The 139215-nt window shown below is 42.4% G+C and overlaps 1 protein-coding gene across 1 annotated transcript; it reads right to left on the bottom strand.

Moving 5' to 3' along the window:
* Positions 1-43485: 43485 nt before the first annotated feature.
* On the bottom strand, positions 43486-134317 carry TBX15 (T-box transcription factor 15). Its single transcript, XM_015648168.3, has 8 exons — positions 133855-134317; positions 80023-80236; positions 72220-72321; positions 70300-70471; positions 69776-69943; positions 66301-66365; positions 59259-59356; positions 43486-45849 (listed from the first exon to the last, which is right to left on the bottom strand). Exons 1-8 carry the CDS (start codon positions 134054-134056, stop codon positions 45065-45067), a joined length of 1806 nt encoding a protein of 601 aa, XP_015503654.1. The 5' UTR covers positions 134057-134317; the 3' UTR covers positions 43486-45064.
* Between the last annotated feature and the right edge of the window lie 4898 nt (positions 134318-139215).

Genomic DNA, 139215 nt, shown 5'->3' with positions numbered 1-139215 from the left:
CCTTCCTTCCTTCCTTCCCCGTGCCTTCCTTCCCGCAGTGTAAGCTGCTTTTGCCCATTTGATCTCGGATTCAGACAGTGCTGCAGAGACACAGTAGCAGGCTGCAGTTCTCACAGTGTGCCTTTTTCAATGGTGTTACAGAATTTTTAAAAAATTAGAGCTGAAACCCTGAAACTGGCTTAGTTTTCTTTCAGCAAAGCATGATGTTCTCCCAGCACCCTGTCTCTGGTGTGTTTTCCCTTTTTTGCCTCTGGCACTCCTCTCACCAGAAAACTTTACTGCAATTGATTTTCAGCCCTTTCCCTCATGTCCACAGACTTGTCTCCACCAGGGAGGGATCTAGCTGAATAATGCCAGAGGTAGTTCAGGAAATAAATGCTGGGTAGAGCTCACTGCAGTCAGCAGGCATGTTGGACTGCAGAGCACCAGCACCTCCCACACTGGCTTCCCATGGAGGCACAAGATGGGGAAAGAGCTTCAGCATGAAGCTCCACATGGATCCATGCAGGTGTGGAAGGGGTGGCTGTGCCACTTGTCCCCACACAGAGGAGCACTTGGAGCAATGGTGTGCACTGCCAAGTGCTGTGCAGAAGTTCCAGGACACATGTCCCTTGCAGGAGCTCCCAAAACAGCCAGGCTGGATGGTGCCCTTTCTCCAGCTCAGTGCAGGGTGTAGTTTGTTAATCATAGGCAGATGAAGTGTGAGGCAATTTTTTCCTAGTTTTATCTATATAATTGACAATATTTCCTTTCAAATGGCAAGCTGAAGATTGGGATATATTTATTAAGTCCTGTGAACTCAGACAATGAGCTCTTTAATACAGACCCAGGGTATTGTGTGCTCCCAAGAATAAATCCTGATGTTTGGAAAGGGCGTATCAAACATGGATGGTGCTGTTTGAAGCTGGCTTTTGAGAACGAATGATGGCAGTCACCCAGGGCTGTGTGTCAGGGGCACTCTGGTTTCACAAAGCTGTTTGTAGTCTGAAGCACTCAGCTGAGTTTGGTTTAGTGTCCTCTAGTTAGAATAGTCAGAAAAGCAGTGAGATGCCAGAGGCTAGTCACAACCAAAATGATTCCAGCTGTCAACACAGTGGAGAGACTTTTAATTTTGTGGGCCCTAAGCTAAAGGCCAGAGCGAGTGGCTGACTCAGTGGTGCATGAAGTTCCCCCTGTCGGGCTGAAGGAGGGCATGGTAGCCCTGGAACTCTGTGCTCAGCACCTCTGCAGCAAGCCCAGCACAGTCAGCAAGGTCCATGCCAGTGCTGCATCACTGGGTTGGAGCAGAGCAGGAAGAGGGCACAGTTATTCCTCATGGCATCTTGTGCAGCCTGGTGCTGCTGTCCTGATGACAAATCTCCACCCAGTGCAGTGTCACATCAGCACAGTCCCCAAAAGCTTAAACTCCGCTCTAAATTACTGTCCCATGCAATGCTGTTTCCCATATGATCGACAGCCAGTGTGCAGCATATGTGGGCTGCTCACCTCCTCTTTCCATAGTGCAAACCATGTGTGTGTGCACGTGAGGGAGTGCTGTGCGCTCTCCAGGGAGCCAGCCCAGGCACTCCTGTCATTTACAGGTCTGTTCCACTGCAAAGGGACTGCATCACTTCCAGATGAGAGATGGCACAGAATCAAGTCTGTTATATAAATTAATGGTCCGTATGGTGTTGCACTTATGAAGTTGATCCTTATGGGTTTCTTCCAACTCAAGATATCCTATGATTCTCTGCAGGGCTTAAAATATGGCAGATACCACATGTTTAGCAACCAGTAGTGTAAGAACAGCAACAGCAAAAAATCAGGATGTGGAGAAGGCGCTATTAGTTAGATCAGGGTGGACCACAATGATCTCGTGCCACAAGCCAGAATGAACCAACAATTACATGTTACCATCAAAATCCTCCAGTGAAACACTGAAGTGAAGCTCAGATGTATTAGTGCCTAGAGACACTCCACAAAATCATTGGAAGACGTGAGTTTTTAGTCAATTTTAAGCCTTCTGCAGCTTTTTCATTCTGCTCAATGCAAGTGAAATAATTGGAGTCATGGAGCATGGAAAAATCCCTGCCTGTCAAATTCAATATGGATATATTTTCCTTGCTTTTCCTTCTAGGAAACCTTCTAGGCAAATTCACAGCAGAAATGTGCTAGAAATACTATGTGTTGTTGTTACATATATCACTTCATACTGTATGAAATGAAAGAATTTTGGTAAATTCAACTAATTCACAAAAATCACTTTTGCTCTTTGCAATGAAAATAAGTTATTTATCTTCATATTTACACCTAAATATTTTCTAGGCTATGAGCTGCCAGTAACCTCAAGCTGCAGTCCTGCTGGGTCAAGTATTGCTTAGTCACTTGGGGTATTTTAAACACTAGCTGTAGGCTTATTCTGCCTTGCTTTGGCAAAGCATTTGACTGTGCTTTAGCAAGAACAATTAAAACTGTTTCTCTGAGTAAAGCCTGCCTTTTTTTTCCTTTTCCCTTATTCTATCCATTGTTTTTATATGGAACTTTTACAAAGTTTTTAGCTAGTGAGTAATTAAGGGCCTGGAACCATCAGCCAGAAGCTGTGAGTGGAAGCTGGGCTTTCATGTACTGAAAAACTTGTGCGATAAGTTTGATGGTGCACTCCAGACTTCCTTGCACTTACAGTTTCTGATTTCTTCAGGTTTCAAGGAGTATAGGAGAACCACAAATCTTCATGTGAAGGAAGAGGTTTGCTGGTTTTGGCAGAAGGCTTTGGATGGTATAAATTTTGAATGTGAGCAAGTATGATGCACTCTCTCCCTTTAGTGACAGCAGGCGGGATGCAGCTGACCACATGTGGACATCTTCCTTTGAGCTGGATGTCTGGATGTGCAGCCTCCCTTTACACAGTGCTAGTTACCTCATGGTCAGGTAAATGTCTAAAACAATGAAACAGATCAGGGCCTAAAAGTATTTATTTCCCTTTGTGACCTTCGAGAGGACCCAGAGCAACCCACTGAGTCATAAAATGCTTCCTTGCAGACACCTGAAATTAGACATGTTGAATAATACTCTAACAGTTTGGTCCAGCTGCCTTTGAGGTTAGCCTCAGGCAACGTCACTGGGTGTTTTATAGGTCTTTAAAGGGATTTGACATGGAAGGCAGGGCAGAGGCTGTCAGTCAGATAAGTGCAGGTAAAGGAATGTTGCTGAGTTTCGTTGATGCCATGAAATGTTGAATGCCATGAAATGCTGCAGCAGGTTAGCAGTGCTCTGCACATCTGTGACAGCTGACACAATTAAATGATCTCCCCTAAGCAGGCAGATGGAGGCTGAGACCCAAGTCATGACCATGCTGGGAATAACATGGGTGCTGCTGGAGATGGAGCAAAAACACAAACTGTTTTTATCACTCTGTCAGATTTATCCAGTGAGCTTCCTTAAAACCACAGTCTCCTTTCAACAATTCAGCTTCCCAGCTGGGAGTTACAAATGCCTGAGCTTTTGTGTCTCTCAGGGGTTCTCTTGTGCTGTACTTGGCCTTTTCTCCACTCTCTTCCCCAAAAGCCATAGCAATGACAGTAGTGGCTACGCATATGACATGTTTTAATTCCATTTGCAACCACTTCATGGTACGGTTAGCAGTAATCATGGCCTGTGCTTGCCGCAACAGACTGGGTGCTTACAAGTCCAAGTGGCAGCTGGACACCCATCTGCTGTGCATGAGCTTGGGCTGTGTCTCCAAACACAACTAATAGTAGTCTGATAGCAGAAGTCTTCAGCAGTTTGCTTCTGTTTTCCATAAGTGGGTCTCTCCACTGTCCTTCTGTAGGGTCCAAAGAAGCAGATGGATCCACCTCCTCTAGCCTGTCGTCTTCCCACCCCTATGTTGCAGGAAACCCCTAAATCCAATGTACCTGGCAAAGATCTTCTGAGGGACCAGCTGTGCAAACAGAAGTGTCACCTTAGCCACTGATATCAGATGACCTGCTGCATCCCTCCATTCTTCTTCACAAGGCAACCAGGCCCTTCTGTTTGGCAGGCTCGTTAGCAGGAGGAGAATTGGAGTGTCTGAGGTATGGCATTCTTGCATCTCTTTAAAAGTTTTTATGGCTGTGATGATGAACACTGCTATTCCCTGCTGTTAACCCACCACTGAGCCCAAACTGGAAGTGAAAATGAAGAAGGAGGAGGTAGCAGCTGCAGCAGCAGTTCAATTTCACAAACAGAGACAGCCATGAAACTTGGGAGAGGCTGAGAGTCTCTAGGAGGCAGCATTTGCACAGTACTATAAGGATATGAAGAGGAGAGGTGCACATATTTTCTTATGCCTGTTTCAATATGTCCTGATCTCTGATGACTTTCTTCTCCCTTCAGTGTTTAAAGTATGAAAGTACATGGAATCAAATTCCCACTGTTGGAAATCTCCAGGAGGAATGACTTTACAGGCTGTAAAATATTACTGTGATAAAAATTTCCAATAAAGCTGAATATTTTTAACAGCTAAAGTCAAATTTTTCTCTAGAATCCTCCCCATCTTAGATATAGGCTTGTATAAATGATTCACACAAGAAAACTGTCTTGCTCATTGGGAATGTTGGGTTCTTCAATACCTTCCTTGGACAGTGAATGCCTGACCATGAATGGCAGCTCTTGAAACACAACACGGTCTGCTGGCCTAGGGGGGACCTTAAAATACAGAAAGGGGACAGATGTACGTGGCTTAGAGCAGTGCTTCATGTGACAGCACAGGACACTGACATTTATATTTCACTTACATTCAAAACTTCTTGTGGGCTCATCTGGGTACAGCTGAGCTTTCCTTCATTTTTCTTTCAAGCTGTAGTGGAAACATGGGAACTGTTATGAAGGAAAGTGTTTGGAGCTACTGGAACTCCAGAAATGGGACCTTCAATGGAGATGAGTCATGCAGGACAGCTTTTCATCGGATTCACTGAAGTGGTTTTGCTGCAGAGTTAGGATCCCAGCCCAGATCTGTGTGGATCTGTACAGGGTGGACACGAGATGGAGCCTCCTGAAGGTAACAACAGATCTCTTGCTTTTCTGTCCATACAGCCGCGACACTGGCTGGCTGCACCTGGGACATTTGCTCAACTCTTCCTATGGCTGACAATGATCTGGACTACACCAACACTGGCAGCTCAGAAGTCTTACCCTGGGTAGGAAAAGGACAAATCCTCAAATGCTTGGATGTCACAGGTTGGTTTTCCATGGTGTTTTAAGACTGCATCCCCTTGTGCAGGGAGGCAGAGCTAAAGCATCACTGAGAGAAGCCTGGACACATCCTCGGTATCTGTCAGGGCTGCAAACAATGCTGGAGAAGCCTTATGTCAGAAGCGATCACGAGCCTTGACTTGATGCATCTAAAGCTCTCTGAATCCTTCACACCTCCTCAAAGCCTTTTCTCTTTCTCAACTGACATTTTTATAAATTCCCTGCTATTTAATTTCAGATAACCACGTTGCAGTTTAAATCAGTCATCACCAATCTGTTGTAGCCCTCCAGATCAATTACTTCCCTCCCAGCTTAGACCATTCTTGAAGCTTATTGCCACCTCCTATAAATATGGCTGTGAGGTTGCAAAGTGTCAGTTCTCCTTAGAAAGATGATTTATTTAAACAAGTAGAGAAAGAAGATTTGGGCTATTTTTAGGTGTCTTTCTTTGATGCCATACAAAGATTTTCTCACCATGTTTCTCTGTTCAGCTGTGCTGTCTCTGACTTTTCACCCAGTGGAAGTGGCATCCACAACAGTGGTCCCATGTGGCTCTTAGCAAGTGTCTTTCACTGTTCAGTTTTGTTTTTACTGATTTATTCTTGTGTTGTGCATTAGAAACAAGGGCCATCCCACAAGACTTAGGCTGTCTGAGATAAGTGCAGTACTCAAATGACACTGACAGCAAACCTTTACAGTATGTTTCCCGTGCACTTCAACTGAAGCATCATCAAAAAGCCCAGCGACCAGATGAGACCGGCCCAAAGTGAAAGCTGCAAAATGTTGTCTGGAATGGGAAAGACTGTTTGAATTGAATATCTTCTTATCAGGAAACTAGTATTTTTTGCAGGGCTAGAGTTGCTTTTAATGAAAAAACTCTTTATCTGAAAGAAGAAGAATCTTTTCCACACTAGAATGAGGCTGGACTGACCTAGTATAGCCAAGAACTTGGCAGCTAAGGTATTAATGTTTACAGGAGAAGACTTGGGCTCACATGACTGAGAATTTTGATTTTGTTTTCAACCACCCACATGCTGGGGTGAATGACTAGCATGTTGTTACCAGCAATTTCATCTACAATCTCTGTCTTTTTTTGGGCAATTTTAACAGGTTTTAGTGCAAAACCTACAAAATTTGTTAAAAGCAAAAAACATGGACAAGGTGGAAAAGCCATCTGTGTCCCAAATGCTCCTATTATTGCCATTTTCCAGAATAGAGGTGAAGTACAAAATGATTCAAAGACTTTCTCTATATTACTCAAGGGGTCAGCAGCAAACTGATCTGGAACAACTCATTGTTTGGGTTCTTTTCCAGATGTCAGAATTATTTACTTCTTCATTTTAGTTTAGATCACAGAAATTACAAGTCTGAGTTTTGTCCTTCCTAGAAGTCAGCAAGCATTTTGTACGGACTGGGCAAAGCTAAGTCACGGGAAACTGTGGGTGGCCTTATTCCTTGTCAAGCCTCTCACCTTCTCATGGAGGCAAGGCATCATACTTCTGCACAAGAGGTTATGGACAAGAAGTTCCTGCAGGCTCATTTCATAACTCTAAAAATAAGACTTCTCATATTATATAGCAGGACTAATCAAGTTTTTGCTATTCCTCCCACAGAGGGTTATCAACATAGTTTACAAAGTGTCATCTTTTAGCAACTGCTCAAGAGTTGGCTGTTTCCCATCTCATCCCCTCTGACACATTTACATGTTCTTTTTATAAAAACACACAGATAAAAAATCCCTCACTGTTGTGTCTTGAATATTTTCAACCAAAGAAAAAAAAATCTCTTGCCAAGTTGTTCAGTAGCTGGAAATGATTTGTCACATCCACAGACCTGAAATTCTTTTTATTTTGATATGACTAACCATGCTATGATTAATGGCTCACATAAATAGGCTCAAAATAAGTCTGGCATAAATATAGGGAAGGAGAAGGGTAAATGGGATAAGGACTGGATGGGTCTGTTGCAGGACATCGGTGGCGTGAGTGGCATAGCGGGCACAGAGGAAGGAAAAAATGTTTCATGCTATTTATAGCTCAAAATTACAGCTACAGATGGTGAGGCTGTCATGTAGCAAGGGCTCAGGACATGGAGAAAAGGCAACCTGCATTGCACAGCCTTGTCTCTCCCTGGAAGCTGCTGTCTCTCTGAAAGGTACACAATAGTAGGGCAATACATAATAGGCTGACTGAAGCTTTATCCGTATCTCCTGGAGTGTTTTTGCCCAGTGTTTTACTATACAACATACTCTGCTATCCCTCTTCCACAGGCAAAGTTTTCCAGCTTTTTTTGTCAGCTGTTATTCTGTTTATATTCAGCTCATAATGTACGGTGATAATTTTGAGTGGAAGTTCCAGACACACAGTCATAGCAAATGGGGACAAGCGTGTTTCTCAGTGGGCTCCGAGAAGTACAAACTCACAGCTGGTGAAGTGTGTAGGGGAGACAAATCTGGAGGTGTGGTGAAGGATGGGGACAGGGGGACACTCATTCAGATTGCTCATTCAAGCTTGATCAACTGAACAGAACCCTTTGAGCAAAACTCAGCTTGAATAAGTACAAATGCCAGAACATGCACCTAGTGGGACAGGACAGAAAGCTCCCTCCAGGGTGGAGAGGTAGGCACACATCCTGGAAAGCAGTCTCTGGAAAGGTCACAAGGATGGATAACTCCAGGCAAATGGCTGAGGCAGGGAAGCAAGTCAGACTCTACAGCTCAGTGAGGAATGGAAAATGAGGAATGGAAAATGAGCAGTGCAGATTTTTATCAAGAAGCAGGTCACAGTCACAAGCTGTTACAACACAGCCATGTGGCCTCGCAGACAGGTGGGATCAGAGAGCAGAGGCGAGCGCTGGATGTGGCTCTCCCCGTGTCAGTCTGCACAGCCTCGAAACACCTTTGCTGCTGCAATCCCTGCTGCATCCCAGAAATATCCCCTCCTACACGATTCCTGCTTACTTCAGGGAGCAGCTGGCTGAGCTGATGTGGCTGTGGGCTCTCCAGAGTCATGGGCTAGGTCAGCACTGTGTTTCTGACAGAAACCCCATTGCAGCTGTGAATGACAAACTGTGCCACTGTGAGAATGCTCACCAGCAATTTCTAAGGTTGCTTTGTCATTATTTTGTGTCTGAAACCACCTAGAATGACTCATGTTTCTGAAATAAGAATAACAGGAGTGTAATTTCATACTTTTTGCCATGGTGAAATCTCATTAAAAACAATGAGGTGTTTGGATTTGATGCTGTTTGCACCTTTCCACCTCTGATGGCACATGTTCCTGGGGATAGGACTCTTTTTGAGGGACTAAACAGAACTTTGGTTTCTGGGAAACAAAAATCCTTTTGAGAAAAAGTATAAAATATTTTTTCTGAGGGCCCAAAATAAGTGGAATATTTCCCTGTGAACAGTGGTAATACAGAAGGTGTACATAGGCCTCTGTCAGCAATACATAAACATTACATTTCTGCCACAATGCAGCACTGGAGTTCTGTCTCAGGGAAGCAGATTCCCTCTTTTAAAATGGGAAGACAGAAAACTGTGTGATATGCAGAAAACTGGATATAATGAGATGTTTCCCAGTTGCTCGAGTATTACAGGATTGTCATGAGGCAATAGAAGGCCTGCCTGAGATCAAGGCTGAGATGAAATGTATCACCTTTTCTTCTCAGCTCTCTCTCTCTCTCAAGAAACTAAAAAAAAAGAGCTTCTAGTGAGCTGAGCTTGCAACTTACAGAATTATCCATACAGGCATTAGAAATAAATGCTCTGTAACTTCCTCTGTCCAACTTGTATTGGATATTATACAACTAACTGTAATTTAAATATCACCAAGTGTATATTAAGCATATTAAGCTATATTTAACCATCCTGTCTTATATATCTTTGCTTGTTGCAATATATTTGTCTATATATTTTTATAAACATGGATATGGAGTATGTATTATAGGGGGTCAGATATTTCCCATGAATATATTTTTCTGAATGGAAATTTAGTCTTCAAGAGCTCTGAATCTCCCTATGGCACTTTTGCTGGAGATTTTTACTCCCCACTGGGAAAAATAAAATGCTTTGTTTTGAATTAGCTCAATCTAAATTGAAATACTTTGGTTTGTCAAACCAAATTAAAACATTTCATGAAGGGGCAGTTCAGCTTTAATTTATATCCACAAGAGTTACTATGTGCCTTGTGGACATTTTAATTTATAGCCATCATACTCCCATAATGCATCATAATCGCCTCTCTCATTAAATTTTTGCAATGTACTCTGAGAGTCAGATGGCCACAAAACATCACAGGACGCTGGCTGGGAACTTCATCGACCGAGCAACATGATGTATCACCCTCATGAGGCACCACAGCAGTTCCAAGGGACCCACTGTTACATCAAACCAGGCTGAAGCTAAACTTTTTCTGAGAAAGGACACATTTGCTTTTAGTGAAAACATTACTGTTTCAACATTTCTTCCAGATGTGCATCCAAAATAAATGTTGATATCAGAACTTTCTGTAGAACAAAACATATAAATTTTGACAACTCCTCTAACAAATAAGTTCTCCCTTCAAGGCTTTAAGCGCTTTTCCCTCTCTGTTACTCAGGAGCATGCACTGTAGTTTTTGATGTAGCAAAGCATCAGTGACCTGCCACCTAGGTAGAATTATTTCACTTGGGTCAGGAGTATGAGGGGAATCTGTTGAATTTCAAATAAAGCTTGAAACTTCCGCATCTCCGCATGGGCATGAGAAAAGGTAGATCAGAGGAACCAGAGGGCAGAAACAGATAAATTGTAAATGGTGTTTCTAACACTAAAAAATAATTATGTACCATGAAAGGTAAGACATTAATTGCAAAATATTGGGAAATTCAGGGTCACAATTGCCTTGGTGAGTCTGTGCCTGCTAGTTGTGTTCTGGTAAGGTCTTTAATTACATGAGCACACAACACAGGACATAAAGCTTGGAAAATATTTACATTACAGCTCTGGATTGAATATACTCAGGCACAGAAATGTGACATATCTTGGAGTGATGCTGAAAGAAGGCAGAGATTGTTGTGGGACGGGTGCTCAGGTGATGATGGATCACACAGTTTGTTATGAGCCGAGTGTCAGGAGTGTGCAGCATAAAGCCTGGACACAGCACAAAGGATTTTGACTCTAGTTGACTTTGAATAAAATTACAGGAATCCAGTATGCAATTACATGGCCTTCAGACAGGACACCATAGCTAAGACCTTTTCTTTTATTAGAAATGATACAGCAGAGTTAAGGTAAGATTTTCAGGACCAAGAGCAGTCATCACCACAAGTATCACTTAGGATATAAGAGGTATGAAGAGTATTTGCAGGTATTGAATCACAGTGGAAAACCAGAACAGTGATTTTGTCTGAGTTTAGGATTAAGGGACTTTCCATTTACGTGGCCATTTTTCATTAGGCTGCGAAGGGATAGGATGGTTGTGTCACTGAAATATGGAGATCCAGGCTTCAGACAACACCAGGTGTAGGATTATGCACAACACCTGACTGCCCTTTCCAGAGCAAAGTGTTGACATCCCACTCTGAGAATACCTTGTTCTCTCTGTCCTTGAGGGAACTATCCTAGTTGGATAAGTTACCTACATGTAACTGAGAATTGTGTCAGATCTAATGCCTCTCTAAGGTCTCCCTGAGGACTGCTGTGAGGCAGGAGGCCTATGTTTAGAAGACCTCATAGGAGACTTGTTTTGCCAGCAGAAGTGATGAGGTTTGCTGTATCAAAATTAGTGTGAGCTCTGGGTGCTGCCTTCTGCTGGCCCAGAGACAGAGTCCTGACACTTGTTGCTTCTGACCTTCACAAAAAGTACCAGCTGTCTTCCCCTTCTTTTTGACTCTTCTAGGTCATGAGAACATGAGATTCAAGAATTTAGTTCCATTCCCTCTTTCTCTGGTGATGTATCCAGAGCACCTCAGATGTGCATGCCACACAGACCCTCTCACCCAATTCTTTGTCTTCCATCTCAAAGCCCTTGCTGGTTTGTGTCTGTGTTTACTTAAAAGGCTTTTCTGGCTTTGACATTGATATCCAAAGCATGGCAGTGGGAAATATTGGAAAACTACCCTGTACATATCCCAAAAACACTGTCACTAAAGAAGAGGATCACAGACCATGACAGCACAGAGACACAGTAAATCAGGTGTGTATTCCTAGACTTAGGGGACACCAGTTCTTTCCGCTTTTTACCACATAATTCCAAAACAAATAGGGAAGATCACCAGTTCTGGAATCAGAAATGAGCACAGGGAAAACTCTGTTCTTGTTCTCAGCTTGCTAACAGCCTGTAGCGGTCCCGGAGTGAAATAGGTCCAGATTTTGCATTTTAATAGTAATCTTGTGTTTTATAGATTTGGATATGTCCAAAAGAAGGACAACTTCTAGAGAGATCCTTTTTTATGTGCCACAGTTTGTTTGTGAACTCACACCAACTGGCTCCATGCGCTGCTCTGTTTGGCATCTCCTCCTCCTCCTCCTCCTCGGAATCCCCCTCCAGTCCTCTCCCAGGAGGTGACCTCTGTTCTTGAGAAAGACAGGGATTAGCTGAGCCAGCAGAGGATGTACATAACGCAGCTGGGGAGCAGGAGAAGTGCTGCATGGCTTCAGCAGAGTCCTGTTACAGGGCACTGACCACTGCAGGGAGAAGGGAAGAGGCCTGGAGAGCCCAAGAAGGGCTGGAGAGCACGAGTTAGTGCCGTGCCTGGTGAGCACCACCTTCCTGCTTAAAACAGGTGGCTTAACTTAAAGGAAGGTAATTATCATTATTTTTAGTTGTGCAGAATTGGTATCCTAGGCTTCTGAAGAGTGTCTTAGTACTGGAAAAAAGTAAGGAAAAGGTGAAGGAAAATCAGAGAACTGAGTTTGCCATGATGACAATACAGGCATAATATATTGATGTCATATATAGTTTATGTAGATGCACACACACATGCAGTAGCACATACAGAAGATACACATACACATCCTGGATTTCATGCAAAATACGAAAGATTTCAGTTGTCCAAGTTGTTCTGATGGATCTAAGATATCCAATGCAGATTGACTTGCTCAGTATTTGTGCTTGCTAATGCCAAAAGCCCACATGCTGTCACCTGACTGTAAGCAAAACATAAATAAAATTAAAGTACAGAAATTAAAATAAAATTACCTTTGGTTAGATGAGACATAGGTCACACCCTGATGTGCTGCTGAAGCCGTGCCTCTCAGGATGTGGAATTTTCTTGGAGAATGTTTGGGCTGTGGTTTGTGCACAAAGCCAACCATCATGAGAAGAATCAAAGTGGTCATAACAATCATACCAGGCACCATAATGTGAAGACATCCAAAAACTAAAAACAATATCTTCCTCTGAAAGGAAGCCAAGAACCTGTGAAGTTCCTAGAGAATGAAACTTGGAAAGTAGCCCAAAAAAAAAGATCTATTGCATTGGTGTAGTGTACTGGTATATAGGGCACAGTCTGATGGTAGCTTAGTCAAACATATTTAAACTATGAAAGTTTAAATATCTTAAAATTAAATTATCTGACTACTTTGCAGTCAAAGGGGTTTTTTTTTTAAGTGAATCAGGAAGCTTTCTGAATACCGGATTTAATTTCTCAAGTTTTGAAGAATTGGAAGGATTCCAATGAAATATTAAGAAGCTAGTCTGCTGACATTTTAAAGAGATAAATGGTATAACAGGGGAAGTTATAGGTCAGTTAGGGTGATATTGATGCTGGGAAAAAATAGCAGTGGGACACAATCAAAACCCAGTTAAAGTACAGGAATTCAATGAGCGTTAGTCAGTGAGGTTGCATGGAAAAAGGGATTCTACTAAAATAAATTAACTTAGTTCATTGAAAAGATTGTGTTTCTGGCTGACAATGCTAATTCTGTTAAGGTAGAGTTCAATTCCTTCCAAATGTGACTTAAAAATATTTTGAATTCTGATTAAAAACTAGTAACCTGCCAATGCACTGTTCCACATATTAAAGAAATCTTAAATGAGTGAAGAGACTGAAAACTTCACTATTTACTATTTACTATTTATAATATTACTAGTATTTACTAGTGGGGAATCGTCAGTAAAGGTGTGTATGTTTCTAATGTGGTCCAGCAGAGGTTTGAGTTTGGTATATCACTGTTGAGTATTTTCCCTGATGGTCTCAAAGTAAGTATAAAGAGCATTTCTAATTAAGGTAGCAAATTGCACAAGATTTCTGGCCTAGCAAATAAAGATGAAAGTTTGTGATGGATGCAAAGAAAAATGGGTTACTTGTTAGGCTGAAAACAGCTGAACATATATTGGACATATATTGAACATATATTGGAGTACATCCAAACATGAATAGAGCAACAAAAGAAAAGTGCATATGATGGCAGAGTTTGGGGTAGTGCCACTGTGAATCCCAAGAAGAAAATCCATGGTGGGGGCTGGGAAGTGCTCTCAGAGCAGCTGTAGTGGGACTATTTCAGGGAGTGTTTTGGAATTACACCTCTGGGGAAACTGCTAAGCTGGGAAAGTTCCTGTGTTGTACAAGGTCACACAGAAATCTCATGTCTCTGAAATCAGCTGTTCAGTTTGCCTACTGAGAGCCTCCTGGCAGGCAGGCAAAGGCTCTGCACAGGTTAGTTGGAGAGGAAGCTGTGAGAATGCCTTCCTTGAGAGAGCAGATGCAGTGCAATAACATTGCCAGACAATTTCTACCTTCTTTAGGAGAAAAGAGGCTTTTTGATGTAGCTCATGCTTTTAGGAAAAAAGCCTGGAAATTCTGGAGGAAGGAAAGGCCAGTATGAGTTGAGAAGGGATAATGGTCAGGTTGAAAGACTGGAAAGAGTTAATTTGTTCCTCATAGAACATCAACATGGAAAATATCTTCGTTGAACCTATACTATATATATATATGATGTTCTCTGGAAAGCTGTAGAGTAGGGAGGTGAAAATTCATTGTGTCATCTGTAAGCCACCTTGCTCATCCTGGTGATAGCCACTAAAAGGCCAAAAAGAAACAGTCAGGTAGACTATAGGAAAAGAGAGGTGAGCAATTGTTTTTTTGTGTGTGAAGCTGTCTCCTCATCTAGAGCAAAACTGTTGAAGGCCCTTGGACCAGGTGTTTGGTAGATTCATGAAACAGAAAGGTCTTGTGCTGGCAAAGGCAAGGTGATCCCATTTCTGATGGGAGCCTGTGTTGTTATGTGCTCTTAGGAAGAAAAATATTATCTTTGGCTGATAGCCTTACATGAAGGGCCACATTTTGAAAGTGACCTTGACCTGCCCATGAAGCTTGCACCTGTTGTTCTGCAAGCACAGGGTTGCTGGGCAGAGATTTACTCTCTCCCATTTCTGTAATTTGATTTTGCAGGCAGAGATACAGCCAGGCCCTTAATGAAAACCAGTAAAAAGTTCACAAATACATAGTCTATGCTGCCTGTCTGCACATGAGCTTACTGTCTTTGAATTTTATGGCACTTTGGGTTTTGTTTTATTTATTTCAAAATAATTTGTATCCCACACTTGCGCATGGCTCACGTGAGCATGTGAAAATTCACAAGCTATTTTTGAAATGTTTTCCAATGTTTGAATTTAATTCTGTCAAATGAACTATATGAGAATTTGCTGGTAAATACAAATCTGGTGGGATGCTTTGATTTGCATACTACTACACTGCTCTGTGACCACATGGGTGGAAATATCCAGGTAAAAACCAATTCCTGTTAACTTCTGGTGAAGGATTTGTGTCAGCTGACAAAAATGGTTGTAAGCAAGACAGACTTCCAGATGCGTGAAGAAAATCTGTTCAGTTCAGAAAGGAGAGATGGAATAGGTGAAATGATAACAAGAGCAAAGGGCACCCCTGAATTTGAATGTCAGCTTCAAACTTGAAAATTAGCCTAAAGAGATTTTATTGTCATGTAGTTCTTAATGAATCTGTAGTGGTCACAAAACCATCTGAGACTGTGTGAGTAGTTAAATGAAATTCAAAAGTGGGTGTGCTGAAGGACAATACTCCCAGGCACGTGGTGTGATTCTTGAGGATGGTTTGATGCAAGGCCAGGAGCTGGACCAGAGGATCCTAGTGGGTCCCTTCCAAAGGTGCATATTCTGTGATTCTGTGAAGTTATAGTGGAAAATAATGTTTTTAAAAGCATTAGTATGAACTCCTTTTCTACTGGTAGAAGCTAGGAAGGAGCTTTTCCCATTATTCCATTTCACAGGCTTGTTTACAGAAAGGCTAGCAGGGCACGTGTCATTCCCATTTGGTCAGGCACGAAAATTGTAGTGTGCGCCCAGAAGCAACTAGAAAAGCAAGAATTTTAACATTCAATAGCTAAGCATAATTTTATGGGTCCTTGAGATACTTCTGTCTGAAATACCCATTTGCAAACAAGCAGAATTCTTGCTGGTTCTGCTTTAGTTGAACTGTCATATGGTAGTCTTATCCAGAACTTTCAAAAACCAAATGTGATCAAAATATTTTTTTTTTGTCTTTCCACATTAAACCCTACAACCTTCTTCCCTTTCAGAGCATTTTTGTGGTATAGCTGCAGATGTTAATATAGTTGCCTAAATTCTTCAGGCCTTCCCTTAGAATGGAGTTCTTGTTTTTCCAAAACAGACACAGTGCACACAACACCTCATCAAATAGTCAGCCACACCTATGATTTTATAGCAAATAACAAAGCTTTTACTGGAAAGCAATCTTGCCATGTAAACAGTAGCTAAAAACATATGTAACTACCCAAATACTTTGGAATTGCCTATTAAAGTAGACTTCTAGTTGCTGAAGGAGCAATACATAGAAATTCTTAGACCTCTAAACTTCTGGCGTGATTCAAACCCATTGTATGATACACACCAGTGCAATGTCTGCTTAATACTGTGGCCTTATCAAGTCTGTTGACCATTCACATTCTCTGGAGGCCAGGGATGATAGCGAAACATTTGTGGGCACCTTTTCTGAGTAGCCTGCCAGAAATGTTAAAATGTTGTCAATAGTGATGCACACAAGTTCAGAAAAGATCTTTGAGCAAACTATCAGAAACGTCACATCATGCCTGCAATGATGGGTGTCTCCAAAGCAGAAGATCTGATAAGTTATGGCACTCAGACTCACAGACCCTGCAGAGTGACAGGCTTGCAAAGGAAGGAACCTCACCAGGACTGCTAACAGAGAGGTGTAACAAAAAATACAAGAACAGCCCAACCGTTCATGGGGTGACAGATCAGACTGTTGTACAATAGGTTGTGGCCAGCAAAGTTATTGTCACAGAGTAGAGCATCTTCATATTTGGAAAGTTAAAATAAATTATGATAAACTGATCTTTATCATTATAAGCACATGAATAATGTTAATGCAAACATGTAGCAGTGATACACAGCACAATGTATTTCATGTAGCACAGTGTATGACTAGACTTACACTACCTTGATATAAAATGGGGTTTAGAAAATTTCTTGTATGTAGTGCTATTGGATATCAAAAAGAGGAAGAAAATATGGTAAAGAATCTTTTACTGTGAGATGGAGTAAGTCAGAAAGCCACCTGAAAATGCTTAGAATTTAAAGCAACAGCCTGTGGAACAGAGAGGAAAACTAGTGTAAAACTAGGAAGAAAACAGCTCACTGGAAGGTAGAAAAGAAACAATTTATTGTAGGCAACAGCCAAATTTGGAAACCATTTTGAAAGAGTTTCAGAAGAGGGGTTAAAGACATTTATGACAAATGGTTATCTAGAGTGCCTGCTGCTAGTCCCAAATTTGTTTAAGTATCATAATAATATATAATAATATATAATATATATTAATAATATATAATAATCATAATTTGTTTAAGTATCATGGGAGGTGACATTCTGTGGATGTTAAAAATTTGAGCAGAATATAAATGGGAAGAACTAGTACCTTCTGATGACCAAGGAAATAGTAATGTAGAATATGTCCAAATGAACCAAAAGACAGGCAGAGGCATCTGTTTCTGAGAAGATCTGTACTCTCTGACTGCACAGTTTGTCACACCACACACCACGAGGGACAGAGGAGCTCCTCATGTTTCCTTTCACTCCTGTAAACCTCTGCTCATGATTGTGCGTGTTGACACTTGGGTTTGTGTGCATACCAGTCTCTGTAGGTGTCTTGTGGACCTGGATAGCTTTTGTTGTTGTTGTTCCTAGTGCAGCATCTTTGTGTCACTTGTAGTGTTTGGCCACTTGTACCTGTAGGGTTAGTGAAACATATGACTTCTAGAAGAGAGGGGAAAAGTGGTATTCCTTGTCATTAACCCAGAGCAGGAAAGAGATTTCTCCCAAGAACAGAGAAGGAGTTACACAGAACAGCTACAGCAAACCCTGAGCAATCTTATTTGTTCTTATAGATGACTGTTTAATAAGAGGCTTGGACTGAAACTTTCCAGTTGTCAGAATTCTGTGATTGCAGGTCATGGTCCCATCTTTATCAATTTACAGCTTTCTGAGTTCCAGCTCCTGGACACACTCTGATTATGACCTGTTTGCATGTCTAGATGACAGCTGGTGTTCACCAACTCCTATCCAAGCCTGATTTCTTTAGAACAAGAGAGATGTGATGTGCCTCAGGAGTTCTCCTGGTCTGCATAATGCAGGGGTTTTGGGGACACAGGAGCTTTTAGCAGGAAAAATCTCTCAGAAGCTGTTCAGAAAGGCCTCCCAAACACTGTTAACTTCAACACTGACTCAAGTGAGGATCAGTAACATTTGCTGAGGCTAAATTTGTCACTCTCACACTCACCAGGTCAGCTGGCCCCTATTGGTTCACCAGCAGGCAATTGCTACCTCTGAGTGCTGGTGAAGATTAGGAAGCCAAGTGGGAACAGACATTACCCTGTCTTTGGTTCCAAAGGACCATCTCAAGCATCTGAATCTTATATCTAGCCCGTTTCCTTCTGCCCCTGAGCCCCCCACCCTGACTACCTCCCATCCTCCGGCTGCTGAGCTCCACTGCTCCCGTACAAAGCTGCAGCCCATTTAAATCAATTCTGACACCTAACACCTCTCTGTTTTCTCAGCCTGCCTGCCCCAAATATTTCCCTCCAGCCTTGACAGAACGGGTATTCACTGGGCAGCTCCAGAATAACAAGTTTCCATTTTTTGAGACGGTTGTATGGGGAGCTTTGTGGTGTGGCATCTGGCCAACTGGTGATCATTTAGCTGGGGTAGCTCACTACTGGGTAGTTAATTTGACATGCTGAACAGAGTGGTTAGGTTCTCTCTGAAGCCCAGTCAGACACTTCTGGGTTCCCAGTATTAAATTATGCCTGATGTGCAGTGCCAAAATATCGGCACTTGCGTGCAAACCTTGACTTCAGGGATGTTCATCATCCCGGCAGTGGCTCATATGCTCCGACACAATCAATTTTCTCTAAAGCAGTTGCTGGGACCACTACCTGCTTTAGAGAGAGATATGAGTTGTGTTAGGCTGTCCACAACCTCTGCATCAGTAAGCTGGGAAAAATAAAAAGGTGAAGACATAGTGGCGACAAATAGTGGTGATGAACCCATAAATATAAGGCTGGGAAGAGCAGGTCCTTTCTCAGTGGTAACGGCCCAGGACTCTGGATTGACTCCTTTCCCAGGAAATATATCAAGTGTAGAAACGAGAGCGTGGTTGCAGAGATGGATTCGCACTTTACACACGCTCCATCTCGTTTAGGGCTTGGACTGAATGATCGTTATCACCACATGGTAGCTATCAGGGACTAGCTGACACATTATAAAAACCTAATGTAGCCAATGCACATTGGAGTCTTTGCCAGCACCTGAATTGTTTGCCAGAACACTTTTGAGATTGTCTGTTCTTGTGGTATTTGTATCACTGGCAAGAACCAGAAACAGAGGAAATCTGGAAAACATTTCTCAGGCAAAGAAAAAAAAATCTGTGAAGTGCTGTGGAGTCCAAGATGGTACTGAAATTCTGGTTCCTTATACAAATGGCTGTAGAGCTTGGGAGTCTTTTGGGCCCTCGGAACAGTATTTTTCTCTTTCTGATTGTGTTAGAAATTACAGTTAATTGGTCTTGGTCATTTATTTTCCCTGCAATTTTTGGACCACTCCTCTCCCAAAGCCTGTGCCTCAGCATTGCTGTCTTCCTAACTGAGAAAACAGGAGAATTGTGCCTACTGAACTCAGCTGCTTGAAATCCAGGGGAAAAAGACTATTAATAAAAAATGTATTCTTCTATGTCATGTGGCACTGGCCTATCCTGTCTCAGTGCTGTCCCCAAACTGTATGCAACATCCTCCAGGGAGCATTTGCTATCTGATTAGGCAGTTGCATATTAGGATGACAACTGGAACATAAACCAAAATAGCCACAAAGGAAACAGAACTGTCCCTCTGGAATAGATTTCCACTGCCATTCATATGCATCTCTCACACAGAGCTAGCTGTGCAAAGTGCTCTAACAGGACTACTAGAGCCCTGTGATGGCAAATGGAGAAAAAACTTCCTCTTAATAAACACAGCTGGGATCTTTAGCACCCATTCACCAGAAAAGTCTGATATTTCAAAGTATTTTTCATGCTATTGAATGGATGACAAAATACAGTTTGCCACTGCACTAGAAGTATTGAGACATCCTGATTAACTTCTGCCTGACATTTCTTACTGAGATGAATGTTTTTCCAGAGATCAAAACTGTAGCTGTTTTATAAAAAAGAAGGGGAACTGGAATGTTTCCACAACAAGGGCCAGTTCATCTTTTTTTGCAAGGCCACAGGAGTTGTGGCAGACCTCTTGGGACCCTCTGTGTCCCCTGAATCTTTTGTGGGCAAGGATCTGAGTTTAATTTCCTCTAGCCATTGCTCCACTGTGATTCTCCCAGGCACTTTCATTTTGGTGAATAATTACTTGATTGATTTGAATTGCTTCTCTTACTTTTGGGAATATTTATATTTTCTCCCCTGTCTGGGTGAAGAGAAACTTGCCAAACATCTCAAGCAAATTTTGTGGGAATACTAATGTAAAATCCCTTCAGTCAGTTGTGTAGAAATGACTGGATCTACCCTGTAAAACCCCACAATCAGATAACTTTCAATGAGAATTTTGAGCCTGGCATTCCTTTGAGTTGTGCTTGATAGAGTTAAATACATAATTTTTGTCTCTTTAGCTTTTACTCACTTCATTCAAAATTTACATAGAAAATGGCATCTTTCATAATAATCCAATGGTCCACTGGAAAGTTAGTAAGACTCTGCCTTCAAAAACATGCAAAGAACTGGAAATGGAAGGAATGTCTAATTGGACTGCTAATAATGCCATGTGGCAGAACGTAAGGAGGAAAGAGGGAGGAAAACATGCAGGACTCAAGAGCAGGAGGATTCCAAGCAAGAATGGTGGTGCATCCAAGTAGAAAATACATCTATTTTGCTAGAAGACTGTCAGATTTCATGCTGAGAATTCCTGCCTCTTGATCCCACGGAGCACATGCATTTTGGCTACAGGGTACCCAGTGCTTTAGAATGATTTGCTGTCATCTCCACAAAAAGCAATCCCTGAAGTTTCCATCCTCTGTCCCAGGGCTATGCAGCCACATTTATAGCAGAGTTCATGAGAATTACTGGAGCAGACCATCATTCATTTATGTGGGGATGTACCCGTGTCTCCTTGTACCCATTTTAGGACTTTAAAATAATTCTGTGATCACAGCTGTGTTAGCCTGAGGCCAGTGTTTCTCACCCTTGCAGGGAGGCTGCTTCACAGCAAGTCCTTCCTTCTTGTTTCAGATATTTGAATGGTCTCTCTCAGCTTCCTCTGCTCACTTCCACAAAGAATATCCCACCCCTTTGGATCTTCCAGCTGCTAGGAAGCCTCAATGGAACTGGGTTTTCCAGCAGGAAGAAGTCAATGCCTCTGGCTGACACCCAGCTGTACCTGTAAGGTAAGCAAAGAGTGAGAAAAGGATGTTTGGAGGAAGCAGCCTCCCTTTGAGGGGGAGCTGAGAGAGTCATCAGAATGGACCTGCCTTGTTCTCCTTTTTCTCTAGCATCTTCCTTTAAGATGTGAATGAAATGGTGGTGGAGGTAGGAGTTGTCCTTTTGGCTTGCAGGAGAGCTGTTTGTGCTACTGGGTCTTACCAGGCCTGTGGAAAAAGAGAAAAAAAAAATAAAAATGTAGTGTTCAGAAAACCCAGGAGGAAAACAGAAACTACCTGTGTCCTTAATGACTGACTGCAATTGCCACGTGGGTCCCCTGCTGGGTGCTAAGTGACCATGGAAATGCACACCATGGTCACAGCGAGTGGGAGCTGAGAAGCTGAGGAGTGCTGTGCTGACATGGCCCTTCCCCTGTGTGGCTGGAGGCATTTGACACCTAATCGTTTTTGATCCAAGCAGATCACCTTTCTGGGAAGCTGCTGTGTCACTGGCAAATACAAGGCAATATGGTACCAAGGTGTCTGGCAGGCTGTGGAATGTGGAGCTGAATGGAATGGAATGGTGCTCAGATGGAGGTGGAAGAGCTGCCTGTTTTCAGATGATGTGCTCTTAATGTCAGATTTTAGGAGCTGGCTTTTCAGTGTCTCCTGTCACTTCATGACCTACCACTTCCTTTTTCCTCAGGATTAGTTTAATTTGAACATCAGGGTTTGCACCTTAACCTCCCAGTCTGTGGGGAGCGGGGAGAGGACCTGCATCTCAGCAAAATGCTAGCTGTGGCTGATACCATAAATCACAGGGATTTTAGAATCTGATGACAAACTGAATTCTTGTCAGAAAAGAGCAGAGCTGACCCCTCCCAAACTGTCATCGAAGCCGGGTCATAAAAATCACAGCTGTCACCAAAGCATGCCGGGCCTCTGGGGGACATGCCATCCTGGGGACTCATCTGCTGCTTCCATGGCCAAATTCCAAGCCCTCAGGCACATTCCAGTTGACATTTTGTCACATCTCTTGCTGGTGCATCTGTTCGGGGGTATTAACTCTTCCTAAATCACTTTATCCTTTTTTTTTTTTCTCAGAAAAAAACAAGACTGTGGGAGATGAGGAGGTCTGAGCAGTGGTCTGTGGCACTAAACAGAGTCCAAATGTTTAAAACTCGGCAGCATCTGGACTAACTAATCCTGTAGGTAATGTTACTACAGCAACAACATCAGAAATGTAACTTGTATTCACAAAAACTTCAAAAAACAACTTTAGCTCACATTTTTACCTACAAAGATACAAGAAATCTTCCCTTTGAGCTTTGTCCACAGACAGATCTCTGCCTTCAAAAGAGATGGGTGAGCATCAAGTCAGACCATGGTGACTGTGGATGACCTGAGGTCACTGTACATTCTACTGTAGCAAAGTGCAAGAGCAGAGACATTGAGGCACCTTTCCCAAACCATTTGATGGGGTCCAAGCTCTGAGATGCCTCTGTGTGTATGAACCAAAGTTTCTCTATCCCACCTGCTCATGATAACCAAGAAGATCACTGAAATTCACAGCCATGACTTGTCCAGCAGGGATGGCAGCAGAGAGGGGCTGTGCTGTGCTCTAGAGTCACTGTTCCAGAGTCACAAAATTTGAATGCGTGTGGGATAAAGGTCAGCTGGTTTCACTAAGGATGGGGAATGACAGCCATCTGGCCTAGGAGAACGTGGAGAGTATTTGCTGGACTTCTCATGTTACCAATGACAAAACTTCTAAGAGTGTCTAAAAATAATATGTGCTAATTTCTTTACATGCAGTGCCCTGCATCCGGGATGAGATAGTTCAGTACCAATTCTTGTGCTGGACAAGAGCTAAGTAACCTAAAGGACAATGTTAATAAATAAATACAGTAATAGTATTAACAGTAATAACAGTAATAACAAAAATAACAATAATAATAATAACAACAGAAATGACAATAACAACAACAACAACTGAATAGTAAAAGCTAATTAAGAAACCAATACCTAATAGTCCCTCGACAAAGCCTTGCTTTAATGTGGGTCTCTTTAACAGAAAAACTGTAAAGTCTGAAGTGTTCAGTGCACATTTTATTCCTGCTATACAGACAAAATAAAGTATGATATTATGGATGGAGTAAAAAGTTCGCAGTCTGTAGCAAAGGAAGGTGTGAGACAGAAGCTACCTAAATTAAACAACAAAGTTTTTTGAACTTCCTGAATCATACTCTTCACAAATCTTGTGAATCTGGGAAAATTTGAAAGTTTTGGAGGATTCATTTGCTTGGGGGGTTAGGAAAGGATAGAGCCATGGGAAAATTTTGAAACTTGCAAAATGCCCATTTAGTTTCCAGGATGAGGGCCCACTGTTTGTAAATCAAGAGCTCAGAGAAAGTCACTTGCATTGAACTTCTCAGTAAAAAACTTACCTCCCTTTGCCCTCAGTAGCTGCAAATACCCTCAGTTCTGTGTAACTCTGTAAATGAGCAAGAGCTGAAAGCAAATTCAGTTCATCTGGATTTTTCCTAGTTCCCTGCAGGTATCAGAATGGTGTTTCTCTCTGGTGTTCTGCTGACCAGACATATTCTAGTGTGCTTTCAAGCTTTTGGGGTAAGAAGTAACATTTGCCTTCCTGCTCTGCTTTTTCCTGAGGGCCATGAAACCACAGAAAATAAAAAGCAGCTCTTTGAATAGGAGCTGGCCTTTGCTCCAAAGCACTTCTGCTGCAGGTGCCTGGGGGTGATCCCTGTGCCCCCTTTGTCCAGGGTCACAGTCCCTGGAATACTCGAGGTGCAAATGGGGCTCCCCAAGCTCACACTGGCACAGTCTGGGAGGTGGTTCCACCCTCTGCAGCACAGGGCACACTTTGTTTGCAGGGCTGTCACTTGTGTTCAGGGAGGCTTCCCTGCTCCTGTTGGGGTGTGGGCACAGGGCTTGTCAGAAGGTTCTGCCATGCCCTGTCCTTGGCTTTGTTCAGGCTTTGGCCTTGGAACTGAATGTGAAATGATGTATACAACATGTGCACCACAGGTCAGTGATTCACAAGAGGTCTCAGCAGACAGCCTGGTGGGCCCTTCTTCCCTGTCAATCTGTGAAAATACTCCCAAGAGTAACTTGAGAAGGTTCTGAACAATTACTAAAATTAAACATTTTCAGGTCCACAGACCAGGTACTTTTTATCAAAGAGCTTAAAAAATACTTGCTGAAGAATGTTCTGAGCTATTCCTCTTATTTCATGGGTCCTGGAAGAGTGAGACAGCTCCAGATAACTGGGAAAAAAAGCTTGTTCTTGTTTCTATGTTCAGGGGGATAAATGGGATTGCTCAAGCAAACACAGGCACATTAACCTGGCATCAGTCCCAGGGAAAATTATACAAAGACACATAGGAGACATGGCTGGTAAGGAATTAAAGGATACTGATGCAATTAAATACCACTGGTATCATAATATGGAGAGCAAATCCTGTTGGAAAAAATTAACATCCCTTTTTAGAGAGTGATTATGAAGTGACTGATATAAGTATGTTTTCTGGCCTAAGCACTTGATTTTGTGTGATATTTTTCTGATGTAAGCTTTAACTTGTACAAATGTCTACAATCATTGGTAAGGAACTTTCCTCTGAAACTGTTGGGGTTTCTCTCTCTCTCTCTCTCTCTCTCTCTCTCTCTCTCTCTGTTTCTTTTTTGGGAGCTTGTTTTGTACAGGATTTTTCCCATTTGGAGAATTAAAACCATATGTTTCAGTTTTGGTGTATATTGAAATATTTCAGTTTGCTAAATGGAGGCAAAGCCTGACCATAGCTGTGTCTGAAATTCTATTCTTTGTGAGGAAATCATGAGGACTCTCAGTGCTTACTTGAACAATTCTGGGTTTATCATTCTGCAACCAAATCATTCAGACAGCGGATTTACTCAGCAGGCCTCTGGAGTTAGAACAGCAAACCTAAAGAAGGAATCAATAGCTTTGAAAGCTCCAGGCCTCTGAAGCAGGTGCCTAAACCAATCTGTACCAAATGGAAAGGGAAAGAGTTTGCCAGGCACTTTCCCCAGTAGCACCTTATCTGCTAAGCCTTCTACTTCAAAACTCTCTCTTGAAAACAGCTGTTTCAGGCCAACAATGCAAACACAAGACTAGTTGCAGCAGTGCTCTGGCTTCTGACAGCAGTGAGCAAGGCTTTTGAGAATAAATAACACCCTCTTTGCTGGCACCACAGCATGTGACAATGTGTGCATTGTGGCAGCCTCCACCCTGCATTGTCACGGAGGTCTCACCCCTGGCAGCACATGCTGTGTGGTGGGTGGGTTGGAGTACTACAGCCCAACACAGCACCATGGAGGGACAACAGTGCTCTTACCCACCCACATTAGCTTCAGGTTTGGTCTTTAGGTTCCATAGGTTTTGTTGCTTTCTAAGGGGAAAATGAGAGTTTGAGGGTCCTTGTTCCTCTTCATCCCTATTTACCTCTGTGGCTTTCTCAGTCTTCTCCCTATCCTCAGAATCTCTGAGCGGTTCTTCCCTCCCATTCCCTCCTTCCAGAACTGTCTTAACCCTTTTTTTCCTCTCCCTTTGGGCCCTTTCATTTTTCTTCCAGGCCACCCATTATCCTCATCGTTTTTACCTCTGAGATTCCCAACTGAAGCAGGTTTCCACATTGCTCATCCTTGCTCCTGCTGAGTTTTAACCTCTTGAAAACAACCTCTCCCATATCCTTTAACCTGTTGCATCTGGAAGCTGGTGGTAACACAGCTGCAGTGGCAGAAGGGACCTCCAGGAAACTGCCCATTCCCAGGGCTGCCACTGCAGCCCCACAAGCTCTCACTCTGCTCCTCAGCTGCCAGCTCAAAGGGTGGGGTTTCTTTTCTCTTTTTTTTGGGATAGCCGTGAGGGTATTTTGAATATTGCATCAATTGCCATTCATTGGTTGTTCCTGAACTTCTCTGATCCAAAAGGAAAGGAAATCAAATGCAACTGTGTTGATCCCACGTTTGCTGCTTTTATCCTTCAAAAGGCATTTAAGAAGTCACGCGCATATGGCAGTGAAGAACCATCACAGAACAGGATCGCATGTTGCATAGTAAATATTGACAGATATGCAGCAGATTTCTGTCCCACTCCTTTCTTTTGCTCTCTCTCTCTCTTCCTCTCCTCATTCTTCTATCTCAACAGCCAGCCCTGTTTCTGCTTTCTTCCATCTGGCAGCTCTCACAATAATCTCACCCACCTGTTAAATGAGAGAACGTCAAGTTAAATTTACAGCAGGGCCTGGAAACAGGATGCTACAGAAAAGTATTTTAATTAAAATCCTCTAATTGAATGCATGCTTCCTTGTGAAAAGGGAGCTGCCAAGAAGGGCTTGATGTCACCACCTCTACCCCCATTTGCCACAAAAGGAGAGCAATTGAAACCAGCTCTCAAGGTGGAAAGAGGAAAGGGCATTTCCAGGGAGTTTTCCAGGGTCACCCTTGCAAAACTGTTGGATGGTTCATGAGAGGCTTTTGCCCCTTTGCCAGAATCAGAGGTGAAGATGGTACAACAGCTGCACTGCTTCTGCCAGGCACTTTGCAGAGTAAGAAGCTGCCACGTGTGTGTAAGGATGGGGCAATATCTGTGTGAAACTTGAACTCTGGATAGAAATATGACAAATATAAATCATGTCTGATGTAGAGATCACCACTGCACAAACTCTCCTGGGAACACTGTGCTCTGCTTTGCTAGACAGTCAGGTGGGATTTTAAGACCTGGTTTGCTGCAGTTGCTGAGATAGATGCAAGAATGGAGAGCAAAGGGTGGATATGGAAAGGAAAATGGAAAGACGTGTCAAAAGACAAATGTCTGGGGTTCCCACCCAGAGAATCTGGATGACCATACCTGATGCAGCTGTTTGGTAACTCCAGACACAGCCCAGAGAGAGAGACACATAACAGGGTGGGTAGGTCCAAAGGGCCAAAGGTGGGAGGCAGGAGGAAGTATTTAGTGAGAAGAGGGAATTAGCAAGTGCTGTAGAACTGCGTCACTGCCATGTAACTCTAGCTCCTCTAAATACTATGCAAATCCATCAACACCATATACTTCCTGTAAGCATGAAACCTCTGACTTTTCTTTCCTTGTCTGACAGTGGTTAACTGTTACGAAAAGCGAGTTACGGAGGATAAAATGCACAGCACATGCCCCTACCTAAAGGCACAGTGATACTAGTAACACTTAGCGACATTCTGCAATATTTACAGGTTTTTCCATTAAGCTGCCCACAACACGTGGAGGGGAAGTTTGGCTCCACCTCATTCCTGTGCCTCCAGGCTGGTAAAGGTCATTTCCCGCAGGCCTCGGGTCACAGAGCAGAGAAGTTCCCGGCACCCTCAGGTGTTAGCCAGCCCTCCTTCCTTGACAACAGAGAATCCTTTCATAAAACACATTTATTTTACATTTTGATATTTTAATGCTTCATTGGCCTATTTAGAAATTGGAAAATCTTACATCCCCTCTTGAGAAATCTGGCAGGCACGTTTGGCTCATGCTGGGAAAGCAAAACCACTGGCAAACCCTCCAACCTTTGCTAAAATTTGAAAAGGACAGTCCAAGTGTTAAAGGCATTTTGAAAAGGCATTCCCTTTGGGAGTGCTGGGGACTCAAAGAATGAAGACCTAGAGAAGAGTAAATTATTTTTTTTTACCCCGGAAACTCTGGGTTGCTAGAATGATTTTCAAGACAAAAAATACAGCTCCCAAAAATGATGCACAGTTGAGTAGTCTAGGGTAATGGAGACTAGAGAAGCCAAGGCTTTTGCCCTAAGTTTTTTGAGTCTCAGCTACACACTTAGCAGCAGCTCTGAGAAAGTGTTGTTGATTGCAGTAGCAGTTTGCACACCAGGAGCAGCATTTGCCATTCTTCAGCAGCTCACGTCACCAAATATGCTCTGGAACGTGCCTGAGCATTGCTTTGGTGAAGAGGAGCAGAGCTGGTGGAGCAGGAGGGAAGGACCAGTACTGCTGATGTGGGTAGGGTAAGAGAAGGGACAGTGGCTGGGGAGAAGCTCTTCAGATGGATTGGAAAAGAACTACTGGCAAAAGAGATAACTCTGCTAAGCAGAGCTCAAAATCTATATTTTCGTACACATAACATCTTCTGCAACCCAAGATAATGGCAACGTCTTAGATGCTTAGCATGTGTTTTAAAGGAACACCTAGTGAAAAATGTTCACTGGCTGAAGAACAATTCTAGCCTTAAACTAGCACATGAAAATGGAGAAATGCCTTTGAGAACTGAACAACGTTTTTGTAAAAACATTGCTTTATACCTGTACGGACCACAGTGTGCTACAAAAGATATTAAATGAGTTTGGAAGTAGGGTTCGGAGCCTCAGCTGATGAAACATTTCTGTAGTTTGCAAAACTTGCATTTTGTTTCCTAAGAAATCTCAGGAGTTTGCAGGCATACATTGAAATATTAAAATTCTGCCTAAAATCCTTTAAGTAACACACAGCATCATGAGTGTTTGGCCATTCACCTGATTTGGACCATATGAACCTCGTAAGTAATTTTCAAGCAGTCAGAAGGCAACAGCTCAGGAGCCAGAGACAGAAAAATAGAGCTGGTGCCACACTACAAGCTTTGCACAGTATGCTCAGAGTGCCAGGAATATCCTCTCCTGCCCAGTGGTTATCAGGCTGTTAAGCTGATATATAAAAGAGTGAGAAATGTTGTCACTTGCAGCTGGGATCAACAAGGCTGACTGAGCTCCAGAGCAGTGGCTATAAGTAGGAGAGTCAGTGTCATTTTCAAGGAAGTTTTAAAAGTGGAATGAAGATAGAAATGAAAGAAATAAACAGGGATTCAGAGGGAGCAAGACTGAAAGGAAATTCCCAGCAAACATTTAGACATTCCCTGATGCTTCTGATGGAGAAAGGGTAAATGTGAGTTGTTCCAGAGACTGTGGAAGACACTGTTGTTGTTCCAATGAAGGAAACACTCACCTGAGTTCAGGTAGTGCCCAGCTGAGGAGCTGTCTGCAAGGGGAGGTGAGACAGGTCAATGGGCGGCTGTTTTGGGTCTCCTGGTAAAGCTCAGCCCTGTGCTGCAGCTGACCTAGAGAAGTGGGGGCTTCTCTAGGTGCTCATAGGAGACAGCCCTGCCAGCATGCAGGGAGGGCATCTTGCTGCCTTCTTGTGGCTTTTGGCAGCCTCAGTAATCACAGGCAGAATCCGAGGAAGAAGTGGCAACTGAGCTCGCTGTTCACTTCTCCAAGCTGTCGCTCCGAGTTGGATGTGATGCCCAGCTGTGTGGCCAGAGCCCTGTGTGGGTGTGAGAAGCTGGCCCTGTCCTTGTCAGCCTACATCTGCTCTCTGGGGACCCAGCTCCAGTTTCTAATGCTGCCAGGCTGCTGTTCCTTGCTGCCCCACTGACAGCTTCTAAGGAAAATGTTAATCACGGGGATTAGTTACAAAGAAAAGACTGTGAAGCCCAAACCACTCAGGTTTGTAGCGTTGCTACTGGCACACTCCCGACCTTGAAGCATGTCTGAGTCACTACCATCAGATAAATGAGTGTAATGTTTCTGTTGAGGCAGCACTGAATTTTGCAACAATTAAGGTTTTAGTGGAAGAACTCATCTAGTGTGAGTGCATCTCTGGGGATACCACATTGTAAAATATGGAGGGGAAGCCAGAGATAAGGGTGCTCTAGAAGACCCTGGAAGTCACCCACATTCTGACACCATCAACGAGCTCATTTGAAGATACAAACTGTGTTGCACACAGCTGCAGATGGATCTGTGCCCACTGCTAGAATCTATAAAAGTGCTTGAACACATCAGGATGCTTGAGATCTGGAGAGGGCACAAGTACTTCCCATTCCTTAGCAGTTGCTTATCCTTCTCCCAGGAAGTGGGTGCAAGCTCCAGAGGAGGGGTCTGGATCAGTCATTCCTAACTTGCAGCTGTAACCACCCATCCCTCTGCCTGCCAAGGATCATATACAGCAGGGATTAGTTTTGGAGACCTAATAATGTTAGGAAGAACCCCAGGTGTTGTTCGGAGGATAGGTTTGACTCTTTCCCTAGCAAAAGAGAGATAGAGGGTATTGGAATTTTTGTCACATAGTAAGTTCCCAGGTTATTTTCATTACCAGCTGTCTAGAGCCAAGTTGTGTTGCTGGGTTCTGGGAACATCTTCAATTTTCCTTGTGCTTTTGAAAGGTGAGGAAGAACTGGATGCTCCCAACCCCATCAATGCCCTCAGTGACTCTTTTTCCATGTTGATTGTGTGCTCTGTCAAGTTTCTTGCTCCTTGACAATGGTGATCAAGAGCAGAGAAGCAGCCCCAACCCCTCCAAGACTCTTCCCTCACCTTTCTCACAATTTTCCTTAATGATGTGCACACCTCACCTCCTCTGCAGCTCTTTGCCATTCACATCTTCATTCTGGACAAGTTTCTTCTTGCATCATGATTCTTTATGCTTCATCAAACTCACCCATGTCACTGTGCTGGTTTTAGCCTCTTCCCTCCTGCACTCTGGACCCTGTTGTGCGCCTCCAAGTTGTGACCTTAGCTAAATACAGCTCCCCATGTTGCCCTCTCTCTCTGCTCCTACTCTTCAGGCTCCCTCTAATTCCCTGTCTGGATTTTTAAGAAGCTTCCCCTTCCCTCTGCCTTTCAAGGCTCATTCTCCTCAAGTTCCAAGTGACCTGCTGCCTCTTAGAGGCTTTCGTTTCCATGAGCACCAGGTAGAAGACTATTGGCATCTTGGCTGAGGATTGTCTCAATCCAAAGTTACTGGGAAAATCTGCTCTGTTGGTCAATAGTCTGATAGCAAATGTTGGAAGATGGAGCTGTTTTAGTTACTGTCAATTTATGTCAACCGATCCTGAAGGAAAAACATCAATATTGGGTAACTCAAGACTCATTAGACATGGTCTCTTGTTCTTTGCTTGGGCTCCCTGCTTTCTCCTGATGGTTGCTCAGCCTTTCCTCTCTCCTCAATGACTTTTGCTTTTCTTTTTCCTTACCACTATTTTCTCCCTGGTGTTCAGATTATAATGAGGGGTAAATTATCTAAATTGAAAACAAAGAAAAATAACAAGTCTCCAAAAACACCCTCAAGAAAATGCCCATTTACAATTATAGAAAAAGCTGACCTTGAGCTGTACAAATCTTGGAGAATGACTCAAAAACAAACTGCATATGAAACTGCAAACAGGGTGGAGGGGGAAGAAAAAGGAAAATGCATGACAAATCCACATGAAGTGTCCCAGACAGCTTTTGTCTGCATAGAAATGGTTTTATGGGATTCTCTGCAGAAAAAGGAACAAAAAAATTAAGGAGTTGGGTTCAAAAGATCAAGTTGCATTTTCATTGATCTCAGACTTGTAAGAGCTGCCTCATCAATCACAGTTGCTTAAAAATTCCTATTAATGGCCTCAAGTGCTGGGGCTGCCCATATGGTTCATCTTTGTAGCATTTGAGCAACTCCCAGGGAGCAGTATGAGATCTGTCAGTGTCAGAGCCAGACACTCTGTGCTCATCCCTGCATTCCCACAAGTGGTGTAAGGAGAATAACCATCACTACAAGTCTGAGGAGCTCCATCTGATCCAGGACACAAGTAGCAACAGAGGATGAGAAAAGAATAAAACCCAAATTTATTTGGCTTTCAGAGAAACTGGAGAACTGCAGACCTGGATGGAAGTCCCAGTGTGTAGTCCAGGGGGTGTACGGGACAGCTTCAAGCCAAGGTGCTGCATGGCATTGCACAGGAGTGAACACTCAAGGAGTCAGAAGAAAATGGTTGGTGGAGGCTTTCAGACTGGACAGGAAAATTCAATTGAGTTTTCCCCAACATTATTCTGAATTATTATTCTGAATTATTCTTATTATTCTGAATGATGTGGATTAACTCTAGGGTAGGCTGGAAGTCTTGTCAGGTACAGCTGGAGCTTGTCTTGTCCTGTGCAGCAAAGTGAGTGTGGTGTTCAGACAGAGCTCTGCAGGTGCCCAGGCAGGAGCTGTGCCCCTCTCTGCTGCCTCATGCCCTTGGGCACCTCGTGTGCTTTGACACTGGCTGCTGCCTTTGGCATTGGACATCCATAATAGTACGGGTAGAATACTAGGAATGTTCTTGATGAGCACATTTCCCCTATTCCAGAGGACTATCCCATCTTGCCAAACTGGCTTCATGCCCTTAACACTGTCAGTTTTCCTTGGAGACAATTCAGATCCAAAATTTAACAAATCTGTCTCTCTAATGGGCAGAATTTTTTCTTTGTATTAAGTTCTCCTCCTTTCTTGCGTTGGAGAATTGTCATGAGGACACATTTTTGTACAGGATTGTCAACTCAAGTCCACACTGGATTTAAGTAACAAGAGAATAACTCAGAAATTTACACTGAAAATTTCTGTGCCTGACTTTGGTAAGAGTTAAATTCACTTTGCCACTGTTGTCCCAGAAGCTGAGTTGTGTTTTCAGAGGCATGGAATAACTCTCCTGTGAGGAAAGGTTGAGAGAGTTGGAGCTGTTGAGAAGTGAAGGCACTAGGGAGAGCTTGTAGCAGCCTTCCAGTGCCTAAAGGGGTCCACAAGAAAGGTGGGGACAGACATTTGAGTAGGGTCTGAAGTTATATGAAAAGGGTAATGGTTTTAAATGAAAAGAGGGTAGATATGGACTAGATATATGGCAGATCTGTTGTTTGGGTTTTTTTACAGTGAGGATGATGAAACACTAGAAGAGGTTGCCGAGAGTAGTGGTGGATGCCTCATGCCTGGAAATACTCAAGGTCAGGTCTGACAGGTTTCTGAGCACCCTGGTCTAGCTGAAGATGTCCCTGCTTATTACAGGGGTTTGGACTAGATGAATTTTAAAGGTCCCTTCCAACCCAAACCACTCTATGATCCTATGATAGGCAAAGTTGGACAGTTTTTGGAATCTGAAATAAACACCAGGGACCAGCAGCATGATGTTTTCATGGAGAAGTTTTAATGTGAGCCATGACTCTTATTGGAATGGGATAAAGCTGCATGGGGCGAAATGCAGGTTGGACACAAGTAAAAAGTTCTTCATGGAAGAGGTGGTCAGTCACTGTAAGCGGCTCCCCATGGAAGTGATCTCAGCACCAAACCTCTAGAAAGAGCATTTGGATTATGCTCTCAGTAGTATCATTTAGTTTTAGGTATTCCTGAGTGATGGCAGGTTTTGGAATTGATGATCTTTATGGGTCTCTTCCAAGCTGAGATATTCTAAAGTTCTGAGCTGTGGCAGAGCAAGTAGGAGCCATCAATATTGCCAGGAGGTCCATTGAGTTTGCAGGGTCTTGCTGCAGAGAAATCTGTAAGGGGAGAAGAGCATTCACAATCCCAACTCCCCTCGTGCTCCAGGTTTACTCACAAAGGCATCACATTTTATTAAAAAAGGTAAACACCTGTCGTTGAATGAGGCCAGGAGAGTGTCAGAGAGTGATCACTTCTTCATGAGGCTGAGGTTACATGGGATGCAGAGCTCAGCTCCTGCTCATGCCATGCCGGGGCTGAGCGAAGGAGCACCTCCTCAGGTCTGAGCACAGACAGAACCAGTCATGCCGTGAGAAAAGTCATTCACCCCAGAAGCAGCAGAGCTGACATGTCAGCAGCATCAATCCCTGCCCTTCAGAGGCCCAGCCTGACACAGGGAAGTGCTTCCAAGCAGGATTAAAGTTAAATTTTTTGGACTGAGGTCTGCCATGTCTCAGGGACATGCACCCTCATTCTTTGTATGCCCCCTGCACACATGGACACAACCAGTTCCTTTACAATCAAGCTGTTTTTGTTTGCAACACCAAATTTCAGTGCACATCCACTATTTCACACACTTTCAGCTAATCTCAAATGCTTAGGCGACAGATTTTTGGGGGACAAAAGAGGTTGCCTGCCTTTTCTGGATGTCTTTTTCTTTCTAGTTTTACAAAGTTTCTCTTTGTGACTTCAAATAAGCCATCCTGAGTATTTTCACCTGGCCAGCTTGATCCTGTGTTGTGCTCACAGGAGCAAGAATATTTTTTCTGGTGGTTCCCTCAGGATCCCGGCAAGGTGCCATAGTCTGTGAGATGAGAAATAGTGACCTCATGGATAGGGGAAGGGAAAAGAGGAGGCAAGCTGAATTTTTGGTTTTCTACATTTAAATCCCATCAGGCTTCGTGTTTTCATTTCAAATTCTTTCCAAAATACTGTATCTATTTTCTTCCAAGGTACTATGACTGAAATGACCTTATGCTTTGCCTCCAATAACTATTTTTTTAAACCTAAAAAAATGATTTGTTTTCTGAAGGATTTAAAACTTATCCAATAAAAAAGTACCCAGAAATAAAGAAAAAAAAAAAAGGCTAATAATCAAGTGCTGTAGAAATCAGCAAGTCACAGAGTTAAAGTTCCTTACATATGGCCAAGTTAAATAAGACCTGGAGGGACACGTGGCTCTCCCCCCAGCAGCCCCTGAGCTCTGGGGTGTGGGCTTGTGAAATGCCTGGGAGGCAAAGTTGGCCCCCATTGTGTCTTGTTTAATTTGGCTGCTTGAAGTACTCACTTTTTTTTTTTTTTTTTTGTAATTTGGCTCTTCCTGCTGCTCTCACACCTTCCTTTAACATAAATGTCCTTTACATTTTCAACATGCTTTTCCCCAGCCCTCCATTCCGTTCTGTTTGAGCAACTCCCTCTTTTTCTCTGTGCACCTACACATGGCTGCTGGCATGGGGAGGTGTTTGTTTGCACACAGAGGGAGGACAAACCCAACCTGCAGAGCACAAGTGCTGGGTTTCCAGGGTACACTTCTCACCTCCACAGTCTCGTGAGGAGCCAGGAGCTGTGTCCAGGAGATTTCTGCTGGCCAGCAGCAGGACTGCTCAGGTGAAGGTTTCCTGACTGTGCACTGCAGCCTCAGCTGGAAATTCTTCCACCACCACCACCTTGCATGGGTCAGTGATAAAATAGTAAGCTTGGTCCCAGTAAGCCTGCATGTTTGGGTTGTGTTGCAGCAGCAATGGGAGAAATGCAGCTCAGACTTGACACCTGTGCTGGGTGGTGTCAGCCATCACACAGCACGCTCTCCCCCTCATCTGACTTTAATATTAAAGTACAAATCCAGCTACATTACCTTTATACAGTGCCAAACTGGCAAAGATGGGGACTTTGTCATCGCTTCTGCCAGTGATAGCACTTTTGCAATAAAGCAGCAGGGGTTGGGACACATGGCCAAGGGCAAGTCATTTTTTCAGTTTATTATCTGTAAAATGGGGATACAATGCCTTGACCAGCAAGTGAGCAACAGGGAATTCACGGTTATTCTCTAACTGCTTTGGCCATGGAAAGCTGAAGATAATTTTGAAATACTGTCACAAAGAGGAGGTTACAGGGATTTTTCTTCCTGACTATATAGAGAAAAAAAATATAATGTGTTTAAAAAATAGTCAACATAAAATAGAATTTAATAAAAATTTTGAGAATTTTTTGCAATATGCAAGTCTATATTTAGACATAAATGCCCAACAAATTTGCTGAAAAGCAACCAACTCATTCTCGCACTGAAGGAGATGAGTTTCTACTCGCTGCATTAGAAATGTGTTCACACTAAAGTATGTACACACCTGAGAAGGTAAAGCCCCAAGTGAGTGAAGGAAATGCAGGAATAGAAAACATTCCAGCTGCTGAGACCTGACACCTTTGGGAGCACTTCCACTCATGTCACTGCAGACTCTCTCTCAGGAGCTGCTGGGTCAAGGACACCTTGTCCATGTCTCAGGACAATGTCGAGGACAGAATTCCCATTTTACTTTGCACACTACCAAAATATTCTTGGGAAAAAGGCTCCATCTGCAATGACTCTTTAGGACTGAACACCAGCAGCCAATTACATTTTTCTTTCTCTTATTGCTGTGAAAATAAAAATAAAAAGAAGTCCAGAAGGAAATCTGAAAAAGTCCAGTGAGAAACCAGTGAAACCAGGAAATGGAAATGGATGGCTGGACACTTTGGGATTGCTACAGGCAGCTCTGGTTCAGTGAGATTTGCTGGGTTGTTTCTTTGCTGGCCTGGGAGATACATTAGAAGATGATATTTAGAAATCATAAATAATCTCATTATATTGCAGCTGCCAGCATTCTGGGTAAAAGTAGATGAGAACTGAGTTAAGGAACCCCCCAGTGGCACAATTGTGGCAACAGATGAAGGGAGAAAAAAACATAGATATTATGCATGGATGAACACAGAGAATTTTTCAGGTTTGGATTCAAGCTCAATTGAAATTGAGCTTGCCTGCTTGCCTTGTAAGGGCAACTCATGCATGCTGTCACTCCTTCTGTTGTAGAACTGTTGGGCTTAGAAATGGAAAATAGCCTTAGCACTGAGCATCGAGTCCACCCAGGCCTACAGCACACCCAGGACTGACTGACCCCATAGGCTTCCCCAAGGTTTACAGCTGCAATTCTGTTCCACAGCTAAATTCAGCCTGAAAAGCCACTTCATTTATTATTCCCCTTGCATTTCCCTTCTATTGTTCTATCTTCTCTTCACAACTTGTATAAGATGAAAAGTAAATCATTGCTGAAACAGTTGAGGGATGCCCTGAGCATGGGTCACATGGATTTGTATGAGGCTGTGACTGTGTTTCTTATGAATATCTCATTGGTGTCAATCCAGTGAATGTGGAATAGTTCCAGCTTAGACCTGAAAGAGATGGACATCCAAGGATCCCTGCACATCAGATATCATGGCACACTCAGACACTCACAGGGTGAATATGGCTCGGATATTAGAAAGGAGAAGCCAAAGAACTAAGGCCACATGACAGCCACACCTTGTTCCACCTCTCTGCCTCTTTCACTTTTTACTATTTATAAGCCTGAGTTGACAGCTTGGACATGTTAGGCAGATATTTCCAGCCTTACATTTCTCTTATGGCATTACAGGACGTCCCCACCATGCCCAGGGTGGTGGAAAACACAGGACCCAGAATTATTTAGCTCCCCAGTTTGGATTTTTGTATGAGTAGACATGCAACAGGAGTCAGGGTCTCAATTTTTTTGACAGAAACCAAGCATGATAAATCAAGAATGACTAAGAAATAGATTTTTATCTTCACAAGTTCTTTGGATCAGATTGTTTCCTCCCCAGATCACGGCAGTGATGGAAAAATCTTTCCAAGTTACAGGGGCAGACAGCTGAGATAACTCCTAATATTTCATGGTGGTTTTGTCACCCTAAATAAAGAAAGAACAATTAGGTTTTGCCTAAAACCATTTCTCTTGGTGTATAGGCAGCATAACCAGTTTTATGTGCTTTTAATTGTGTTTAATGATAAATAGTGCCTGAAACAGTGCATACAGTGTAAACAACAAATTTAATACAGCACATTTCACATTGAAGAAGTGAATGTGTTTCTTTTCAAAAGTTCATTTTTCTGTTGATATGATTTTTTATCTGTGTGGTCAGAAGCTAGAGCATCTCAAGCACCTTTGGATAAGTTCAAATTGTCCATTCAAGAAGGAAAGCAGCTTATTATGTGTTATCTAAAAGTAGCTGACCTATTCACAGAATATCATTTCAGACTATGGTGTTCCTTTGCTATCTGACCATAGCCAATTCTCTCTTGTTTTGGATGCATACACTTTATATTTCTCTTTTTTTTAATACAGGTTTCTTCAGTTAGAGCAACCTTCTCTTACATAATCTTTAGCATTTTTTTATTTTACCATTTCCACAGTTCACCAATTTTTTGTGTTGGTTTCCTCTGGTCTTCTGTAAAACTTGACTTTGTAGTGTTTACAGAATTAGGAGTTTGGGTATTTTATGGATAATACTGCAGTTGTAGGAACTCACATTAAAAAGTGTAATACTGTATAGAAATGGAAGTGATTTTTATTTAGTTTTCAAAAAAAATATGACACTACCAACTCACACATGGAACTCACAAGCTCCAAAATTTATGTCTCTAAGTATTCTGGAGTGATTGCTACTGAAGCTTCATCTTCTGGCTTTCTTTTCACTGGTAATAATGTATTGGCATTTGGACAGTACAGGCCATTCTTTGCACCCTTGCACTCTTGTTCCTCTAGTGCTTTTAAACACCCCTCTGCATTCATGCTTTTTTCTAACTAATCTTCATATTCCTGTAAACAGATTTTTGGTAATAGAAACGATGGAGTACAGTGGAGGCCCTGGCTTGGATGGCTGGTAGGATAAATCCATTTTATGCAGGGTTAATTGTACTGCAACTTGTTCCAGTGTTACTGAGAGAGACAGATGCAGGTGATCACATCATGTCTCCAACCACTAAACCACATCACCCATTTAATATGGCTCAGCCACTGCAGTTTTCCTTTGTGCCTGTTCCTGGGTTGGTCACACCAACTAAATTCAACTGTATTCACATGCAATTACCTGACTGCACATTATGGGAAATGTTATAAACCAGCTCAATATGAAGAAGAACCCAAGGCCATGTCAACCTCCCTGCAAGTGTCTGAGTACCCCTAATTTATACAAAGGGAACACTGGGAAGAATGTGGGTGCTGCAGAATGTCCCCAGGGCTGCCATCAGTGCAGTTGGGAGGGAAAAGTCACAGCCACAGGCCCCTTCACTGAGAATAACTATGTGAGTCAAGCTCCAGGTTTATTAACAGCTGAACCAACTTCTTGGCTGAAGCATCACCACCCTCTCCATCATCCTAACAAGGGCAATGGTCTCTGCTGGCAGTGCCACCTGGGCCAGCTCTGTGTCTCTGCAGTACAGCTTCACCCAGTCAGCTGGAAAACAGTGCCCTGAGCTGTGCACAGTGCTGCATGCTCAAGGGCAGACCCAGCTAAACAGAACCTGGAATTGCTCCTGGAAGCATCTGAGGTTAGCCCACAGAAGTCACTCTATCTCAGCAGAGGAGGGCATTATCCAGCTCAGTGTCAGAGCTTCCAAAATGCTCAACAAATTCAGAACATTACTGGAATAAGAACAGCATCTGTAGGAACTTCAAACAGTGTAAAATTACAGGCTCCTAATCCTTCTCCCCCCACAGCATGCAATGAGTTCCACATTGAGTCAGAAAAGGAACGAGCTCAGCACTCCAGAGATGGGCTATTGCACAACTATCCCCACTGTGGAGGTTTATCACTCCCCCCAAAATCAGCTGGTGCCCACCACTATCCAGCACGGAAGCCACGCTCACCCATGTGCTGTCAGAACACAACAGCGTGCAGGCATGGGAATGGCTCTTTTCCAGCCTCATCCTCTGTTCAGGCAAGCTAGAATTGCTGGAGGTCTTTATTTTAGTAGAAAGAAGCTGATATTTAAAGAGCTGTACACTGCTCCCGTAATTTGTGACCATTTTACGCCCATGGGGTGATAACCAACAGTGACCGACATGGAGAAGTAACCCTTGAAAGGAGTTAAAATTTAAAATCCTTGAAAGGATTTTAGCTGTATTCTATACAATTCTCTAGATAGCAATTACACACAAACTATAAGAAGCAGTGAGAAAACTGAGTGAGCCACTTCTCCAGCAGAAGTTTTGTGGGTCAGCATCAGGCAACAGAAGCCCCTCCCAGCTGATCCACAGAGAAGCTCTCAGAAATGATCCCATCTGTGGATTCAAAATGCTAGGCTACAGACTTGGCCAAAAAGCCTGCTCCTGCACTGTGGCTCTCTATAGAAGAAAAAGTGCTGAAGGAGTCAGATGTTTCCTGGACAGGAACTGACTTATTTATAGCAAACTGTCCCTTGGCCACACCAGCTCCCTCCTCATGAAGTCCTGTCATTGCTTTTATAGCTGCATTTCAATTGCATCTGCAGCATGCAATGGGCATGCTCAGGCATTCCTCTGCCCAGCCCTTGGCTGCATTTTCGTGTTGTTGTTTCATTTAGAATGATGCCCAACAAGCAACACCCAGCAAAACTGATCTGCAAGTGAGGATCTCACATGGAATGTGTGCTCTAGGTCAATGCACCTATTCAAGTTGGGGGAAAAAATAATCTGAAGACTTTTTAACTTTTTAATGGCAGATGCTATCTGTCAGCCCTCACCCACCTCAGTAAAATTCACCCAGTATGCAATAAATGAGGCACTCTAGCAGATCATCTTCTGCAATTTTTGCTGTAGTGTATAGTAAAGCCCCAAAAATACAAAACACTTCCCAAAGCATTAACTTGGCCCATTCAACTCAGCAAACTCTAAGCCCATTTGATTTGAAGTTTATCAAAATTCCTATAAGAGGGAATTAGAAGAAGAAAGAGAGAAAGACAGAAAAGGCATAGAAAGGGACAAATACAGCCACCTCTCCTGGTTCCTGCAGTGGTCAGCTAATAGAAATTACAAGAGGATGTAGGGTCAAGATACATCCTTGCTGCATGTCCTCTTTGGCTTTCCTGGGCCCTTCCCCCATGTGGGACTTCTGGTCATTTTAGGGGCTGGATTAGGGGCTCCAGAGATGAATTTATTGCTCTGGTGTGCCAGGGATTGGCAGCCACTGCCAGACTGGGATACAGGCTCTAGGAATAGGGTCTGCAGGGCAGGGCATCCCCTCCCTGGGGCAAGGCCTGACCTGCCCTTACCCCTCACACACACACATGGAATGTTTCAAGCCAGAAATGCTTCCAGCCTCTCATGTATTGCAGAGAATGTCACAGCCTGTGCAACTTAATTTGTATTTATGCTTGTGCCCTGAATATTTTGCTTTAGCACACAGTGATTACATTACTTCTGGGAGAACTATGTTGCACTGGGTTGCAGTGTCCCAGTATTGCTGAGCTGCACTAACTGTGGTAATATTTATGTCCTGTGCCTGTCAGTGTGCTAAGGAATGAAGCTAAATAAATTCTGTAGAGCTTGCAAACATACCCTGATTATTTTTGTGCCATTCTTTTCATTTTTGTAACAAGTTGTCAGGTTTGCACTTGGAACAGCCTGTAGTGTAAGATGAGGGATCTCCTATCATTGAGATTTCCACTGCTCTTTCTGTGACTTGGATTAGGCTTTTAAAAAGGGATACTTCTTCAAAGAGATACCTGATACCTGACCTTTTAAGTTTGCAGCATGGAACTGGGAGTTACAGAGCCTTCTTTTCTCCTGGACTGGAAACCAGAAGCCTGCATGGGCTAAGGCCAGATGGGCCAGCCCAGGAGAGGTGGAGCTGAGACCCCTGGCTTCTGCAGCTCTGAGTAGATCCTCTGGTGTTAAATGACATCCATATGCCAGATGAAACTTGGGGATGGGGACTTGTGTGCAGGACACCTGTTCCTAGTGTGGCTTCTTTGAATGAGATGTTACACTCTGGACTTCCCTGCACTGGGAATATTAGTAAGGTCCCTGCCCTCCTCCACTGTCTCTTCTAAAGACATGTGTACAAACTTCCATCCCAAAGCTGCTTAAAGCTGGCCAAAGCATTCAAATGTTGGTGTCAAAGTAGGGAAGGAAGGAAGGAAGGGAGGGGACAGGAACCACAGCACTGCTCCCTCTGCCACCCACACACACATGCTCTGCAAATGAGCAATCAGAGGGCTCCTGGATCAGAGCAGGACTGAGCCAGGAGGGCTCTCAAGCCCTGTTCTTGGGGCAGTCACCCAAGTAAGGGACTCTGCCGGGGGTGGCTGCTCTGGGTTCTGCAACCCAGGCTGCCCACCAGGCCAGCTGGACCCTGGTTGATCTCCTGCTGGTCCCAGCATGTCCTTGGCATTCTCCATTGCTATCACCTCTCTCTGGGGAGCCCCAGTAAAAACTGGCAAATGGCAGGAGGAGAAGAGTCACTGCTGTACAGGAGATTCCTGTCACACCTGGGTCCACTTCAAATGCAATGCTCACCTTGTCTTTCTGGGGTGGTGTCAAGGCCTTAGGCAGGTTGTCTGCTCAGGGGACTGCCAAGGAAAAAGTGTAATATTTTGTGCCCATTTCAGTATTAGCTTGTTTTTAATCCTCATAAACTCTCGGTGTAACTTTCACACCAAATACTATTTGTGTACTTACAACTTTACATCTTGGAACAGGGAAGCTTCTCTCAGATTTTTTTCCTTATTTTTTTTTATGCTGACTATTCTAACCCTGCAGCAGCAAAACACTAAGGAATAACTACTATCTAGCTAAGTAGGCTCTTTCATTTTATATATGTCCCCCACAAGAGTTATATAAATACATCTATAAATGTGATCCATGAATGCTTACCCTGGGGTCAATATGCTTCATACTAAAAGCAACTTCAATTCATACTGATGTAGTAAGATTTTCTGAAGAATATGGTTGGATCAAGGAAAAAGTACTTAATAACATGCAGGATTACACTGCTGAAGAGTCTGGGTGACCATTCCAAAGCCAAGGATTCCTACTAAAATGCATGGAAACAGATATCAGTTCTTCACACTAATATTGAAGTTGTACCCTGCATATGTGTTTTACTTTTTTGAGCTATTGTTTCCAGTGATAATTTTTATTCTCTTTTTTTTGTTTGTTTAATCCAGGTTAAACACGTATTTTGATACAGACAATGATTTTGATTTTGTCGAGTCTCTTCTTCTAGCTGAAATACAGATCAACTCACAAAGAATTAAATTGGTTAAATAAGAAGCAGCAATCTAGTGCAAAAAGCCAGCAGAAGGAAATACTGGTTCACCCAACATACTATTAACCTGTAGAAATTGTTGCCATAAAATGGAATTAAACCCAAAACCAAACATCAAAGCACAGGTTGAAGGGCATTTCTGAAAGATTCTGAAAGGGTTTTAGAAAGGCTCTAATACTCCCTGGTCAAGATTAAACCAATAATTCATTATTAGGGGTAAACAAAAGACAACAAGGTGAAGGACAGATTGTCCCCATCCATAATCCCCCCTACCCTTCTCAGCAGCACCCAAGGCTAGACACAGCAAAAGCCAGAATACAGTCAGACAGGCACAGAACTGGGAATGGCACTGGTATATTTATCTTCCCTTGTAAAAACAAAAATAAAGAAATGCTTGCAGAATTGCTCTTTAAAAGTCTTTCTATCTTTCTGGTGCTTTTTCAGTTCAGGGGAAAAAAAAGTTTGTTGACACAAGGAAAGCTGTAAACTCTGCAGCCGTAATTTACAGACAGTTTTGAGGGGGCTTCAGCTTCCCCACAGCTTTTGGTGTTAATGTCTCAATCTCATATTAGAAATATAGTGCAAATAAAAACCTGACACATACTCTCAAACTACATTTTAAAAATATTTTTAAATGATAAATAAAATATATTGATATTTTAACTGTACTTTTGATTATTTTATTGTAATTTTGACTGAAATGAAAGTGAAGTGAAAAATTGTTCTGAAGAGCTTCTTCAATAACCAAAATAACAACTCCAGCTGTTTTCAAGACACACTTCCTGTGAGGAAAGCAACTAACAAATTCCAAGGACTCAATTTTTTAAATTTCTTGAGAAGACAGAATTTTTATTTTTATTGTAATATTGTCTGGACAATCTAGCACCATAACTTCACCCCCTCTGTTGTGCAAACACATGTGACAGTATTTTAAAAATGTCTGTCTCTAGAAAACCACTGAGGAAGCCTCACAAACAAAGAACACAGAGGGAACAATTGCAAAGATTTATTTAGCGCTTTCTGTGCTTGGCACTTAGAAACAGAGTTCCGTGCATAGGGCAAATCTTTATACAGCTTTTTCTTCATACATATTTTACATACCATTTTTATTGCCCTCTTTTATATTCATAATATTGAATACCCCACTAGGCATATAAATACATTTATCTACAACACCTCACAACAACTCTCAATAATATCTGTATTCTGTTACTTGGTATTTGCATTTTCACACAACTTAAATGCATAGCTTGCACCAAGCTACAATTGTTTTCTTATTTTTAAAGGATTTGAAGAGAAAAAAAAAAAAAGAAAAAAAAACCAAGAAAAAAAACAGAAAAGAAAGATGTTAAAAGGCAATGATCTATTTGGTTAAACAGAGACCATGTGGCAGGTGGAAGTTGGCAAATACTCAACCTCACTGTTTCTGAAATGCTAATGGTTTTCTATGGCAACTCTTGCATGCAAGGGCAGCTGCACTCCTGGAGAGCTGTCTTTTCTCACTGCTCTTCCCCATGAGCTCAGTCTGGACAGTTTCTTCCCACTGGGATGAGTGCTGTGGGAGACACATTCCCCACAAAGGCTGTCATCCATTCGGTTTTGCTGCATTACTTCCAGTCAAGTCAACAGGAGCTGAGCCCACTCCCACCATTCATCTTTCCAAAGTTCCATCCCCACTTCTGTCTGAGGCTCATTTGTGAGCTAAAAATATTCTTTCTCCTCTCTCTCCCATCTCCATCTGCAGGTTGGGTGCTGGTGAGCTCAGCCTTCATAAAGAAACAGCCAGTTGGGCAGAGCCGTGGTGAAAATTAGAAACTTCTTCCTCTTCAGAAGCTCCAGCCCAGCAGTGCCATTGCTGTGCTACAGTGGAATAAGGACCCATGGGCCTTGCTGGTTTCAGAAAAGGGCTGAGGCACTCTGGCAGTGAGAAACTGTCTGGGAAGGAGGAGGTCTTTAGAGCTATGGGCAGTGCAGCTTCAGAAGATGAAGCCCTGGGAGACTGCTCTTCTTCGACACTCGGAGAAGACAACACAAGGAATGGGTCCCTCCACACTGAAAGCTCACACTGCTTAAAGTTAATGCATGAACAGTAAATTCAGCTGCTTCTCTCCAGCTTCTCGTTGAAATCATGCCCTCCTCTCTGCAATGTCCAGAAAAAGCAGATGTTCCATACCAATCTAGAGGCGGCCCTGGGCTACAACAAGCTGCAATTGGCTGTCAGTCGAGGCTCTCCAGAAGGTTCTGGGGCACACACCTAGATGGCTTATGTTCTTGTTTATCGTTAAAATACTAGTTCCGCTATAAGTTTGAAGGCAAAAGAGTACTGGGATGGGTTCACCCATCCACTGGGAACGATGAAGGTCCAGCTGCCTTCGATGCCAAGGAGAGGCATGGCTTGTTAGACCATGTGCACAGACATCTGTGAGGAGGAGCCCTGAACAGCTCCGTACTGCCTGTTGTCACAGGCGGCGGCCGTCTGCTGGTTGCTGGAGGGAGGGCTGATCATGTGCATCCCGTGATCCATCCCAGTGGAAAGGTATTGCCTCTCTCCAAAGGCCCCGCTGGATGGGGAAGAGCAGAGTAAAGTGCTTTGGGAGGTGGTGAGTTTCTCTGGGCTCGCCGCCAGCCTGGGGGAAGCAGGGAAATTGTATCCGTAGAGGTTGTAGGGATTGTGCAGGGAGAAGGCATTGTAGGAGCTCTGCTGCATGTGGCCACCCCCAAACATGTGTGAAGAGGAGGAGGTGGAGGCAGGGCTGCCTGCTTGCATGACATACTGAAACTGGGAGCTGGGGAAAGATCCCAGCTGGCCACTGTACGCCTCCATCTTGCTGTTGCTGGGCAGGGAGGAAGGAGCCGGCATTCCTGAGATCAAGGAGGGAGTCCTCTGAGGCATGAAGGTTTCGGAGGGCTGCGAGGCAGAAGCGGTGCTGCTCTGCAGCCGGTTGTAGCCCCCGTCGCTCAGCCCTGGGTAGCTCTGCAGTGCTGCCATGTTGCTTCTGGCACAAGGAGGATAATCAGACAGGTTGAGGTTGCAAAGCTGACTCTCCCGGCAGCCAACATTGAAAGTGTTGGGGGCCAGATGGAAGGCTGGAGGAGAGCAGGATGGAGAGAGAAGGTGAGAAGAAGCGGATGGTGATGGGGTCCCCGTGCTGGAGGTGGTCGGGGACGTTCCTGTGCTGCCTCCTGCAAAAGAAAACACATGGGAGGATGTTCAGCACCCAGAACCACATCTGCAACATGAGATGGCCTCACTGAAAGCCAGCTTAGTTCAATAAAGAAGCAAGGCTGGTAAAATGGCCAGTGGAAAACTCAGCCTTTCTTGGCAAGAGTCCTCACTTTGTTAGTAGCATCCCTTGTTCTTTCCTTCTGCTTTTTTGTTAGGACTTTGTTTTTCAACAGATGTTTCATTCCCTTTTAAAATGGAAGAGGGAAGCAAGCCTGCCACAGAGTAACCAAAGGCATTGGGAAAAGCTGCGAGCAAGGATGGCTACATCAGTCTAGAGATCTGCCATTTCCAGGCAAGTTTGTCTAGGGGGAAAAAAAAAAAAGAGAAAGCAATTTCTCCTCTCTCCTGGTCTGCAGGAAGACCACCAGTCAGTGAACTGTATGGTCCCACTGCAAACTTCATCACCTTTATCTCTTTATCATCTGCTCAGGAGCTTGCAGTGGGAAGTGGCTGAAAGTGTTTTCTGCACCACTCAGCATTTTTGTCAGCTGGCTCATGGTGCAGTGGTGCTGATTCAAGCCAGGAGTAACACTAAAATGAAGGGACACAGTTTCAAGCTGTATCCTGCTCCATAGAGGGCAGAAAGGGAATGTGAATTTTCAGTTGTGTGCTTAAAATTTAAAAGGGATTCCATATGTTGTACCACTGACATTAACAAAATATTGATATATGTGCATGTCAGTAGTATCAGCACATTATACAATATTTATGCTATGAATGATGGAACTGACCATTCTGCACAGCAGGGATGTTCACATGTTCTGACCTGGGAAAATAATACTGTGTAATACTATCAAGAATGGTAGCAAATCAAAAGTAAGTGTTATGAAAAAGATGATAGCACAGTTTTGAGCTTAAGAAGTGATTATTTATAGTCAACATTCTGAATTGGAGGACGCTTCCTTGAAGAACTGGGAAAATCAGTTCTGTGCTTAAAAGAATTCCATTTTCAGATGTGAAACCTTTTATTTTCATTTTATTATTCTCTTTATGTGAAATGCCCTTTCTGCATTAGGGCAACCAGCACTGGAGACTTGTAAAAGGACCAAAGAAGTTCTGGTGAAAATATTTGACCAGGGAATACACAGACCCAGAGGAACTGGGAGGCAGCATTTCCAGCAAGGTAGAAGATTACAGATGAGAGGCAAAGGGACTTGAAAAGAGGCAAAGGGACTTAGTATTTGAATGAGCAGATGAAATTTCACCAAGGCAGAGACTGCACACAGAGGATCAAAAATAAGGGACAAGTTTTTTCTTGTATCACCTTATGGAAAAAAGTCCAGCAGGATTTTGAGACCAGTCTAGGTCTGCTGAAAAAAAATTAAAAAAGAATAAAAAAAAGGCAGTGTTGCTTGATGAAAAGAGAATAGGTGGTGCTAGTGGTTAAAAGATGCACTAGAAAGATGTTTTCTGTGTCAGTATATGATGTGAGAATGAAAGCAAGATTATATCTGACTTTCTGGCACATCTAGTGTGAAACAGAATGGGTAGTAAAAATGTAATGTTAAGACAATTAATAATAATTGTGATTTTCTTAATTTAACTTTCTTTTGAACCCAGATTCAGAAAAATGAAGGAAAACTGCACTGGATAAGCACAGCCTGGAGTGATTGCTGCTGACCCAGGAAACACTAACAAAAGGCAAATTTCTGTGTTGCGAAGTCAAAGCAGGCATTCCCATTACCAGCAATGGGGAGGAATGCTTACCAGTTATTGCTGAGCTACTGACTCCTTTTGTCATTCATCCAGAAGCATAAAAGAGAAGCATTGCATCAAATTTCCATTAAAGCAGCTGAGAGAAATTGAATTTTCAAATGCCACCATGGACTCTGCATTCACTTCTTGACAATACTGAAATGCTCAAACTTGCTCACATATTTTAGCTCCAGAGTTCAAAGGCTTGTTGTGTAAGTTTCTAATTTAGCATTTATTTTAAAGGCTACACTTCCCTGGTTTGTTTAATGTCTCTGTCAGACAACCTCGAGCTATTTTGGCTGTGGTAGGTAAAGATGGTACCTCCTCCAGCCTTTCTCCCTGTCTCTCTGTTAAGGTTGTCAATACTGCAGCAGGGCCAGCAGAAGGGAAGGTTGGTTTCTGTACAAGTAGTTCCATTGCAGACTGTTTTAGTTCAAATTGCTGATGAAGGTGAGACTGAACACAACCACAGATACTATTTTTTGTTATCCCTGCTGTAAAGAGCACAACCTCTAACAGGGAGAACAGGCAGACAGCTGAACTCATGTATCATCTTGCAGTTATCCAAGCCTAAAATATGGAGGGCAAATAATCACAAAACAAATACAGCACAAAGTGAGATGTATTTAACCCACAGTAATCCTGCTTTTTACTCTTTACACCATTTATTTCATGAACAAACTGCAGCGAGTCCCTTGCTGACAGTGCCTGGAGAATAAGTAAAAATGCTTATGCATATATGTATGAGTATTTAATTATCTGATTGAAATAGAATACATAGAATAAGTTACTAAATACAATGTCTTAATTTCAGTCTTCCTTTGCCCCAGAGTTAAACTCCATCAACTCAGCAGGAGAAAATTGTACACACCAGTTACCTCAGGAATTAGATTTTATTCTGCCGAGAAGCAACGATACAGTTGTACCCATAACTGATGCTTTGGCTACACAAAGAGTAAGTTTTGCTTGATAGTAGTTTCAAGGGTTGCTTAAAAACTGAGAACTGCACATTTCAGGTCACCTACATAGAGGGATTGAGTGATGCAGCTTTGAATAATCCCTTTTTGCAGGCCAACAGGAAAACCCTGAAGTGACAACACAACAGTTAGGAAACAGAGTAAAAAATACTTCTCTTTTTCTCTGTAACTTCAAAATGATGAGGAGGTAGGACATCTATCAAGGGGAGCAAATACCAAACTGACAACTCTCTTTCAAGAATGCTTTGCTACCAATGCCAACCACAAGCACAGGACACACCAAGGACACACCACACTTCTGCTGCAATGGAGCATAATGCAAAAGCAGGAAGTTCCTGATAATTTGCAGAGTAATCTTTACACCTTTAAGTGGAACAGGAAATAATTCAAAGCAAGGCCTGTCTCAGCTCATTCTCTTTGGACCAGCTCCGCTCTGCTCTGAAGGACATTTCTTAGCCATCTTTGCTGGCAGTATGGGCCAAACACAACCTGGACTTTTGTGGAGTTATTACTTGGTCTGTAGTTGTTACAAAGTCAGCCAAATCTCCCTAGAGATGGCAGCAAGCCCAGGAAATATATCCACACCATACCACAGTCTTGGATACACAGATGTGTGTGTCATTTTAATGGAAGGCATGGATACAAACCAATCTAGTTAAACTGATACACAAAACTACCTTAGGTCTGGCTTAAGTCAACTGAAACCACATTTAAGCAAGAATAAAATTAGTCCCTCAATAATTGTCCTCTGTTCCTTTTGTCTACCAACCATTTCCCTGGAAATAGTTGCCAACACCACAATAATTTGCCAGCAATGTCACAGTACCTCTCACCTCCACACTTACCATGATTACAGAGTGATTAATTACTATATTGAGCAGCTCCCAGAAGATAATTTTTTGGCTCTGCAGATATTGGTCTCACATATGTGCAGTTATCGAGTCACATTTGTATAAAATAGAAGGCTCAGAATTTCAAAGCCCCCTCCTTTGTATCTGAATCCTGCCCCACATGGCAGGTGAAAGTGCCTGTCCTCACAGTGTCCTGCTGTTCTGTCCAGGGCTTAGCCAAAGAAATGCTGTCATCCTGAAAGGAGCTTGTTCTCTGGGCATACAAGTAATAACCAAGTTCACCATATCAAAAGGACAGAGGCATTTTCAAAGAGGGGAACTGGAGAACGATCAAGTGCAAGGGAAGTCAAAATTTGCAAACTGGGACGGAGAAGTAGGAAAAAAGAAGAATGAAATCATGGTGGAAGACGGGGAGACCATGAAAAAAGGGTGGGATAGAAAGGCAAACCTTCCTCTTCTTGTCAGTGTTTCCTCTTGTGACACCAAATAGAAATGCTGTCTGTGCACCAGTGTCAGATACATGCCCAAAAGGCTTAGAGAAGAAATTACAGCTTTTCCTCTGGTATCAACAAGAAGGCCATTAAATTGTCATCTTAAGTAGCTTATGACTGGTATTTCCTTCCTGCCACATGTGTCCATCTAAGCCTCAGTAATGGTGCTGACTTCCTGTATGTTCCAAATAAACCCTTGCTTTTGCTTTTACCTAGAGCTTGTGCTAAGGACAATTGCAGGGCAAACTGCAGCCCAAACATACACAGTCCATGGGTATGATGTGTCTTAAAATGAGGGATTGGAATATTCTGGAATCATTCAGCATGCCAAGGCAACCGAAATGCTACAGGGACCTCTTCCACAGAAGGCAGGTCATGTAGAGTGTAGATGGAAAGCACATCTGCCAGCAGCCAGCATTAGCCAAAGGAGCTTTCTGGCAGCAGCAAAATAGTGGGGAGAGCATCAGTGCCAAGGGAGTCTGAGGCAATTGTGCATGGAAAATTTTCTGGGATCTCTCTTATAAATGACACCATACTATTCACTTGACCCACAACTTATCCAACCTCCTTTATCTGAAAGGTACACATAAATCAAACTTTGGACTCCACTGCAGTATATTTTCCAGGCTAATGTTTCCAGGCATTGGATGCTACCATCACCTGCAGTGCCTCCGTACAAACCTCTTGGTCCTTGAAGTCCTTGCTCAGTGCAGAGCTGCCGTCAGCACAACATACCTGAGCGTGAATGCCATATCCTGTGCAATGGCAGTCTCACCAGACAGACAAGAGCTTTAGAGAAGTTTGGGAAACTTGGTAACAGCCTGCAGTTCTCAGCATGGCTGGTGTCACACACGGGTGACCTGGTATTCACTGTCACATTGCAACAGATGTGGCTGCATGTCCTCGAGTTAGTGCCTTACTTTCTAACAAGGACGGGAACAGCAAGAGGGTTTGTCTTAATATTTTAGGTTTTGGTGGGTCAGGCAGCACAAAGTTATTCTTTGAGTGCAAGTGCTTCTCAGAGCTGGAACTCACACTTACAAGCCAGTTTAGCTGTTGGCCAGACACAAACCACGGGGTCAGCATGGCCAGCCCTGGAAGCCATGTGGAGCCCACAGGACAGAGTCCAGCCCACAGCCTCAGCCAGGCCATCTCCTTCCACCTCCACATGTGAACAGGACCTGATTGAGAGGTGCACAACCTCACCCATTCATGTCCTGGTGGAGCAACAGCCCTTCTTCTGACACCTGCCCAAGATGTTGGCATCTTCATCATGTGATAGACATGTGTCCTAGCACCTCGGGGTGCAGGAAAAAGGGGCTGTGGCCACTAGTCATTCTCCTGGCTCACAACTCTCCTCCTGGCACTTAACTTGAGGAAATAAGCCGTCCTGAGAGATAGTTTATATTCACATGGGCACAGAGCCATGATAATGTAACTCTCCAGCTTTCCAAATGGAGCTGGCCAGGAGCTGGCATGTGTCTGGCCAGCAAGGAGCACAGAGGAGCCTGTCCATGCAGATGTACTCCAGGTCATTTCTGAAAGGTCTGGGTTTTGTGAGGACTCTACAGTCTTGGACATATATGTACAGGGTCTTCTAAAGCATGGGAAAGAGCAGTTCTTACCAGTGTTTTGCAGTGTTCTATCCTCGGATACAACAGTAAATGTAATGGCATATAAGCAGGAAAACAAAACTGAACAAAAAGGTAAATCCCATTTCCATTCAGTGCAAGAGTACACACATGCACACTAAGTATGGCATATGAAATGTACTCTCTGCCTTCCAAGTTACTTCACCTTTAGTCACAGAATAAAATTTAAATTTGTTAATTGCCCAAGGATAGGAATCCAAGGGAGTAATGAGGCCAGGAGGGAGGGTTTGTGCAGATTGCCAGGTGGTCTGACTGATAGATTATGAGGCCAGAGTGTGCCACTGTAACTATCCGATCTCATGTCCTTTTGGAGCCAGGCGTAGCACAAACCTGGATCCATTTCTGCTTCAAGCAGCACATGCCTCAGTCCTGCTTGATGTCTTCAGACATCTGAATGCCACAATATCAGGTGTCACTTCTGCTCTCACCTACCATGGCAACTTTTTCCTTGCAAGTACAACTGGCAGCCCAAGGTCTCTGCTCTCATTCCTAGCTTTCCAAAATTCAAACCTAAAACCTTCAGAAGGACTGGAAGATTCACCGTTACTACCCCTCTGAGTTCCCTCTTCACCACCTTGGAAAACTAAATAGCTTTGATGCTTGTTCCTTGTCTTCTCACTAAGAAAGTGCAGGGCCACCTGGTCTGTGACATGCTGGACTCTCTCTTCCCTCCTTCCCTATTTTTAGGAATGAAAACTTCCCACTTCCATGGGAATGAGAGCCATTTCTCTCTTCACAGAGTGTAGCTGCCTTTTTTCTCTCTAGAGCCCTTGGCCAATTATCAAATTATGAATCCGCTGGTAAAATCTTTAAAAGGCCCAAATGAGACTCAAAACCTATTGCGTGCCAAGTTGCTGGGTTGTAAAGGAAACATAAAGAGTGCTTTGTAGTTCTTTGGGATACAGCTCACAGAGTACATTAAAAAAAAAAGATAATTACAGCAATAGATTTAAGGGGGAAAGTATGTACTGTATGGCACAAAAGTGAGGAATAACAGGAAATTTTGTTTAAGGTTAGCAAATTATAGAGAAGTACTTTTTTAATAAATTTGCCTCAAACTACAAGAATCATTGGAATTAATGGTAGATCTAGAACAACTCAGAATAACACTTTACTTCCCTTTACATCTTACAAATTTCTGCAAGGCAAACTGAGCAGGCAGAAAGTTAGAGATAAAACTTGCTTCGGTCATCCTCCAAGATAAAATGTTTTCAAGATCTAATGGTAAAAACCAACCTTTTTTTTCTAATGTGGACAAAAAATATGATTCAGGATATGTGATTTCCATTCCCATCCATATCCAGAGCACCAGCTGAGGAAAAACATCAAAGTACTGTGGCAAGTTCAAGGAAAAGGTAATTTTCTAGTAATAAGAAAATTATGTACTACTCTTAGGAGACTGCAGATTTTAAAAGTATCATTCCCCACCTCTAGTCATTCATGTGAAATCTGATCACCACTCATCAGGTAACAGAGACTTAGGCTTCAGTCACTGGAACTCAGGGTAAACACCTTTGGAGTAACAGAGCACTTCAGGCTTCTTTCAGGTCATCAGGAAGCAGCACAGACTTTGACTTCCACTTTTCTGTGTCACATCTGGGAGGGCATTTTAATTTCCAGTGAAGAAACTTTTGTTTTGTTGCCCTTTCTCTAAAAGAAAACTGCAGCTCAACCTAGAAGAAGCTGGAACAGTTTGTTCCCTGGTGCTTTGTTTAAATGAGGCAATCTATGAGCCATTTGAAGCATGCAGCAGAAACCATCACTTGATCCCAATAGCTGTGGCAACAGCTTCTCTGTTTCCAATCTTCTCTTCAAGGTCAAAAGAATCAAGCAGATAATTGAGTCCACACCCAGCTATCTGACCTCTGCCAGTAGCCTAGACTGTTTACAATTGTTTTCAAAAGGGAAGCAGCATCCAGATTATCCTGGTGGCATTGCTGACAGAACTGACGGCTACCTTTGGGAGGCAAGGGACCAGTCAGATGAATTTGTAGGTGGTTCAACCTCCCTGGGCAAAAGCAGCTCCACTCTTTTGGGAGACGCTGATTTGGGGATCTAGGATATCAGATAAAGCTGAAAGGATCTTAGCAGTTATTTCCTTCTTCCTGCCTCCAGGCACCTGTGCTGCCTTCTGATGAAGTTCTGGAGGGCTCAGTCTTCCTTCCACTTGACACCACTACACATTTGTGTATTCAGGGTTTTGTTTTCATATGGGTGCATCAGAGCAGCTCTTCCATGGGGGAAGAGTATTATACTGAATAAGTTACAGGCAGAACAGACAAACTTTGGCAAGACAGAAGTGATGCCTGCCCAGAAAGGGTAATGTTTACAGACAGAGAAGCTGGAAAAGCAGCAACACCTCAGCTCGGGGTATCTGTCTGGCATCTGCTGATAGCCCCTGCAGACTTAGGGTCTGTCTGGAAACATCATTACTGCAAGAAAACATTGTTCATTTCCAGCCATAAATGAGAAGTTGGAATCTCTTCCACACCTAGGGGAGGGAGCTTTTTGTGCCTGTCCTTTCGACACAAGACTGCAGAGTTAGGATAATACCCTCTCAGAAGGAGAGAGCAGGACCTGTACTCAATCAGTTTGTACATGCATGCTGCTCTAGAGACAGCACCAGCTGTCTTACAGCAAGGAACACACCCCTATTCCCTCCAGAACCCTTGCTAATCTCAAGAACCATTAATGCCAGTTTTTCAGACCCTCTGAGAGGTGGACTCTCTAGTCTCTGCCTCCAGTCCAAGATCAATGCAGATGCTCAAGCTGATAAAGAAGGGGTAAAATCTACTGTGTCTACCCTTTGGTGGAGTTCCTGGCAAAAGCTCTTATTCAAGGAAAGAGCCCATTTGAAAGGAAAGCTGCCTTCAGAGCTGACCAGTCAAGTTCAAGATGTTTGACTCTTGTGGATTTGGTATGCATGTGTCAAAACAGCAATTTAATGACGAAGGGAATTTTTATGTGCTGCAAGCCTAGTGATAGATCATAGCATGTGACTCAACTTGGTCCTGAAATTCTGCTTCAGAGGTGCTGCTTCCTACCAGCTGCAAGGGTACCTTTGATTTCACTCCTTGATAAGTCATCAGCTTTTGTAGGAGGGATTAGATACTGATCACTCTTCTAATATTGCCCCAGTGCGTTTTTAGTCTCTATGTTCTCGCAAAACTTACAGTCACTGATAGTGATCTGCTCATCACAAGATCCTGTGGGAAACTGGATATCACAAATGAGCCAGCAATAGCTCTTTTTACTCTTAGTGACATAATGCAGAGTTACTGGAACTCTGATTTTCTTTCTCCCTCTCCCTCTTTTTTCTTTTTATGTTCCCTTTTAAAATCAAGAAACTGAGCCACAAATTTTTAATAATGAGAATCTGGATGAGGTTCAATCTAAATTTTGAAAATATATTCCAATTAAAGACTTTAATAGAGTCTTGGCTTTCCGCACGTCTCACTGCCATATGCATTCAATAACCCCAAGCCTCCTTTCTCACTAGCAGCACAGACTGCAATGTGGGTGATACCACTCCCCAGAAGGTCCCCTGCTCCTGGATTCCCATTTTTGGAGCATTTCGTGCAAAGGTTTTTCTCGGGGGAGAGTTCTTTCTTTCAAAACTGGCTGCAGATCTGCTGTGATTGCTGTCCAGCGTGGTGTTCACTCTTGCGAAGCTGCAGATACTTTTGGATTATGCACTCCAAAAGAGAGGTTTTGTTCTCAAGCCAGGGGATTTCACTAACAGAAGCAGCATGTTCTTTCCCTTGATAGGACAACATGGTGACCACTCAGGTCACAGACCTGCAGGGACTTGTTGATGTGCTGCCCTTCAATGGGAACATGTGCAACTCAAGCTCATGGACCATGAGATTCAGCTGCACCAGGCATCTGCAGCTGGGTGCGACATCAAACTCTCCAGTTTGCGTGCCAGCTGAAACCTATCATTGTGCAGATTAGAAAGTTATTCAATCCCTGCATGAAACAGCTGCATCCAGCACACCAAGTATCGATTTTGGTGTGTCGGTGTAGCCCTTGCTCCACATAAAGCTTGGGCCAAACAAATGAGCAAATCACTAGGATGCAGGTCGAATGGCACAAAGGATAATGTGGAAAAAATTGTAATGTCTTTAGATAATTGTATCACATGGATTTGTCTGGAATACTCTGTGCAGACTTGTGTTTAAAGAAATGATTAAGAACCTGGAAAAGTTCCCACTAAAAGAGAAATTAAACAATTGGTGCTATTCACTTTGAGAGGCACAGAAGGGGGAGATAAAAACCTGTAAAACAATTGAATGTATGAAGAAGGTGGGTGAGGAGAAATTTGTTCTTAGCTCTTAACACCCCACAAAACGGGATAAACATTTAGTTAGAGCAGAAAACTTAAAGTCTCTTGACTGAAGCCTGTTTGCATGCTTGCAGGTTGCCAAGCAATCTCTATTGCCCTTGCTACCTTTGTCCCCATCACTACTGACAGTATATATACTTTGCAATATTTTCAGGATTTGTACCTCTTAGGAACTGCATTAATTCGTTTAGCTCTGGATAAATTAGTGCTGGAACCAGACTCTGCAGAGTAATACTGGGATTGTCCTTACGGGAGCTATCAGCTTTGAGATCAGACAGCTCCTCATTTTAGAATACACGCTAACTTTTCCAAACTGGCACATATGGCAGTAAATTAAACGCTCTCCAAAAAAATCATCACATCTATACAGTTATTTTTAGCAGTCAAATCTCTAATCTGGCCAAATAATTCAGTTGGATTTGATAGACAAAAATATCTTGGAAAAGTCAGGTAGCACTTTTATTAAATGAAAAATATTACCAAGTAACAAAAGAAAAGCTAAAAATCTATAGAAATCCATAACACAGAAAAAATTAGCTTGAAAGCAAGGAAGACACCATATTTATGTTGCTGATGCTGTTTCTGATAACAGAAAATGTTATTTTTCCTATTACAGTAGGATGGATCCTATTTGTCTCTAGCAAATCAAAACTGAATTCCACATTTCCTACAGGGAAACAGTTACAGCACATCCTTAAACTTCCTGTAACTGGAACCTACTCTATTTTTTCCTATCACCAGAGAAAGAATCTTAATTTAGTACTATTTTCTCTCTCCTCACAGGCTGGACAACCATGGCCTGCTCCTCATCAGTCCTAGGCACGTGGCCACTCTTGCTGCCCTCATCTTGTCTCTTTGCAGTAAGAATTCACTCCTCCTCTTTAGCTGCAGTGGACACATCTACTCCCAAAAGTCTCCTGTAGCACCCCATGCAATTTCCCAACAAACATTTCAGGGGATAAAAGGAAAGCTTGCATTTCCTCAAATGTTTATTCAGAAATGTCACATATTCACCCAGCTTTGACGAAACCAGCAGGATCTAGAATTAAAGTATCAGTTTATCAAAAAAACACCAAAAACCAAAAAATCTGAAAGATTCTAATTCATAAATATGCAAGGATATGAGATGACACCATGCAGCTCAGAGCACCGAAGCTCCAGATGGGGGAGAAGAGGAAACTCTGGGGCAAGTCACGTCCATGTAAAGTCTCAGAGGATCTGAGGTTCAATAGCTTATGCTGATTTCAGCTCTTACACAGCAGTGATTTACTCACCTGTCACCCAGTTCATGTGCTTGAAAGCAAGGAGACAAAGAGGTGTGAGCATGATATATCCTCATTGTCTTACATTTGGAGGGAGGAATGACATGTGGCTTAAAGCCACCTCAGCATTTTTTGCTCTTTTGTGCCAGCCGTTCCAAGGACCCCATACCAGCATGTTTGTCCTTGCCTTTGGGGGCTGTCCCAGCAGCCAGAAATTAAAATAGAGCATGTTTGTACCTTAGCTTTGCACCTATTTTTGAGTCCAGGGGTCAGCTTGTTACAGCAATTACTGGAGAGATGAACAGTATTATTATTATTATTTCACATGGCTCAATGCAGAGCTCAAAAACCCTTTTGTAATGAATTGTTAGGTTTTGAGATCAACCTGTGAGCACAGCTACAGTTAAGGGATGCCCTGGGCTTTATTGTCTCTGGTGCAGTGGTGGTGGTCTGCACAGGTCCTGTGGGTTACAGGGTATGCTTCCTGGCTTGCTTCCTGGTTTTTCAGCTGCCAAACTATACTATAACAAGCTAAAAATACATTAAATATTTTCCTTTCCTAATATTACCTTACCACGTAAGCAATAGTTGGACTTGCCACTAGGATGTTATCTGATAACTGAGGGGAGGGAGGCAGGCGAGCCCGAGCAGGGGGTGAGACATTGGAGAGAGGCTGCTTCAGTGACTGTGACCAGGAGGAGAGGCTGTTATGTTTCTATTTAGGTGGGTGATGAAAACATTTCTAAATCCCTGCTTTAACCCATCTCTGACCACGTTCCCCAGCGCGAGTGCTCCTCAACACAAGACCCTGAGCTTGTGCAAAATCTCTCCTGCCCCATCCGTGGTATTCAAGAAGAGTTGGGTGGTCAGGTGAAGACCATGCATGGGGAGTCTAACAGAGCTGGCTGGAGTGTGCTCTGTCCTACTCCTGTCCTGTGCCATCAGAAAAATTCTTTAGCAGGTGACCTGGGCCCTGGGGTGTTGCATGTGGAGCTGGCATGGGGGAGAGTCAACAAAGAAGAAGAGATTCCTCTGCTGGACACCCTTCTGATTCTGTTTTGATGATGGGCAGCCCCAACAGCCAACCCAACCACTGCTTCCCTGCATCTGGAGGAGAACACACCATCCCCAGGCGGATTCAAGATCTGGAAGAAAGTTTTGGGGCTGATGTCAAGCTTGAATGTGAGAGGTTTGAATGTGAGTATCTGCTACACAGGGCAGACATTTGGTTTTGATTGTATAACTTTGCTGGTGTCACATTTGAACACCATTTTGAATTATTTCTTTTCTTGCATGTACATTGGAATAAATAAAAAAAAAAAGTATCAGGCTGCTGCCTTGATATCTCTTTCTCAGTGCTCACTGTTTTTAACTAGAAATAGCTGCACTAAAGTGAATGGGAAAGACCTACCACTGCAAAAAGGAAAATAGCAACATGGCCTGAAACTAGAGATGAAAGCCCTACTTAACAAACAAGATATGCAAAGGGCAGAAGCTATGAAAAGACACAGCATGAACACTTGGCCTATCCAATAATTCCTCCCAGATTCTTACCAGCAGAAAGTGTCTCCAGCGAGGCCACTGGGTTTTGAAATCAAGGTAGCATGACCCCAAAAGGAGACACATTCTTAGTCTCCTAAAACTTCCAGAGGGCAAACCCCCCCTTCCCCTTGTGTTTGCATACAAATGGCAAATGTAAACTGTAAATGGAGAACAGTGTGTCTGACATGGCTGAGCATTTCCTCAGCCTTTCTGTGCTCTCTTCACATTTAACTCATGCTGTGTACTTGGGCTGGTTTGCCCAACCCTACAATCCTTCCTTCTCCTCCTTCTAGCTCTTAGGACTCCAGTTCTAGGGAGACCAGGGAACCCAAGCAGTTCCATTGCATCTCATAAGTCATGGCCTGCCCACTGTTCCCATCCCCCTCTCTGCTCTGTGTCCTCTGGCTTCAGCCAAGAGCTCAACAATGTGTGTGGCATCCCCATTCCAGTCACTGGACACACAGCAAAGTGCATATGCATTTCTTTTGCTGCTTTTATGCCCTCTTCTCCTGCTCTTTCTACAGGTCTTTGCAATCTCTTTGTTTGCTCACCTTGCTGCTTCTGCATGGTGGTGAAATCTTCAAAGGTGAGAGTGCGCACGGGGGGCCTCCAGAAGGCGTAGGTCTCCATGATGGCCTCCAGCCCCGTCCTGTGGAAAGGAAAGGAAACAAGGAGTGAATAAGAACATCAGTCAGCTGGGGAATACAGGCACTGAGGAAAGAAGGCTCTGATCATCTTGGCAGGCTGCCAGTGGCCACTGAAAGGTCACCATGGCATCTGTGAATTGCTCAAATGAGCCTTCCTGCACAGGTGCTGACCACAAGAGTAAAATGAAATTTCCCCAGCCCAGGATTTCAAAAGCTCCTAACAGTCTCTCAATGCCTTTTTCCTTTCTAGCAAGAATCTCAAGCCTTCTGTCTGCTTTTCAGGGGACACACACCTTTCAGCTCCTCAAGGCATACTCAATTTGTCATTGAGTGACCCTTCACACTTTTTGGCTGCCATGCAAATAAAGGAGGCCTGGGATTCAGTCTACAGAATCAGAGAGATTTTGAGAATTGCCTTTCCCTGTCACTTCACAGTTCTGGACACTGTTCCAAAGTGCTCCAAGAAGCCATCAAAAAGGGAATCTTCTTGGTTTTGGACTTTGACTAGAAATGCATAAGATGCTCTTTCTAAAAGATCAGTGTTATATCTGCTTTGGGTCCCTAACTCACCACAAAGACAAATCAAAGAGAAAAAGCCAGAAAGTGGGTGAAAATTTTTCTTTCTGAAGGGCTGGGGTCTCAGATTTGTTCTTGTCACCACAAACTCCTAGCTCTGCTGGAAGTCTCTTAGCACCACGGGCTCAGTGATGACATAGGAGTATTATCAAACCCACTGGAGTTCCTTCCCAAGAAAAGTTCTCCTCAGTGGAAGCTGCACACCACTCTGTTCCCCATTCCTCACCTTCCCCTGCCTGTTTTCCCACAGTAGGTTACAGCCCTTGCACTGACTGAATACCAGTAGAGATTCTTCATCAAATGTGAGAACATATCCCCTTTCAATGCAAAAGGCACAACATCCCCAGAGCCTCTCATCAGATGTTGAGCTGACACTGGAGCTGCCTTTTGCTTCTGAAAATGTCTTTCTGCACGTGCCTCCACTCACTCAGTTAACTTTCCAAAGTCTCCCCGGAAGCTTGGATGCTTTAAATACATTGGAGTTGGCAAACCAAACTCTGTATTTTAAGAGGAGGTTTAGAAGAGAGGTTGTTGCATGGTGTTTATTAGCTGCTAAGCTGTTAGAAGTAGAAACAGAAGACATCTCTGCATAGCAGTCTCACACTAGTGCTGAGCACATTACAACAAAACTATTTGGTTAATACAGTGGCCTCTGCCAGCTCATGGAGCTCAGAGGCAACAAGGCAGAGCAGAATTTGAACCCATCAGCTAAGCTGGGCTCTGTCTGCAAAAGCTGCCCTTTGAGTACCAGTACCACCCCCGGGATTTCCTCTGCTCCCTGTGTGTGAAAGTCACACGTGTTCAGACTCCATCTGCTTCTCGAGACACACAGCCAGGAAGAGAATGGTGCCTTTTTTGCAGCCTCCTGAAACCATCTCCTGCCCCAAACACTGAGGGAAGACTTTCTGATTCTGTATATCCAGGGGGCATAAAATGCCCTGAGCGAGTTGCAATGCAACCAGACCTGCTGTTGAAAGGACCTGCCTTGGTGATTAGGACCACGTCATATATCAGAAATGCAGACTGAAAGTTCCAGCTGTGCTACTCCAGCTGCTCTGTGTCTGCCACAGGATCGTATGGGGAAGCAGGGAGGCCAGCTTACTGAAATCAGTGGGCACACAGGCTGGCTCAGTCATCAGATCCCCAGGCACACAACCCCAATCTGCACCAGCACTGGGCTTCTAGCTCTGGTCTCACAACTCCCTTCCAGTAAAATCCAGTCCCTAATGAGAGGTGGCTCATGGAGACACTAAAAGCAGACTAAAGCTATTACCCCAGCCCCTCCCTGGAGCCTACATCATTATCAGCTCAGCAATTGACTCACTATCCAAAGTTTCTAGTTCTCTATCCAACAGTTTCCCCTGTAACAATACAGTTCTCACAGGCACCATGTAATTTCTACTAATAAAAGAAAAGGGAAAAAAAAAAAAAAAAAAGAGAATAGCCAGGCCATAATAAAAAGAATAAAAATTTAACCAGTTAATCAGGAATAATATATTGCTTTCAAGGACTGGACCTGACTGTGTCCGTGAGCTGATAGAGGGTAAACGGCAGCACTGAGAGTGCCAGAGCAGCTTGTAAAGCTGCTCTATTCCTGCCCTGTGTGTCAGGGAAAGGAAAGATGCCAACACCAACCGGGACCTACATCCTCCTGCTCCAGGGCAGAAGTTCTACAACAGCCCCCTTGCTGTGAACACAGCTCCTGTCACCCTTCCCTTTCCTCACTGTGAGTGAAAGTGGCAGCAGCACTGTGGCCTTGCCCTGCCCTGCCGAGGACAGCGTGCTGTCACAGGCACCTGAAGAATAAATGTCAAACTCCACAGCTGGCTCTTCCTGCCCCAAATGTGAGTCCTTTACTCCCCACAACTTTGCATGTGTTGAACATGTGTATAAAACATCCTTTCTGAGCATGTGGGTGACAGAGCTCAAACTTACGTCCACTTCTCCTACGCACAAATTTAAGCCTCTAGATACTAGACCAACCTTTTTTCCTATTCATTTGTGGGTTTCTTTTTTTTTTGTTTCTTTCTTTCTTTTTTGTTTCTGGTTTTGGGGGCCCTTTTTCTTCGTGCAGAAAAAATGTTGTAGGTGTTTTTGAAATAGCTTCTAAGCAGAACACATCCTTACGGAATTTTCACATCCTTCCAGGCATCAGAGAAGATCCATGAGACAGCAGCTTTGCGTGCTAACCTGTGAGACACCTACCACACTACATGTGGAGCCTTGCATTGGAAAAATATGCAGTAATGCTAAAAACAGCTCTTGGTGAGAAAGAACACCACCTTCGTGTGCTGATTTTACAACCCTATCCCCAGCCTTTCTTCTGTCTGTGATGCATTCCTATTTTTGAAAGAAAATGTTTAGGTGATGAGGTGGGAATCAAGAAATTTAATCCCTGTCAATCAAATAATAATATGTCTCTCCCATAGCAGTTTATGACATTGCTGTGCTCTCCTAGTCAGCAGAAAAAGTGGAGTGCCATTGTGTGTGTGTTCCACACACTAACAGGGAAAAGAGTCACTGCCTGGCCAATGAAGAGACATTTTGGGACAATAATAAATGCTGACAAAAAAAATAATTGTTTTCAGCATTTCTGAAATGTCAGGAAATTTGGAGAGCCTTTCCTGAGGGTTGCTGATACCAAGTGTGCTGAACAGTATCCATGTGGCATCTACTTTCTCTTCCAAAGAACTGCACTGAAAAATTAACTTCAAACTATCTATCAGGTCATAAACCCTTCCCTCTCACACCATCTTTATGAAGGAAGTAAAAAAAAAAAAAAGTATCAGAAGAGGTCTCACTGCCAGCATTTTTTTTAATAAGGTCAGTCCTTTAAAAGGTATCCAAAACTTGCCCTCTCTTTTTCATTCATTCTTTTATTTTTAGTGCTATAAAATTTTAATAATAGGCAATAAATGAAACAGTTCCATTGTCTGAAAAATGAAACGAGCTATCTGTGCACCTCCATAATCCATCCCATATGGCTGGTCTTGCCATTCCCACTGCACGTAGGATTCAGGACGTCATTTCATTGTTTGCTGGGGAAGCCAAACAATTGGCTCCAAGTGCTCTCCTGGCTCTCTTATCCTAGACAAAAGCTCAAAGAGCATTTCCAACACAAACAACTTTTATTCACCTCAGCTGCCCACATCTGAAAGGAAAATGCTGTTTTTCCTTCAGCCTAGGGGTTTTTTCTTCCATCCCCCTGTTGAGTTTCCTGACTGTTGTCCCTTCTGGCTTCCTCCAGGATAAGGAGCTCCTGCAAGCATCCCACTGTCAGATGAACTTTACCCAGTCTCTAAAAATAATCTCTGTGGCATTAAACCCACACCCTCACCACCCAAACATTTGGCTAGCTGAGTTCCATATGTCAAAAACTGGTTTCTCAATCTCTTGAAGTTCAGGAAAGCAACCAAGTAATAACCTGCCTTATTCATACATTATGTGAGTATCCCCTCACTACCAGGAAACTTTCAACATCAGGAACTTCTCTTGTTGCATTTCTACAAATACTTTATGTGCTTTTGCAAAAAGTGAAGAAGGCCCAAAAACCAGGCAGTGGGAATCTCTAATAAACAGGATCTAAGACTTGGCCTTCAAACACATGCTACCTCCGCAATCCAGCAAGGCTGATGGTGAGATTCCTGAACACCATTACTTAACATTGAGTGCTCCAAGACTGCAAAATATCAGCAAGCTGCTGGGCTGTTCCCATCTTTCCCCCTGAAACACCTCAGTGTTCCTCCAAGCTCAAAGACTGAGGCAGTAAGGTCTGGAGAGAGACACTCATGAAAATAACTGAAAAAGATCCAAGAGAGGATCTGGGTAAAGATTTATCCCCCGTATGGGTACAGTCAGTCACATCATGATGGGTATCCCCAGAGCAGCAGGGTTTTAGCAGTCTCTTGCAGATGAAGGGAGACCACAGTCGTAAGGAAATAAAGCAGGGGGCTGCAAGCTGATGGAAGTGAAAGGGCTGAAATGGAAGTTAGTTTAAAAAACAAGTCACCTCCATAATTTCTGCATCAGGAGACAAGAGTGAAACACTAACAATAAATAAGTGGAGGAAAATGATCCATCTCCATTTAATGGAAGAGCCTCAACATAAAGCAGAACGGAAATGTCCTAGGAAAGAAGTGGCTTAAGAGTTCCTTTTTTTTCACCATGATCTGCTTTTTCCCTGGGAGTTCTTTCCTCCATCATTTGCTGGCAAACTCTAACCATGGCTCCGAGTCAGTATCCAATGTCACTGGAATAGGATGTCCTAGTGCTGCCTCAGAATTCCTTGTCTCTTGCTACTTCCACACCTTTGTTTTTAATTTTTTTCTTTTAAGACCTTTTACATAAAACCTCTTGAACATATACCACTCACTTGCCTGATTCACAAATGGCCCTTCTTCAAATTACCCATTTCTGTTGCAAAGGAGATCTACATTTTCAGTGGGACCTTCTCCAGACACAGTCTGATGTGCTGCAGTTGACTGAAGCTGTGTGGGAAGGACATGGGAAATTGCATAGTATCACAATTGTTTTTTGATCCTAATGAGATTACAAATTCACAAGGGAGAGAAAAGCCATCCAACACAGTTTAGAAAAGTCCCATTTGGAGAGTCCTTTCCACACACAGCTTGGACTTCAATGCTTTCCTCCCTCCTATGTGAATATCTGTGTATGTGTCCTGTGGGAAGGAGGCAGCTGAGCATTCGTGTCCTCCCCTAGCTGACAACAGCAGTGCAACTGCAGCCAGACCCCTGCTTGTGAGGCAGGCGCCTGACTGCTATATATGCTTGCAAATACCTTTGCCTGTTTTTTTCTTCCTAAAGCCTCAGGCTGCTCCCTTTGATGTGTAATACCTTAAAGATTTTAATTCCTCTTTACATCAGCAGAGAGCCTTACTGAGCCCTCCCCACAGCTGCAGCCGTGTAGCAATTTCCTGCCCTTTCTTAAATCAATGAGCTACAAAGATCAGTAATTCCCAACCTTTTCAGGAAACTGTCCAAATTCACTGAGCTAGGACCTTATTAATGCCTTCCACATTAATAGAGCCCACCATGTACCTGGAACTGCATCAATCCCTCTCCCAAGCCCAGCCCCCAGTGCAGCTGTATCTGTGCAAACAGGGAAGGTCTCGTACCCAGGACACACACTGCTTTCCCCACACAGCAGAGGGGGAGCAGGATAACAGTCACATATGCCTCAAGGAGAGCTGATGATCACAGCGGGGATTAAATGAGAGTGGCAACATCTTTACGCCTAACTTCAGTAAGATGAGAGCAGAGGGGCTGAGCTCAGAAGTCTCTAGGTCAGTTAAATGTCTTCTTTGTGATCATGGAGAGTGAAGCACCAAAGATAGTGGTGGAGAACACAGGGCAGTTGCCCATTCATGAGCACTGACCTTACCAAACCTCCTCACGAAGGAGACAGCAGTCCTGGTAAACACACACAACAGGAGCATGCAAGTAAAACTGAATTACAGTGCCCACGGGGACAGCAAATGAGGGCTGTGCACACAACTTTTGCTCTGGTCTGCACACTCAGAGCTTTGCTTTACAACCCCAGGCTTCTCGTAACGTAGTCATATATGTCTAATTGTATAATTAAGGTTTAAAGCCTTTGTTGCACTGATTTAGAGGATACCTACATCATTTAGATCTGAAATATTTAGATCTGCACATCCTGCTGCAGGATTCATGATGGCAGAAAAAGCTGAAATGTTTTTTGAATTTTCTTACTCTTTTTTGATAACTCTAATGTCTTTTCCTAATACAATGGGAGGATTGATTAAAGCTCCATTTTAACTACTGTGCTGTTAAAATATAATTTCTTCTAAACAATATTTAAGGTGTTCTACTTAATTTTTCTATAAAAATCATGACAAAATTAAACAACATAGTCGAAGTGAAACAGTTGGACATTGCTGGAGAAAAACTGAAATTATCTGAAACTAGAATATTTTTGCACTTTTATCCTGCACACCTGTAGGAAACTAATTGTTTCTTCTAACATAAAGTAAGCATTTGCACTCCAAGTTTTGGCACTTCCTGTGAAAATTAAAGTTTAAAAATGCCCTTCAGCCAGCCTACCTGTAATAAAGAATAATTATTCTTTATTTATACATTTTATAAATATAAATATTTATAAATTTATATTTATAAAGAATACATAATGATTATTTATTACTTTACATAAAAGTGCTAGACTGTGACCTATTTGTCTGTTCTACAATCTGCAATCCCCCGTTCTTCTATCTCTGTTCTTTGTTTTAATAAAAAAAGATATTGCCTTTCTCAACCTCAGACATATGCCCTGTGCACTCATCAGGGAAAGAAGGAAAAATATCAGAGAAAAAACACAAACAAGCTTCTGTTACCTGTTTCTCCCAGAATCTCTGAAGCCTTTGGCAAAGGGGTTTCTGTCAATTTTTAATCTGGTGATCTAAAAAGGAAGAAAAAGAGAATTAGTTGATATCTTCAACTTTTTTTCTTTCAACAAATGAAAAATATGGATTATTACCATTCTTGCCCAAAACACCTTTACAATGATCTTTCATACTTATTTCCCCAGACCTCTGTTAAATTTCCATTATCCATGAACAGATAACCTGCTTATAAAAAATGGCACTGGAGACAGAAATTGTGGTGGCATTAGGAAACCTGGCACAGTGCTGGGGCTGAGAATCTGCTCCTGAAGGAGAAGCACACCAGGAGCTGAAATTTTTCAGTGGCCATGTGATTTGGGAAGTAGGTGCACTGCTCAAGTTTGGCTGCTATCTGAGTTATCTCAGCCTCAACACAGCAGATATCCAGCAGCTGGGTGCAACTCATGAACCTTCAAACAATGCTGAAGAGAGAAGGCCAAGCAAAACACAGGCTACAGCCCCCAAAGATGTCAGGTGGCCACCCAGTCACACAGACAAGCTGTTCTTGTCAGCTTCTGAGTAATACTCAAGAGTTTTCTGGTCTGGAAATTATATTTTTCTTCATTTTTGGTTGTTTTTTTTTTTTTTTTCCCTCCTCTAAATAAAGGAGGTAGCAGCCAGACTGAGTGCTTTGGAGGAATCTTCCTCCCTGCTTTATTTTAAAGCAGGAATTCCATGTTGGTAAATATGGAGTATAACACTGGGATTTTGACCTTGTAGCCTGTGGTATTATACTCCCTGTTGGCTATTCCACAACCTGGTGTAGCACAACAGCTTCCCTCTGCCAGCCTCAGCTTGTCCTTAGAGATTCTATGTTGGAATGAAAGGAGAGTGAGATCTCCAGATCCTACCAAATTTGAGGTGGTTTTGCTGAAACTGCTCAAAAGGGACTAGTTTAATACGGTCTGATCTGAAGGGGATTTGCAGGTGTTTTGCTTCTGTCAGAACCAAGCCCTTACTCTGGATATTAACCTCAGATCTGGAATGCAGCTCCTATTTTTGCAGAAGCTTAATTTGTGAACTTAATTTCCGCTAGCCTGACTTTGCAGCTGTCCTGGGACTTGTGTGTACAGAGACAGATATGTTCTGTGGAGGATGGAATTACAGCAGAGGGAATCCCTGTGGTGGATTTGCTAACATTTTACAATTGTTTCCAGAGACGCTTCCCCCAGTAAGGCAAAGCTCTGCAGCCACTGGAGGGCATGCAGGCAGATTCAGGGGATTTAAATTTGGTTTTAATGAAAAGGTTTCTCCAGCCCACCAGAATCTCCTTACTGGTATTATAAAAATGTGATTGTGTCCCCCATATTTTTTTTAACAAAATCCCCAAACATTTGGAATTCAGAGAAACAGAAATGTCAACATTTCTTTACAGTGAGGTGGCTAACCGTGCTAAGGGATCCCTCCCTTAGCATCTCCCTCCCTGTGTAATTATAAGTTTGGTCATTAAGGAAGAATGACAGGCTTATTTCCTGACATTTCTTCTCCTTTCCCTGTCCTCTTTCCTTGTCTGATCCCCAGTTAAGGTTTGTGGAGTATCTGCATTCAGGCATGGGGGGCAGGAAATTTCCCATACTGAAATGATAGCAAACCCACCAGCGTGTTGCAATATTTTTGATCCATTTTGGATAGTTATTTAAGTCAGCTTGAGGGGACCAGACTGAGAAAAAAAGTTGGGAGTCATGGGAAGAAAAAGAAGCAGTCTTGGGAACACTGTTTGCACATGTGCTCTCTTACATGTTGCAAAATAAAAAACTCTGTAACATTTCAGTAAATTGTTAGAACTCACAATTGTTGAAAATGGTTTAATATTGCAATCTGCCTTAAGTTGATTTAATATGGGTCTTTCCTTCAGTCCATAAATGCTAAATAAAGTCTAGCTTAAAAAAAGGATAGATCACAAACAAAGTCAAGGTCCCTAGAGAAAGAATCCTGCCTTATACACCTAATCAGGTTTATAACATCTTTCCCTTATGGTATCTAAAGTCAATACTAAGTCTCATCACTGGGAACTATGCAAGACACAAATCAAACACAAATTATCATAAAATCAGAGAATGGTTTGGTTTGGAAGGAACCACAAAGATCATCTTGTTCAAACCCACCTGCCATGAACAGGGACACCTTCCACTGGACCAGGTAGCTCCAAATCCCATCCAACCTGGCCTTGAACACTTACAGGGATGGGGCACCCACAGCTTCTCTGGGCAGCCTGTGCCAGTGCCTCACCATCGTCACAGTAAAGAATTCTTTCTTAATATCTAGTCTAAACCTACTTTCTTCCAGTTTGAAACCATTCCTCCTTATCCTGTCACTACATGCCCTTGTAAAAGGTCTCTCCATCTTTCTTGTAGGCTCCCTTCTGGTACTGGAAAGCTGCAGTTAGGTCACCCCAAAGCCTTCTCTACTGATCCTTACTTACAGTGGGAAGCATTTGCTTACCCAGTCATCCTGCTGTCCATCCTCTGAAGAGGTACGAGAAGAGATGACTCTTTCACTTGAAGACTAAGGCAAAAAAGTTGTTAAGCACCTCAGCCTTCTCATCAGTCATTAGCAGTTTTCCAGCATTGTTTATCAGGGGAGGTACATCTCCTTTTCTGTTTAACTTGTAGAAGCTCTCCTTGTTGTTCTTTGCAACTTTGCCATGGCCTTCCTCACCCAAACCCTACACAGGGTACCTGTCTTTGTTTCCACTGCCTGTCCATTTGTTCCTTTCCTTTTGGTTTGCCCAGCAGGCCCCCACTCTTTTGAATTCCTTGTCTGATTTCTGGCTCCTGGGGGTTGCTAGCTGTTGGCCTGTATGGTCGACTTCCTTAAAGATCTGCCACCTCTGTTCCTAAGGGCAGGCTCCCAGGAGATCCTACTGACCATCTCCTTGCAGAGCTGGAAGTTTACTTTCCTGAATTTCAGGTGTATTACTTGACTCCTTACCTGACCCCTATCCCTCAGGACATTCATGCATGATAATTTCACTTTATATGCAATACATGTATTCAAAGGCTTATTTTGTTAACAAACTGATGAGATTTGGCTTCTTCAAAACTTTTTCCTTCACTGCTATAAAAAACCCAACTGCTTTGTCTCTAAGATAACTGATCCAGAATATCTGTACTGCCTTAAAATGATAGTGAGGACAGGATGCTCTAGTTTTGTACCATGAGGTAGCAAGGAAATCTGAACACAATGCACCTCTTTACAGTTGATCCTAGTTACTTATTTTACAGCAAAAGCTACAGCTTTTACATCTTCAAGGTGGTTTCCTGGCTAGATAGCTCATGTCTACACAATACCCCAGAGCATGCATTTTCTTTTCTAGCCTGTAAAGTGTAACTTCTCTATGTTTCTCAGAGAAGTTAGTATCTCAGTCACAAAGAGCACACTGATATTTTTATGAATGCACAACATAAAAGGAGCATGAAGGATTTACCTGTTGATTTTGGTAGGCTGTCACTGTGGTGAAAACTGTCTCAGGGAAATTGAAGGTTTTCACCCCATCTCCTGAAGGAACTGGCTTTGTAGGAGAAAGATCACTGCTGAAATCCTTGCGGATGACATGAACACGAGGCTGATACTTATGCATTGAATGTAAGATTATCTGAAAAGAAAACAAAAGGAAAAGGAAATTTTTCCCAAAAAATATTCTATGCAACATCCAGGTGTACAAGAAAGCAGGGATGGAATAAGAGCTAATATGGAGAAAATTATCCTTTTCTTACAAGCATGTATGAGACAAAGTTTTTGCTGTGAGCAAAGAGAAAGGTGCTTTATAGGGTCAGGCAACATTTTGAGGAAAAGCACTGAAACAGCCAAAAAAACCTCCATAAATCTGGAAGCAGCCACAGACACGTGTGCCCAACAGGACACAGGAGCATCAAAGCAGTAGCAGCACCCTTTCAAGTCTGAGTGGAGCAAGGCTGGTTCAGCAGGCACCAGGATTAACTTCTAACTTACATGGCCTTGATCATCCAGCTCGTTGTTGGTCAGCTTGAGCTTGTCAAAACTGACCACCTGCCTCATCCAGGTGTCTCCAGAAGCCAGGGAGTCAGGGTGGATGTAAACCCTCGGGGGCACTGGGGAGTCAGCGTTGCCAGCCACCATCCACTTGGAGCTGTGATACACATACCTGAAAGAGGAAGGGTAGGTGGCTAAAGGAGATTGTTACTCACTCACTGCAGGAACACATCCAGGCTCCCCCTCCCCTGCCACCCTCATGCACCCCAAGCTCTCATTTGCAGTCAGGGGAGAATGTGCTTTATTGCAACCTCCTACCTTCTAAATGAAAGCCAGATTACCCCTGAGCCACTTGTTCAGACTTGAATTCTTATTAAAACCACCTTGCAGTTATTTTCCCTGTAAAACTCTGCCACATGTGCCTTCTCAGTTCCTTAACCCTCTCTGAGCCAAAATAAGAGGCTGTAAAACCTGGGTAAACAAAGTCATCGCTGAAAATATTAATAAACATCCTGCAATTTCTGGAAATCTGCATTCTATCTCATACCAGACTTTGGAAAACACATTTGGCTTCACCCAGAAAGGGCAATATCCAAGGGATACTGCTAAAACAATCGATAAAAGAGAATCGCTGGTTTGAAATGTTGCAAAACAGGAAATTCCATATAGTGTTACATACATTGGGATTAGAGGGAAAAATCATTTTTTTGTTCCTGATCTAGCCATCCTATATATGCCATAAATTTCTCTACCACAGCTTTGCCTAGACACTTTTTTTTTCCTGCCCTGCAGCTCCTTCCCTCTAAAGCATTTCACAAACAGTTCCACTGACACCTCTGAGTTCTGCCCTGTGCTACCCCTCTTTAGGTCTCTGCTAAGATGTCTCAGTCTTTACCTAAAAACAGTGACTCATTTTTTGTATTTTCACAGGAAATGGGGGGAGAAAAAGCAAAAAAGAGGGGTCTTTTCTTTTCCTGGTAGTTTGTTCTATGTGGCCGTGCAACTTAACAAGGACAGAAAAGAAGGGTAAGAAAATAAACGTATTTTCAATGTCAATGTTGTTAGAACCACACTCTTAGAAATGAGAGGAAAAACATCCATCTGAGTAACAAACACTATCTTGCTGCTTCCCAGGAAAAGTATTTTCCTGATTAAAATTCTGTACAATTTGGGAGCAAAAATGTAGTATTTAGCATTTGAAGCAGAGGTTCAAGTTTGAATCCTTGAAAAGTGGTTCAAACAAGACTATCTGGAGAAAAGACTTGCTCTCGGGGGTCTTTAAATTAGAATACATAAATCATGTCAGTCTGGAGAGTTTTCTGAGATGCAGAGGTTCATGAGTTTTCCAGAGTATTCTTTAAGATCAGAAGCCCATTAATATCAGAGAAATCTCTTCTTCCTGTCTTTATGTCAGCAGTGGAAAGTTTCTCAGTGACTCCATACTGTAGGTCAGGGATCAATATTCACTGAGGCCGCTATGCTGGACAGTAGGCACTTTTAAAACAGAAATCACCCAGTCCAGTTCAGGCCAGACCTGAGGGGCCTGGCTTAGTTCAGCTGCTCCTTGCCCATTCCTTTCTTGCTGAGGTAATTTTAGGGGCTGCAGACCCCCATTGATAACTCCAGTTATTGGTTCCCTCAGAGAGTCATTGCTGATCGTGTCAATCAGGAAATGCATGATAGAGATCTCCTCAATTGAAAACTGCTACTTGAAAAGAGAAAGATTTCATTCAAAAAGTACAAAAGACTGTATTAAAATTCTGGTTTTGTGTCTAAAGATTCTGGTCAAGTCAACTATGTTGGTGTAAGCCATCAGGGTCTCCTCCAGCACACCTTTGCAATGGTGGGTGTCATTAAATGGCAGGTGTCATTGACAATAAGTTGCTACAAGATTCCCACCTCTGCCCCTGAAAAGCTTACCTGTATCTCTTGTTATCCACAGGGACAATGTCCATGGCAATATAATACTGCTGGTGGGGATCCAAGCCTGTAATTTTCACCCTCATGGCTGGAAACATTCTCCTAGGAAATTAAGAGTAGAAACAAGGAAGAAAATGGTGAATAAGGAAGCTGAAGAGGTTTCTTGCCCCTCTCTCTGGCACCATAAGCATGCTACTTTACACAGCCCAGTCCTTGGCATGATTCCTCTGGGCTTGGTGTGGGTAGAAAAGACTGTGCTGGCAGTGGTTTGAATATTCAGTATTTTTCTCATTTAGAAAAAGGGGTAACGCACTAACAACCTGTAAGTAATGATAGAATACTGACAATCAAGCACTCTGTTCCCAGTTCCTAGCAGACAGTTCTGCTACGCTTCACACAAATCATCCTCTCTAAGGCTTTTCTAGGATGGGCAGTGTGCCTTTTACTTTGTGTTTTTCCCACTGGCCATATATTTGTAACCCTTCTCTCATATCCCATTTAATGCTGGATCATTTTAGTTCTCTTTTTTTTGAGAATACCACATTTCAGTATAGAGTTTGAAAGCATTCAGGTAACATTTAAAGCAAATACATCGTCCTGAAAGATCACTCTCATGTTTATAGTTACTTAAGAAAAAACATTCCCCAAATTAATCTGCTTATTAGGAATGTATTTCATATTCAATACAAACACTGGCATTATTGTCATTGTTTCCTCAAAGTCATGGCAGTGTTTTGTGCAATCTTTTTAATAGATGTTGTCTTTTGTAAGCCATATGATCCAGATCTATCTTAAGCATTTTCTCCTGATAGACAAGGTATGCAACTCTACACTAAAGAGAAGTAATTCCCAGCCTTTTTCTTCTTGTCTGAGCACAAGTTAAGCTCTGCTAAGCACAGTCACTGTTGTGGGAGTGCTTGTAGCTAGGCAATTATTTCAGAAAAGAATAGACCAGAACAATTTCAGCCTTAAAGTATGTTAGTGTTAGTATGCCTATGGCCTAATTTCTCTTCCTTAAAAATTTTATGGTGGCCAGTAGACCAATTTCTATTCTACACCTCCCTCAAAGAGCATGCTGAGGGAATTACTTATGCCATATTATATTTGCAACTAATGTGGTATTTTTACACCTTCATAAAATCCGAGGAGCTGAACTGAATGAGGTGCAGAAGGCATCTAGCAACACCGGAGTCAGAGAAGAGCGCTGAAAAAACCCTGCATTGTTTCACTGACTCAGACCTGAGCTCTAGCTGAGTGGCTTCTCAGCCTTTATCTGAGAAAAACTTAAGCTGAGGTCCTATAGGATGGTGTTAACTGAATGACTTCTGCCTAGAAAATACAAAGCTTTGGTAGGAGAAACCCCAAAAAGTACTGGATGCTTATGCAAAATCATATTCTGCTTTTCTGATAAGTAGATACATCCTTCCAGGAGGGAAGCATGTGGATGGAGGGAGGATATTAAAGGGCAATTTAAAATCACAATACCAAAATAGTAGGAAAGTGTACAAGAAATGTTTCTAGAAGCCATCCCTACAAACCATCATGACACTTTCCCTTCTATTTAGTGAGAAGCTGTGAAATGGCAGAGAAAAAGATTTAGTTCTTATTTCAACATTTCTGTTTCTCAAAGTATTGCTAGTGAATGCAGCCTGGAAGAGGAAGAAAGCAGGAAAGATTGTGTCAACATCTCCAGAAGTATCTCTCAAACTTGGCACGACAGGGATGTGATCATGAGAATCTATTTCATTCTTTCCCAGCCAAGCCACACATAGGCACTTGCAGAAAAGGGTGGGAAGGAGTAGGAAGTTGATGCTCAGCCTTTGCCCCTACCCACAGCTCTTTTATTTCAGCCCACACTGAGAAGATAAGATCTGACTGACCTATTAGTAACTGCATCTGCTTTGGAAAAGGGCATTTATCGTGGGGGGTGGGGAGAGCACCACCCCACAGCTGCCACAGCACAGCTAACCCAAGTTATGAGAGACGTAAAACTGTCAGAAAAATCGTCTGCAGAAACCCTTCAAGGAGAGAGCGATTTGTGCAACTGATGGTGTGAGTTTGCTAGTAGAATGACTGGGGGGGAGGTGAGGAAGGAATAATGGATTAGTCTTCAATGGCTTGAGGGCATTACCTTGTTTCTGCCACAATGGCTCATTAAATCTGCCAAGCCAAATGGGTACAGGATGTGGCATTTTACAGTCCAGCTCTCTTTAATTAGAGAGAGGTGGCTTGGGAGCAGCTAAAGAGGCAGGTCATGTTTCAGAGGTTGATGAAAAACCCAGGATTAAATCAGAGTCTCTTTGGGTCTAAGTCTGCACACTGTGTTGGGAAAATTGAATGCACTGTGTGTCCCAAAGAAGCTCTCTCCAAATCTTCAGCCCCGTGTAAAGTTGCAGTATAGCCTGTGGGGTTGTTTGCTTATGAAATACCTTGTAAAAGATTACCACAGACCGTTCAGCAGGCTTAGAGGCTAATCTCTAAAATGATCGGAGAGAGCTCAGCTGATCCCAGTACTTTCTCTAAGGTTTAAGTGTACCTTTAAAGTTTTGTAAATTATTACTGTTTTTCTTTTTTCTGTGGGTATAAAACTAACTGAGGTTCCTTTTCCATAAAGATGTGGCTGGAACTGTCACAGCAGGTCTCCAGCAGCACTGCTGTGTGGAAAAAGGGAAATGGAAAAGGCAAACAGTGGAGACTTAGGGATGTGCTCGTGTATAATCCTGGTAAAGTCCCTGTTTTCTGCATTTCCTCTTGGCTGGCTCTTGGTTGCCCAGAGGCACCAGCCTTATAGAAAACAAGAGGCTCATAGGTTTGGAAGGAATTCAGGCCGTTTGGATATGGTTGTGTTAATAAACAGTCAAGAATCTTTCATCTAGATAGGTGTCAGCTTCATTGTCAAAGCTATGGGCACAAAGGCTGTCTGTTTTCATAGGGAACATGTGATGACATCTGATATATTTTAGTAGGAGGTTTTATATCAGCATCAGTTTGGGATGATCAAGTTATTTATATGTTAGCTTTACCACTCAGCAGGAAAAGAGTCTTCCTAAACTTAGACTGTGAACTTAAACACAGTACCCTTTTAGGGGAAATATGATGTGATATGAAATAAGTTACTACTACTGCTTTAGGACCACTTAGAAGTGTTTTTAAAAGCATTTTAGTAACAGCTATGTGCCTCAGTCACCTCAATTTCTGTTTTCTTCCATAATGAGATTGAAGTTTATGAACATCAAATGTGAAGAAAGCTAATGATAGATAAATATCTCTAGAATTTGGTTTAAAAGTATTTGCCAGTGCAGGAGTGTGTACTCATATTAAGAATCATGTTGGGGAACTTTCAACAAAAAATTGGTTGTGGCAGCTAGCAGTATATCTTTTGGTGATGGTATTTAAGACTTCCTTTTAAAATATAGTTTAATTTTACTTTGAGAAAACTGGTCATAGGTGGAGGATCACAGGTATATCCCCAAAATGGATTTTTTTTCACATTAGAATAATGATTCAGATTATTACCCTTAAGTTAGGAGCATAGATAAGAGTAGACTTGTATAAGGGTGACATCTACTAAATTCGAAGCCTAAAATGAAGGGATGTTCTCTTCAATTGTAGCAAAAGAAAATGTGTCTATTTCAGTGATAAGCAGAGCAGTCATTTCCCAGATATATATAAAAAAAATCCAGTTGAGAAACTTTGCAAAATAATCTGATTTAGGTCTGCAGATTAAGTATGCACAGTGTTTACAATGTGTGTGAGTTTACAGGGCAACCTGAAGTTAACCTTGTTATTTCATATCTCATATTTCCCTGCATTTAAGACTGATGCCAAATGTACATTTCTGTAGAGAAACAAATGTGGTAAGGAGTGAAGGAAAGGAAGGCAGGGCAAGGAAATGAAAGGCAGTGGAGAAATGCCCTTCTGTTTCCCTCTGCAGCATGAGATCATGTAGAGATGTGTGTTTTGAGAGGAAAAGCTGAGGTCAGGGCTTGGTAGCAAATGGATTTATTGTTTATGAAGGAGAGGGAGACCAACAGATCTTCTCAGTTGCTCTCAAAGGGGACATTCTTCTGGAAGCTGGAGCAAGCTTATCTGGCCCATGAGGCCAGGAACTCTAAAAAGCAGTTTGGTAGCTGTAGCCCGCCAGGCCTTGCTCTGAGAAGTCCTCTCCATGGGCCCCTTCAGCATCAACAGAGCTTGATTACAAAATCTCTGCTGCTCTCTCTAACTGAGGAGCATTTTTGGACCCACCCTTCTTTCCACTGAAAAGGAAAAATAACACCTGGTAATGTGTACAGCCCCAAGTACATGCTACAAACAACTCAGACTCATGATTTCAGCAACGCAAAGACTGCAGGTTAAGTACCATTTAACCTCTCAGGAGGCACAGAGAAGTCAGGAGAGGACAAGGTCACCTGTTTCACTCACTGATGGCTTTTTCCAGTCTTACTCTCGATCCTGGCCATCAGCATTTTGGTTTGAGCCATCCTGCAGCACATGATAACTGTGGTATGACAGATGAGATCATTTCCCCCGTTGCTGAGATGAGATCCAGGCTCTGTTAAGGCAGAACCTGTGTTGCCAGAATGATACCTCTTGGACGTGCTGGTATTCATGGTAGCACCCATAAAACTACCTCCATAAACAGTAGGCTGCCATTCCCTTACAGATCCAGAGGACTCCAAGCACTCCCTACAGTGTATTTCCCCAGGAGTAAGTGCACTTTTTTCCCCACTTTGAGCAGCACTTCTATGCATCTGTTAACTAACAGATTTACCCCTGCAGCTCAGGTGACCATGGACATTAGACAGGGATTGTAGGGATGTGGAAAAGGTTTCAAATTCCTCCACTGATGCTGCCAATATGATCACTTTTAGTAAAGGAGAGTAGAGAAAAAGAGTTAAAAATTATTTTAGGACCGGTTGTTGAAATCAGTATGACCTGGGTCTTACGATGAATTAATTTATTTTGTACAGAGTCCAAGGTTGCCTTTCAAACAAAAAGGAGATAAAGGTAAATTGCAGATTTGAATGACTGCAGCTGACAGCCATTTGCATCTTTTACACAAGGAACAAAGGAGGCTTGTTATAAGCATCTGATCAAAATCTAAATAAAAGTGTTTCAGTGGAAAGGAAAAAGGAAGAGTTGTAAGAGGACTGGAGTAAGTTAAAGAGAAAAAAAAAGACATCTATAAACACAGCATCAAGGAAAGAAAAACAGCAAAGAACTGAGAGTGAGTAAAAGTGAGTGAGAGTAGGAGTCTGAAAGTCAAAAAGTGCAGTGTGCCTGACATAGGCAGAAATACATTTGAAATGAGAATGTAGTTTAGAAATTAGCATTACACAGCGAGAGCAGAGACATTGTGGGGACATGCAGGAACCAGGCAGTGCCTTACAAGTCATAGAAAATTAAGGAGCAGCTGTAGTTATAGGCAACTGAGTCTGTAATTATAATGGCTTTCAAAACAAGTGGGCCTTATGGGACTCAGGGTTTCCAAAGAGAAAGCAACAAGAGCAAAATCTTCTGTGAGGAAGGAAGCAGATGCAAATTACACTTTGTGTCTCTTACAATTTGAATAAGTAGTAGGAAATCTTCAGGGAATAACACTAGTGCTGTTATTTATGCCAGAAATAATAAAATCTAATCTCTGGAATGCATCATATATCATGCATCCCATATGGAGAAACAGGATTGCTAGACTCAGTTCTCACCCATCACAGACACATCTTCTCTGAGAGAAAACTGTTTAACCTGTTGAACTGTTCAACCATTTAATTTTCAAATTATATCACACCTGTAAAGATCATCCTCAATAAATAGGTGTTATTACTGAAAGAAACTGCCCAGCTCTTCATTATGCTCATTATGATTAACCTACAAATGTAGTCAACAGAAAAAGAAAAAAACAGCAGCCCTCCAATATTGTTAACATCACATCTGGAGAAGAACATCATCAAGCAGAAAAAAACCACATCTATTTAGTAATTACATAGATTTTCTGTGGGCAGTGATGTGACAGTTGGCCATCAGTACTCAAATAATTCCAAGCATTTCAAGGAGAAAGAATATTATTTCAGATTATAATGAATAAATTATTTGCAAGGGAAGTTATGATTCTATTGTGATACATGGTCTTCTGAAAGTGAAAGAATTATTCTCACTGGAGCTTGTAAGATGTCAGAAAGGTCACATACTTCATTCAGAAAATTGTGAGCTGCCAATAAGTTCCAGACATTTTGGTTTGAACTGGTGGGCATAGAGATTTTTATTCTGCTTTTAAGTCTATCTAGTCCATGTATCATCAGAGAATTAATTATGCTTAATCTAACAGGTAATAATGTATTATTTTAAGTTTCTGAAGCAGCATGGTCCAGGCACCAGGATGATAAACTCAGAAAGAAGGAAGCTGGTTCTTCCAGTGCCATATTTAATGATGCTGGACAGATCACTTGATCTGCTCAGGTCTCAATGCCACCACCTATGAAAAGAGGAGAGTAATGATTTTCTCTGTTTCTCTGCTTTAACATTTCCAGAGAAGAGGTGTTGCACAATAGCAAGTGATATCATTCCTGTTACTTTGCCTCTTCCATTTGAGGCAAAAGGTCAAAACCAGCAGCCCACTCTGTACTGATGAAAAATTCTTCCTTTGCCACTGAAATCTAAAACCGGGACCTAATCTGCCTCTGATAATCTTTTTCAGGGATCATCTGGGTTCTTTGTCCAGCATAACTTTCCTTGAATTATCTGGACTTTGTGGGGCTAGAGAGCAATAACACTCACTTCACAAGCATATAAAACAACAAGTCGAACTGTTCTGGCTAATTCTGAGAGCACAGATAAGAAACAACGCTGTAAACAATAGAGCACCGTGGGTTTTCCCCAAAACTTGGGTGAAATTTCCCTGCTGCATCTCTGCGGCACAGTCGGGACAGCTCCCGGGTCCCTCCCGGTGTTTGCCGCCCTGGCGGGCTCTGTCCGTGGTGCTGACGCCCTCCTTCTCCGCGTCAATCGGAATTTAAACCTCATTAGGTGGAGGAAAGAAACGGTCTGCTAATGCAAACGTGCCTTAAAATCCTAGTTAGGGTTGTAGAAATGTACAAGTACCTCTAGGTTGTGTTTTGGGAAACAGACCCCTTGCCATTTTTAAATAGTAGTCAGCAGTGAAGATCTTCCCCTTGGCTAACCTGTCATGGTGAGGTTTGCCTTTTAAAAAAATCTGGCTAATCAGTGGCTCTTTCTAACCTCAGCTGTCATGGTACCACTGCAATAGCAAAGGAAAACATTAGGCTTGCACATCTTTTGTACAGGAAGTCATTTACACTGCATCTATTTAGAGTTGCAGGAAGACATTCATTCGATGCAAAGGTGACTTTGAATTTCACTATATTTGAGATTAAATCAATAAATTCATGAAGTGCTATGGAAACTTGAAAGGAAACTCAAATGGCTGGCCCCCAAATTCCTACCTTATCTTAAATTCAGTTCAGCCAACAGTACAATGATTGTTTCCTGATTTGTTTGTTCAAAGGAACAACTATCCCCAATGGTTTCCTGCAGCTGCCAGTTCTCCCTTGGAGCCACTTATTCAAACAGTCATATGAAACAACTTGTCTTTAGAAAGCTAATGGGAGACACAGCTGAGAAACTCAGACAGCTATTTAATTTTTCATGCATGTTTATCCATTTGGATTATCAAGAAGGAGAAAAAAAATTCTTTCTTAAAAAAAAAAGAAACAGTGAAATAAAAATTTGTTTGTTTGGTTATGATTTCTTTTGTAACTAGACAGAAAGCCAGAGATGTCTTACCTGCCTGCTTTCGTGATGATCATCTCTGTCCCAATGTCATGAAATCTTTTCCAGAGGTCCGCACACTGCAGCTCTACCTGGATCTCTTCCATGGATGAAGGCGGAGGAGGCTGAGGGCCTGAGCCACCAGATGTTAGGTCAGAATGGGAGCCAAATGAGCAGGATGTCCTTTCTGCCAGCACCTCTGTGTCCGACCCAGTGCTCTGTTCTGAGTCTGCAAAGTAAAAAAGCCAGGTAAGACCCTTCAATTCTACCTACTGTGAGGGCTAAGAGGAAAGTCAACACAGGAAGTGCTAAAGAATAGTACAGCGGCCTTTTATATGGCATATATGTGTATGGGGTTTTGTGATTTACAGCCTGATTTGGGGCTTTGAGTTTCTAACATGATATCTGGCTGCTTTTGTAAAATATTTTTTAAACAGCTGAAAAAAAAGACTCTCAACATAAAATATAAATAGTAGCAGCAATGGCAGGAGTACAAAATATAGATGAAAAACAGAAATGGAAAATATTAATTCAACCTGTTGTTTCAAGCTAAGATAAGATGGGCTTACTGGAAAACTACATTCCATTTAATTGAATATTCTCCTACAGTACTATTAAAGAGTTGGTTATTTTTAAACACCACAGTATTTTATTCCCTTTAATATTTTCATCATCAAAAACAAGGAACATTTTTTTTTTTATTTTGCTATTTGGCAGCACTGTTCTGGAAATGTGTTTTATTTGCTACTATAAAACTTTTTTTGAGCAATGATATTTCCTGGAAGGATAACCATGAAGCTTTTGGTGAAGAAAATGCTCTAGGCTACTAAAGGCCAAAAAAAAAGGTGATAGTAAACATATGGAATATGCTTCCAAGGAAACGACTGAAGCAAACTGCAGAAAAGATCACATGACACAACCACCAGTACTGGGGAGAAGAAGGAGGTTTGCTCAAAAAATGAACAAACCAACAAAAAAGTGATATTTAACTAGTTGAAAAGTCTGGGCTGGCATGTTGAGTCAGGTGGTCATTTCTTTAAAAAATATTTCATGTATTTATTAGGTAGATATGCTGTATATATTCAGTCCTCATTTTCAGACAGAGGGCTAAGATGAAATTTTGCAAATAGCAGTGTTGCACACCCACATTGCATCAAAATAATGCACAATACATCCTACAAAGCAATGTGTTTATGTTTTGAACCTTATTTTTAATAAAATAGTATTATAAAAATTATATGTTATATAAATGATTAAGGAAAGAATAAAATTATGTGAAACACTCTGTCAAATGGCTCAGGAAGAGCTCTGTGGATTTCAGAGAACATACAGAAACAAAATTTTACAGTGTCCTCACTGATCACACCAGTAAAAGCATCCCAGTGAATGAACAAAACAGCTATTTACATGGGTTCTCTGCACTTGGAGAAAGAAAGAGGTATCTCTGTCTGAAAACAAAACCTAAGGAGACAGAAAGTGACAATCTGTTCTAAAAAAGCAATGAAATCATGGCATGTAAAATTCCTTCCATGCCAAGAAAATGCCAGAAACTCTTTAACAACCCTGAGGTTGTGGCAGCTGGGTCTGGGGTTTAAAGTCTCAGAGAGTGTCTCCTGGAGCAACTTGCACATCAGTGCAGAGAGCTATGGTTGAGAAGGAGGCAGTGAGGATACCACCCACAGAACCACCATCCTCACCTCCTGCCACATGGAAACATTTCTGGAAAATCCATTTTGCTGTGGTACAGACAAAAACTGTTTGACTGATGGTTTATAGGTAACTTCCAGTCCCAAGTATCATCAGGAAGCTTTTATCTTTCATGAGAGCCCTAGGTGATGTCACTGGACAGAGGACATTTTGCCTGAGGGGTGTTTTCAGTGAGCTTTGTCAGTCATTTAGACAATCTGTCAGTACAATGTAGAAATTCTGCAGGACACGAGAAGGGTTCAGTACTTATTGCTCCCAATCCATTTTGAAGAGGGAGTTCTTTATGTCTCCCATGGACTTCCAAGTTGGGCTGAGGCAATAAGAGGTCCATCTGTGTAAAGGAGTAGCACAAACTTATGCATAGAGAATTGCTACATGGAGACCAGCCCTACATCCAAAACTAATATCCTACACACACGGTGATTCAAGATAATATGAGGTAATCTTCTGGAGTTCTTTGGCCACAGGACAGATAATCAATCTGAGAGTACAGAGGGGCTGAGACATTTGCTCCCTGCTCCACTACCCCAGTGACACAGGAGCAAATTTATCTTCTTCCTCTAGCCCAAATTATTCTACCTCAAAACATTGGAGAAATAAGCATGAGTGGGGGTCACTATGCTTAGGTCTCCGTAGGAATGGTTCATCAATTTGGCCTTCAACAAAAAGAGACAGGGTGCTTCACAAATCACAGTAACATCTGTTTGTATACTTTCTCATGTTCTAAACCATTAACCAGAAGTCTTACATCTTCTCTGAGATCACAGAATCACAGAATTGATAACACTGGAAAAGACCTCTGAGATTGTCCCGTCCAATCTATCACTGAACACCACCATTGCAACCAGACCATGACACTAAGTGCCACATCCAGCTTTTCCTTAAACAGGGACAGTGACTCCATCACCTTCCTGGGCAGCCCATTCCAGTGTCTAATCATCTTGTCTGTGAAGAAATTCTTCCTAATGTCCAACTTAAAGATAAGCTAGGAGTCTGAAGTGACTGGATCTAGGAGCCCTCCTTCTGAAATGAGGTACTAAACTGTAGGTCTGAATCTAGAGATGGGTTTAGACCACATCATCTGTGCTTGGTTCAGGCACTCAGAAACTGTCCTCTGAGGCACTATGGTAAACGGCCAACAGATGGCTCTTGGCTAGGTGCTGTCCCCACTTCATTCCAGCATTTCCTGGACAGCCTTTCAAACTGGGCATGTAGCTGGAGCTTTGGGAATCCCTGGGAATTTACCTGAATAGCATGCTGCAAAAAATTAAATATGAGAGGCTTAAGCCCCCTCTCACCGATTTATACTGGTATCATCCCACTAACTTTACAGACTTCTGGAGGGGCCTTTTTTTAATTATGGAAGTCAAAGGAGAGTCACAACATTGGATATAATTTTCTATGCTGGTATAGATCAAAATCTGCAAAAGGAGTTCACTAATTACTGATAAGCCAGTATTTGCCTACACATGTGGTATCATAGAAAGGAGAATTGAACTCTTTTTCCCCCAAGAATACTACTTTGTGCCTTGAGTTGTGAACTATTATTACCCCCAAGTAAGTGCATAGAATAATTAACTACCTCTCCTTCTAATTCAGGAAATGGAGAGTCACTCTCCATTGTGATGTTGCTCTTAGTTCAGATTCAATAGGCAGTGAGACATGTTTTGTGTTTTCTTCAGCCTTTCCTGAGCTAAGCTCCCCTGAATGTTGTCATCCAGTTGGAGACACTTAGTCCACACCCAGGGAATTCAGAGAAGGTTAAGTGCACCTGACATATGAAATTCAACCCTAGTGACAGCCAGGTCTGTAAGACTCTGTGACTTTTAACTGGAGTTCTCTCCATGTGCTAAGATTTTGAATTAATCAAGAGACAGGTGTGAACATCTGTAAGTGAGCAATCCTTAGAGGGATGCAGGGTGAACCAGTCTCCATGTGTAGTAGTTAATTGTGCCAGCTGGCAGCTAGCACAGCTCAAGACGCTCCGTGCACATATTTGCTCGCTATGAAACAATCAGGAACATATGAATATTCTTCTGGTGTTCGAACCGGGAGCTTAATTTCTTCACACACCAGCATCAGTGGGGTGCAACTTTGCTAAACTCAAATTGCTTTTACTTTATATTGGTGTGAGCAGAGGGAAAGCAGGCTATAGCTCCTGAAGCACCAACAGGATATGTAAAACTATGAGCACCCAGAGATGCAAACTGGGGCTGGTACTACATATTGTGTATGACTGAACACCAAACAGAAAGATTTCTGAGGAAGGTAAGCAACCTCTAGTTTATTCTAGCTCCAAAGTGGCAAGATTATTCGACTCTCCTTTAAGAGGTGTCTTATACAAAAGCCCACAATCTGAACTCAGGGTCCTGGCAGAGGGGAAGGCAGATCCCCCATGACATGGCTTCCCTTCAGAGTTAGGAGACCTTCTCAGGCTCCTCAGCCCCAGGAATGCTGACTCTCTTGCATTATGTTGGGCTGCAATCCTACTGTGTCTGGATGTGGCACTTAGGGATATGGTTCAGGGGTGACTACAGTGGTGCTAGTTTAACTGCTGTAGATGATTTTGAAGGTCTCTTTCAACCCTGATGAATCTGTAATTTGTGCCACTTTAGCCATAAGTTAAACAAGCAGCAGTTAAAGTAGTTTTATGATTTTCTCTTGCTAGGTTACAGTCCTTGAGAAATAATATTTCAAAAGCAACTCATCCATCACTGACCCCTAACAAAAGTGGGAGTAATTCTACTGAGATTTCTAAACCTATGGTATTTCACTGGACTTTCTGTTGTCTCAGGTCAAAATGTTCCTTATTGCTTTTACAGGAACCCATGAACTTGCACTTTCTGATCATAACTGCTTTTCTTTACAAGTTTTTCCTCTCACCTGTCTGCTTGAAGCAGGGCCCTTCCTGCTGTGCCATAGCTATGGAGGTGAACATCTCCAAAGCTACTGCTGACTGCACAGTTAGTATTAAATATAATCTGCTTCCTTCATTTCTCCATTCTTTCAAATCTCTTCTAAAACTATCCATTTCCACTCTTGCTCATTCTTTATGTTCTTTTTTTCTGATGTTTCCACCAATTATTTCTGCTGCTCGATGGAGTTATGTGTAGCCAGAAAAAAACACAAATATTTTGGTCTTTGTGGAGATTTGGTCTCACATGGTGACCACAGGGAAATGCCAGTGCTTAAGGCTTCCAGACAAATAGGTTTTTCCCTATAGATAATACAGAGTAAATACTAAAGCACCACCCCTTGTTATAGGCAACTTGCTGGACAAACAGACTGACCAAGTGTTTTTGACCGTGGGACCTGGACTGATTTGTCAAAGCCAGATGGGCTATTGCAAGAACTCCATTTCAAGGAGGTTGAAACTATCTAATGGGAAAAAACTGTAAAGACCCCTGTGTTTAATGTGCAAAAAAACTCTCTAAGGCCTGAAGCATAACTCTCTTTCACTGTCACTGTGCAAAAAGACAGTCCCCTTTTCTACTGCCCCGTTGGATGGCTTCCAGCCCTCCCTTCTTACCACACTGACCATGCCTCCAGCTACTTACTGCAGCTTAACAGAATTGGAGGAGAGGAAATTTCTCAGAACTTTTAGCAACCTTAGAGTCTAACCAGACCAGAGGGTCACTTTCAAAGCTTCTAGGGATACCTTTGGCCATTTCTAAGCTTATAGAAGAAAATTAAAGTAGTTCAGATACTTTCTTTCTCAATCCCTTCCTCACATTTCTATTATCTCCATATCACCCTGGAAATCCTCAACTTATAATTTTTTCTGATCCACAAATCCCCAGGCTTCTTGTTGGCAGATAGGAAGGAAAACACTGTTCTGACGAAGATGGTGGCTCTGAGGTCAGCATCTGCACTGAGTGCCCCAAGATGACAGACAATAACCCCAACCAGCTCCCAGCACCAGTGTCCTGGGATCAGAGCCCTCCCACACAAATCAGCAAGCTGCTACTGCCTGACTTCCTTCTACAACTCAGCTGGCAAGTGTTCCTCATGTAAATTTCCTGGGTTTTCATCAATTTGGTACAAGAGGCAAACTGGTATGTGAGATATTAAGAGACTATTTTCTATGCATCTTCATAGAAGAATCTTCAGCAGAATTTTTGCTGCAGCTGGAGCACAGCAGGGATAATGCTCCCCTAACTGAACCAATAAAAGAAATAGAGCTGAATTTAGTCCATGGCCATGCTGTTCATGCACTCAACAAATGTTTTACTTCAAACTATCAAAAATGTAAATTACAGGAGTGGGAACAATGACAGAAGATTTACGTACTTAAAACCTCACCTACTTAGAGAGGCCCAACAGACTTGTTCTCTTTCTCTCATGGTTTTGTTGGGTTGTTTGTTATTTTCTTGTTGTTTTGGTTTGTTGTTTTGATTCTTTTTAATATTTTTTCCCCCATATGTGTAGATATCTAATGTAGATCCTGTCAGATTCCATTAGCATAAAGATTTCTCTTGGGTGGAATGTGGCAGCTGCTACAAGCTGTTAAGGGTTTGGTCTTTTACTGTTTATTTTTGTTTGCAGGGTTTGTGAATATTTAGTGCAACAGGTGGTCTTTCCCTCTCCCCTGCAGTTGATTTGCTGGCCATTAGAACCTGCAGATTACAAAGAAAGTACAAAATCTGGGACATGCATGGACATGGAATATTTGGTGAACTTCAATTTTTTGTTATTTTTATTTTTTTCCTATGAACCCAGATGAAATTAGTGGAGTGGGCACCTTGCTTTTGCTGCTGGTTGCAGACAGATCTCATGGTTCTTTTTAGATTTATGATTTTCAAACTGTCTACTACCACCCCACAAAACCAGCAGCCTAAGAACCATGCATAAAGCAGTGTGACATTACTGGAATTTAGAAACAAAATGTCACAACCCCATAAAAGTGAAAGAAAAGAAACTCACTAAGTCCAAACAGTTTGTAAGAGTGAAAATTTATCTGGCTGTGGTGCAGCGGCTGCTAGTGCAACTACTTCAGGTACACAACTGTTTTCCCTGATAACAAATACTTGGGGAGAAGATAAACCAAAGATCTCAGTAACTTCAAAAACACACAAGAAGTCTGGCTGTGGCAAAGGCAGCAGGAGCAGCAGAGGTGAAGCAGTCTGGAGTTCAACAGAGCTGTTCAAATTAGCACGGTGTATTTTGCACAGCTGATCCAGCAATTGCTCTTGCTGTAGGCAAAGGTTTCTAAACACTTGGTGATTGTAACCATATGGACATACTGCACACAACAAATAACACAAAGATAGTTCTGCAGGTGTTCTTATAGATTATCTTATCCCCTAAACTTTTCCATTCACTCACAGGCCCTACTACATCAATCATCCCTTCTTCCAGCGTTAGCCCATTATTGACTACATAGAGCTAGAATTTATAACCTGTTTATTACTGATAATAGAGTCATAGAAAGTTTGTTTGCTCAAAGGAACCTTTTAAAGTTCAACTAGTGTATCCCTCAGTAATATTTATTATCATTCCATTTGTGACTGCAAGTTGCAACCAACATCAAGATTTACTGATTTGGGAACAGTACAAACCTGTCCAAACCAAGAAATTAATCTATATTCACATGATTGCATTGCAATCTCAGGCAGCCAAAATAGGCATTCAAGTAATTAATTTCTAGCCTAAGACCATGAAATCATGGCCGGACAAAATGGCATTCATATCAGCAAGACTCAAAAAGACAAAAGTGGAAGATGTCGTAGAGATGGAGAAATGTGGCATGGACAAGTGGAATGACCTGATACCATCACAAGTGGTACCAATAGAGACAACCTGATTCTGAAGTGAAGAATTCCTCTGTCACTTTAACCTCAAAATCTTCTTCATCCTCCTCATATATAGTGCTATCAGCTACTTTTGTAAGATGACTTGAGCCAAGAAAACATGCAAAACCCACTCAAAAAATGCTGCACTTACCAAAACTGAATTTAAGGCCAGTACAGTTATCACACATCTATATCCCCATGGCAAACACAACTAGTAGGAGAATATAAAAACAAACAGAAAGACACAAAAAACCCCACGGTGGCTTTGGCTCTAAATGCAGGTCTTGCATCAATTTAACTGTGCACTGCCAAGAGCTGACTGCCTCTGCCTTGTCTTATTCCATGTAAGACTGAACAAAGAGACACAAGACACAGCAAAGAAAAAATCACCCTGATTCACGGGTATGCTCCAGCTGCTTTTCTCCTCTCCAGCAATGTAAAGCAGCTGTAAGCCTGGTTTAACCAGAAAGTTAAATTGGGTTTATGACTTCTCAATATTGGCAAAGAAGTACAAAGCAGCTGGAGTTTACTAGTATACTCAGCCCTGGGGGTTTGCCCTTGAAAGTTAACTTTTGCTCCAGCCAGAAGAAAGAATATCAGCCACAGTTAAACTTTAAAGTGGGGTTTTATCTCACAATCTATTGTAATTTTTCAAAAAAAGCTGAGAAAAAGGAAACCTATATGCTACACCTATATGCTACAACATTTAGTTTAGGACCAGACTTCCAATTCACCAGCTCTAGTTTTGAACTGCATGAGCTGAAGATGGAGATGCTGATTGCTGGGCTCTGAACTCATCCTTGGCAAGCACAAATTCTCATTACAGAAGTGTAAGCCAGGTGACCAAGATTGTTCTGAGTAGTATCACAGCGTAGGCTTTCTATGTTGACTTCATACCAAATCCCATCGTATTCTTTGAGTAAATCTGCCTGCAATTCATCAATCCATGTTTTAGACTATCTATCACAACTAAAACTATCTCATCAAATAGATGATGACCAGAAACCTGTTCTATAAACTCTCCCATCTGTGGATGGTGGTATCTTGTTTGTTTAAAAGAATTTTATAAGCATAATTTCTCCCAGCAGAGGCTTCTGGCAGCTGAATTTCAGGAGAACAAAATCGTCTGAAGCAGCAAAAGTTGGACTCAGGGTTTGATGTTGCATTATTGTCTTCTGGAAAACAAGAACAGCTTGGGCCTTCAGTATGTCAGACTAGCTTTGAGGAAAACGCAATTTGAAATTCCAGTATAGAAGAAACGAAGATATTTCTAAAATTCCCTGAGGTGCTTCTCTGCAGCTGTCATTCATGGACTTAGGATAAGGAATCACCGGTACAGCCTCACAAAAAGACTGCTGAGTAGTGAATATTTATAAAGACCATTTTTTAAATAATACAGGGCTTAAAAAGAGCAGACAGAAAAGTAAGATTCTGTTAAATCAGAAGAAAAAATAAAAGAATACAATACTGAAGAAAATACAGAAGAATACAGAGAATGGCAACCTCTAAAAACATGAGAGGTACAAGGGAGAAAAGTGGGATGCTATTAAAAGAAGAGGGAGGTGAAATTGATGACAACTTTAATCTGGCCAAGATCCTGAATTGTACAGACTACAAAGAATTTGTCTGGCCAATGTCCAAGAGTCTCTGTAAAATTAAAGAGTGGAAATGCACTTGAAAGTTAGAGCAAGCTAAAAAAAATAAGAGACCAGGCATTAGATACATTATATGCTGTAGCCTGTAAACATGGAGTCATTATTCTTATAAATAAAACCATACAACAAATATTTAGAGACCAACTCAAACCAAAATGTTGGCTCTAAATAACCACAAATTGTGCAGGAGTTTGAAACTAGATCCCAGCTCTGTGGCAGGCCCTTCCCTGGTGGAAAGGGGCACCAACCCTGGGACGGTCTGTTTCTGGATTCTGCGGCTTGGACAGCTCTATGCCAGACAGGAAAAGAAAAGATCTTCATAAAAAACAGAAAACATGACACAAGATTAAGGCTGCAGAGGTATCCATTCTCCCTGAGACCAATGTGAAATCGCTGGGAAATTTAAAATGACTACGAAGTCCAGAAAATATTAACGTTTTTTGTAGGCACAAGCACAGCTCAAACAGAAGCAGCTTAATATTTGAAATATTTGCAAGCTGATATTTGGTGGCCTACAAACCACGGGGAAAGAGACATTACATTTGTTTCCCTATACCATGGTGGTTATCATGACAGTAGTATCAGGGAGCCAGATGGTATCTTAATAACAAGAAAGGTCCTATATTTCCCTTAGTCCTTTTGAATTCTTGACACTGCTGTCACACAGCAGTGAGTCCCACCATGTAACTGCGCACACAAGAAGAGAAAAAGTACTTTTTATTTGTCTTTATAGTATGACTGTCCATTTTCTGCAGTGTTGTAACAAAATATATGCCACTCTATGTATTTCCTTTCTCAGTGCAACTATTTTGAAAGGAAATCATTAGGAAATTTCCATGGGAATGGTTTCACAAGAAAAATGCAGCTCCATTAGGCTGAAGTTTCGAGTTTGAGTTGTTTCATTCACAATCTACAATTTTCTTTTGGGAAAACAGTAATTATCAGGCTAGTCCTGTTGAACTGATGTTTGGGTTTGTAATAGTTCAACAAATCATTAAAGTGCACTTTTTTCATCTACATGCCACATTAGCCAAGCTGTCTTTCAGACCTCCCACATCTCTTTCTGAGCCAGACTTTGGAAAACTATCTGCCCTTGTACAATTTAGATTGCCCTCTATCTAAACTTCTTGGCTGTAATCCAAATCCTTTCAGATTTCATTCATGACAAAGCTTCTCCCTGACTCTAAACACTCCAATTGTTCTCTTGCCCAATCTGTCCCGTTTTTATTACTTACGTGGGTGCACACACACACACACACACACACGAAGACACATAAATATATGTATGGGACTGAGTTCCTAAAAATGTATTTGGGACTTAAATCAGTGATCTGCTGCTGGCTCACACAGCAGAGATTACAGTATTTTCAATTGTACTTTTTATTGGGAAGTTTCTTGCAATCAAATGTTCTGTTTGCTGTTTTGATCGCCTCTGCAGAGTGACCAGATTTTTTTCCTAAGCAGTGATTCTGGGGAAATTTCACAAATGATAAACATATTCTTCCTTTTATTTCCTTCATGTACAACTGACTTGCATCCAAACCAGCAAATTTTCCACCTCTGACTATGGAGCCATGCAGGTAGGATTGAGACAAAAGATTCTCCAGAAGAACCTGAGCACAGTTCTGGTTTTATTAGCTTCTAGTGTTTCAAGACCAAGCTAGGAACAAAACAAATTATTTTTAAAAGTAACAAGGTGGGGGATGAAGTTGGTATGAGTTTATGGGAGACAGAATCACGAGTGACTGAATAGGTTACAGGACTGTATTACAACAGTATGGTGCATGGTCCTGGAAAAGATGTGTTAGGAACTTCAATCAAGCCTGCACTATGAAAAGCAACTGTGTCATATAAACACAATTTGATTTGAAATCTGAAATATCACGTACACATGCCAAGGCATAAATTGAATTTCCCCTCAGAATTTTTCTAAAATCCCACAGCTCCCATGTACTTCTACGGAGGAAAAGCAGCACAAAACTGGTCACTTATCCTGAGGGAACAGCCTCACTGAATTCATTCTCTCCTTTTCCCTTAACATTCGTGCTCCTTAGATGTTTATTTGTGGCTTGGCTTTTTCTCTTTTCTTTTAGCAACTGTCTTCAGCTGAAGCTCCCCAAGTCACATCCTGACACACTCTGCCAGCCGCAATCCCACATGTCCAAGTCCCTACATGCCATCACACACGCTGATTCCAGGAAGCGCGCGCTGCTGGACTTTGTTCCTTCCACTGAGCCACCCTGGTTTACGCCTGCTGAAGCCGTGGTCCCAAGTGTCATTACACCTACACTGCACAGTTGTCCCACACGTGTATATCCTATTATCCAAACAACAGATGCACCGGCGTGCGTTCACACACACTCCAACATCTGGCCATCACAAGCTCACTGTGAAAACTGCATGGACTTTGTTCGTCTTTGCAGAACTCGCCAGCACTTCATCTGTACAACTGAAGAGGTGCATAACCTTTTTCACTTCACTGAGAGAAGTATGGGCTTTTAACGTGGCATTTACAGGCACACACAGGGAATACAACAAATCACTTGCACTTACTCTAAAAGTACTTACTTAGTCCTTCTGAAAACAGGCCACGAATGGCTCTGGCATAAACACTTCACAGGTGTTGCACACAACAACTTTATATATGAAGTATATATAAAAAATAAATATTTCTGTTTCTCTGTCATACCTGTACCTGTGCCTACATGCCTTACCTACTATGAGGCTCATTTTTCCACTTTCTGGTTAGAAGCTGTGTCAGAATAAAACTGATAAAAGGAAATGGAGAATCATATCCAGATAGCTATTAAATTAAAAACATCCTGCTGCTTAAGACTAAAACTGATGATTGCATAATTCAGCATTTTTTTGAACACTGGAAATTTCCAGTCTGTTTTCCTTTGTTTCTCTCATCCACATCTAATATAAAAGATATATTCAAGGAGAATGTTGGCAAAACCTTCTGGTAGTTTGGTATTTTATGAAAAATACTTCAATTCAGAATGCTCATGCCTGCTTGACTCTCAGTTCAGCACACTAAAAACAATAGAATGCCACACTGTGATGTCCTTTGGAATGTGCATGGTCTGGAAGCACTGAAGTCTCAAAGGTCTCAGGTTTGCCTGGTTACCCCACCAGTGATGTCAAAGCATCAGTGGTGACCTCAGATAGCAGCTGGTTTCTGTGACCTCAGATAGCACCCTTTAGGGATGTCAAAAACAGGGCTAGTAATTTTCTGTGTATGAATACCCACACATTTTCAACCATGCAGAACTAAACTATTTCATAACCCATTCTTTTAAAACCTTTAAAAGCATGTACTACACTTGGAAAATTATATGCATATTTTGAGCCTGCTGAGGGTTCTTTCCAACCATCTTTTCTCTAAAAAAGTTGGCCTTTTGATAGTGGAAATAATGGCTTGCTGTATCTTACTGCAGATAAGAAAAAGAAATATGAAGCATTCTAATTAATTACTTCATTTAGAAAACAAGGATGAACTTTTTCATGTGGAAAGGAAATCTACCAAATTCTCAAAATTTCAATCTCCACTACAACTAAAAATGCAAATATTCCACGTATTTTTGAAGTAGAAAATGAGAATTCACATCACCATTAACTTCTACTTTAGCCTTCACAAGTTTAAAATAGCATTGACAGATATACAGATAGCACATTGAATTTGCAGTCTCCACCCATCTGCCAAAAAGCCCTGTTCAAGCTCACTCTGCCATCCAGCTTCAGAGCTTGCACACTGAGACACTCCTCTCCCACTCAGGGGTTTCTATCACAAACAACTGTGGCACAGAGGAAGCTGAAGGTATGCTAACTGCAGAAGATGCACAGAATGGAAAGTCAAAATCATGCAAACTAAAGCTCAGAGATGGAAAGACACCCATGGACACCAACACACCAAGAATTCAGTGCCTGTCAGTCCTACCAGTACCGTTTAGCATATTCCTCACAAAACATCTTAATGAAAAAGTGTGTGACTTTTCTGACATACAGGTGATTTGTTGCATCCTTCCCAGACACTGCTGCAGATCTATCTTTCTGCTCAGTTCAAGAAGAACACAGAGGAAAAAGAGTTTAATTTGCCATTGGGGTTTCATTGGGAGTGGGGCATAACTGCACGACAGCCAGACAGCACACGCCTTATAGGGTTTCTAAACATTATTTCATCACTTAATTTATTATCTGTGGTGCTCTCGTGCATCCTCCCATGCCCTCCTTATTGCTGAAATGCTGCCATCTGTGGCTCAAAACTTCCTTTCAGCGCTTTCCATACTACAGCATGAAGTGGTTGGAGAGAAGTGCTGAACTAGTAAAGGATCCACCAGTTCTCTTGGGGAAAAAGAAAGTCTCAGAAGAACATCCTTTCCTCCCCCTCTCTCCACCTTCTTTTCAATCATACTTCTGTCACCTTCTTCTTGTGTGGTAAAATTTGATGTGAAAAGCAGCCCGGGCTTGTCTCTGATGCTGCTGAGTTTGACCATGTGGCTACGGGAGCAGGCAGCAATTTCCTCTCCCAGTACAGTTTGGAAGCCCCACAGTGATGCTTCAAAGTGAAACTCTGACCCACCCCTTCCAGCCTGGAGCCCAGCAGGGTCTGAGATGCAGCTGGGCTGCTCTTCAGTGAGATGCACCATGGAAGGCGGAGAGGGAGAGGGAGGGAAAGGACAAGGCTGAAACAGAAGTACAACAAATGTACAGGGTAAGAAAGGAGAGGGAAGAGGCTGGGGATTAGGACAGTTTATTGTGTGGAATTGGCTCCTTGGCATCAGATGCTTTAAAGAGAGGACAGTCCAGGAGGCATTACAGCCTTCTCACCAAAAACCCCAGCAGAAGGAATGACAGCCAGGCCTATGTTCTCGATACCCCACCATTCTTTCCCTCCCTTTCCACAGCTCATGTGGCTTTGTACTTTGTACTTTAGGACTTTCAGTCTGGCTTTGTACTGCTGGCTGCAGGTCTGATCTGCTCGAGCAGATCAGCTCATTTCCTCCTGTGTGCATCAGCTAAGGAGGGACCTCTTAACCCATCTCAGCAGCTTTCTTGCCCACATCCATTTCACGATGGAGAAAAACATTAACGCAGTAGGGAAATGTGGGGTTGCTTAAACAGAGCACTCTTTGTTGCATAAAGCACCCAGAATCCTGACTGGCATTCTGTTTTTGACTCCTGAGAGTCTGGGTTTTACATAAATTTTATGGCCTTTAGGGGTAAAGAAACTAGTACTAAAATGCTTTCACACATTTGCACAGAGCAGTTGCAGGCAAGTTTCACTGAGGAATAGATTTTAAAAAAAACCAAACAAAAACCCAAAACAAATAAAGTAAAATAAAAGAAAATAGAAGTGGCTAGATGAAATTAAATTTCCATGTATTTCTATGGCTGAATTTCAAGATCTCTTTGCAAAATGCCAGTTTTGCAGCCACAGTTACCTTTCTGCTGCTAAAACAAGTCAGGATATTTACAGGAAGGTAAACAAATGAAATTTGTTGGCTTCACTTGAAAACAGGAGCAATGGGTTTTCCCCAGAAGGCAGCAAAGCAAATCTAACATTGGATCTATTACATCCCCTGCCTCTCCGTATTTTTCTCTGCAACCAGAGCAAGACCATCACTCATTATATTGAATATTCACAGAAAAACAGCTATTTTATGTATTATGAATTTTACTCTAAACAGTGTGCCTTTCTTGAAAGGAAGACACAGCTAGAGAACAACCAATTTCTCTGTTTACTGAGTGGGAGGAACTGAGAAGGTCACATCCATGGGACATGCTTTGTGTAATAACTGTGGTGTTTCTAAATCCAGGAAGGCATCTCAGTGTCAGCTTATAGGATTACTCAGAAAGCACAACTTTGTGTTTTTTCTTGAATAAAGAATTCCTTACACCGATTGCTAATCATAAAGCTATTCAGTAAGAGCCTTCTGTGCAGAGAAGCCCTCAGAGCACAGGGCAAGTGTCCTGTGCCAGATATTGATGGGGTAACCTACAGTATCCCACTGCCTTCACCACACTCACCCAGGCTCACAGCTCCAGGACTTGTTCTTCTCGGGTCCCTTGTGTTCCAAGCAGCAAGAGGCCATGCAGCCCTCTCTGGGGGGACAGGTGGCAGAGCGTGTCCCTTCCACAGCACGGCCGGGAGGCACGGGCTGTCCCCCACGCTGAAACCTGAGCCACAACCACCCCCTCCTCCTGGACAGGCTGTGACAAAGAGCTTCCCTCGTCCCAGGAAAGAACAAGGTTCCCTCCTGCATGTAGCACAGGGTACACGCACCAGTGCATGCCTCCTGCAACCAGCTGGTTTTGCTGCATCATTGCTGCTGTCCTGCTACCCTGCAGGCAGCCCCTCATACCTCAGCAGCAGCTCCCTGCTACACAGAGGCACGGGGAGATGGAGGTGGGGGCTGTGGTCAGCTCATCACATGTTGCTTCTGCTTCCTCCTCAGGGATGAGGCCCTTTCCCTGCTCTAACACGAAGTCTCTCCCACAGGAGACAGTTCCCCACAAACTTCTCCAACATGAGTCCTTCCCACAGGCTGCAGTTCCTCACAAACTGCTCCAGCGTGCGTCCCTTTCCACAGGCTTTCGGGTACAGACTGCTCCTGCATGGCTCATGCAGGGTCACAAGTCCTGCCAGTAAACTTGCTCCAGCATAGGCTCCACTCTCCATGGAGCCACAGGTCCTGCCAGGACCCTACAGGGTCACATCCTTCTTCCAGTATCCACTTGCTCTGACATGGGGCTCTCCATTTGCAATAAGTGGGTCCCTGCTCCCCCATGTACCTCCAAATCTCAGCTCCAGGGCCTGTAGCACCTCTTCCCATTCTTCTTCACCTCTTCCCATTCTTCTTCAGCAGTCCTGGTGTCTGCATAATTCTTTCACATGTCCTTACTCCTCTCTTCTCTGGCCACAATTACTTCTGCACAATAATTTTTTCCCCCCTCTTAAATATGTCACACGCAGTACTAATGGCTATTAGACCAGAAGATAATCAAACATTTCTTGCAACATGAACAAATCCTGTGATTCTTTTATGATAGAGCTGTAAAATTCATCACCCACCAGTATTTATAAGATTTGTCAATATTGCTATGCCGCTCACTGCAAAATCTCCTTTTTCTGGAATCTATCACAGTCTCGCCACAGTTACATTTGTGAACATTTGCAAGGATTAACTTGGGGTTCCCCCACTTGTGCTGTAAGCAGGACTGGGCAGAGCATCTGGGGAGCTGGCAGGGAACTAAGCAGGAACTCCAACCACAAAAATCTCCATGCAGTGAGTACAGCTTCTGTCCCCACACACTGACCCACTGAGTGAGTTCTGCAGACTCTCAGTGCAAGGACTGTGTGCTGCTCTGTCACCCTCAGAGTGAGAGGGGCACAACACCCAGCTTGAGGAACTAGAGTGTGTTACTTCCAGCTATAAAATATTTGCTTAACTGCTATACTGAGCTGCTGGAGCAGAGCATGACAGCCTTCATGCTGCTTAGCACCTGACCCACTGTTTTCTTTGATTTTATTGTATCTCTTTTACAGTATCATTACTATTTCACACTTTATTTCTTTCACAATCCTGAGACAGTCTATGAACTCCTGGTGATTTACTGCATGTGATTTCCTCCCATTTATTTAGTCCTCAGCTTTTTATTTCAAAGGTCTGAAAAGCACTCAAAAGAATCTGCCAGAAATGTCCAGCTTTTGAGTAAAAAGTGTATTACAGTTCATACAAATCACTCACACAGGCCAGCACAGTCTGTCTAAGAATGCAGAGCTTTTAAACTTTATAAGGCAGCATGGTTGCCTTGACAGTACAAAACATCAGAAAGCAAAAAAGCTCTGTGGTAGTACAGACTGTTTTAGTACAGATCCCAATATCCCAATAAATGCTCTGTTTTCCACATACAATTTAAAGCAATTTTATGCAGAATGTCTGACAGAAAACGATTATATTCCAAGTTCTTCAATGAGCTCAAACAATTACTTATTTAAGACCGAGGTTGTTTTGAGGGGGTTTACATAAGGGTTGCACATTTGCAAGGGCAAAGGCACACAGATCTACTTACATACAATGTCCTGAACCTCCTGCCAGGAATATTTCCCTGTGCCTGGGCTCATCTGTGCTGAAAGCATCCTGGGGAGGACCAAGTTGAATCACACTTATGACAATTGCTCAAACCTGAGCCATTCCCTCACAGAGACCATGATTAATTTGTGGTTGCTATCTCAAAGCAGCAGCAATGTATTAGCATCCACCCCTGGGCAGGTCTGTGCCTCCCTGCACAGACACAAAACCCTCACCCAGAAGCTGGGCTCTCTGACAGTGTCTGAGGACTGGCAGCTACAGACAAGCTCTGCCAATCCTTTCTCCCAACCTGTATCCCTTCACAGTCTTCCATCTTTCCTTGCCATAGGCAATGGCAAGTGGCAGCCACTGGTTGGCTGCACCCTTCCTGAGTGCTTAGCAAAGAAAAGACACCTCAGGCAGTTTCCTTTCTCTGCTCCCAAAGTCAGGGCACCCAGCAGAGGAAATTACAGCATAAACGCGGGTGAATTTTGGGTTCAATTCAGTTACTGTCTCAGGAAAGGTAATCTTTTGACGTCCTAAGCCAAACACTCCAAGTTTTAATCTTTAATATCATAAAAGCCTTAGAGGCATAGTGCTCTCTGGTCTCAGCAGATTTAGATGGAGCAGATAAAATCTATTAGGGACAATGGGAGAAAGAAGAATGCAAGGAGAAAAAGAGTACAAGTAGCATGATCAAAAGGACTTGGAAGGACATGGAGATGGAAAGAGATGATGTGGTGAGGTTATGGGGAGAGAAATAATTTATGGAAGAGGAAAATAAAATAAAACCAATAGGCAAAAGGCTTAACGAAATAAAGGAATAGTGGAAAAATAAAGCAAAAATAAAATCTGCCCACACATGCTCAAAATAATTCAGTGTCTGCAGACTTAGTAACCAAGAAATTAAATCACTGAAAACATTCTCAAGAATTTCCTATGTGGCTTGGTGGCTAATGCAAACATTCAGGAGCCACCTCTCCAGTCACAGAGAAGGATACAATACTTTTTATTTACTAAAATTAAGGCTTTGACTCTAAGTTTCCCTAAAAGACCTGTTGACTCATATCCACCCATGAAACTCCTCAGGCCACCCTGAGTTCAAATGTCTTCAGAGGAAACAGGTAGAAACTCTGTAGATTACAATAGTAAGACGGGAGAAGGCGCGGGAGAAGGTGAATGGGAAAAAGCTAAAGAAATCAGTGGAAGAAAACATTAGGAGACAAAAAGACAGCAAATATGTATAACAGCACAGCTCTAAAAAGCAAGTAATAAAGCAAAATAAAGTCATTAAAAGGACATTGGAAAGGCACAAAACCTTGAAAGAAAAATATAAAGAGGAAAGGGATTATGGAAAATGTAAGTCAGGCTTAAGTTCAGAAATTATTCTGACATGCTGAAGAGTTTGAACACCAGTGTTCCCCAGGTATAACTTTTATTCCTCTGGGAGATGCCCACATTGCACAAAACAGACAACCACATGCAGGTGGGCACAAAGCCACATAAACTGGATTACAGAGGAAATCCATGAAACTCCTCTACTACTGATTCTTAACCCACTGCAGTATTTCTCTGTGCTCTTTTAACTCAGTACAAACAAATTGCAGCTCCCACCTCAAACACAACAGTTACATTATCTATCTCAATGGCATTTTTCCTCATTTCCAGTGATACTGGAGATCTTTAATTATTCTCTGTTGGGCTCTTTTTCTACACAGATATAGGGAGAACAAGCTCTGCAGTGTGATACACTAGAGGAAGCACTCCTGCACCTCCATCTCAAATTAGAGTGCTCTTGCCAAGGACCTTGGAATGGACTTGCAGGCAGCTGAAGTCAGGACTTTCCACACCACCCTGTGGAAGCTCAGATAGAAGCAATTATGGATTGATTGGGAAAACATGCAAATATTATGTGCAAGACAACAGATGACATCCCGTAACCACTATTATATCATTTGGCCCCAAACTGAGGTATGACTTTACCAACAGAGGCCTCTGAAATCAGAAAGTACAGACAGGATCCCAGGGATTAAAACTGCTGAGCTGGTCCAGTTTTTGCAGCTGTTAATCCAGCAGAGGAACAGGAGAAAACATTTTGCACAACCTTCAAAATTCCCCTGACAATAGTGAGAGGGCAGGTCCAGATGCCTCACACAAAATGAGTATTAACAACTGAATTTGCTGCATTTACATCTGTGTTGTTTTTCCCATTTCCTCATCCACCAATACCTCTTGATCAAAGAGATCAAAGGAGGTTGAATGGCCAGGAGCAGAAGGCTTGGCTGGGTCCCATCGTCCTATAACATCAGTTTCTTGAGGAGAAGCTTTAAAATCATGGTGTCTTACCAGGATACAGGGCAACCATGACCCTCCCCAAAAATGTTCTCTTCCTTCACCGTATGTGGACTCTCAGCAGCAGAAATATTTGGGAGCCTTTGTAAAACACAGGTTGTGACTGAAACATCCAGGATGCCTAAAATGATCGGCACAGTGCTGAACCACGGACCTGAGTTCCACAACGACCCTGTTCACCCTGCATGGCCACCATAACCCACAGTACCAAAGGAACCTTGGAAGTCCTGCTCTGGCCCCAAAGGCAAAATGTTGGATGAATACCTGACATGCAATTTCTTCTTTGGCTTTTAGCTCAGCCTGGGGAAGAAGTCTGCAGGGGCCAAGCAGGGTTCCTCCTGCAGTGCTCCTCCGCCTGCCTGGGAGCGCACGGACTGGAAGATGGACATGAGAGCACATGGACCAAGCTCTTGTCATCAAGCAAGACCTAAAGCAGACTGGCTTTAGCCTCAGGGTTGGGTGTGTGGGTATATGTGCATTTGTACCTGCAGCTAAGGATCCACCAAGAGGAGGAGGGTAGCAAGGGGGCTGCACATTCATAAACACTGATTAAGTAACACAAGATACCAGCATTTTTTTGACTCTGTTGTTCTACTCTACCTGAGGAAATGATGGAAAAATGAAACTATGAAGCTGGTCAAAACCTGCTGATGGAGTAGTTTTTCTTTAGAAAATGCTATTTTTTGAAAGTAGAAGTGTATCCAAGAGGTATTAATATTGTTTCATATTTGAAACTATGTCTAATTCTCTGTTTCATTTTGATTAGAATCCTTTTTATACATTTCCAAAAACCGACATTTGCAAAAATGTCAATATTAAAATGTCCATGTATAATTTTCTGAAATGTTTTGCATATTCCCACTTACTAAAATATTTTACCCTCTACTATGTGCAGTAATGCAGGAAACAGAAAAATAATGCATATACCGAGCATCTGTAAGAACAGATGGTGGAATGATCCAGCTGATGGAAGGAAAGGTGAGCAGCTCTTGTTCCCTTTCCACAAGTCAGTTCTGCAGGTGCTCTGCTCTGCTGGAGGCCCCATGTGGTGTGGGAAGACTGTACAACCCCACGCCTGTTACAGTGCAAAACGTCAAGACAAGGCACAACTGCTCTGAAAAACTGAAAGGTCAGCGAGGACACCTTGCATTGCCCACTCTTCAATCATCTCCAGGTCAAATCCATTCAATTTCTCAAATGTTTTTGGGAGAAGTTTAACCTTTCAAGCTGGCCTGGGATGTGAAACTTAAGCTGAGTACTTCCAAGGCATTCCCTTCATCTGAAAAAGACATTATTCTTACAATTCCAGCAACACCTTTCTTAATGGAAAGTAATCTCACTTCCCTCTAAGGGCAGCCCTCCATAAAATAGAGGTATTTGCACACAGGGCTCCAAAGATTACAAGAGATTTTTAATTTTAGCACAGGTTTTTGTTTATTTGTTTGTTTGTTTGTTTGTTTGCGGAGGTGGATTTTATAAGTAGTAGTTTTGCTCTCTGACTAAGATCCAGTCTTAAATGTCAGGACATAACCACAGAAGAAAACAATGTTTTAGAAAGTACTAACTCAATTCCTCTAAAAACCTGTGCAGTATTATCTTAAGACAGAGCGTCAGTGTAACCTAATGTAATCCAAAGTCTAAAAAAAACCACTTTCTTTGCCATTAAGGGTGAAAAACAACATTTCAGTGTCATTCACGGTTGGTTCACAAAAGATTCACAATCTTTTTCAAGATTCCTTAAGTGTTGAATCCGGCTCCTTGAAACTCCTCCTATGGAGCAGGCAGGCATGAGCCAGCTGAAAGTCATCTGCAGCAATCTTCTGTCCCGCTGCCTTATTTTTGTTCGAGTTTCGTGAGGCTGGTTTTTTTTAGCATGAGATTTCAACGGAACTGAAAATATCTCGTAGCACAAACTCCGCAGCATGCTGTGAGTAATTTACAGCTGCCAAAACCATCTAAATCAAATCCCATGAGGGATTCTTCTTTCTTCAACCCATGCATGTTAGAAAACAAAAATGGCCAGCAGCCATTCTCCTTCTCCTCCTTCTCTTTCACTGAGCAGATTCCTGCAGCTGGAGCAGTGTCATTAGAATCTCACTAATGGACTCCAGGACAGAACAGAAACATGGTGCAGTTTACAGCAAGCAGTTCGATTAATAGCAACAGCTTCTTTTTCTTTTTCTTTTTCTTTTTCTTTTTCTTTTTCTTTTTCTTTTTCTTTTTCTTTTTCTTTTTCTTTTTCTTTTTCTTTTTCTTTTTCTNCTTTTTCTTTTTCTTTTTCTTTTTCTTTTTCTTTTTCTTTTTCTTTTTCTTTTTCTTTTTCTTTTTCTTTTTCTTTTTCTTTTTCTTTTTCTTTTTTTCCTTTGTGAAGTGAGAGAATTTCGGAGGCAAACACTGTGGTCTGGATCCTGAGCATTGCACAGTGTGCTGGCCATACAATTATTTGTAATTGCAGCTCATCTGACTGCATCCAAAGGCAGTCAGACATAAATTAGGATTTAATATATAACCAGTGTTCTGCCTGTACAGCATTTGAGACTGCATTTTTTACAGCAGACACTGGGAATTCTATAAAACACCACGCAAAACAAATACACATACAGAGCAATTCAGGTTTTCCTCCAAAAACACCACAGGCAGTTTTGAAAAATGTATGCCTTGATTTATTCATTGAGGAAGTTGGTTTTGAAGAGGGTTTTTTTCCCTAATTTTTAGATTTTCAGCCTCTGAAGAGAAGCTTCAGGGCTAAACATGAAGGCTAGAGAGTACAAGGTAGGGAGTTCATCTTTCATAGAATGCTGGAGAACACCTGGATGAAAACCAGCAAAAGGCACAAAGTATTGGATTGAGCCCTTGGACATAGAGAAGACAGGGAAAGCAACTGTTAGGCAGGCTGACAAAACACTTCTTGAGGTATGTTACCAAATGGAAAGAGCAAATCAGAGTGGAAAACAAGCAAAAAGAAACAATACCATGAGAGGTATTCAGAAAGAAAAATCTGATTGCAAAGGGACTTGGTGAGTTGTAAATGTCATGTTTCATTACTGGTGGCCAAAGATCCCCACCCAGTATCATCACTGGCCTTGCTCAGTGCAAAGGAGCCAAAGGGAGACATTCAGAACCCAGAACTGCATGGGGTCCTGTGAAAATGCAGATGGAGGTGGCAAGGAGGATAAACAGAGACACTGCTGCCTTCAGGGCCTGCTCAGATGCTGTTTGGTACAAAAGAGACTGTGGGGAGAAGGTTCAAAGTAGTTCACAGGGTTTCCTTCCCTCCACTCCTCCCAGCCCACTTCCCTACTTGACCTGACTGCTCAGACCAGGGACTGAAGTCTGGGTTTAGCTGCACATTTAGTTACTACTAAATGTTAGTTACAGTAGTTATTCCAGATAGATTTTGCTCCTGTTAAATGCCAGCTACAGCTCTTCTGTGAACACTGGCAAAAAGTGCTGTGTTCTGAAAATCTACATGGGCACGTTCTGCACAGCCTGGCTACAAACTCCTAGGTTCCTATTTTTTCCAGGGTCACAGTGTTTTCCCTAGCTCTTAATGCCACAGGCATGATTTTTTCCTCTTCTAGAGAACAGAATGAATCTAGTGTTTTACTTTGTCTTGGAAAGCTGAAGGAGAGAAGCTGTCCTCTTGTCTTGTAGAGCAGTAAGTGATAGTCACTTAACACTTGTCCTCCACCAAAGCCTCAGAAAATATGAGCTCATTTTTCGCTGCACATTGCAAATCTGTTAGCATGAGGTGCTGGCTGTGTTTCTGTGTGGGATGATTCCCATAACCAGGTCCTATGGTCTGCTCCACAACAAAATGCAAACTAGATTGGTTTGGGTTTTTTTTTAAAGAAACTTCTCATTGTCTTCTGTGTCCCGCAGGCCAAAAGCAATTTTCTCCAACATTCTTTGTACCACCGCCTTCACAGTTTGTGGTGGAAGTTCATATATTTGTAAGGTCCTATTCAGAGATATTTTCAGCACACCAGAAAATGAAACACATTGTAACAGATGAGGAAAAAATTAGCAACACATTAGTTAAAACTGACTTCCAATTTAGAGCCATCAGAATCCACCCCTATAGTGAGCACAGAAAATGTTTCCAGATCGGGTATGGATTTGCTCAGTAATTCATTTCTACAAAGTCACCGTGACCTGAACTATGCAGAAGTAGTTTTGCTTTTCAATCTTCCCAACCCCCAGGTTTCCACTATTTTTATGATGACATCATTTTTCTCTCCCTGATGACCTTTTTTTCATTGTGAAAACTTCTGTACAGTGGTTTTCATGTCTCCTTTATCAGGACAGTTAATTGCCAAGTGTATTCTACAGAATGCCTCCTCCCTCCAGCTCCATGCAGTCTGAGTAGATTCCCATCTTGCTTAAATTAGCCCCTTTTTTACCATCAGAAGCTTTCCTGGGTGTTGTCTGTGTTTGAAGAACTTCTTTGGCTTTAGAAAGAATCTATTTGAAAGAATTAGTTAAGCAGTGCTACTAAGCAAGCGAGCTCTAAACCTTACTGTGACCTCTTCAAGTTACATAAAGAGTAAATTATTTCACTTTACCTTAAGTAATCTTATTTTTTAAGACAATCTTAAGAAAACTGAAAAAATATCCATGCTGCTTTAAAGTTGCTGCCTTTACAGGAATTCTTCAAGGCACTATCTACACAGCTATTCAGGAAAACCATACTAAACCAACAAAGCTGGTAATTTAAAGTGGATTTTCTAAAATGCTATAAGGTACTTAAGAGGAATTTCCTACCGAGAATTAAGATGATGCTAACCAGATTTCATTTAATTAATTTCTAAAAAAATGATACCCAGAATTTTCTTAAAAAATCAAATTAGCTAATGCTTTTTCAGGAAACAATCTCAGAAAATCCACTTGTTTCCCTGTATTTCACTGTTCTGTGCAAATGCAAATGTATTCATATGCCCTGACATATGTCCAGCTCAACCCAAAGAACGCAAGAGCAGCTCTGGTACCACCCATTTTCTCCTTCTCCAGTTCTTGCCTTCTCCTAGGAAAAGGGAAATATTGCTGCATCTTCCCGAGTACCTTCCCATGCCACAGTAAAATAACTGTAAGGCTGGAATCTGCCTGCCAAAGCAGTGAGTTCACGGGACAAGCCTAGAGAAATCTTAAATGAATATGACTTGGTGTTAATTTGTACCAAATCTGAGTGCAATGGAAATACCTCTCTGCAAAATGTCCAGTTCTTGTTCTAACCTAGTGGCCTGCAGGAAAATAAGGATATTTCTGTTTTGGGATTAGAGATAATGGTGCTATCTATTTATTTATACAAAACAATATTTCACACAGCCACATGCCAATATTTTGAACCGTAACTCATTCTGTGTCTTATGCATGTTTTGATCTTTTTACAGCAGACATACCTGGAACTCTCACATCACTCTTGAGCTCTGCTACATGCACCAGGCATTTTGCTCTCTAATTTGTCTCCCTGGTATCGTACTGCTAAAACTAAAAATTCACCTTCAGTCTCCTATTCATTTGTTGGTATTTATCTTTTCTCTCTACACTGAGTACTTGTAATTTTTAGTCTCCCAGACTCTGGAACCCTGTATGTCAAAAATAATTTAGGATGACCAATGTTTTTTTTTTTTGGGGGGGGGGGAGGGACAGACTGAGCAGAAGTTACAGCAGTCCCCTGAATCCCTGTTGTGGGTGGGAAGAGCAGGCTGAGGAAGAATTCAAACACACGGAAATGATGTTTTGTTCTGTGAACTGGGCAAACATCAGGATCTCCTCCAGAGACTGAAGATGGAGGCAGCACCCTGAAATATGACAGCAGTGGCCTGGTAGCCACCAACACAGGTCCCAGGAGCAAATAGTGAAAGCCCTGTGTCTGCATGAATGACAGCAGGGCCGAGAACGCCCCGGCCCGAAGCAGCTGCAATTCTAATATTACAGCAAACTATTAGCACGCACCAAGGCTTCCTGAGAGCAGGTGGGAGTGCTTCCATCGAGATAATTGCTTTCATAAAAATAGTTTGCTTGGTGGGGGAAGAAGATTAACACTTTTTGTGGTTAAGAGTTTAAGGGTCAAATTGTGTTCTCAAGCCTGACCCGAAAGCTGATTAAAAGTCTACGGGTATTTGTATTTCGAAATGACCCATTTCAATGTCCCAACACAATTTTGGAGTAAGGGTCCATAGGAATACAAAATATGCAGGAAGCAATAGACAAAGGAGACCATTTTGACAGAGTTTTAAATTATCTGAATGAGTCAAGCCAAAACCAGCAAGAAAGTCTATATTAGTAAGTGCTAAAATTATCAGGCATTTACAAGCATTACACTCTTCATCAGAAAACAGCAATAAATATTTGCTTGTAGCCTATAAAACTAAGAATGCTGAATTATTAAGATCAATGCACTCAGATACATTAATATAAATACAAAATAACAGTTACTCATGTCTAGGTCTCAGAAGTAAGACAGCAACATGTAAGAAAGCTGAAGAACATTTATATTTATTAGTAACAGAGGAGGATGCTACATAAATTCGGATCAGCCCCCTAGGAGTAAGCATATTCAACTTGGCAGGCTGAGGCCACTTGTGCATAACAATTCTGAGAGACTTGGCTGAAGAGATCTCTGACCTGCTGTGATGGTCTTGAATGTTTGCTGGAAGTGCAGGGGAACACTGACAGACCAGAACTGTGTCAGTGTTAAGTGAATGGGATGAACAGAGGAGCTCTGCTGACAAGTCCTGCTATTTCTTCTGGGCAAGGAAAACGCAAAAGTCGGGAAGGGATCCCATTCATAAAAAAGCCAAAGAATAAAGATATAAATAAAGCCATACCATATATTTCAATGGAACATAAATCTTGTTAAACAGAGCAGGCTAAAGCAGGCAAATGAAAAGTTGTGTATTTAGGAACAAAGACTCGGAGCCAAAGCAGCAAACTGAGGCTTGTGTTTTGAGCAGTGGTGTGCCTAAAAAGGGATAAGGTGTCACAGTGACAAGAACACTATGTGAACTTCCAGTGTAATGCTCTGGAAAAAACATGTAACTGAGCTTAAACTAGGGAGCATTGAGTGGGACTTGAGGTAGTTTAGGTCTAGACTTTTAAAGCTTTTAAAGAAGGGGTACTACTACTGGACTACTGTATATAGTCCTGCACGTGTATTTTTTAAAGGATGGTTAAAAGTTCAGTGGGATAGAGAAAAGAAACAGCCAAATTACTTCAGATTTTGGGAAAAATGTGTTTCAGAGGAAGATGCAAGGAACTGTGCCTGCTTCATATACCAAAGGAAGATAGAGTGAGTTTATTACAATGCAGGAGTATGCTTACAGTATAAAACATTAAATATAAGACAATTCTCTAATTTCCTGGAGGAAGGCTTGACAAGAACCAATACAGGAAGCTGAAGCTCCTTTCTGAGGGAAAGAAGACACATGTTCCTAGCAGTGGGATATCTCCTGCTGCAGGTGGTGTTGAATTCTGCTTCTGAACCTTTCAGAGGAAGCCTATGTGGTTTTCTTGAAGATATTATTTAGCCAAATAATAAGTTGGCTGAATAAGATGCTGCCATATCTGGTAGATGGAAAGGTAATGAGGCAATCTATGAATCTCTTTGGTCCTTAAACTCCATATATCTAAACTGCTATTCCTTATCACAATTAGAAGATTGGCAGGTCTTCACAGATTTTCATCAAGTTAAGCAAAAATGTTGTTATGCCAAAGAGTATTCCTTATCCCACACCAGGATACATAAATCTACAGACATCTCAGGTGATCTCATCAAGAAGTAACTCTTTTAGTCCTTGTTTTGATTGAACTTTGAGGCTTTTGTGTTAAAGCATTGAATAAGGAAAAAGCTTTGTCTTTGGATGATGATGATGATGATGACGATGATGATGATGATGACTTCAAGGGGGTTTCACAGCTCCTTTTCTGTGTGACCCTCTTAATATTTAAGTAAAGAAATAGAAGCTCAATATGTGTCTTTTCCCTATCATATGATAACAAATATAAGAACAGTGAATACCACTTTACATTGTAAAGCAAAATACAAGCTGCTCTTGTTATTTATTGGTAGAAAACTGTGAAACACTATAACTAATCAGTGTAACATGAAGAAAATCCTCCAAAGGCCACTAGGACCCATATGCATTAATATCTATGAAGGATATTCAGTCTATGCTCCTTGTGGTTTACAGCATATCCCTACTGCTAGTAGGGAAAAGATATCTGCAGCCTTAAAGTATAAATACTTACATTTGTATTTATAAAAATAAATCACTACTGGGAAAAAATGTTATCAAAGCTAGGAAGCCAAAAGCATTCACGAAGCTTCACTACAAAGAGGATGCAGACATCACAGGAAGAATCAGTTAGTTTATCCTACTCAGCTTCTCTGAGCTTTAAAATCAGAGGCAATTTAAATCAGAAGTAAAGCTGAAAAAAAAAAAAAAAAAAAAAAGGAGAGAAGTAAATCAACTTCCCCTTTCTCCAGTGCAGATGGGCTGGACTCCATAGTGCCAGATTCCATAATTCCCTTCATTTTCCCTGCCAGTGGCAGGAATCCAGAGGATCTCTGCTGACAGAAGTACTATCAGGAGTACCATCTGCACCCACTTTCACACTAAACAGCTCTCAAATAGTTGGATATGACAGTAAATTTGCAGCAAAGTCTTGTGAGAGCAATCTAATGTTTGCATTAGATCCTGAATTAGGTTTCTTTGCTATTTCCTTTTGTATCCTGGATTGTTAACTGTTCTAGCCTATCCTATATTCTCCTCTGTGGGCTCAAAAGGAAAAAACAGGGAGAGGTATTTCTGTTTGCCCTTTTGTCATGCTTTACATCTTGCAATGTTTATGGCTTTGATGTGACTTTTTAAGGAAAAGCTTATACTGGGCTTTGTGGGGCAAATGTGCCACATTCTCCCACTTCATGATTTCAACCAAAGTTACTCCAGAAGTTCTGGTTTTAATATCCTAATGCATTTTTTAAGTTCAGAATCACAGAAAAATCAATACACAGGAAAGCAACACCCCCAGACTATACAGAGTTCCCCTGTTAAATTACCGTCTTCAAGCTCTCTTGATCAGGTCTGATTTCCTCTTTAAAGCCCTTTAAAATCTCTTATGAGCCCTGGATATCACTGTAGAGCATATCCTGCTTTCAAACATGCTTTCACAACTGCTCCCAGTTTCAAGAGACTTAATAACAAGCAGCACTTCCCCCGTCTGGGCGGCAGAAATCTCTCCAGCGAGGCAGGGTGCCTTCCTTGCCTTGACTTTCAAAGAGAGCACAAGCTTTGGGGACACCCAAAGACTTCTGTGCTGCCAAGTTACCCTGGATGGTGAGGCCCCATCCATATGTAAGAAATAAAACTCCTGGTGGACACCATTGTCCTGGCAGTGGGTGCACAACATGCGTGACACCGTCTTGAACAGAACCAACTTGAACACTGCTGCTTGGGTCCAGGCAGTGTTTTAAACCTTATCCTTCCTTTGATTTGAGTGACTCGCACAGATTGGCAGGCAAACAGCTGCTTTTTGTGTAGGCTCTCAGGGATGATAGTAATTAACACCCCTGACCAGGCCAACAGAGATTTTCAGACAATGATGTTCTCCCTTCCCTGCTCTCCCAGCACCTCTCTGATGCAAATGCCTCCCACTGTAGTGGTCAGTACCTTCTGTTAATGAGGAATTTCTGGTCACTTGAAGTTGCATTTGTGTTCCAAAGGGCACAGGACACAGCAGTCCTTGGAGACCCAGAAGGCTAGCAATAAGTTGTTTAAGACAGGAGAAATTCAGAATGGCTAAAGTTAATGAATGTTAGGGCAGTGGTACAGCATAAAGCACATAGCAAGAAAGTAAAGTGAAGGTATCATGAAACCTGAAATGCTATCTGAAATTCTGTCATCTCCTCTATTAATAAAAGGGGATACTGGCTATTGCAATAGGCAGTACTGAACTGTTTATGAAAGTATCAGCTAAGAGGACTAGAATAAAATCTTGCAAGTTTTACTGTTGGAAAAGAAACAGCTGGAAAGCCAACCAACAGAAGAACCAATTTAAATGTCTGTAACTGTTAAATGATTGACCAGATTAGGTCAACAAGTTTTACAAGCAATTAAAAAAAAGTAAAAATTAATAATGCAACTTGAAATTACAAGAAGCTCTTTAACAGACCAACAATGGAAGCTTCTTGATCTGCAGTTTGAGAATATACACTATAATGCTTCTCAGGCCACCAGAAGAAGGGGTGACAGTTTTATTAGTCAAATACCTCCTTTTCATCCTAAAAGCTTGGTGTTTGAAGATTTCAGATATAATCTGATCAAAGACTTCTAAAATGGTAACTTGAAAGAGTACATACTGTTCCATACAGGAACAAGCTTCTTTCATATCAGTTGCCCTTTCTCTTAAGCATTTTTAATAAAATTTAGGACAGAAGAGAAAATTGTACTCAGTTCATGAATCCAGCCCTTGGTAGAGGATAGTGATCAGAATTTGCAGATCAGTAGGTAATTTAAAGCTAATCACCTTGTTAGATGCTGGTAATGCTCAAGAGATGGTAAGGTCTTAACTTGGGGGATGCTGTTACTGTTGTCAGTCATGTGATGCAAATTCAGGCACTGATGTGTCTCCTATCAGAGTTATCTAAAAAATCCCCAATAAACTCACTGGGATAAGAAACATTGAAAGGTGAGGATAAATGGCAAAGGTACTGGTAAAGCTTTCCATCTTAAAAGATCAAGAATCAGTGAAGAAAAGGCCAGCTGAATCCCTTTCAGTCTGAGATAAACAGAAAGTTACCTAAAGGTTTTGTTAAAATATGCATAAATCCACAGGGATTGGAGAAATGGGTTTCCTGTAAGTCTGTTAAGCAGAACCAACCCAAAAACACATAACCAAAAGCATTATGTAAGGGAAGGATGGTGGGCAGGCTTTTGAAAAAGAGGATAATGAGGCTGTTTCTTCAAAAGGGACAGCAAAGGACATATGGCAACATGCTGAGAAGAGATGTTGGGTGATTTGAGACCAAAAGGTTTTATTTATTGCTCAAATCTCCAAAAGCCAACAAAAAAGCCTCCTTTAGAGGCTTCTTTCCCACAGAACCACAAAATAAAAATAAATAAATATATATATATATGTATACACTGAGAATTCTTGGATAATACACTTCAAAGGAGGAAGTGAGTACTATCACAGAAATTCTGAATGTAAATAAGGCAGCAGGAACAGATGGGTTTATGACCAAATATGGTGTAATATGGTGTAATATGATGTAAATAGATTTATTTATCAAGATCATGCTCAATAAAATGGTATTTTCTCTTTGAGAAGTAAAACAAGCAAAATTTTAAAGCCCAGGAGATTTCAAATCTTGAAAATTGTATGGGTTGGATTCCTTGTCTCTGGATGTAGAAATAATTAAGCAGCAGGACTTCATAGTCACTGCATAAACAGTATGATTTTGAAGGAATATCAAAGACTGGCACTTATGCTCTATAAAGGTCCTACAGCTTGTCTGTTTGTGGACTGAATTGAATTGAATTGGATTGAATATCTTCAAGGGGAAGACAGTGGATGAGGCCCAGCTGACAGCTGTTCGTTTTGGCCATGAGAAATGATGGAGAACTCTCAAAATTGAGCAAGTGAGGAATCAGAGTCTATTGCAATAAGTCTCTGGGAAACACTGAGCACAGGATGCCTCATACTGCTCAGCTTCCACACTAGAAATTGTTAAGTAAGAAAAAAGGTGTTAGATTTCTGCATTTAAAAAAAAAAAAAAAAAAAAAAAAAAAAGCTCAGAAACTACTGTGGATTAAAGATTCAATTAAATACTTGTGTGTCTCAAACCCTCAGAAATCTTTAGAAATGAAGTAAGAACAGAGATTTCTCAAATGGGCTAAAAAAAAAAATTGTGAAAAAGAATATACTCACTCACATTTTTTTCCTGTTTCACCATATACTTGTGTGTGTACCAGACAGCACTTTAGAGACTTGAAAAGCTGTTGTCATTAATTTCATCTGGCAATAGACAGAGCCAAAAACAAACAGTTCCATAATATTAAGGCCTCCCACAATGGGAAATCTTACTGGGCTGAAAGGGTAGCGCATTGTTACAGAGCTCAGCTGAAATAAGAAACTCAGCTGAAGGATGCTTTATACTTGAGGACAAAGCCATATTTGTAGACTAATACAGAATGAGAATGGTGTGAGAAAATTTCTGAGATGAGTACTGCATAAGAAAAGGATTAAGAAAGGAAAAAAAATAAAATTAAAGACATTTCTTTACTTGGCCTTCCCTGAGTAAATAGAAAAATACCCTTTTCCCTTCATCTTTCTCTCTTTACCATCTGGATTAGAAAAAAAGAATTCTTCAATCAAGCTAATGAATATTTCTCTTTGTATTATGACAGCTGTCATCCATTTAGATGAGCCCTTTTGGAGGTGGATATCAAATTCTATTTAAAAATTGGTGATAATAAATCAAGAAGTCCTCTCTTCTATCAGCAATAGCAATCAATACAAGCTCTCATCTGACCTTTTTGCACTTTGAAGCAACTGATGTGGATGAACTTAAGGAAAATTATTCTAGAACACGTGTAATTTTAAAGAGAAATAGATACCTCAGCATAGGGAATGAGAGAGAGAACACATATGCTACTCATCTTCTGGGTGTGATTTGGTCAAAACCAGCTTTAGTAAAATAATATCTCTACCTACATATCTGCCTCTGTAGCAATTCAGTGCATATTCTGTGTGGTGACTTTGCCACCTGGAGAAACTCCTGAGATGCAAGCTGTTTTCCTGCCATCCTGGTAGCACCAGGGACCTGGGATGACAGAAATGCTCTGAATGGACTTGACCATAGTCCTGGTCCTTGTAGCATCCATCCCCTTGGATATGCTGGGCTGCCCACTTCCTGCCCCTCTCGTGCAGTTCACCTGGGGCAGAAGGAAGAGAGGATGTCCCTCTTGCTGTGAGTCCCTGTGTGTGGAAGAATGAAACCTGGAAGATACCAAGTCTCACCCTTGAACCACCCTCTCCTGTCCTCCTTAAAGCTTGGTGATTTTGCGACACCAGATGGACAAGCCCATCAGTCCACATTTCTAGAAATAACTCACGAGATGAAAAAGTGTCTTTAAATCCAACTTATATTCTTTACTCACACAGAAGGCAGAAATTTAGCAGGGACTAAGCCCAAATTCCTAGCCATTATATTTTTTATCAGTAATATTGATTATTTACGTATTACACATACACTATTCACACATTTTTTTCTTTAAATTTGTTAACAGGCATAATACTTCCATTAAGTGAAATATATCATGTTAATGCTCTTGTGAATCTTGAATATCTTGTTTTTCAATTTCTGCATGTTCTAATTTTGTTTGGACTGGGTTTTTTTAGTTATCTAAACAGAAAATCATTTTTTGTTTTGGTTTGGGGTTTTGGTTTGGTTTGGGTTTTTTTGGGTTTTTTTATTTAATGTAAGGTAAGCTTAGGAAGTGCCTGGACTCATGATCATGTGCCAGACAACATCTGGGGAGAATTATCAGCAGTAATATTCCTGTAGACAAGATAGACTAAGAAAATGAGCATGGTGAGTTTTCTATGGAAAAGCAAGAAACAGGATTCTGGAACAAAAGGGAGAAGCTGGATACTTGGAGAAAAGATAGTAAAAAATCAACAGAATGGAAAGTAGCTGGAAGCAGCCAGGAATAAGCAAGAAGGAGCAGGGTTGATGTACCCAAATAAACTGTTATTTCTTCCTACTCAGGCAGATACATCTCTGACAGGAGAGGTGTCTCTAGCCAGAGACTTTCCTCTATGCTTTTCATCTCAGTTTGCTTCTCTGCAAAACCCAGAGTGACCAGGAGAAATCTTACAGTGTCTTAAAAGACCAAGGAAGTAAAAGGCTATAGATGTGTGAGATCAAATTCAAGCCTTGAGCCCATGCCTCAAACTCTCGTAGATTACTGACAGGTAGTCACTGGCACACGGCAAAGGTGCAGACCAGCCTGACCTCTGTATGGTTTGCACTTCACAGTTCTTATCTTTAAGAACAAAAATACAATTATTTTATCTCAGATTACACAGATAAATCTTATCTCACTGGAATTCTGCCCAGTTGGCTACTGTATTCGTACTTCTGTCTTGCTGGGTCAGCCTCACATAGTATCAACAAGGGAAAATTCAGTCAGGCCACTGGAACTGATTTATACCCACAAGAATGTGGATTTTGACTCTTTTTTTCCCTTTATGCTACTTCCCCTTTACAGTAATTTTTAAGGGTTTCTTCCTGTAATGTTCGAGGGCTTCATGTGCTTGATACTGCAAAGGCAGATACAACTAACTTCAAAGGCCAGTCCAACTACAGTCATGGCTTGCATGGTACAGGTTTGGCCTGCTGAGCTCATGAAAGCAAAGCTTCATCTGTTTTGTGGATTGGGCTCCTGACCTGCCATAAAAATAAATGCTATCTTCTCCCGTTATTAAATGGTAAGCTGTTTCTTGTTACTACTGTGGTATATGCGTCTCTTCCATATGCCTGTCATTAAAAATAATAAATTGGGTTCCCTTATCTCGTGGAGATCTCTTATTTTGCCCTCCTGTTTTGGTCTCCTGTTCATTTCCATGCAGCCTTGCCGACAGACTCACACAGTTTAGATTAAAACAAAATGCAGCAGCCTTTTCCCCCCCGAGAGCAGAGACACAGGCAGTTTACACCTCCCTCTGATCCCCTTAACCAGCAGCACTCTCTGAATCCACAAGGGAAGCAAGACAAAAAACCATACACAGTATAAAAGGAAATGAATTTGTGTGCAAAGGTTGTATTCCTGCTGCACTTCACCACTGTTGAATTGAAGCATTAATTGATTGTTTATCGTGCTGCCATTTTGTGTTAGTCTTCGTTAATTAATTCTGCGTGTATTTTTCCTGTGCCATGAAACTGCAAGTGTCTATTTGTACCCTGCAATAGCTGACCAGGATCTTGAGTATTTTAGAGATCAAACACTTTACTTCTAACAATATTGCTGTTCTGATAAGTCATCAATTAGCACTAATATATTCAGCACAGTCACCTTATTGAAATCCTGCTGATACTTATTAACAGTCACAGTCCTCCTCATTCTTCCACCAGTGAGTGATGCACTTCTCAGTGGTTGCACCACAAAACACAGAACTATTTTTCTGCCTAGATGTTCAGCAGGTAATTGCATCAAAATCAGCTAACTTATTTCTATATGTTAATTAACTACAGTAATTTTGTTTAGTGAAGGATGAGAATTCACAGGTTTTGTTGCACTGTTTGAGATTCACTTTTTGTCCTATCCTGCTCCAGGAACCTAAAGCACCCCACTGATTTTACACTGTTAATATCCATTTCAAATGGTACTCATATAGTTTTTTTCTGGATAACAAATCATCCAAAGGTACTTTCTGTCTTGAGGATTTGATCTTTTTTATGTTTTTGTTATGGCTAGCTTTATTCGTTAGTCCTAAATTATTCTTCTCTTGAAAAAGGTAATTTTTAAAGCCCTTAGTTTCCCTCTGTTAGAAAAAGCTCATTATGTTACATTTCAGACTACTTTTTTTATCAAAGCATCATCAAAATATGAAAAATGAAGCCTCTCAAGATGTACTACTGATCACTGTGGTCATCTTTTTCTTTGATACTAGCCACCACAATGTTATTTTCTTGTCAGAAATTGCCTTGTGTCTGAAGTTTGCTAGTGTAACACATGAAGATGGGCTGAGAAGTTGTGCTGATGAACATGATGTGAATTCATTTAACGTGTGTGCCTTCTGAGATGCTCTCCAAGGAATATGTATCAACCATACCATGGGCTCTTAGACTCCTTGAAAAAAAGAACAACCAATGGACCAAACCAGATGACGCTGCTCAGAGCTTTTCCCTTACAATCAACTAAAAATTTGCCAGACAGCAAAGCCAATGTTTATTCACTACTTGCACTTTCACATACTGCTTTCCTGCTCACAGATCTACTTGTGTGTGCTTCCAGAGTGTTTCATACATGACCCCTGAGTTCAGTCCCACTACAATCCAGTGTGAGCACTGCTCCTACCAATTGTAATCCTGCTGCCATTAACTGTAATATGCATAGAAGCTGGCCTAGTCACAGTTACATGGAGAGTCATTTGGAAAATGTATAAATTAACTTTATCAGTGGTTTTAGCTCTGTTTCTATTGAATTCATCTGCTGAGCATTTCTTTACATTCCCTCCATGGCATTTCCATGCATTGTTCCAATCTCTCCCCAGTGTTCAGCTAGAAGGACAATGGGAGAAAGTAGTTCCACATTTCCATCTATCTGTACACAAACGGGCTCAGCCTGTGCATTCTTTCTTTTCTTATTTTTACCCCCCAAAAGAGCTCCCAGGGCAGGAAAGGAATGCTGGATCAGGCCTGTCCATAGTTGTGTGTTCCCCAGCATCCCACAGAGGGATGTTGTTGCTATTATTTTAACAGCAGATCTCTGCTGTTGTTTCTATTTTAATGGCAGATTTTAAAGCTTCCGCTGACATTGGTACAGACCCTGAAGCTCAGCTAGAGAATCAGAGGTGGTGAGCAGATGGTGATACAAAGGAGGAATGTTGTATCTATAAATATTCTGATGAAATTCATATCCAGTGTTCCACACGAGAGCCAACCAACGATACTGAACTCTTAATATGGGGTTTTAATTAGTCTTATGTGGTAAATGGGTTATTAATCTGGGTTCCCTGACAGGAAAATCTTTATTCAGAGAGTGTAACTATTTATGTCAAACCACTGAAAAAAAAATATTCAAAGGTTAATTGTGTATTAATTTTCATTTTAAAATGTTACCAAATAAGGGGTAACATTTCATTCTGAGTCATCAGGCCTTCCAAAAGAGCCCAAGAAAAGGGGCAGTAGCTGAGGCACAGCAATGAAATGCTCATGGGTAGTTTGCCATAGTCAAAATAAAAATAATGTTACAATATGTGAGTTGAATGTGCAGCAACTCAAATCCCCTGGAAAAACGAAGTGCAACATCCTTTAAACCAAGGTGCCAAAAACTACAAACCACCCTATGGATGTCTCTGTGATTCTGCAGTCTCTAAACCAGCACTTTTGAGGTTTGATGTTCTGTTTATACTATGATTGATATATATATATATATATATATATATATATATATACTGTTAATGGCAATATAAAAAGTTTTGTTAGCTACCTCTTTTTATGTATTTTGGGAAAGGAGAGAAATGTTATTTAAAAGACCTATGTCAGGAATAAAGGGGCACAGAGAATCAACATCTCTTAACAGCATGTGCATAAGCTTTATGCAGTTTGTTTTTTATGGGTTTGTTTCCTGAACTGGCACTCAGCTCTGAAAGTTGAAGAATGAAGCTATACAAATGACAAAAAATGTGTGAAAGCATGGAAAATTATTTTTTCATCATCTTTTCATAAGCAAATAAAATAACTCTAGCCTAAAGCATCTCTTTTGAACACTGGGTTGTAAAACAAATGGACAGATTGCCTGTCTTACATATCAAATATTTTAGCTGTATTTCTTAGGAATTTATGCTCACAGAAGGCTGTCAGTGGGTAAATTTTCCTTTCCCCTTAATATTTTTTCCCACTGATCCAAACTGACTCACTGGTCAGCTTCTAACAACTTTTACAGAAGGATAGTTGTGTCAAACCAATTACAATTCTACACATTTTGTGAAAAACAAAAACAAATTAGCACCTTCACTGAAGAGGCTCTCTTGACTGCTTGCTCTGAGTGCTCAGCCCAGGAGAGCACCCTCAGACAGGAGCCAGATGGAGAAAACATCCACCTGCACCTGGGACGCTGTGAGATATCCAGGGAAATGTATGGGGAGCTGAAAATGTTGGTAAACAACGGGATAGTCATTGGGGTAGGGGCAGGAAGAACTAACATTTCTGGTGACATCAGAACATGATGCAAATCCTCTGCCCAGCTGCTTGCAAGAGACTTGTTTCTTTCACAGAAATGCCCTTTAAAAGTCTTCAGGAGTTCAGGGCCCAGAGGAAGAGCAAAACTAGACTTTTGGGGTGGAAAATGGTCATAAAATCTTCCTGAGGTGCTGGTATGTGCTTGTTCATATTTTATTTTACAAGATCTAAATAATGCCATCTCACCTGTGCTCTGCAAACAACTTTCAGTAAGACAGCTGCACCGGTGTGCAAGAAGACAGAGGAGAAATAAAGATTACCTCTCTTCTGCATATCTTTCCTGCAACTCAAGTCCAAAAACTGAGTAAAACATCTTTGCCCAACTTTTACCACAGGTTGTTAGCCAGAAAAAAAAGGAAAAAAAGAAACATAATTTCTCACCTAACAGCTCAGTGCTCTATCATTCCCATTCTTCATGCTGGGTCTAGCAGAAGTTTGTGCAGTGACTTTACCAAGCTCTGTAAGACGACAGCAGGTTTGCAGTCTATCTCAGCACCTCTAGCACAAGGTAGAGGTAACCTGTGAGATCTGTGAGCCTGTGGCTAGGCTAGATGTTTCAGTGATGGTCATGCATGCCAATACCATACTTTAAAACTTGATGTACCTTTGAAGGCAAGTAAATAATTTAAGTGTGATTTTTATTTTTTTTTTACCTCCTCCATGCATTTTCAAATGCAGTTCAGGCTCTTAGGTTCAAGTAAATGCCTAAATTACATCTGATGTATTTTGCAGCTCCCTCTGACCTCAGTGAGATTATTTTTCTGAATAAGGGCATATAAGGGGTCACAATTTAATTTGTTCAACATTCTGTATTCTGTTGACACCATACAAGGTCGTTTAATAAATATTGCAATTTCTGAATGGACTTACCTAAAGTTCCAACATCAGAACTGCTAAATGTGCAAAACAAGATCATGCATGAGGGAAATAAAATCAAAGTCCCACTGGAGTTCCATGGCAAGCAACAAAAGGACTTGACAGTTATACATTGAAATGAAAATACAGGATGAGAATAAAGAACCTGGTTCTTCACCTCACAACTGAAATAATTTCAATATATACTATTTTAATAGATATTTCTGCTTAAAACGATACACTTATAAGATGAAATATTACATTCCTCCCTGAAGGAACTGTCCCTTACTTAAGTTACACATCACATCTAGCACATCTATAATTGAAATATTAAAGAAATGTACTTTATTCCACAGTCTCTATTGTTTATTTTGTGCCACAGACAAAACTGTGTGCAGTTTCCATTTCCACTACAATTAGGCGCTGCTCCTACAAACACATAAATGTGAGCTCACCTTTCCTGCTGGGAGGGATTTGGATGGGAGACCCACTGCAATAAAGGACATGAATACATTTTGGCAGGATCAGGGCCTGAGATAGCAAGGAGGAAACGGGCTAACAGAAACCACCTTTACAAACATAAAAAAGGGAAAAACCCCGTGAACAGAAATTAAAGTTTTATACACTTTTAAGTGCCAGACAGAGTATTTAAAATGAGAAGAAACTGGAGGACATCAGAACTGATCTTTTTTTTTTTAACATCTAAGGAGAGGGTGTCCCTTTAAGAATTCATGGCATGGCACAGACCAGGGCTTGCTTCGTTTGGCATTGACTACACTAATGTTTTCTTCTGCCAAGAGGTTCAGTGACTGAAAGTGCAGCTTTTTCTTCCTCACAGCTGTTTGCTTGCACATTATCAGATATTTTCCCTCCAGCTTTTGCCCTTGCCTGGCTCACGGGATGTAAATGATGCAGGAATTTCGGCTGCTCTGCTTCAGTTTAGCAGAACGATAATCTTAGGCAAACGCTTGCAATCTGTCTCTCATTAAAAGATTTTTTTGCACTTCTGGTTAACACAGGGAATTTTTTGAATTGCCCTTTAAAAGAAGATTTCACATCCACTTTTGCCTGGAGGGAAACCCATGCTGCCACAAATATATCTGCTGAAAAAAGGGGAATGCTCCTGTTGAGTGATTCGCACCAAGACAGCAGGCAGCTCTGCCTTCAAGTCCCAGATGTTACCTACTTGCTGCAAACCTAATTGGACAAATCTATATGTAAAACAATGTTTCTCCCGTTAAAAAGAGAGCCCTTTTTTTGCTGCTCTATACAAAAACGTGTGAAAATTCCATTGTAAAATGAAAGTAGCTTTCACAACTAAATGCATGAAACCTCTCTTGCAAAGCACAGTTCTGTTATTTTTAGCCATCAAATGTAACACTAACAAAAGTATCTAACACTCACTGCCATAAATAATAAAAAGTAAGTGCAAAAAGGGAATGGAGAAGAATGGTATTTCTAAAATACCTATGATATGTTAAATGTTTAAATACAGTGGTTTTGTGTCCCTAGAAAAAGATTATACTACATTCCTATACAAAAAACATATCAAAAATATTAGTATTATATGGAATACATATGTATAAAACAATAATTTTAATTATACATAACATATACATGCACATATTATAGATCTGTCTAGAGAGGGAGAGACTTATACATGCACATGATGTGGAGAAAGTGTATAGCAAGTAAAATGGGATTCAAACTCTGTCCAGTATTAAACAGTCACTTTTTCTGAGTTGGTAAGAGTAGCAGAAATACCTTCACTGAAAAAACAAATCCTCAGTTCTTAAAAAAAATCTTAGAACAGAAACACAAAAGAGAGGGAGAACTACATTTGCTAAAAACGGGGAATATAGAAGTATAAGTCATCGTCACTGTTATGCTTCTGTTCAAATGCAGCAAATGGATGGGCTAGAGTTCTGAGTTGCTTGTTGAATTTAGTCCCAAATAAGTATCTAAAGATTCTTGTGAAGAAAAACAAACAAACAAATATTTTCTAATAACTTTTGAAAGTCATGTCCTCATTTAAAAAAATAACTGTTTTTATCTGTTTCAGGGTAGTCGAAATGCAATTGATGAAAATGCAAATGCTAGATCTCCAGTTTGGAAAATCCCTTGTCCAAGGAACTCAATCACTGACTTATTCCTGTTTTTTCCTTATTAAATCAGGATGCTTTTTGAGCCAACAATTTGAATTGGGAATCCTGCTATGTTTAATTGCTCTACAAACTCTGCAAACTAGGCCTCCAGCTTCAGATTCCTCTGCCCTCACAAATGAGAAATTATTGCTTTCTATTCACTTGTTTATTGTTAAGACATACAAGAATAAAGGGGGTTTTTCACAATATCTTGGACAAAGAGGAAACATAGTTCAGGAATTTTTTTCAGGTTTTTTTTTCACAAAATATTCCTTTTTAAATGATATCTCATCTGTAATTCATTGTGCACTAAAAAAAACCAAAAACCCTCAAGACCTCTGTTCTATTTCACAAAACTCTACTTTTATTATTTCTTCATTTTTAATTTAAGATTTCCCTTGTACTGAGATTTGATTTCCTACTCAAATACCATTGACGGTTCTTTCAAATTTATTATTAAATTATATCAAACTCAGACCACAAGTGAAATAATGACAAATCCTGGTTGAAGTCCCCTTATGACAGAGATATCAGGGAAGAGTTAGGAGCATTTGTGCTCAAAGAGGCAAGGAAGATCACATCTTAGTGTGTACCTGGGAAAAAATTCAGCCAACCACAGCATAAAGAGTTGGTGTGGATGTTGTCTCATTAAAGGAGGGTGACTGACCACCAACACCTTCAAAATGTTACTCTTTGTACAGCTGCAATGGCCTGGGGCCCTGGGTGTGAGCTGATGCTCTGCTGTGCTGTTAAAGGTGAGCGAGGGACAGCTCGGGGCTGTCACCAGGAGTCACCAGACAAAGATGTCACCAGGAGTCACCAGATAAAGATGTCACCAAAAGTCACCAGACAAAGATGTCACCAGGAGTCACCAGACAAAGATGTCACCAAAAGTCACCAGACAAAGTACGTGCAGCGGCCCGAGCGCTAACAATGAATCACATCCCGCTTTAGAAACTGAGCTGGACAAACACCCTGACCTACAGGAGGAAAGCCACAGCTCAGACAGGTCAGAAATAATACAACTGTGAAGGTGGAATAAAGGAAAAAAGAAAGCAGAAATGGTGGGGGGGTGAAGAAGACTAAAAATTAAATGCTTAATTGTCAGGAAAAAAATTAAAAATAAATATTATATGCTTCATTAGATGGCCATAATAATAAGGTTTTTCTTACCATTTGTCTGCACAGCAAACATCATTGTAAATGGTACAGCAAAAAGCAACTATCTGAGACGTAATTATTTATATTTTAATTAATGACTGTCAAGCATCCTCATGAATACTCAGTAGTTCTTTGAATATTAACAAATAAAATGATTGAGAGTCGGTTCACAAACACATATTCTCATTCAACTGCAAATAACTGCAACAAAAAAACAATTCTACTATTCATAATTTTTCATTTTAGTTTGGGAGCCCTAGCCAGAATGGCATTTTAAAAAACTTTTGTTGCTGTGCAGAAAACTGGTCCCTCTTCCTTCCAGCCATGCCCCCAGGAAAAACACACACATAAACAATACAACAAGTACAATTTTTGAGTAGAGGAAGACTAAATTATCTGAAGTACATGATTATTATAAATTGAGTTCAATTATTACAAACCTTAACAATCAGAAATGTGCTACGCATAATTTAATTAGCAATTAGAAATTGCCTCTAGGTACACCTATAGAATAAATAACTACAGTCACTGCAATTATCTCTAACACAGTCTCTCTGATACATCAAAGACTTCTGTATACTGATAATTTAAATATTAATACTATAAAGCATGAAATATATGATGTTTATGTTCAGTGAAAATACATAATATTCAGCCAATGCAACTGCAAAATATAATAGACTTAACTCCATGTGTAGCATCTATTGATTATAACAAGGCCAAAGACCTGCACAGAGTAGCAAAAGTTGCAAACAGGATTTTAAATATGGTTCTAAAAATCCTGTGGAACTGACTATAAGAGAAAATATTCTCTCTAGAAGAGTATTTTTAATTTTTACTGAAATTCCTAACTTTTTTGCACATAAATCATGGAGAACAAAGACCATGGGAAGAAACCCCGCTCTTTTCCATGAAAGCTTCTTCTTAACTGATAGGTCCTCCTTTTCCTCTCTTACATATTTAAACTACACCAAATTATTACAGTTACTGGTATAAAGTCCTAAGTTGTCTGTGGAAACCATTTTGAATAGTGTATTTCATGTATAGGAACCATGCTATTCATTATTCTGGAAAAAAAATAAAAACAACACAGGAAGGTACCCAGATGCAGGGAAAAACTCTGAAAATAGTTTCTAATTTCTTCTCATGCTGAGAGCAGCTGGTGGGTAGGAAATGAAGCTCCAAACCGCTCCCTTTCCCACCTCATTCTCCTCTTCCTTCCCAACAGTGATCCCTCTCTCTGGTTTTCTATCAGTTTTCTGGTTTTCTACTCCTTTGCCACTGTTGACTCATCTTTTCCTGATTTCCCATCATTTCATTCCCAGGAGGACGATGTACACCTGTGGCTCGACATCAACACAGTGGTGACTTGGTTTGTTCCCTGGAATATTGCATCCCTTGTCCCAGCCAATTGAGCCCCTAATAAGGGTTCAGGACACCCAGTCCTCATCCAGCTAAGCTACAGCACAATTATTATTGATTTGCTATTTTTCTATCATTTCTCAGCCCAAGGACAAGTCAGCACCTACAGAAGCCTATGGATATTCCAGTCCTGCAGGTGTCTGAGAGCACAACCAGGAGCAGGGCATCTGACACTGCAACAGAACAGAGGCTAAAACTGCCCCAGAAATTTTCCATTCCCCTTTGGGGCTGAACTGCCTTTCTGTGGAAGGCTGTAAACATACTGGATTGGTTTCTTATGTTCCCTGTGTGTACTCAATACAACCTCTTTTCATTTTTTTCTAAATCAATTATTCCAGCATTGCCCTGGATAAATGATGCTCAGCACCTTAATGTAACTTGAGCAAACAGTCCTGAAACTCTCTTAATAACCAGCCAATTCACAATCCAATCTTTCATTCTGAGAAGCAGACTGAGGTGGCTTTTTTTATTCCTGAAGCCACATTCTACTGCTATGTTTTCACAAAAGCGATTAATTATTGTCCATTTCTGTAACAGCACGCTGCTAGGCACTTCCACAGCTGCCCTCCCTTTCCCCAGCTCAGGCACAATTTCCTGAGCTATGGAGTGAACAGAATTACACTGTACAGAATAATCCAAGGAGTCTCTAATGGGGCAGTGTGGGCTTTCTGCCGCTCCGTCAGCATTGCAGGGACCTGTGTAACAGCGCTGTGATGTTACAGTTCATGTGGCTAACACTCCTGAAGTGAAGTGAATAATGTGATTGCCCTGCCACTAGGCACATGGAGACTTTGCTAGGCTTGTTTGATGGTAAATGAAGACTTTTTTATTTTCTCCAAAGAGCTTGGCACAGGAAACCCCCAAATCCTAAGATAATAAATCTTCTATTTATCTTTAAAATTCCAGAGCAAAATAAAAACCATTAAGCACTCACAGTCATGGGCTGAATTCTGTATTTTCATAGCTTGCTACAATCTTCTGGCACAAAAAGATTAAGCTCTATGAAGCAAAAAAATAACTTTTCAGTGTAAAAATAACTGCCTCGTTGCCTTGTATGGAGCACTTATTATTGTATTACACAATTAAATGGCAGGAGCACTTAGAAATTGCAAAGACAGGCACAATCCAGAAACCTGCATCTGATCCAACCTGATTGTTTTCACACTATCAGGCATTTGCACTAAATCTGAAGAGCAAACATGAACCAACTATAGCATAAAATGATCACCCAGGTATTAACCTCACTGTCATGATTAACTCCTATAGGCTGACACGGTATTGAAGCAGAAGAGAAAGGAATCCCCTCAAAATTATTCCAGTCCTCCCTGTTGTGCTGAGGAGGAGCCTCCTTTCTGGCTACCACAGACCCTTTAGGGTATCTCAGAGCAGAAATCAAGGGAGAGGTTAAGATCTCCACGGTGATTACACATTCTTAACACCACTGAAAATAAGGTCACAGAAGTTGCACCCTTGAAAATCAGCACCATACAGTCCTATTTGAAGTGCAGATGCTTGGCATGTCAAAGAATCAGGCCCTCCTTTAGCAGTGCTTCCAAGCAGCCTCCATGCTAGGATACGTCAACTAAAAATTTAGTATTGCCAGTTCCAGTTCTTGCCTGGTATTTCATTACAAGCTAAGGCAGCAGCAGAGTCCAGCACTACCTGAAGGCTGAATTTTGCTCTTAAAGAAACCAGTAGGAGTGTTTCCATTAAGTCTGAGAGGGTATAAGGTAATACTCAACAGGTTTTCCACTATCGTTTCACCTTGGTAAGCAAGGCTGCATAAAGCACAATTAAAACTCATTTGCATTTTTTCTGTGCTAAGTGCAAAGATGAAAAAGAGTGCTGACAGGCAGAACCGGGATCATTTCTTCATCAAAGAAAGTGATTCTTGTAGAAGTCATTAAATGTGTTTACAATAACACCTATGAACATTTAATAATTGACCTTTCAATAGGATCCTCAGAGCAGGATTGAAAACAGTCCAGTGTGGTGATTAGGTGAAAAGTAAAAAATCTACTTGTGAATCTCCATCTATTCCCAAGCTTCCTTCTTCCTCACTAAACTCAGACTTACAGAATTGATCTACAGGCATTTCAGGGTAAACCAAGAAGAGCCTATTTTTAAAGCCTCCCTAAACTACACATCATATGCACCATACATTTCTAAATGTTGTAACATGTTCTCATTGGAATTATTTTCTCTGCATAGGCATCCACACAAATGCTGGTATCAGAAGAAAGCAGCACTTCTGATATCCCTTTTAGGAATATTGCTATTACTAGTGCAGCTTCTTAAAAAGTTATTAATGCACAGTTCTTCACTCTTATTAAAAGCAAAGACACTTCAAGGTCCTCAATTTTCTCCTTGGTTTTGGGGGAGATTTCTGATCAGTGAGTTCTCTATTTCCTGAAGCTCCTACAAGCTGAAGCTCAGGTTTGTTAATTCATTGGTGATGGAAAAAATGTCAGTGTTAGCCAAGAGTGCATCCAGCCCCTGAGTGAAGTCAAAGAACTGTAAGTCATTCATAACCATTCTGTGTGCCCTGGCCCACTGATTTTAAAACAATTTTTGCTGTGGCTGCATTCATATAAATGTGCTGAATATTAATATGATTTGTGTCAGCTTTTAACCAGTTGGTTAAGTACTCTTCAGAAACACTAAATTGGTTCTTTCAAACGTGGTTTGCAATAATTCCTTCCCAAGCTCCTTTCCAAGAGTTACACATGTGGACATAGTTGGAAATATCCTTTTAACAATACTGGAAGATTTCTTTCCCAAAAAGCAAAAGTCTTGAGAAGAATGAACAGGTGCAGTGGCAGTGAAGTGAAGCCATCAACTTTGACAGGGACTAAGTTCTATCATGCAAGACTTCAGCTGCACTTCTTTTTTAATTGTATATATATGTATATATGTATATATGTATATATGTATATATGTATATATGTATATATGTATATATGTATATATGTATATATGTATATATNTATATATGTATATATGTATATATGTATATATGTATATATGTATATATGTATATATGTATATATGTATATATGTATATATGTATATATTAGAAGAAACAAAAAATCCATTAAATCCTTCAGAATTTGACAAAGAGCTTTGACGTATAGAAAAATGAAAAATGGGAACAGGTTTTGAGTGTCCAAATGCTTGATTTGAGTATTAGATAAAAAAAATGCTTTATTCTTTATTTGCTAATTCATTCTATGATCTATTTTAAAAGTACTTTTTAATTAATTGAAACAAGGAGGCTTGGGATCTATTTCTAAAATGGTTGCACAACTTAAAAACATGAAGTAGTTTGATGATACAAAAATAAATACTGAAAGACTGGCCAAACCCTAAGTTTTCCTGATTCTCCATAAAATAAAAAACTTTTAAAAATCTTTGACTAATCTAAATCTAAGTGAATCCTCACCTCCTTCATTTTTTTTTTTTTTCTTCTGAGTCCCAGAATTAAAATCCTCCATTGCTGTGAATCAGTGTGTGCTGGCCTAAGCCACTCACTGGGTGAATCCTCCCCTGCAACAGCTGCGAGGCTGCATTTGCAAACACACAGCCAACAGTGGACAGCCCACTGTCACAGGGCTCTGACTCAGACAGTCCTTTCACCATCTCCACAATGCTCTCAGATCAATAGCTCAATTAGGCAAAGGGTATATGAAAATATTATTGTAAATATTATTGTAGCAAGTGCTTTTATCACTTCTGGGATTGATTTACTGATTCATTGTTTACTGACCTTGAAGAATATGCAATTAAAAGATGCCCCCAGGACACAAATTGCTACTAGAATTTCAGTTGGCACACATTTCTTCTCAGTTTCAAAAATTCTCAATCTGTTTTCAAAGATATCTCAATTTAGTTTTGCCATACCATTGTGTTATCTCTCCCTAGCACTTCTCACTAGAGCACACTACAGTTTTAACACGGGAAATGCAGTGGGGTTGTATTTTGAGACAGCAGATGTTTCACAGGTGTAAAGGTTGCAATCATAACTTATTTTCAACAGTATTGGAAATAAGCAGCAGAAAGCTACACCTTTGGGGTTTTCCCCCCTCTGGAAAAAAAAGTCTCAGCATTGCTGCACGGTACAGTCTATCTGAGGAAATTGTAGTTCAAATAAAAAGCTATAGAAGCAAAATCTTTCAGTGCCCTGCTATGCAGAGCTGCTCTGGACAGGATTAGGAACTGGAGAACTGGGAGGACCCCACTTGCATTTTCCTTACACCCAGGTGCCCACTGCTCTTCCCAAAGGAGCCACACAGCTCCCAGGCTGACAGACAGTGCCCAGATGTGTGTATACCCACAATGCCTTTTCTGTCAGGACTTAAACAGAAGGTCCCAGCCCATTACTGCCAATTAACTGCATTATTTAAGAGGATGTCAGAGAACTAAGAGCTAGCACAAAATCCTGTAACTCCATCAGCGGGCACTAGCATGCTCAGCCCCTCTGGGAAACTCTGTCGATCTCTGAAATGTTGTCAGGTCTAGAAAATTCAAGTTTCTTTCACTGAATTTGATTTTATGTCACGAGTGTAAACTACAGATCTCAATACGGACACTTGGGTTGATTTAAATCACACCTGAATTGATTTTACTAATTTTACAAAAAGGGAAATGTAAATGCCATCTGATCTTATATCAATACATTCAGAATTTTTTTCAATATTTTCAGACTGGTTTTAGTGCATTATTTAAACTATTGTAATCTAGATCAGAAGGCAGGAAAAGAAATGATGGAAAAAAGAAAAAAATTTGGTCTTTGAAGACCTAAGACTGCAAGCAAAGATTCATTCAGGAATCCAGCGGATTACAATAGGAACAGAGATCTGTGTGAGTAGAAGTGACTCAAATGGCACCAACTGTGTTGTAAAACAATGTAAATGCTCTTTCCTGAATGCAGAGCTCTTGGAAGGCATCTTTCAACTTTTCCATCTGAAAAAAGCATCAGTTTTCCTTAAAGACAGATACGGGTAAGGCAGGCAGGACACTTCTGCCTGAGGAGGGGCTAGCTGGGCTGATATTTGATATAAGCGCTCAGTCCCAAATGGGAGGAGGGAGAAGTGATTGATGGTTCGTAAGGAATTACTTGACTTTTGCTTGTAACAGAAGCTTTTTGGATTCTCTCAAAGTTCTTGCTGAAGACAAGAAACAGCTTTTGAAACAGCAGCTTTTCCCCTTACCAGCAGATGGAATAAACCTGTGTGAAAAATGCTGCAGTTTTAATATACATGTGAAAGAAAGAAAGAAAGAAATTGTTTGACACACTGCCCTTTTACTAATGCTCTGCTGCTCTTTAAGGTTTGCCTCAATTATTCTATTACCTGCCCTCTTAATGCAGTGTGTGTGATTTGTCTCTACAGGAGGAGTTTCACAAACCCTGTTCACAAACAGTTCCCCAATTCAGTAAGACACAGATTATCACAGGAACAAATCCTTCCTCTCTGTCTTCTTGGGCTCCAAGGTCAGAGGAGTATGAACTTGACTAAGACAGTCCTTTCCCAAGCCCCTACAGGGCTCAGCTCTCCTGGCTCTCATCGGGACAACTCCATCTGCCTCCTACAATTGTCTCCTCTGGGAAAGACGAGAGCATTGGCTCTCCTGCTGGGGTATGGGGGGAACAGAGATATAAGGAGGGGCAGATTTTCGCATTTCCTTCCATCGTGTACACAAGGGAGCAATGGATCTGAGCTCCGTATCCCTACTCAAAGAGGCAAACTGATGATCCAACAGGTGGAATGAATTCATACAATCCCAGTCACACACAAATTCGTTAGAAAGACTTCTCATCAATAACGCTCAGTCCCAAGGCAAAGGCAAAGCTGACACTGTCTGTCTTACATCTCGTTGTCACAGAGCATTGCTCATCTACGAGCCTCAAGGAACATGCAGAGGACCATGTACGCCAGTGTGCTCTACCTCGGGAAAGAGATGAAAAAAAATTGCTCTGCCAGCTCCTGAAATCCTAGCCCCATCTACTCACACAAAAGCTGAAGTGAGAAACCGAATTAAGTCACTCCCTCTTCACGGGTTTAACAGGCATTGCTCAAAGCATGGACTCCATCAATATAAGCATTCAGAAGTAAGGATATTAAAACAAACAAACAAATAACCAAATAACTAAATAAATAAACAAATAAGTAGAAGGGTCAATCTCATTTTCTCCTGCTCTTAAAATCTCTTTACGTCTCTGGAGGGTGAGGTAAAGACCCGCACCCCCGCCGGTGGAGGGGGTTTGCCCGTGGGCAAGGAGGAGCAGGAACCCCTCGGCAGAGCGGGGTTGGGATGGACATCGATGCAACCTCTCGGGAGACACAGGAGAACAACACTCCAGGCTAAAAGAGCTGAAGGTTTTGCTCTTGTCAGCCACTGAAAGCTTTGTCAAACTGCCGGATCTTAATCTTACGGATAAGCATAAATAATAGATACATTGAGAGTCTTAAAATGTGTGCCGTGTTTTTCTCTCTTTGCAGGGGCTCGCAATAGTTGGCCAGATTAGATTCAGGTAAACACAAGGAATGAATAATTAAATTCTCAAAAATGTCTTGTTTTCTTTTGTTTAATTTGTTGTTTGAGGGTTGTTTGTTTTAGGGTGGTTTGGGTTTTTTTTTTATCCGGTAGGTGCACTTTTAATATATGCAACCAAAAATACCGATGGGATGGACGTGTGATACAAAGACTGCACCGGCAGTAAAATTCGTTTACAAAATCGCTTGTGTGTTTCTTCGCGAGGGAAAGGACGGACCCAAAGCCGAAAAAGTCTATTTATCTGCCGCACCGTTTTGTTCTGCCTCTGAAGCGCCTGTGCTCGTCTCGCCGTGAAGAGACCCTGGCCGCCTGAAGGAGCAGCCGTTCTCCAGGGAGACACGTTCCACCCACTCACTCCAAAAAATCAAAAAAAGTCTTAAACTCTAGACGGGGAAAGGAACGAGCTCGGCTCTGCCTCGGTCTGTCCCAGCGCCCTCGGGGTGGCGAAGGGACGGGCCGACGAACGGCACCGCCGTCGAGGACGGTAAACAATATATACATCAGGGGAGGCAACGCCTGGGGCCCCCGTGACCTTTCCGCTGCTCAGGTTAAATCTATAAATACCCAGAAGACATCCGAGCCCATTGTTTTGCTGCCCTCTGAAACCGAACCTGCCAAGGGGACGGAGGGGCGTCCCACCACCCTCCTCCTCCTCCTCCTCCTCCTTTGGCCTGTCGGAGGCGAGAACTGAGTGCCGGGGAGGATGCGGGGGCAGCAGGGGAGGCTCCCCGGAGCCCCTGGGCCAGCTCTGCCTCCCCCGGCCCGGCCGCGGCCCCACTCCCCAGTGCACGGGGTGGTGGGGAGAGAAGGTGAGAGCCGCTGTAATCCCGAATTCCTTTTCACAACTTAGTGGTTGAACCCGCACATGATTAAAATCCACATTTATCCCCCTTTTAAATGAGTCTCGTAAAAAAAGCACATTAACTCTGGCGACAAAACTCGCGGCTGAGACATAAATAAGTCGGATGCTCGGGAGATGTTTTTTACAAACCTGGGGGACTTATCCGCTTGCTTTTCTCACCTTTGCCCACGCCACAGCCCGACCCGGCACCTCCCAGCCTGCTACCTCTCTTCTCCCAGGAAGATGCGGCCCCGGAGGGAGGGGAGGTCTCGCCAATATCGTCACCGAAGAGTTTGGGCACGGCTGTAAGATGGCACGTAAGGGGTCAGGGACTCCGCCAAAACGGGTTAAAACGAGTAGCGCTGCCTCCCAGGCGCTCCCGAAGGCTGCAGTTTGTACGCGTTCCGCACAGATCCGCAGCGATGCGGGGAGAGAAGCGCGGCCGCCCCGCCGCCTCCTGCCCTCGGCCCTGCCGGAGGATGTGTCCCGCTCTTGGGAGAGAAACCCTCACACCCGCCTGCACGCAAAAGATCTGGGAAAAGGAGAGAGAAGCCTTACACTATCCGTGACCGCGTTTAGCTCCCCGCACTGAATGGTTTTCAGACCCCCCCGCGCTGAAATGGAGGCAATTTAGGCGAAAAGATGGATAAATGGGACTAGACCGATGTAGGTTATCCCACGAAAACCAAGACTTAATTTCCCCGCGCGAACTGTACTACTTGCGGCCTCTCCACAAGCACCCCGTACCAGCAATACCGCCAGCAGAAGGAACAGCCCGTCACTACTCGAGGGCAGCGGCTTTGAGTGTTGAACCTTTGGGACGCTATAAAAATTCCCTTTTCTAATTTCTTTTTCTTTTTTTTTTTTTTTTCTTCTTCTTTTTTCTTTTTTTTTTTTTTTTTTGTTATATCACTGGAGATTTGGCAAGTTTAAAATACGTTAGGTGTAAAGTTTGTTCTTAATTAGGTCTTGTAAAGATGGAATTTGGTGGTCATTATAGAGCCGCTAATCAATTTTCACCCAGCAGCAAAAGTACACCGCGGAGGAATTAGGTTTAATGAAGTGACTGTGCAAATTACAGTCGCGGACTTTATTTAAAGTCTATCAACCTCCTAAAAATGATTTCTCAAACTGTTCTTGATTTCCTTTGCTTTATGAAAAACATCACGTTTGCTTTCTGAGGTTTCAGGCACTAACAGACATTCCCTCTCTCCAACCTGGCGCACAGAGAGTTTTCCAATTTCACAATTCGAATTCACAGAGAAATAGGCAAATTAAACTTTTAGACCATAGAAAAGTATACCCCATTGCGACTAAAAACTTATGAGAAACGGTTCTAAAATAAAAAGAAAAACTGTAAAACTGTTAAGGAAAAAAAAGAAAAAAGAAGACTGATGCGCAGAATACACTGTGTTATTAGAAAGCAGATTTTTGTTTCTGGTCGCGTATTTATTCTTTTGAACGGGGAAGCCTCTGAAACCGTAGGCTATTTTTTGACTGGTTGATCGGTGCTGTTCCCTCTCTTTTATGCCCGTCCCTTCTCTGAGAGAGACGACCCTGGCAGCAGATTTTACCTATTTCTCCCTAGGAGCCGCACCGGAAAAGGCTGCCGCTGTTGAAAGCAAATTGAAATGCGGTTCCTTGAGGGCGTAGAGGGGCGAGATCTTCATGGTCTTTAACTCCCTTTAAAACACTTTAAATATCCGTTTTTACAATAAATATTTTTTGATACTTCGATCTAAAATTCTCTTTTTTTTCCCCCTCTGTTTGTTTTTGGTTTTTTTGTTGATTTGGGTTTTTTAATCTGAATTTTGGGCAGCTTATGCTAATTGATAGCTCAGGGAACGTCACGCAAAATAAATAAAATAAATTTTAAAAAGTGTTTGCTGTCCCAATGCAGCAAAATGGACTTGGCAGGAGTGGAGGATATTTCTGCCCTTTTTCTTAGGGTCTGCGCAAAGAAATCGTTTGACCTTTTTGCCCAATCCGAGCATTAAAAGCAAAGAGAAATCACCTAAAATTCGCCTTCTGCCCAGGCTATAACTGTGGGAGCGGGGCCGCTCCTTCCGTCCCCTGTAAAGGCCCTGAGGAGCGGGGAGAGGGGACGGCGAGAAGGACGCGGGGACAGTTCGAGGAGCGAGGCCCATCGCGTTTTCACCCTCGGGATGGTCGCGGATCCGCGGCTGCGTTTGCGGAAGGTCGTTTTAGGCCGGAGAGAATCGGCCTGGGGAGGGAGGGGACAAGAGGAGACCGAGGGTTTGCCTTGAGCCAAATGATAGCTGCGAGCTACTGGATCTCTTTTAAATAAAAATAAACAAACGAGAATTTAAAACTAAAAGTGCAGACACCAGGAGGGGAGTGGTGTGCTCCCTCTCCCCTAACCCTGTCCCGCCGGCCCTGGGGCCGCGGGCCCGGCGCTGCTCCGCTGGCTGCGGCTCCCGGGAGGATCCAGGCTCGGCGGCGGGGCTGGACTCCTCGCAGTGCCCCTTACCCGCTGAGGTTGTTTTCCTGCCGGGAGGGTTTTCCCTCCGGAGAGGGAAGGTCCCCCCTCCCCGTCCCCCCGCGGCCGGTGCGCTCCGTACCGGGAGCGAAGCGAGGCCGCGCCGGCCGGAACCCAGCGGGTCCGATCCCGGGAGAAGGGTCCCGAGCTGCGGGGGTGTACAGCGGGTCCCCATCGCTCCGGGGCCCCGGGGCAGCGCTGATCCTGGACGCCCATATCCTCCTCCTACACCGAAAGCTCCGCTTAGGGCGGCAGGGTCTCCGCGGGGAGGACACGGGGGGTGGCCGGTGACTCGGAAAAGATGAGAGGCGTGCATCCCGCACCCCACTCCTTTGCCCTCGACCCAGCCGGCAACTCCACGATCGGGGCTCGGGAAACTCTGGGGCAAAACGAAACGCGTGTCCCGAGACAGCCGGGAAGGACTATCGCGATCGACAAGGACGAAGGGAGTGGAAGGAGAGAGGGATAAAAAGGAAGCAGAGGGAACACGCCGCCCCTCGCAGGAGATCACGGAGCTATGTGGGGGGGTGAAGAGAGACAGCGAGTAGGATAAAGTCCCCGTAAACTGCAAGGGGGGAAAAAAGTAAAAAAAATTAAAAAAAAAAAAGAAAAAAAGGAAAAAAAAAGTCCCACACAAAACCAGCAGCATAAAAAAGAAATCTCCGCAAAATTCCCGCTTCTTTTTTCCTGTGCTCCCAGTCTCGGATGTTTTCCGGGACGCGCTGCCCCGCGGGCAGCTCCCGGCAGGACTCAGGGCGAGAGACTGGGAGGGAGCGGGGCAGAAGGGGGGTCCCGAAAAGAAAGGAGTCGCACTAACCGGGGTTGAGGTCCAGGCACTGAGTCGGGTCTTCATTGTCCCCCAGCTGGCCGTTGGGGCTGAGGCTTTCCATGGACAAATCCAGCCCCTTGTCCTCCCAGTCTCGCAGTTTCCTCTTTTTATTTGTCCCGATCAAGGCTTCTACCGAGAAAGCGTGCGCTCGGGAGCTGAGGGCCACCGCCGATCTTCGCCTCTCACTCATCTTATCCCCCAGCCCAGACCCTTGGGCAGAGGAGCGACCAGTGGCTGCGAGCACACAGCTCGGGGACCAGAGGCAGAGCCTCTTGCCTCTTTCTCCCCCCCCACCCCTCCCCAGCTGCACCCCCAGAAGAACCAGCCCTCAGTCTCCTGAAGGCACTACATGAGGCTGCAGATACTCCGCAGGCAGAGCCAGGAGGGTGTGCTCAGCCCAGGTCCCAGCACTTGCTCAGAGGGGCTGCAGGCTGGATTTCTTTTTTTTTTTTTTTTTTTTTTTTTCTTCTCCCCTTTCCTTCTGTCTCTCTCTGATTGATCCAAACTTCTGGGATTTTTTTTTTCTCCAAGAGTTAGGCAGGCTGCGTGCGCCTGTCAAGGAAAAAAAAAAAAAAAAAAAAGGGAAAAAAAAATGTCCCCGGCCAATAGGAGGGAGAGCTCGGGAGAGACCCAAAAGCTGCGACCCAATAGGGAGGGGAGGGAGACTCGGGCTTGAGGGAGAGGAATTTTGGCCATCTGAGTCCTGGAGCACCGGCAGGGAGAATTAACTGTTTGAAGAACCGGGAGCCAGTAGGAAACCCATAATTCTAAACACAGAGAGGTAACAACTCCCGCGCTTCTCTCCGCCGCACCCAACTTTCCCAAACTCTGCTGCTGGCTAATCCCCACGCAAAGCACCCGAGAGGTGCTTTACCACCCAGCGGCGCCGGATGACGGGGCGTTTTAAAACTTCATTTATACCATATATTACTTGCCCTTGCCGGCGGAATCGGTGTTTGGCAGAAGCAGAAGCAACGTCTCGAGGGGGTTGAAATTTCACTTCAAAACGAAGCGCGTCCGTGGAGCGGCGGGGCAGAGCGAGCGACGTGGGCTGGCTGGGAGACCCAAATACCCCCGGGCACGGGGAGCGCCTTCTCTTTGGGAAGGGTTTCTTATCTAAATAAAAACATTTTTTCCCCTGTCCCGCTTCTTTTTGTCACTCTAGCTACAGCGAAAACAAAGCCGCTAGGTACATATCCCGGCTGGTTGCCTGGATAATATTCAGCATTTTATTTCTGCTCTCTTGTTCACTCTGCCCTGACATCCTCCCGGCTGAGGCGGGTCCGCAGCTGCTCCCACGCCCCTCGGTCACGCGTGGCGCGGGGGGGCTCGCTGTGAAAAGCAGCAAGGACTGCTTTGGAGAAGGTGACAGAAGCGTGTGTTTTCATCAGCTGCTGGGACCCCGGAAAAAGAGGTGAAGTCAAGTGAAACACCGTACACGGAAAATACAGCGGGGAAAGCTGTGAGGGGGGGGTTCAAATCGATGCAAGTTCAAAATAAAATATAAATAACTATGAAGTACGAGGGGGGATTAGCGTGGACCGAGCAGCAGTGGAAAAGCAGGCAAGGAGACACACAAATTTTCAGGAAGGGATTATTTTTTGTCTAGTTTCTCATCTGTTCCCTGAACGCGCAGAGCTGCTTAGGGCAGGTTTTTCATAGACGATTTTTTTTTTTTTTCTGTGGGGCTGGAAACAAGTGAAAGGGGCACGTGTGGGAGTGTAGGAGGAAAAGACACTTCCTTTTGCTCCCAGAGTGAATCCATGGTGCCCACGTCAGCGTGGTACGGCGGAGCCCTTCAGCCGCCTCTCCCCGGCCTAAAGCGCAGACTGACAACAGCCCGGCGGGGTTCACACGCACGGAAACGGATTTCAGACGAAAAACGAGAAAGAAGCCGCTTTTTCGGCAAATCCCGGAATAGCTAAACCCTGTTATCTAGGTGGAGGAGCAGGTTTTGTACTTCTCCATCACCCGCCCTACACCCCTTATCCCCCCTCCCTGTCGCGCCTTTCCCCTCCCCTCCAGTACACCTCCTTGGCAGGTCACTCTCCGCGGGCTCAGCCACGGGCACAGCGGCGCTGCCGTGATGTGGGGATGTCGTGTATTCCCCATCCTGGCACCGCCGGCTCCGCGGGGAGCCGTGCTGGGCAGGAGATACAACAAGAAGGGAGCGACCGAGGCAAGGGCTTGGAGAAAGCCGACAGCGGGAGCGGGGACTCGGAGGAGGGCACATGTGTTTCCAGCGGGTCCCCCGGCTGTGCCTCTTTTCCCAGGAGAAGGAATGTCTCAAAAAAACCCCAAAAAACAAAAAAAACACCCCCCAAAAAAAACCAACAAAAAAGCCAACAAAAAAAAAACCAACCAGACAACCAACCAAACAAAAAACAACAAAAAACCCCATTAAAAAACTAAACGCCAAAAAAATAATAATAAAAAAAAACCCACAGAAACAATTATTTTCCTTCTTTCCGAAAGCCTCGGAAACACTTGTCTGGGAGGCAGACACCGAGGAAGGGTATTAAAGAAGCTGGAGGGAGATTTTAGCAAAAGAGCCCAAGAAAACAGTGGATTATTTATAGCGTTTTAGTGAAAAGAAATGGTGCTGGAAAGGCAGGAAGATTAAAGCGAATTTTGGGAACTGATGTAAGAACTCAAAAACACGTTTTCCAGAGCACTAAGTGTGGTTTTATTGGTGGACAGTTTAAAGCAGCCCCGACCCTTTTTGGGTCTCTTACCTTGGGGCTCTCTCCTGTGCCACCCGAGGTGTGCGAGCTGTGTCCGAGCGCTCCGCGCCCGGCTCTGGCAGCCGAGCGCAGCCTCGGCAGCAGCGACAAGAAACACAGCGCAGTTTCCAAGCCAATGCGGCCTCTAATTGTCAAACCCCAGGGAGCAGACCCTTTTGCCAGGGGCGGGAGAGCAGCTCCTCACGGACACCGCTCCCGGGACCGAGGGAATTCACGGCCCCGACCACTGCTCCTCTCCCTCCTCTCTGGCTCTATCCTGGTGCCCGGGAGGTTTAGGCCAGCTCGGCCCCCCTGTGCCCGTCCGCGCCGGGCGGTGCAAAAGCGGTAAACACAAAGGCATCGCTGCTCCTCCGTGCGAGCGGAGAGAGAGGGCAGACCCTGCAGCGACCTTGCGGCCCCACTGGATTTGCGGGGGAAAGGGGAGGGATGAGAGGGGCGGGGGGGACAGAGAGCCAGCGCTGCCCCCTCGCAGGGTTCGCTGCCCCCTGCTCTGAGAAAGCTCGGCCGGAGAAAACCCCCTCTCCCCGAGCCGGGGGATGGGATTTCGGTTGAGCCTTTGCACCACAATCTGACTGAGCAAAAGGCATCCTTGCTGCACCGCCGGCAGTCGGAGCCCGGGGCTCCTCAGCGGCAGCAGCACCGAGGCCAGGGTCCCCTCTCCCCACGGCGAGCGGTGTAAACCTCGAGTCTACCAGAGGCCTGGCCTTAATCTGGATTCAGATCCGACTCCGACCCCCGGCAGCCAGAGATGAATGCCTCCCTTTGCCTGGTCTTTATTCCAGACTCTTACTCGCAGGGGTAGCTCCCATTAAATCCAGGAAACTGCTCCCTGGAATAAAGTGGCAGGAGCAAGGGTCGCAGGGCCAGGCCTCGGAGTTTATAAAGAAATCATTCACTTCTGCTTTCCAGTTGTCTCAGAGCGAGCCTGAAAAATATTTGTTTATATATGGAAATATTTGGGGGAAAAAAGAGAAATTAGGGGAGCCGGCTGCTGGGCGGGAGTGCTGTCCAGATGTGCTGTTTGCAGGGGCTGGGCCATTTTTAAACCCTGCTCCACCGCAAGAAAAACCTTTCCGAAGGTACTTCATCCAGATCTAGCCCGTGGATTTACTATTATTTCTCTCTCTTCTTAAAGTTAGCAATTGAAAACAACGTTAAAGCCAGTCAGCCGGTGCGGGCTGAAGGCTATCTGATAACGTGAGCGAGTGATTTACTGGGCTTTAATACAGCGCCGATTATCTTTTAACGGGTCGGAGGATTTCGAGGCTGGCTCTCTAGTAAGAGGCAAGTTGAAGGCAAGCACAAGTCGCCGCTTGGAAACACGAGCGAGGTGATGTTCCCGTGCTGCGCGGGGTCAGTTATTGTGACTGGGGAAAAAAATACGCCTGCAATTTATTTTTATGGTCTGCACAAACGGTATTGTTGCGTATATTAACTAATTCATAATTATACCCCTATTATGCTGTCGATTCGTTCCCCCTCCCCTTCCCCCGGTTTTCTCAGGCTTTGAGAATTGAACCACCGCAAAATATTTACAGTCTCAAGTGTTTTTAAATGGGCTTTGTTTGTGTTTTACAGAATAAAAATCTCTATTAGTGTTTAAACAAACACCATGCCAGTCTCTTAAGCCTTCCAGATGTTTGCAATAAAATGTCAGGTTTTGCCTTTGGGACTCGAAATAAAATTTAACTACCTTCACCCTGTAATTATTCTCTTAGCTCTCCCTTCCTAAATTTATCTGCTTTCTATCAGGACAGAAAAAAAATCCGATTATACACTTGAACTATAAAAAACAGCCACTGCTTTCCCTCCATTTTGCCAGGACTTCTCCCCTGTTTGTTTCGGCGCGTATGTTATTTTTGTCTCTCCTGTTTTCGGGGCGGCAGAAGGAGAGCGGGCAGAGCAGGAACGCATCGGCACGTTTCTTGGGCTTAAGGCAACAAAATGCTCCTTGTCCCCGGGCCTCTCCCCCTATTCAGATCTATCCCGGCCCCAGTGTTCCCGGTGGGGAGGAGAATCGGGAACTTAAAATTGTCCCTGAACTTCCACCAGCTCCGGGCGACACTTTTCTCCAGGCACCAGTCAGACCTGACTGCATTTCGGAGCCTCCCCGCGGAGCTGTTTGGAAATAGGCAGTTATGGTGAATAATTCACACAAAGCAGGTTCCCCTCGCAAACAAAGACCAAAGTCCCGGCTAGAGACCCTTCTGCCTTCTCAGCTACTGACTTGGAACAACACAGGCAGGATTAAAAGCCATGCATTTTGTATTTACCACGCCAAACTTCAGAACAACCCGGAACGATAAGCGGGGGACTAGATGATCTCTCTCTTCATTTGCAGACTACAGACCCGCTTTGCCTGCCTTCTCAGCAGGCTCGCGGAGTTTCTGCAGCTTTCAGCTCTCTCTGCTTGCGTGAAACCCGCAGATACCCACGGGAGGGCTGGTCCGCTCCACGCTCCCCGTGCGCTGCAGTCCCCGGGCACAGCCTGGGGGCGCGCCCGCACGGGACACTCGGCTTCACACCCACGGGAGCCCCGGACCCAATCCCGGCTGCTCCTGCCGCCCGCTTTTTTATAAGATATTTATTTTTCCTCCCTCTTCTG

Source organism: Parus major, chromosome 1, assembly GCF_001522545.3.
Source record: "Parus major isolate Abel chromosome 1, Parus_major1.1, whole genome shotgun sequence".
NCBI classification, from domain to species: domain Eukaryota; kingdom Metazoa; phylum Chordata; class Aves; order Passeriformes; family Paridae; genus Parus; species Parus major.
The sequence above is the reverse complement of the archived record's forward strand: the minus strand, read 5'-3'. Positions and strand labels throughout refer to the sequence as shown.

Coding starts and splice junctions, on each gene's coding strand:
- TBX15 (XM_015648168.3), bottom strand. CDS start 134,056: ATGAGTGAGAGGCGAAGATCGGCGGTGGCCCTCAGCTCCCGAGCGCAC. Junction 59,357..66,300: donor AGAGATTCTGGGAGAAACAG/GTAACAGAAGCT, acceptor TCCTTTCCACAG/GACGGGGCTGGAGGCCATCA. Junction 45,850..59,258: donor CACCATGCAGAAGCAGCAAG/GTGAGCAAACAA, acceptor TTTCTTTTGCAG/GAGGCAGCACAGGAACGTCC.